General features: G+C 44.3%; 1 protein-coding gene and 1 long non-coding RNA gene across 2 annotated transcripts; both read right to left on the bottom strand.

The window, feature by feature from the left end:
* Positions 1-23,640: 23,640 nt before the first annotated feature.
* LOC308583505 lies at positions 23,641-25,596 on the bottom strand. Its single transcript, XR_014006266.1, has 3 exons — positions 25,520-25,596; positions 24,585-24,719; positions 23,641-23,785 (listed from the first exon to the last, which is right to left on the bottom strand). It is a non-coding gene; the product is annotated as an uncharacterized lncRNA (long non-coding RNA).
* A 28,603-nt stretch (positions 25,597-54,199) lies between these two features.
* PKDCC (protein kinase domain containing, cytoplasmic) lies at positions 54,200-97,353 on the bottom strand. Its single transcript, XM_081186018.1, has 7 exons — positions 96,266-97,353; positions 77,440-77,562; positions 75,803-76,074; positions 72,899-72,978; positions 71,596-71,703; positions 58,157-58,330; positions 54,200-56,400 (listed from the first exon to the last, which is right to left on the bottom strand). The coding sequence occupies exons 1-7, from the start codon at positions 96,989-96,991 to the stop codon at positions 56,315-56,317; spliced, it is 1,569 nt and encodes a 522-aa protein (XP_081042144.1). The 5' UTR covers positions 96,992-97,353; the 3' UTR covers positions 54,200-56,314.
* Between the last annotated feature and the right edge of the window lie 46,826 nt (positions 97,354-144,179).

Raw genomic sequence — 144,179 nt, 5'->3', positions numbered from 1 at the left:
GGGGTCCCCTAGCAACTCTCAGCACCCTTAACAAACTTGAGCTCCCAGAATTCTTTGGGGGAAGCAACTGTTTAAAGTGGTGTCCTAAATAAATGGTGTGAATGTGACCTTTATGTCTTTTGAACAAGGCTCTGCTTGGTATTTCTTGGGTTTCTAGTAAAAAGCAAAGCAGATCCAACAACCGGAAGCCTGCTTACCCTTGCAGTATGATACATCTGCACTTTTGCAGACTATCCAAACTGAACTGCGTGGGGGGCTGGGTTGGGGGTGGATTATGAGAGTCAGTCACATTGGTCTAAGAGAAAATTATATGAAAATGATATATCGATGGTATCTAATCCCGAATAAATTGGCAAAAATGTATAAATCAAATGTGTTGGAAATGTTAAGAGAAAGAAGGTTCTTTTTATCATATGTGGTAGTCTTGTAGTAGGGTTAAAGCTTACTGGGAAATGATATATAATGAATTGAAAAGGAGGTTTAAAATAACGTTTGTAAAAAAAAAAAAAAAAACAACCCAGAAGCTTTTCTTTTGGGAATTATAGGGACAGAACTACCAGAACTGTATAGAAACATATTCATGTACCCTTTGTTGTTGTTTAGTCATTTAGTCGTGTCCGACTCTTCGTGACCCCATGGACCAGAGCACGCCAGGCACTCCTGTCTTCCACTGCCTCCTGCAGTTTGGTCAAACTCATGTTCGTAGCTTCAAGAACACTGTCCAACCATCTCGTCCTCTGCCGTCCCCTTCTTGTTGTGCCCTCAATCTTTCCCAACATCAGGGTCTTTTCCAGGGAGTCTTCTCTTCTCATGAGGTGGCCAAAGTATTTGGAGCCTCAGCTTCAGGATCTGTCCTTCCAGTGAGCACTCAGGGCTGATTTCCTTCAGAATGGATAGGTTTGATCTTCTTGCAGTCCATGAGACTCTCAAGAGTCTCCTCCAGCACCAGAATTCAAAAGCATCAATTCTTCGGCGATCAGCCTTCTTTATGGTCCAGCTCTCACTTCCATACATCACTACTGGGAAAACCTTCATGTACGCTACTACATGAATAATGGAAAGAAGCAGAAGTTCCAGCAAAGAAAGAATGGATACAAAAACTTATGGAGTATGCAGAAAAATAAGAAATCAGGATAACATACCTTTTTTTAAAAAAAAAAGGAAATGGTTTATTGAATATTTACAGATAAATTGTAAACAGATAAGAACATTGGCAGGATTACTATAATAACCTGCAGTTTCATAAGAGTATATATTTAAAGTAGATGAATAAATGAACTAATTAAGTTGGATATGCAGAAGATATTAAAAATAAATTTAAGGAACCGCAGAAAGAGGGGGAAAGAAGTCAAGTTTTGAAATGTTAAAATGATTGTAAAATCAGTGAAATGTATAAACCTGAAAAGTATAAATATTTTTTTTAAAAAAGTGAACAATTAAAAAGAGTGTGTGTGTGTCAATCAATCAATCAATCAATCAATCACATAACATAAAGAATCCTAGCCATGCTTTGCCCTGACACTAACTATCCTTTAATAACTTCCTCTGTAGTTTGAGTCAGCCTCAGCAGCATATGAATAACTAACTGAAGCCTTCTTTCCAACAATTCCAATATGCATATAGATGCTCAGAGCAGCAGACGGAGATTTTTGAACCTGCCTAATGGTCTGTAGCTTTGGTACATTGAAAGAAAGAAAGAAAGTTCATCAGACTTTAGCTTGTCAGGTCTAATGATTCAGAGACACTGATTCACTTCGGATTTGACTGCTGCCCTCCCACTGGGCCAGTGTTGATGAATGTCAATAGAAAATTGCTAGGAGCTGGGAAGAAAATAGATGGCCTTTGGGGTTTTTATAAGGTACAGGTCTTTGTCATGCCTCAACTAAATCCTAATTACTCTGATTAACAATACAAGCTTGTCAGGGCCAAGGCAAATTGCAAGGCTTTGCTTCTCCTGAGTTCTTCCAGTTCTGGAAAAATGCTTGCAAATACGAATGCATTAGTCAAGGCTGCATATAGAAATGGAATTAGGAGAAATTGTGATTTTTCAGGAGGATTTTTAATAAAAGCTTTGGAAATTGCTTTGGAAATGTGGAGAACTTAATTTAAGGTTGGAGAAATGAGAAACCAAGAGAACCAGAACTGACAGATTCTTCTTCATCATCATCATCAACAACAACATTTTATCTGTATGCCGCCTTTCCATAGTGAAAACAATGCTCAAGATTTACAACATGACAAGATTTACATAATTACCAACATAACAAAAGTCATAAACAATAAATAAAACACATTAAAAAGTACACAACCAAATAGAAAACTATTTCTACATAAATCAGAAAATCTAAAAGGAATCTTGAAGGGAAGGTGGGACTTAACTTTAACAAATATGTTTAATAATAAGAATAAAACTATTGGGAGCTGGAAAAAGCATTTTTCAATAAGGCATGGTGCAGGGAAGTTTCCTCCTCAACTGGGTAATTTTCTTTCTTTTTGACTTCTCATTGGGTGAAGGCAAGCCTTTAGGCTCAACTTAATGTACCTCTTTGGATCCCAGCCACAGCAATTGTATGTATATATAAAACACATCTGCAAAGTTCAAATCTGCTGAAAAAGCACAATCTGATGCCTCAACTGGTCATGTCCAAAGAGAGATGTTTCTGGCCAAGCAGAACCACAGAGAACAGTACTTCTACTTTCAGCAAAGGTTGCCTACAAAGCCCACTGAAATATGGCTTGAGAGCTGAGCTACGCTCTAAATTCTAGTTATCGGTCATTAGTCACCTCACACAGCATATAAAAAAAGGAGCAAGCCATTAGAGAACTTAGCCCAGCTGCCTTCACCTTCTCCTGCCATCCCATAATTCAATGCTGCAGGAAATACTAAATACAATTTATGGTGTGAGTTCTTGTTGAGAATATTATTCAACTCACATTCCACATCTATTTTCCCCCCCTTTTCTCCCAAACAATCCATTAGAAAAAAATAACTCCTTGAAGTGGCCATCGATCAAGCCAGAGTCAGCAATTTATTGGCATCCAGATAAGCACTTTTTCAGGATGTTTAAAAAAAAAAAGTGTTTCACAAATAATCTTTGGAAAGCTTGTCAGTAGGATTTTTGTCTGTATGGGGATATTGCAACAGAAACCTGGGATTTCTGCAAAGTAATGGTTTGTGCAGAAGCTTGAAATATTCCCCTCGCCTCTTCCCCACTGGCAACAAAAGGACCGTTCTGGGACCCATACCATACCCATGTCAATAAAATAAAATATGAATCCCTTCTTTATCTTTTTTTTTTAACTCTATGAATTCAGAAAGTTTGAAAATGCCTATTTTGCCAATTCACCAACATACTGGATTAACCTACCACACAGTAGAGATGTGGCTACGCAATCTGAAAAAAGAATGTCCCTCTATCAAGAAGCCTCCTCAGTCACAAAATTCCTTCTTAGAGTGATTTGATGTTCGTATTCTCTGCCCAAAGTACTGAGTTTGGTGAATGCTGGCCAACCAGGGTATTCCTAGCCAGCAAATGCAAAACAGGACTGCTTTACTCATGTCCTGCCTCTTCCCATATGAACTTATCTGGACCCCATGATCATCATCTGAAGTCCTTTTCGATGAGAGGGTACCAACACAAGAATGGGCCTTCTCAGTGGTGGCTCCCTGATTGAGGAACACTCTCCCCAGAGTGGCTTGCCTGGTAGCATCATTACTTGTCTTTGGGCATCAGGCAAAAACATTTCTCTTTGGTCAGGCTTCTTAATGGGTGAGATGCTTTAGTCCTGCCTTTTAAAAATATGAATGAGCTTTAGATCTCCCCCTGCTTTGTTTTTATGTTGCTTTTAATGTGTGTGTTACTTATTTCTTAAGTCATTTTGATTAATTTTTGTATATTAGAAAGTGGCTAGTAAGTTCAATAAATAATAATAATATCCCCAGATGGCAGTCAGTCGTGACTGCACCACACCCAACCTATTTCTGACCTAATCGCTTCAAACTTTCTTAATGCTCTATTTATTAAAATACCTCTTTGGAACTAACCAGGGTTTGAAGCCAATGAAAACATTGGCTTCAACGGGAATATTCAGCATGCTAATTCATAAAAACGAAGGTAACAATACATGAAAAGCCTGTCACTTGATTTACACAACTACTTCAAGGTAATTACATTTAATATTATTGCATAAAATAATTATGTAAAGAGCAGGCTTCTAGTTAACCGTAGAGACATTGCCAAATCGTTACTGATCCGATGGAACTTTGCCTGTTTTTCAAGGCTTGACACAGTGGGTGGGCTAATTTCGAGGCGACTGGGTTAGAATTTAATACATTTTACTCATATTATGCAATGGTTAGTTTTAAAAACCAAGAACAAGTGTGTGAGGTAGCCACATTCCTCATTGTCCGTCCTGATAGAGATAAAAAGGTTAAAGCAAGAAATTAGCAGAGCTACTGGCTGCAGTCCAGTGCATTTGCACAATTGAGATTATACAATCATGGGTAGACTGTGCAGTTATTATGGAAGTGTTGAAAAATGAATCTGCAGGAAGAGACAGGATTTCACCAAATAAGATCTGCTCAGAGTGTAAGCACAATCCCACACACTCCTTTAGATGTGTTTACTGTAACACCATAATATTTTCACATTCTAAAAGCGACTACACATTTGTGGTTGCTTCCGCAATTTCTTTTCTCTGGAATTGTAGGTTTTAGGTGATCTGTTGTTTTTGGGGTAGTCAGATCACCTTCGTGGAACATCAAGAGCTGCCTTATACTGCATCAAACCATTAGTCCATCTAATTCAGCATTGTTTACACTGGGCATCATCTGTGACAGGGTAACTGATGGCCTCTCCTTGCTCCAGCACATGGGTAGGCAAACTAAGGCCTGGGGGCCAGATAAAGCCCAATTGCCTTCTAAATCTGGCCCCCAGACAGTCCAGGAATCAGTGTGTTTTACATCAGTAGAATGTGTCCTTTTATTTAAAATGCATCTCTGGGTTATTTGTTCATCCCCCCCCAAAAAAAAAGTCCAGCCCCCCACAAGGTCTGAGGGACAGTGGACCAGCCCCCTGCTGAATACGTTTGCTGACCCCTGGTGTATTAGTATCCAAAGCTGAGGCTGGATACTACTTCCCTTTTCTTTTATATGGTTCCTACTTCACAATAACCATTTTAGTAGCAACACTTCTTTGCAAGATTGTGTGTGCCTTTCTCATTAAAAGCTAAAGGCTGAATCTGAACATAGCAAGCGGCTTTATACTGAGTCAGACCATTGGTCCATCTAGCTCAGTATTGTCTACACTGACTGGCAGCAGCTCCCTAGGGTTTCAGACAGGGGGTCTCTCCCAGCCCACCTGGAGATGCTGGGGATGGGATCTGGCATGCAAAGCAAATGCTCTTCCATTTGCTACACCTCTTCCTATGGTGTATCCAACATCATCATTTTCAGCCCCCTGGGTGTCACTGTTTTCTAAGCTGCTCACTTGCTTTGATTTGTTTTTCCCCAAAAACTGATTTGTGGTGATTTGGGTGTGTGTGATAAATTGCTGTTATTCTTACTATTGTCATTTGCATGCTGGGAACATCAGCCTGTCCAGTGTGAATAAAGTGCTATTGAGAGTTTTAGAGATTCCTTCACCTTTAGTTAAACACTTCCTGTTTGTAGATTTTACCTGATGAGCAGTGGATCAGTGATTATTAGTTCCTTCATTGCTTCCTCAGTAGCTTCTCTTCACCAAACCAATGTCAGTTTCTGTGCCTACGTGGGAGAGAGAGAGAGACTTGAATTAATGGTTGCTTTAGTGGCAGTGGTTTTTCATTTCTTAAGCAGCAACACAGCACAATTCTGCTTTTTTTAAAAAAAAAAAATTAAGAATCTGGGCAATCAGGGCAATTAAAAGGCTGTTTGTCACTGATTCCCCAGCCGCTCTCATCAGGAAGCAATAAAACATGATGTACCTACAAAGAGGAAACTTTTTATTAACGTTCCTGGGAACATTTGCTGAGTGAGGCTTATGTATGAACATCATGGAAGGATCTTGATCACAGCAAAGGGCACTGCTGTGTAACAGAGCACAGTATTAATTCCTTGTGCGGAAGCTTTTAACTCTGCTTCCAGCTACCGTATTTTTCGCTCTATAAGACGCACCAGACCACAAGACGCACCTAGTTTTTGGAGGAGGAAAACAAGGAAAAAAAATATATTCTGAATCCCAGAAGCCAGAACAGCAAGAGGGATCGCTGCACAGCGAAAGCAGCGATCCCTCTTGCTGTTCTGGCTTCTGGGATAGCTGCGCAGCCTGCATTCGCTCCATAAGATGCACACACATTTCCCCTTACTTTTTAGGAGGAAAAAGGTGAGTCTTATAGAGCAAAAAATAGGGTGAACTGTGGGGAAATGATGCCACAGCAATGCTATAAGATTCCAGTGTGCATACTTACCTGGCAGAGGAGACACCTTGAAGAGAGAAGATTCCAGTGTGCAAGTGGAAGGAACCTGTGAATGGTCAGCTGTTTTCTCTCTGTAAAGATGACTGCTGTTTGGATGGAGATACTTGGTCAGCTTGAACATCACCAGTTTGGGGTGCATCTGGGTTTTTTAATAGAATCAGTTGACTAAGTCAGTGATAGGCAAGAAAGCTGAATGTTGGAAGTCTTCGCACAGTGCATAGTTAAAACTATGGTATTTGCAGTTATGGACACTAGCTTGGATGACTTTAAAAGAGAATTAGACAAATTCATGGAGGAGAAGGTTATGGCTCTGCCTCTATGGTTGGAGGCAATAATGCTTCTCAATATCAGTTGCTGGAAACCACAGGAGGGAAGAGTTTTCCTATGCTCTTGGTTTCCCACAGGCATCAGGTTGGCTACTGTGAAAACAGGATGCCGGACTAGGTGGGCTGTTGGTCTGATCCAACAGATGCTTCTTATATTCTTAAGCTCAAGTGGTGAATCTTCTGATCTTGTTGGACTCCAACTTCCATCAGCCTTGGCTGCAGTGCTTTCCCCCCTGGTGGTACTCAATGGGACGCAGTACCAGCACCTTTTCCCTCCCCTCTAAATCTTATGATAAGGTAAATGGAGGGTGGGGAGAGCAAGCGAGGAAATGTGACTAGAAGGGAGATTGTGAAAAGCAGGAGGCTGAGGTGGCGGCAGTGGCGTAGCGTGGGTTGTCAGCACCCGGGGCAAGGCAAGTAATTTGCGCCTCCTAACCCGTGGATTTGTGCCCCCTAACCCGTGGATTTGCGCCCCCTAACCCTAACCCCCAGATGTTGCGCCCGGTGTGGCCGGCCCCCCCTGCACCCCCCATGCTACGCCACTGGGTGGCGGCAAGGAAAAAGAGGTCCTTCTTCAGGGCTGTAGTTGCCACAGGTTGCACCATTCCACCTTGGTTGCTCTGCAATGTGTGTTCTCCCCCTGGCCCGCTGCTGACAGGGTCCTCAAATCCTTCTGTCTCTTTCCCAAGGCCGGACAAGTGCTTACCGGACTTTGAGAAGGAGGTAGGAGAGCTCCAGGACCCTGCCAGAGCTTCACACCTCCTTTCCAAGGCCCTGCTTAAGCCAGCACCACAAGGGCTGGGGGGCAAGCGTCAAATGGCCTCACACAGGGTAGCATATTAACAAGCTCTGCCGCTACATTTGGCCCCTCAGCTTGAGGTCCCCCATCTGTGGTTTAGGCAGAGATCAACTAGCAGTATGAGACAACTCCATACAGCCCATCTTATTTCCACAACAGTCCTGTGAGGCAGATTTTATTTATTTATTTAGTACATTTTCATTCTGCCTTTCTTCCATCCTGGAGCTTTCATATTCAAAGATAAGACTGTCCTCCACTGAAAAGAGTTATCATTTGTCTGCCTTCTGAAGATTCATCCATTCTTAAGAGAGAAATATATGAAAATTGCAGGGATGGATCCTTCAGCTGAGCAGTATTAGAAACTTGGAAAAGCACAAATCACAGTACATAATGGGAGACAGAAATATTACTGCATCATTCAGTGCAATACTGCTTTTTCCCCTGGAAATGATAAATTATTTTTAGATGGAAGTGTTTGTCCGATCATGCACACATTCCTTGAGGATTTGATGTTTTATTTCCCATATTTTGATCTCGTGATGAATCAAAAAGTGATTTCCGCCCCTTAAGGGGAGGAAAGCAGGTCTTTTCAGGTCACAACTTCTTAGTAACAAAGAGTTGTTAAAGTATGCCAATTTTATAATATAGAATTTATGGCCGAAGGGGTCAAAGGGGAGTTCCGAAAGGAATTCAGCAGACCTGCATAGTAAATCAACAGCTGTGTCTTTGATAAATACCTCCTGGGCCCACTAACAGCATCTCACTAGTGCTGAAAGTTAAAACAGTGGACTCCATATTGTACTGCTATTTAATGAAAGACACTAGGAGACTTGGCTTACCTTTCTTAGCACCACCTACTTTGGATGTGATTCGTAGCACTCTGTTGAATTCCAGTGGCTACTTGTGAACTGTGCTGCAACCAAAAACATATATAAACATACCCATTACATATAAGTTAAGCAGGTTCAAAACAAATGTTTGCTCTGCATTCCAATGGACGCTTACCTGGAAGTACACCAAGCTGATCACAGTGGAACTTACTTCTGAGTAAGCATACATAAGTATGCTCCTAAATTCCCATACCTTAGATCACAGATGGGAAACCTGATACCATCCAGATGTTGTTGGAGGACAACTCTCCTTGACTCTTTCCATTGGCCATGCTGGCTAGGATTGATGGGAGCTGGAGCTCATCAACATCTTGAGCACCACAGGTTTTCCAGCCCTTCCTTAGAGCCAATTCATACAACCATCATTTGAAATATGTGAAACTTCCTTAAATTGGCTGCAATGCAACGCAACTAGGGGTGTGCAGCACTCATGCAATTTAGTTGGGACTCTTGACTTGGTGCATCAGAAAACAGTCCACCTCAGCCCTGAAGCTTCAGCGGCTGCCTGATTTGACTAGAACAGGGTAGTCAACCTTTTTATACCTACTGCCCACTAATGCATCTTTCTTGATGGTAAAATTTTCTTACCACCCACTAGTGCTCGATGGAAGGAGGATTCAGCTTGTGCCGTGGAACCCCCTACCGCCCACCTAGAACCCTGAAACGCCCCCTAGTGGGCAGTAGGGACCAGGCTGACAACCACTGGACTAGAGGTTTGATGCTGAAACCTATTTGAAAAAGAATTAAGCATTGTCATCCCTTGCATATTATGGGAACATTTTAAAATGGCTATAGCTTCTTTTTTTCTGACAAAAGTGGATGGAATTTGCAGGCATAGTAGTCCCTCTAGACTAGAGTAAATAAAGTCTGCCAAATTACAGACAAACAGTTTCAGGTTTTGTTTTTGTCCTTTTAAAAAAAGAATATTGAACCGAGCACTTTTAAACCTGGGGTTTAAAATTGTTTTTAGGGTGTTTTTGGTACAGTTTGGTGAAGTTTGCAAACGGGATAGACCTTCCAGAAAGGATGAATACAACATTCAGCTTCATTGCATGTCTTTGAGTTCGAGTGCATAATTGTATGCACTTCTATCATGTCACTTCCTACATGCTTATGTTATGTATTTTGGTGTTTTTATCTTGTGAGCCACAGGGACAACCCATGCTGTTTCACCACCTGAAGCAAAACAAGAATTGCTGCATCCTACCTGCTGCACTACAGTTTCGTCACCACTGCGCCCCCGCTTCTCACTGAACTCTGCAAGAGCCAACACCCCCCCCCCCAAGTGTTGCGAATCGATGGCAATGTCCTCAAGTGGGAAACAGTAGATGGAAGAAATCAACACCCAACAAAAGTAGTGCATCTAGTGTCATGTCAGTGATTAATTTGCAGGCCAAAAGCAGGCTCAAGTAATTAAATGAATTATCTGCTGAGAATGATTTGCTGAAATCTAGAGCTTAAGCTAATTTCCCAGTGAAGTGTTTCCATAATGCTGTGAGGCTCGCTCTCTACATTCCACTGAGCTCTTTTTGAAGATTTTATATGCAATATACACCCTATTCATACTTACAGCAGCTGGTTAACATATGAGGATTTACTACATATTTTATGTCTGCCATTTTTCCATTAATAAATGCATTGTGGGTGAAGGTTTAAGGATGCCAGTTTGAAGATATTTAAATAGCTCCAAATGTTCTAAATTGATGCTGAGTCTGTTAATAAGGAATAATGAAGGGTAGTGGGAAATATTTTGTCCTTGTGCATTAGCTCTGCTATGTAAAACATTGTAAAAGTGGAGTGGAGAAAAGGGCTGGGATAATATTTAACAACGGGGAATTGAATATCTGCAGATCTCTGACTGATAAGCAACATTTGAGCCAAGGAAATATTTGAGAATATTCCAAGAAGAAAATATTAATCTTGGGGTTGTTGGTTTTTCTTTGTTCTCCCCCCACCCCACCCCAACATTTACAAGACATTTTTTTCATCCTGCTATATATTTATGTGGGCCTGATCCAGTTAGACCCTTATGTGCTCCACTGAGCATGTGCAGCTGTCACAGCACAGCTGTCTGCTTGTGGGAGGGTTACCATGGCAGGAGGCAGAACCACTAGCAGGAAATACCTGTGCACAGACCAGCATATGCAAGTTCAGGAGGGGAAGGTGTGAAGGGCAACAGTGTTGTGCCATATACATCTGAGAATCAAACAGTATACAAGGGCCCCATTCACACCATACATCTGTGTATAGTAACAGCTAATCAGGCGCTTAACAATCTTCCTGTTTTGCAGTCTCAGGCAGGCAGCAAAACTGGAAGTTCTTGTTAAGTATGTTAATTCACTGAAATTGTAAATGCTTGTATGCATTACTGTGTGTTTAAATTTGATTGGTTGGTAACTTGACTCTAGAGGGTTCTCTAGTAGTTCTCGTGTGATTGGCTAACATTGGTCAAATAACAACAACAACAACAACAACAACAACAACACATTATTTATACCCCACCCATCTGGCTGAGTTTCCCCAGCTACTCGGGGCAGCTTCCAATCGAGTGTTAAAAACAATACAGTATTAAATATTAAAAACTTCCCTAAACAGGGCTGCCTTCAGATGTCTTTTAAAAATAAGATAGCTGCTTATTTCCTTGACATCTGATGGGAGGGCGTTCCACAGGGCGGGCGCCACTACCGAGAAGACCCTCTGTCTGGTTCCCTGTAACCTCACTTCTCGCAGGGAGGGAACCGCCAGAAGGCCCTCGGCACTGGATCTCAGTGTATCCCGTGAAAGAGAGACCCCATTTTTATGTGAAGCAAGATGACTGTGTTTTTGACTCTACTGTGAACACTGCTAAGTTAAATAGAGCGTTGGAATGCATCTTCTCAGCTTGAAAGAAAGAGAACAAAGCTGCTGCAGAAGGTAAAAGTGGGAATCTCTCATAGGAACTGCAAGGCATGGTCTAACTGAGATACAGAAGGCTGAGGGCTGAGCTCTGAGAGAGGAAAAGACAGTTGTTTGGAAGTTAGAAAAAGAGACTGTAAGTCCATGCTAGATAGGCCTTTTGCCTGATCCAGAAGGGCTTGTCTTATGTTGCTGTGCTTTTGAAACTGGTGTTTGCTAAAGCTAGCTGCCATCAGCTAAAATAATGGGTATTGTATGACTAGTTTAGGTAGTGAAAGGGACTCCTTTGGAAGGTTGTGGAATCTCCTGCATTGGAGGTTTTAAAGCAGAGGTTAGGCAGCCACCTGTCATGAATGCTTTAACTGAGATTCCTGCATTGCAGGAGGCTGGACTAGATGACCCTTGGGGTACCTCACCATTCTATGCAGGTGAAATGTGTGTTGCTTAGCCTGAATCATTGCTGGTATCAAAGTAGGTGAGAAATATTACATTGTTGTTGTTATTATTATTGTTATTATTATTATTATTATTATTATTATTATTTATACCCCGCCCTCCACATCCAAGGCCGGGCTCAGGGCGGCTAACAAGCAATAATAAAAACAAGTTGAATGAATACAACTTAAAAACAAGATTAAAATACAACATTAAAATATTGAAACAGTAAAATATTAAAATATTGTTGTGCCCATTTAGACATTGTTACTCTACAGCTTCTCCAAGCAAACACACAAATGAGTCTCCCCACATTATTTACGTGTTGGGCAATGTTAGAAGGAATCAGAGGTTGCCCCAACACTGACCTTGGAAGAGCCCTACATGTATTCTGCCAAATATAACTGAATAAATTGGGCCTTTTGCGTGCAATGTCACATTGCCTGGGAAAGGTGGTGATACTCAATGGAGCATAAATCTTTGCTCCCTAATCTGTTGGCTGTGCTTCAGAATCTGTGCAGTGACTTTTGACTGGCACTGTAGTGTTGCTGAGAGCTAAAGAAATGACCTACTGCATGACCTGTTAGCTCTCTGAGGTCATTTCCCCCCCTACCTCTACAACAAAATGAAAAAATGAGAGGGAGAAAAGATAAAGAGACAGGGAGGCTGACTGCTTACAAAGTGTTCTGGCACAAAAGACAAATTAGGTTAGTTGAGGGTGCAGCTCAGACCTCGCAAAGTATCAGAAATGAAGATAAGTGAGAGACTGAAATGGGTTTTTAATAGAAACCTAGATATAGGTTCCCAACTCCTCTTAAAATAGAGTTCCTGGCAGACCTCTGCAGATGTTTCTTTGAGGCCTCACTTCCATTGCTAAAAAGCCTCTGGCTGTTGGAGGGACACTGAGACTCCTTCCCTGGTCAAACAGGTTCGCACCAAAAGCCTCCGACAGGCCAGTCGGAGGTCTTGGGGTGTGTGGCTGAAGCCTCCATGAGAGCAGGCTGCACCCAGGCCCCACGTCTTTCTCCCAGATTGCCATTGTATTTCCCACCCACCTGCCTTGTTTCTGTGTGGGTCTGCCCAAAGGTGATCAGGCTGTGGACCCTACTATGGAAAACTTGGTTGCTGTCTTCAGGGCCAGTGACGAATTTTCTCTGCAGACAAATTGGCCAGTCTGCAGGTTTTCGCCTACTTCATAGCAAAAGTCACAACTTTGAGTGAATAATGCATCGAGGTACATAATTGGACATTGAGTACCCCAACAAAGGGGTCATAGAATCATAGAACTGTAGAGTTGGAAGGAACCACGAGGGTCATCTACTCCACCCCCCTGCAATGGAGGAATCTTTCATCCAACCTGGGGCTCAAACCCATCACCCTGCGATTAAGAGGCTCATGCTCTACCGACTGAGCTATTTCCCAGCAAGGGTTCGCTTTATCTGGAAGTCCTCAAAGGACGATGGGTCATAGCAACCTTCCAAGTGGCAGCCCTGTTGGACCCATCCCACTTGATATTATATGTCAAGGGGCGACTTAAGGTCAACCCACCTTACTGATCAACCAGCAGGCAGGCTGCTTGATACCAGATGCATACCCAATGCCATCGCCCAAACCAGCTTGCATCTGTAATCAATAAAGTTGTGACCAGTTTCAACCCAATTCTGATGTCTTGTGTCTCACATCCTCATACCTTGGGCTGGCCACATGGCGAGCTGTGCACTTTCCACGCCTGGACACACAATGAATGCCCCTGTTTCTCGTGGCGTTTCAAAACTAAAGTCTTTGCATGCTATTGCATGGTGATTCAGGATGTGAGACTGATGTGAATTAAAGCCTCTTATTTCCCATTGTTTTAGGGATGTGACCAAAAGTACTTGACATCTGGTCTTTTTTATGAGCATCTGGTGTTTTGTCTAGACAGATATTGAAATTATGATTCCTTTGCTTGTACACAGAATTTCAAAAAAGGCTACCTTAATCAAGTTGCAATTGCTTGTTTCCCCTTGTAGAGCAAGCAAAGCCCATGTGCAAGGTCAAGAAATGCAAGTAGTGGTTGTTTTAAGTCCCTTTTATAAGAATGTTTATTTTATTGTTTTAAACAAAATGAATATTGGGATGGGAGAAGATTAACAAAGAAACCCCACACAATTATGTGGCCCAGAGAGTCTGAAAGAAAACTATCCCAATGTTTTATACAGTGCTATGCACTGATATGATCGGTGTTGGAATGCACCCTGCTCTCCAGACATGGCTTTTGAAGATGCTGTGAGTGGTGCTTAATTTATTGGGTTAAGACCCAATTTTGGGTGCCTCCACCATTGGAAATGCAGAAAGTGCCTTCCATAATGGAAAGAGCCATCTTGGTTGTGGCCCCTCAACTGTGAACTGTGGAATGTCTCCCAAGAGAGGCTTACCTAACATTACAGAGAGGCAAATCTGTCAATTTAATTACCTTTAGTTTCTGCATTCTCCACATTTCCCCCATCAGTTTGCAATCTGCTTTCTTTGTAAGTCCTTGGGAGAATTCAACAGTATTTTAGTGCAAATTTCTTCTAACAGACCCATTTGAGTACAATGGTACCTCGCGTTAAGTACTTAATTCGTTCTGGAGGTCCGTTCTTAACCTGAAGCAGCACTTTAGCTAATGGGGCCTCCTGCTACCACTGTGCGGCCAGAGCACCATTTCTGTTCTCATCCTGAAGCAAAGTTCTTAACCCGAGGTACTATTTCTGGGTTAGCGGAGTCTGTAACCTGAAGCGTATGTAACCCGAGGTACCACTGTATGCAATTTTGCCTAATGTACACATCTCTTGAAAGCAGTTTTGCCTTATGTAATGCATTGGTTGTTTTCACTAGCATACTTATTTGCTTATTTGTAAAAGTGTTTAAATACCACCCTCCAAAAAAAAAAATCAGTGCAGTTTATGGCAACATTTTTAATATGTTTTTTAAGAGTATATATATAAACATGCATTTATCTACACACTTTAGCATTTATCCACACACATATGCATCTTATACACATTGCTTGGCTAGACAACTTGGTCAGAGAATCGTGACCCTTTGAAATTCACATTTCTTTGAATTTCTCAGTGCAGCTCTGCAACCAAGTAATGTTTACAAAAATGTATACAGCTAGGGTAAAATGTGCATTAAAATGCACGTATAAGTGAAAATAACCTACAAAATGCATCATAATGAGGGGGGAATGGTTTTGTGAAAATGGTTATATTAAGCAAAATTGCATGCAAACAAACAATTCACTTAAGCTGACAATTTTTTTATGAGGGCTTAAAAAGAATAATCACAAACTAATGTGGAGGACTGAACTCAAGATTGGGGGGGGGGGGAGAGAGAAACGTGGAGGAACCAGAACAGACAGAGTCATCGATCCCAAGGCTTGTGGCATTGGCCAGTCTTGGTTACTATTATGCCATTTGTCTTGGAGAGTGGCGATTTCATTACCTCAGGCAGCAAAATTCTTCAGCTGGCTCTGGCTCTGCCTCTCTTCCCACCGGACACCTCCTTTCAGTAGCCAGTGGGAGTGAGGACTTGGAAGAGAGCCCCCGATTATGAACATAACACTCCTAAAGACCAGCGTTCAGGATGACAAACTGATCAAAGTCACTGGCAACCACATGTAAGGAAACAAAGGATACCTTGGCTTCACACACCCCAGGTGTTATGTACTGAGTTGAATAGGATTCAAAAAGCAGCAGTCTGATTGGCCCTAGAACAATAGGGTCCAGAATGCAGCAGTCTGATTGGTCCTAGAACAAGGCAGCAGTATGATTGGTCTGCAGGAGCCACCCAATCCAGCTTCAGGTGGAAGTGAATCCACAACCTGATTGGCCTACAGGAGAATCCCAGAATTAGCCAATCACATGTGACCCATTGTGTAAATAATGTATATAAAGCAGATATTTTGGGGGAACTTTCATTCCTCACTACTATGAGCTGAATAAAGAGCATGAAATCCACACTCGAGTATATTTCACCATCTTTTATTTCCCTAGAGGCTACTGGAAAGTCTTGGGAAGAAGGCACAGATTGGCTGCGGGACCTTGCTGAGAACTATACCATCAACATGGTGGGATCAAAACTAGGTCAAGCCAGACTGAGAGGGTGGGATCTTTTTCAGAGAGCATTAGAGGCAGAAATCCATTTTCAACCCTGACACAGGAAGCAAGTCAAAAGAAGATATTTGGCCCCCGTTTTCACGGGGGAGGCATACACCAAAGGCAACCCAAATATAAAACAAGGAGGGAGGATGAACAGCTGCCTGGAATATTTTTGTATCCAACCGTGGTTTGATTAAGTAGCCATTTGTAACACTTGACCAAAACCCCACTGGTTTAAGTACTGCATTGCTCTCCTGCATTTATTTTTCTTAGCCGGCTCCCAAATTATCACAATCCATCTTCTCACAGTTTGGCTAGCCTTTGGCCGGAAAACTTCTTGCGCCTGACAAATTATTCATATCCTTTACATAAGGAAAGTCTAGGATGCGGGCCTATATATATAAAGATTAGATTAGCACTACTTCTGAGAATATAAGGATAATGCCATACCATATGTATGAACTCACTCCATTCCGGCATTTACAGTGCAAGGAAACCAAGGCATGTCTACTCAGAAGTAAATCCAGTTTAGTCCAGTGGCACTTATTCCCACAGCTTCAGTTTCTGTTTCAGAGTTCAATTTTGAGGGCAAGTTCAGATATCCCACAGAAGCAAGGGAGAGAGCTTGTACTTTGTCTTTCAGCACTGGAGTTGTGCCTAATTTTCCCTCTACAGTAGGGAGGGGGACTAGGCATGATGGGGTTGGAGCCCAGTAACATCTGGAGGGCCACAGATTCCTTGTCCCTTATCTACAGGGCAGATACACGCAGGTCCACTTCAGATGTCATGAAGGGAGAGGAAAAAGTTAAACAAGAAATATGCATTGCTCACACTTTTTTTTAAAAAATGATATTTTTTAAAAGTTTAACAATTACAAAAAAGCGAAATAAAGAGACAATAAAGAGTTACAATACATAAAAAAAACAGAATTTTAAAAAAGGAATTCAACAATACAAGTCAATAAAAAGAAAAAAAGGGGGGAACCACACAATACATCAAAACCAAAAACAAAAGCAGACAAAAAATTTAAAAACCAAATCCAATATTCCCAAATCTTTATCTTTCATTAACTTGTTTCATCGACCTCCTCATACCTCCCTTTTTTGTATTCTAGTTATTAATTATCTCAGCAAATCCTTTCCATCTTTCACTATATTCTGTCATTAAATTACCTTAATTTATTTTAACCTTATCTTACCATAAAAAGCCCTAAAGCTTAAAACTTAAAACTTATTTATACATAATTCCTTAAAGCATTTCTACTAAAGCCAAATAGTTTCATTCCAATATTTTTTCTAACACTCATTAATTTTACAAAAATTCTCTAAATGAATTTTTAAACTTTCTTCTAATCTTCATCCATCGTCTCTTCTTCCTGGTCTCGGGTTTTGTCAGTCCTTTCTATCCCTTCCATCTAGTCCATCAACCTGGTGACCTTCTATCCGAGGCTCTTAAGTCTTTTCCATGTCCCTTCTGCAGGTCTTCTTCATATTTATACCTGCACTTTGCTTTGTCTTCTGCTGATCTTATTCTTAATTTCCTTCCTTTCTCACTGAGGGGTAGATCTCGGGGAGACTCCAACTTGACAGTATCTTTATCCCTTCTCGACAGGTCAGCCCATTCTCCATAGTCAGCACTGAAATCCAAAAGATATTTGAAGGCATATTTCAAAGTCCCTCCAAGGTTAAGGGCCCCCACAACTCCAAACTCCCCCTGGCCCAAAACCAGATCCCAAAAGTCAAAACATCCCTGCATAGGCGGATCTATCCAGCTTCCCATCTCCAAACCAAACAGTACTCCATCTCTCCAGATCTGACTTTCTCCAGGTTCAGTCGTCAGAGACAACAACTTATGTTCCTGCAAGGCCGTGACTCTCTCCATTTCTGTTACCTGAGGTTCAGCCACAACCTCCTCCTTTGTCTCCTGCACAACTTGCCCTGTCAAAGCAAATTCCTGGATTGGTTCCTGCGTGGTTTCTATATAGGTATTCACTGTTTGTCCAAAATTGCTAACTGCAACAGTCATCAAATCCATCTCCTCATGTAGCTGTTCCAGTAAAGCACTTGTCTTGCAAAAAGCAAGCACTAAAACTTCTTCTGGGCACATTCTTATTCAAGGTCAAATGTCTGGTTCTCACGATCTTTAATCTCCACAGCTGTAGAATTCCCCAGATTGACTCCAGCACCAGTTTCACAAGCTCCCTCTAGAGGAAACAATTTCTGTTTGTATCCGTCTTTTAAAAGCAGATCCAGCAACAAAATTCCTTTCATTTTTCAGATATTTTGTTCCTTTTAAGTGCAAAAGGAAACATTGGAATCAATATGTTTCTCTTTTTTAACTATCTGTCAAAAAAAGTTTTCTTCACAGTCAATGAACTTCCCCAAAGCATCTGTCTCTGACACCCCGTTCCCAGGTTCAAGACGGTGGAAATTTATCTTTCTTTACTCTCTCTCCTGCAGGTTTAAACAGTCTAAGATTTCCCCCCTCTTCTCCTGCTTCCAAGGGGGGTTTGGTAGTTTTAACTGATGGAAATTTAGTCCTTTACAAGCGACTTTCCAGACTTTAGCTTGCAATGTCTTTGCTTCAATCTATTTACAAAAGCGGAAGGCGGACTTCCTGTTTAGACCTTCCCGCTTCGGTGCTAAAATAAGATGTTTCATAATCCAATTTTCCGTTCTACTCACGGGTAGTTGTTTAAAGTCCAATTGTCCACAGGAAAAAGTCAGCGCTCTCCGGCAACAGCAATGCGTCTTCACTCCATGAAAAGAGCAGTCGATTCGAAGCACCGCGCCGCTCACCCCACGTCGCTCCGGATCCCCGAAACTGGGTTTCCCCGCGAGTAGGGGAGGCGCTAAAGGTGCCGGCCAAATCCCACGTCCACAGGCTTCTCCTGCCTGTGGTTTTTAGTGGGTCTCCACCTTGCCGTGGCGGTCCAGACCCTAGTTTCACGAAGCGGATTCCTCCCGGTCAGAGGAAATCCGCCATTGCCGGAGGCGCTAACCCGGAAGTCCTTTATCTCCCCTTTTCTGCTTTCATGCAATATCCAAAGCCACCTTGAGTGGTCCACTAGGAACTCAAACACTTTCCTCTTCATCTTCTACCCTCCATCTCAGATCTCCCCACCTCTATGTATGGATAGACCTGTTGCAGTCCACTCTTCTGCAACTGCCAATAGATAGCATCAACCCCAATACAGAACTTTGCCCTGATGCTAAACATATTTATTTGGGAATAAGTACCGTGCGCTGCTCTGGTTCACCAGAAGCGGCTTAGTCATGCTTGCCACATGACCCGGAAGCTGTACGCCGGCTCCCTCGGCCAATAAAGCGAGATGAGCACCGCAACCCCAGAGTTGGTCACAACTGGACCTAATGGTCAGGGGTCCCTTTACCTTTACCTTTTACCATTGTCTTGTAGAAAAGGAGAATATATTTGTACATTGAAAATAACAAAAGCAGCACCTGTAACAATGTACAGCCCTCATCTGCCACTCCCTGGCTATAATTGGATCCTAACTAGGCTTCCTCCAATGGAAAGATTCCTTTAATACACTCAGGGGATACAGTGGTACCTCGGGTTACAGACGCTTCAGGTTACAGATGCTTCAGGTTACAGACTCCACTAACCCAGAAATAGTACCTTGGGTTAAGAACTTTGCCTCAGGAGGAAAACAGAAATCGTGCGGCAGCAGCAGGAGGCCCCATTAGCTAAAGTGGTACCTCGGGTTAAGAACAGTTTCAGGTTAAGAACGGACCTCCAGAACGAATTAAGTTATTAACCCAAGGTACCACTGTACTCTCATAGTGGTCATGAAGGAATCAACTTTTGCAGGTTGGTTCTTCCCCCCGCAACACCTCAAGACCCCCCAAAAAATCTGCTCTGGGGGGTTGGTGGACGACCTGGGGCAGCATGAGAGATAGCACAGTGGGAAGGGGGAAATCAGCATAAATTGCCTCCTTACTTCTGCCAAATGGATCCTCCACAGAATCTTAGTCCTGCCCATGAACAGAAGGACAACTATTTGGATCCAAGCTAACACAACTGTCTGTTCATATCATCTTCGCACAAAATATCTGAAGGTGGGATCTTCGCATCCTCCAAATTCAACAGTGTGCTTTGGCAAGTGGTGGTGGTGGTGGGGTTTTTGCCTACAGCTCTGTAGTTCATGCATCACTTCAAGAAGGTAATATTTCAAGGCCTTCCTTATGGCAAACAAGGCTCCTTTCTTACACAAGCCACCGGGTCCATCCTCAGACTTTATTTTCAAGGTCTTTTCCTTGAACCCCTTTCTCAGAGAATCAATACAGCCAGCCCAGGCCATGCTCCTTAAAGTAACACTATCGCAAAGTATGGGCTATTTTATTTAATAAGATGTTATTAATTTTAGAAGCAACGCCAGAGTCAATCTCCCTGCCAAGCAGACAGGCTTGTTTTTATACCACAGTAATGAATAGCACCTTCAGCCTTGACTGTTAGAGACTCTAATAATGTTGAGTTGGCATCACTCTCGTGTTTTAAGGTCTTTTATTTCCACACCTGAAAAGGACCGATAGATTTTATCAAGGCATAGTGTACATTCCAGCAGAATGGACAATTTCTTTATTGTGAGAAGGGAATATATATATATATTCTCTCCACACACTTCCTACATATGAACCAAAAACAATATCTAAATACAGCTGTATTGTGTTGCTTCCACAATTATTTAAACACAGGAGCCTAGCCAAGGAATATACAAATGATTCATAAAAATATGACCATATGTGCACCACATGGTCCATTTCAAACATGGAGGGGCACCATTTCCCCACCCCTTATGATCAATCCAGCTCTTTAACAGTCCAGTTCAAAGAAATGCTTGAGATGGCTACACCATGGTTGTAAGGAGTGCAGATAGCACAACTGCTCAAAATGAATATATTATTATTATTATTATTATTATTATTATTATTATTATTATTATTATTATTCAGATACCGTACGTCGTTCCCTGAATGTGGGCCATTTCCATTAGTTTGTTTTAAAGTGGCATGATAAAGACTCCAGATATACAATATTTCCTCACAAATACAAGGGAGCAAATACATCCAGCGAATACTTTCCTAAAAGGGTTAATCCCTCCGATCTGTGTGTATTCCCAGCATTCTTCAGAACGGGGTACCCAAAATGATCAAGGGGGTGGAGTAACTTCCCTGTGAGGAAAGGCTGAAGCTTTTGGAAGTTTTCGGTTTAGAGAAAAGATGTGCAAGAGGTGACAAGGTAGATGTTTGTAGAACTGTGTATGGCATGGAGAAAGCAGGTAGAGAACTGGTGGACATCCAATGAAGCCAAATGTTCCCACAGGCCCCCAACCTAGATGGCTTTAAAAGTGGATTAGATAAATTCATGGAGGAGAGGGCTATTGATGGCTACTAGGCATAATGACTATCCTCTGCCTCCACGGCTGGAGGCAGCAATCTTTCTGAAAACCAGGTTCTGGAAACCACAGGAGGGGAGAGTCTTATTTTGTTTTCCCACAGACATCAACTTGATCCAGCAGACTTGTCTTATGTTCTTAGATTATTCAAGTGTGGGGTTTTGTAGTGTGTATATGCACTGTCTGAGATGCTCTGCTTTCTTTTTGCAGCAAGGTTCTAGCCCTTATGACTGCCAAATACAGTTTTGAGAAAGTCATGGGGAAGTTTGATGAACTGTTCCAGGTACCACTAAGAAATAAGTTCGGGGGGGGGGAGCTACAAAGGAGAGTTATTTTTCACCCTGGTTATGGAATACTCTCTCCAGAGATGTTTGCCTGGCACCTATGTTATAGCCTTTTCAGTGCCAAGTGGGATTTAAAAAATAATAATTCACAAAGCAGACCTATAGGGACAGGAGAACTCAAGGTGGAGGAGCCACCAGATACAAGGCCCTTTGGGACCGACATGGCAAAAAAAATCAGCTGCAGCTTTTCCCTGTTCAATTTGGTGAGATCTCTAAACTAAAGTCTAATCACTGTAGATGTTTCAATGGTCAAGGGATGGAACACCACAGTGCTGTAACCTTATTTGCATTCCTCATGGCTCCCTGAAGCAAAATAAATTATGCAAAATAAGCATGCCATTTTGTCTGAACAGCTGAGGGCTGGATATAGCGCAGTGATTATTCGTCTGAGCTAAAAGCAGGTCAGGAAGTCCTTGTCTGAATGTTGCATCTGCTATGAATTGACTGGGTGGCCATAGAAAAGCCACACCCCACTGGTGCTTCCATTCTTACCTGCCATTTGAGGATAATAATACTAGTCTACCTTACAGGATTGCTGAAAAGTTTGTCACAAAAAATGTAAGTGTAATATTTTGAATATTTGAAAGTGTTACATAAATGGCACATGTTATTGTTATAATAGTGATTTACGTCAATTGCAGTCTGGCCATACCAGAGAAGAGGATAAAAGGTAAAGGTAAAGGGACCCCTGACCATTAGGTCCAGTCGCGGACTACTCTGGGGTTGCGGCGCTCATCTTGCTTTATTGGCTGAGGGAGCCGGTGTACAGCTTCTGGGTCATGTGGCCAGCATGACTAAGCCACTTCTGGCAAACCAGAGAAGCACGGAAATGCTGTTTACCTTCCCGCTGGAGCGGTACCTATTTATCTACTTGCACTTTGATGTGCTTTCAAATTGGTAGGTTGGCAGGAGTAGGGACCGAACAACGGGAGCTCACCCCGTCACAGGGATTCAAACCGCTGACCTTATAGTTTATTGTGATATCCAAATGCAACCATATACTCAATCCCTCCTTAAAGCTATCTTAGCATCAAACAGACTAGAAAGCAAAATTAGTAATGGAGATGAGAAAAATGCAGCCAGTTACTACAGGATCATTTTCTTTCTTTCTTTCTTTCTTTCTTTCTTTCTTTCTTTCTTTCTTTCTTTCTTTCTTTCTTTCTTTCCTAAGCAAGATTAAAATCTGGCTCGGCCATTTTATGTTTCCTCTCCTTGATGTGCAGGTCCAAATAAAACTCTAGCTGACCTTTGATCAATAGCAGTGGTGGGAACAAGAACTAGGCTTTGCCTTTTGTGCAAAAGAAAGATGGGATTTATAGAACTGAAGTTTTACGCAAAAAAGGTGAACATTTATCAGGCATTTCCAAGCATAACTCGTTAGGAAGAAAGTCATAGAGTCTTATAAACTTTAAAATAGTACCAGACAGGGAACCTGGAATCTGATATTACATTTCCCTCTATAATTTCATTGCAGGCTTATTAAAACACAAGAGCCTAGAGAGCAACACCAGCGGCAGTGGGCTAGGGAGGAATTCAGACTATTGAGAAGTCCTTAAGAGTACTGTGGGACAACTTGGGTGGGGCAACAGGGCACTTCTCATGAGGTGCAACTGAGAGTAAAAAACCCAGGAAGGCACACTCTCTTATCACACTTATTTGTTTATTTGTAATGTCACCATAAGCAGTCTCACAGGATGGGTCGCAACCAGGAATGTGGTGGCAAATTCAGAAGTGCAGGGTCCCTTCAGCATCCATGCCCCTCAGAGTCAAAGTTATACAACCTTCAGAGATTATACAATAATAAGAATTAAGGATGCATTGCAAATGATCAATGCAGATCTCCATATGTGTCTTTCAGCTAGATGTACTACTTTCTGTGCACATACATGGGCAAATGATTTGCACTACTCCGATATCTTATTTATTTATTGCATTTCTATCTCACCTTTTTTCTCCATGAAGCTCAAGATTGCTTACACGGTTCTCCTCCTCTCCATCAAATCCCCACAACAACCTTGTGAGTAAGTTAGGCTGAGAGGCAGTGACTGGTCCAAGGTTGAGTTTCACGGCTGAGCAGGGGTTTGAACCCTGATCTTCCACATCCTAGGGTTGCCATATTTCAAAAAGTAAAAACCAGGACATGCTAAAAGTTATTGAGCTTTTGACAAAAATGCCAAAAAAAACCACCATGATCGATTGACTTGATCCTAATATCCAGGACAAAGCGCCACCTTTCAGAAATTCCCCCTGGACTTCAATTCCACCTTTGAAATCCCAGTAATTTCTGGGGAAATCCAGACATAGGGCAGCCCTACATATCCTTGGCCAATACTCTAAATCACCACTGTATCCTTAGTAACTCCCTCAAATTCTGAATCTCATTTCTTTCAAAAGCCAGTTCTGTAGATGGTCCTTAAAAATCATTTGGAAGAAATCCTGCTTAATAGGATCTTGAAGGGCTTGAGTATTTATTTTGCACCTTGGTTTCCTTCCTTGAAGGAAGGAAAATGGTCAATTTGAAGAATTTTCTCTGAATATTCTCAACCATTTATGCCCCCCCCAATGTTGTAAATGATAGATCTACACCATTTTAACTTCTTTTTTATGGTGGGGGGCATTGGGAGTCTGTTCTGTTCCTAGAAAAACAGCTAGTTATGGCAATGAGTTCTAAATCAAAACTTTATACACCTTGAACTTTCTCTCTAGTGTATCTGAACTGGAAACATATGCCAGAGCAAACCTGCCTTGCATCATTAGACAGGAAACGGCGCATACTGAAAAGCAGACAATGTGCAGTGGACGTGCCACATACGTCGCCCTTATCGTGCAAAGTACATATTCACTTTGGCCGAGCTGTCAGATATTCTGAAGCCATGGAAAAGGCACAGGAGATAAGACTTACATTTCATTGTTCACCCTGCAGAGTCCAAATGCTGCCTGCTCAGAGGTATGGCTTGTTATCAGAACCATTTGTGTTGAAATCAGTTGGCTTCCAGTAAGGGTTGCTGGTGCTGCTACCTGTGGAGACTTCCTAACACTTAACAGTGAAAAATACGACATCCAAAGTAATGCTGATTCACTGATCTAGTTTCAGCTGGGTGCTAGATTTGTTCAGCTGGTTACTAGACAGTGAAATCAGCAACAGGAATTAAAACAATGTCATAAATTATGAAGCCACTAACAATGGATTAACATGTCACAGCAGAGAAGACCCACTGAAATAAGTGGACATGACTAACTGAAACCCACAGATTTCAATGGGTCTACTTTGAGTACGACTTTATTTGGATATAACCCAATGTACATCATATCCATGTAGTGCTTAGAGCTTGCAACTATTCTTGATTAACTATTTTATGACCATTCTGTCATAGACATAGATCCAGGCACTCGTGATACAGTGCACTGCTGTGATTTGTGGCAAGACTTCACAGCACAATTGGAGCAACCCCTGCAATTGATACAGACGCTCCACCAATTTATGCCTTTTGTTATTTGACAAGATTCATATGCCACTTGACAGAAGGGGGAGGGAAACAATAAAATAAAATACAAAATAAAACATTAAAATTCTCAATAAAAAACCAGTTAAAAACAGATATTTAAAAGCATTAAAAATGATGAACATCAACACTAGCTAAGAAATAACCTTTGAGGGTCTGGATGGATTTGCCTAAATGAAAAATGTTTTAGGCAGACACTGACAAGAAAATAGCAGAAGTGCCTGCTGTAATGATCTCTAGCAGACAAGCAAGCTCCAATAATAAATAATTGACTCTCCGGCAGTTTTATGTAGGTCTATTTACAAAAAGGCACATCTAGAGCCCGACTTCTCACCTGCTCGCATTTACGTTTGTTGGTCAGTCTGAAGTTTCGCTTCTCCCATAACTGAAAGGACGCCAGACTCCCACCTTTCCCCCTTGCCTTTCCATTGCCTTCTAATTTTATCCAAACGCCTGGATCAGGGACTGAGAGGCTGACCTCCCCCCTCCTCCTCATTCTCACTCAACCTAGACTCAAACCACTGCTTATCTGCTGATTGCCTAGCAATGCTTTGGCTGTCTTCCAACTCTTCCTCTCCTTGAGAGCTAAGAGAGTCTGCTCCAAAAAGGGGGAGGTCAAACTGCCCTTTCTCAATTCTGACAGGCAGTTCTCATCTGCAGAGTCGGTCCCTAGCTCAATCTCTGAGTCTAACTCATCCCCTGAGCTCGGGGGGGGGGCACATTCCTGACACCTGCCTCCAGTTCCACAGATGGAATGGACATATACCTGGGGTCAGGCAGGTAAAACTGGTCCAGGGCTATTGAGGGCTTTTTGTACTAACTGAAACAACTTGAACTTGGCCCAGTAGCAAAAGTGGGCAACCAGTGCAGATCTCTGATCAGAAATGTGAGGCCTTTCAACAAATGTACGACAGCATTTTGCTTTAACAGAAGCCCTGCATAGAGTGCATTGCAGTCATCTAATCTTGAAGTCACTAACGCTTGAACTACTGCTGCCACTGTACTCCCAGCCACTGAGGTGACTTGAGTTTCCAGTGACAAAGGTGGATTCAGGAGCACCCTCAAATTATTAGGGGAAAGTGTGCATAAGCGCAAATCTATTATTGAAAATAAAGTACAGGGTATAAAAATTAAGTCAAAACTTCATACAAAAAATGTATATATTAGAAGAAATTTGCACCAAAATGCTGAAGAATTGTCATGAGAATTTTTTCTTTTTAATGGAAATTGCTGCAGAAATATTGAGTTTAAGACTGCAGCGGAATGGGAAACTGAGAAGACCAAAACTGTGTCCCTCCCTATTGGGGAAATATGATAAGGCATATTCTGGTTTTTATTTTCTGCCCAGAAATAATTGTTCATATCAACTTTGTTTTGGAAATAGGCTTGATGTTTGTGTGTTTCCATGCACTTTTAATTTATATTTCTGTGATGTGATGTAAGCACAAACAGATGCATAAATAAAGTAGGTCCTTTGAGCCCTTGTGGTTGCAAAGAGACTTGTCCCAACATCCACTACTAAGGGAATTGAAAAGATCACTGTTCATTCAGTGGCTTATAATTCTCATTCTCATTTAGATACCTTTTAAGATATATGGATTGCTTATATTAATATACAAGTCAAAACTGATAGACTATTTTATCATTAATGTGAGCCAATGCTGTTTCTTTTTTTTCTATTTGTTATGTTTGCAAAATAAAAAATATACCAAAAAATGATCTGAATTTATAAATAAGCGTACAGCAAAATTGGCTCATACTTATTTGGGGCAGAACCCCCCTTTTTAAGGAGAGGAAACTAAGGTGGTTTGCCTGTGCAATGCATGTTTATTATTGAAACCCAGATGCACATCAATTGCAAGGTTTCAGCAACTGGGTAACATCAACCGCTCAGGTGTTCCATGTCGGCATGTCAGAATCGTGGACCCTGCAAAATGACCCGTGAAATGCATGCGATCCTTCCAAAGGTTAAAATGGGACTGTCCTCCATCTCCATTCTGGATGTGTCATGGTGGCTGCACTCAAGCTTGCATCTCAAAGCAACCGGCGCCCTTTGATGCAGCTACAGGGCACAGCAGCCTTGCTTCAGCTTCACTTCGGTGCTGTGATTGTCCCTGAAAGATCATCTGTCTTCATGAGCCCTTCCCGACACATTTGCAAATAAGGTCAAACAATTCGTCCAGAGGTGAACTTGTGACTATAAGCACGCTGTAAATATTTGAGTAGGAGTTTTATGATGTTTGAGAACCACACACACACACAAACCCCTTTCCTTCCAAATCAGGACTGCAAGATTGAAAAACAAATTAGAAACTTACACATTAGTTTAGCCTTTGGTGGGCATTCATCATCATTACAAAATGGGTCTGTTTATTTTGACAGAGCCTGTAAGGAAAGTTAGACATGCACAAAACTCTGGTGTGCAGTTTGTTATGTCAGCTCGCTATTTGAAATAGTCCTCCTGATCTAGCTGTCAGCTACATGGTCCATGAAACTTATCCAACTGAATTATATTCAGCCTAGACCCGCTGAAATTAAGTTAGTAGTCTACTCATTTCAACGGGTCTACTCCGAGTATGTCTTAATGTGTTGGATACACCCCGTGCTGATTTTGGCAATAATTTTATCTGTTAATTGAATAAAATTCAGTGCATTGAGAGTTTCACAACACGTAAGTGTGTGCAAAGTTGCAGTCAATGTCAGAGCAGCAGATCATAAGATGATGGTTGTTGGTCCATCATTGGACTGTGATTGGTTTTCTGGTGGGCCTTGAAGCTATGACGAACCCAGGATGGAAATGTTGGAAGTCTTTTCCAGAGCAATAAGAAAACACTCGACTAAAATTAAATTGTTAGGAATGTCTTGATAGACAGGCTTGGTAACAAGAATGCTCACAATCCCAGTGAATACTTTCCCAATCTTTTTATCCTGTACTCTCAGTAGAATTATACAGGAGTCTAGAAGGAAAACAGGCCCCCATCTGCACTATACATTTAAAGAGCTACAATAGCACTTTGAACAGTCACGGCTTCCCCCCAAAATCCCGGGGGCTGTAAATTGTTAAGGGTGCTGAGAGTTGTTAAGAGAGATCTACAATTCTCGAGAGTGGTTTAGCTCTCAATCCCTCTTCCCAGGGAATTCTGGGAATTGCAGCTATAAATTTTTCACCACATACACATTTATGGAGATTTAATTAATTAATTAATTAATTTTCAAGTAATTGACTTAACGGTAAACCCAAAAGTCAAACCCCACTTTCAAACAACTCTGGGAACAATTCAGCCAAAACCATTTGCCTTTTGCTGTTTATTTCAATGGGAAAATAATCAGCTAACCTGTAGACGCATTTTATCTGCCGATGTTATTCCTTTTTATTTTTCTTCTTCTTGAAACAAATGGGGAGGCAATGCTTGCAAAGGGAGTAGTAAGGGAACCCCACATAAAATAAAATAAAAGTGATTATGCTAAGATCAAACCCTTTAGAGCAATTAGTAGACCTCCAAAGACTTCCTTAACTTTCTACTATTCCCCCCCACCTTCCTTCCACTTCATAAACTGTGCAGCATTTTTTCTTTTCTTTTAGAAGGTTCATGATCATAAATTTAAAGCTGTGGGATCTCCCATTTTCATTCTTCTGTGGCGGCACTCTTGGAACCATGTATCATGAGACTGTCATACCTCTGGTGATGTATGACCTGTGAGTATGGCACTAGCCAGGAAGAACAGGTCAAAAAGAGTTTTAATTTAATGTTTTGCAGCTATAGATGGGATAGATATATAGATACATAGATATGCAGATCATGATTCATGAATGGAAGAGAGGGAATATTAAGGGGAACAAAACGTCAGGCGCTATTGACAGAGTTGTTTCAACTGACACACAGTAAGTTTTGGTGTGATGCCAACCCGGAAATAGCAAGTCCAGATGGCAGTAATAATGAAATCTGGCCCAGAAACGACTGCTAGTTTGTTCTTCCTCTAATGTTCTCCGCCGGCTTTCTGTCATCCTACATCTCTGATTCTGGAGGTATCAGTCAAAGATACCGACCTCATTGTGACCTCACTTGCTGGCCTCCACGATACTCTGCTTGCTGCTGCTGCTGCCCTTCAACTTGCAAAAGGGGGAATGGGGGGCAGGCTTCACTCACCCACCACCCATTTAGCCAATCCTGCATGCTACAGTCCAGTCAGCCAGGAGCGTCACCCACCCTGCCTCTCCCTTAGTTGCCTTATGCCTAACCATTTCTGTTATGTACTGAGTTGAATAGAATCCAAAATGCAGCAGTCCTAGAACAATAGGATTCAGAATGCAGCGGTCTGATTGGTCCTAGAACAATAGGATTCAGAATGCAGCAGTCTGATTGTTCCTAGAACAATGCAGCAGTATGATTGGTCCGCAGGAGCCACCCAATCCAGCTCCAGATGGAAGTGAATCTGCAACCTGATTGGCCTACAGGAGAATCCCGGAAATAGCCAATCACGTGCGGCCTATTGTGTAAATAATGTATATAAAGCAGATATTTTGGGGAAACATCCATTCCTCACTACAATGAGCTGAATAAAGAGCATGAAATCCACACTCGATTCTGAGTATATTTCACTGGCGACGAGGATGGGATCCCGCTGAGCTGACCACCACACACAGCACCGCAGCACCGCCACCTGCCGCACTGTTGCCTGCCTCGCACTGTGTATCCAGGCTTCAGCTCTGGGACCCAAGGAACTCAGACCCTAAAGGGGTCACCAATGAAGAAGACTCCAAGAAGAGGGCAATATGTATATTTCAATTTCCTTTTCAGCTAGGAGGGTTTTACTGTGGTCTACTGTGGTCTACAGATGGTTGCCGTTTTCAGGGCTGGGAAGGAATCTCCCCTGCACTGCAGGTTTTGCTTTCCCCATAGACACAACTTTGGTGGTTTAGGCCTTGGGTGGAATTCTGTAGTCTTTCATCCAGTCAGGGCGCAGTGAAGTGGTAACTCACGCAACCCTCTTTTACTGCGGCGGCGATAACAGGGTACCCCGTTAGAGGAGTCTGGAGGGAAGTCTCTACCCAATGAGCTAGTTTCATAGTGTTAGCGGGCCATAGAGCCTCCCTCAGCATTGGGGCCAGCCACGTAAACCAGCATTTTGCGATGGACCCACTCCCGAATAGACCCTGTCATGCCTCAGTCCCTCTAGTGATGGAGGAGCTGAGACTGATATAAGCCCAATGCCTAAACCAAGGCTTCCTGCTGTTAGGATATAGTTCCATTCCACCTTAAAAGGGTCAGGCAGGACTGTTGTGTATCACATGCCTGTTTACTTCCAGCACAGTCTGCTGGGAACTTCCGTTGTATGTTGCTTTTGTGTTACTGCTGTTTTGCTGGAGACGAAGGGAAGCAGACATGTTTTCCTCTGTTCCTGAACTGTGCTGAATAAAATGCTGTACATTATGCTTACACATTTCTCTGTCCGCCTCTTCTGCTGTGAGAAGATTTGCACACTCTACTGATAGAGCATGCACGGGTCTCTAAACGTATCTGAGACTCGTGTCACTGATTGATGCTGTTCCAAGGGAGACTGGCTGCCGGCCGGTGGCTGGAGCCAACTGGGGGCCTGCCTGATGCCCCCGTCTTCCCGGAAGTATCCCAACACCTGCATCTGAAATCAACCAAGTTGTAGCCAATTTGAGTCCCAGACAGTTGTCGTGTCCAATTATTTCACACACCTCTTATAGATTAGGCGCGCCGGTGGGGGGCTTTGTGGCTGGGCACACAGATGCTGCTTGCCACTGCCACCACCCTTCATCTTGCAAAAAGGGGGGATAACAATACTGACCTACCTTACAGGGTTGTTGTAAGCATTGCAGCAAGGTGATCTGCATGAAGTCATTTGGGCACTTGCAAGTGTGACAGAAGAGTGACTAGTGGGGTGCCACAGGGTTCTGTCTTGGGCCCGGTCTTATTCAACATCTTTATCAATGACTTGGATGATGGACTCAAGGGCATCCTGATCAAATTTGCAGATGACACCAAACTGGGAGGGGTGGCTAACACCCCAGAGGACAGGATCACACTTCAAAACGACCTTGACAGATTAGAGAACTGGGCAAAAACAAACAAAATGAATTTTAACAGGGAGAAATGTAAAGTATTGCACTTGGGCAAAAAAAATGAGAGGCACAAATACAAGATGGGTGACACCTGGCTTGAGAGCAGTACATGTGAAAAGGATCTAGGAGTCTTGGTTGACCACAAACTTGACATGAGCCAACAGTGTGACGCGGCAGCTAAAAAAGCCAATGCAATTCTGGGCTGCATCAATAGGAGTATAGCATCTAGATCAAGGGAAGTAATAGTGCCACTGTATTCTGCTCTGGTCAGACCACACCTGGAGTACTGTGTCCAGTTCTGGGCACCACAATTCAAGAAGGACACTGACAAACTGGAACGTGTCCAGAGGAGGGCAACCAAAATGGTCAAAGGCCTGGAAACAATGCCTTATGAGGAACGGCTAAGGGAGCTGGGCATGTTTAGCCTGGAGAAGAGGAGGTTAAGGGGTGATATGATAGCCATGTTCAAATATATAAAAGGATGTCACATAGAGGAGGGAGAAAGGTTGTTTTCTGCTGCTCCAGAGAAGCGGACACGGAGCAATGGATCCAAACTACAAGAAAGAAGATTCCACCTAAACATTAGGAAGAACTTCCTGACAGTAAGAGCTGTTCGACAGTGGAATTTGCTGCCAAGGAGTGTGGTGGAGTCTCCTTCTTTGGAGGTCTTTAAGCAAAGGCTTGACAACCATATGTCAGGAGTGCTCTGATGGTGTTTCCTGCTTGGCAGGGGGTTGGACTCGATGGCCCTTGTGGTTTCTTCCAACTCTATGATTCTATGATTCTATTCTATGATTCTAAGTGCTTTTGGAAGGTTAAGTGTAATTAAATGTTATGCCTTGTGTCATAGCAACTTCATCTCTCCTAAAAACTATTGTCCATCTCTATTTCATTTATCACCTTCTACACACATCTTAATGTATCTTACAAAAAATATAATAAAAAGCAGTGTGTGTGTGTGTGTGTGTGTGTGTGTGTGTGTGTGTGTATGCCAAAGGCAGCACAGTTACTGGAAATGCAGAAGGGGGTGTCTCCTGTCCTTGGGTCCTGCTCACAGGCCTTCTCCTGCAGCCACTTGCAAGGCTTCCAAAGGCAAGGGGCGGGGTAGCTGGGAACACCCCTACCATGATGCTGTGCAACGACAATTCAACACATATTCTGCACTTTCCGTCCTAAATTGATTGACTGGTTTCTGTTCAGCTTGTGCATGGGTAGCCAAAGTTGTGCCCAGGGGTGCCTAGGTATCCATAGTCACCTGCAAGGTCCCTTGCCTTGCTTCTGAAAATAGGCTTGAAAGAGGCATTCTATTGCAGCCAAGAGACTAAGTTATTGTGTGTGTGTGTGTGTGTGTGTGTGTGTGTGTGTGTGTGTGTGTGTGTCCACCCCTACAAGATTATCTCCATTTTGAAATCTGCCTACGGGCCCAAAAGGTTGGTGACTAGGGCTGCCATATGTCCTGATGTCCCTGGACATTACTGAAATCTCAAAGGCGGAATTGATGTCTGGACGAAATTTCCAAAAGACTTTGTCCTGGATCTTAGGCAAGTCAATCGAAAAATCATGGTGGTTTTTTTGGAATTTTCTTTGGGGGGGGATAACTCAACAACCCTGGGGTTTGTGAAAGAAAACCCCAACAATTTTGAGGTGTTCCTTTAAAAAAGCTCAATAATTTCAGCGGTTTCCTAAAAAAAAGAAAAGTTCAACAACTTTCAGGGTGTCCTGGTTTTTACACTATTTTACCTTAACCCCAAACTCTAAAGCATCTCAGTTCGAAGGATTATTTGGAGACTGAGAAATCAGTCAGTTGCACAAAGTCTTTCCCCATGAATGCTGGTGAAAACTCTTGCCTCCTCCTCCTCACCCCTACACACTGGTCCATCATGCGTCACATCTTCCACTGCATAATTTTTTCTGGTTTCATATTTTCCAGATCAAATGCAATTGCTCTTCTTGATTCAGGCAGCTCTCTTCCCTTTGAAGTTTTGCACATTTGGCAAAGGTCAGGGCCCTCTCCCCTCTCCTTCCTCCTTTGGCTTCTGTATTCAGTCAAGGAACTTGGGGGTTTGTCCATGCCTGGCACAATGAATCAAGCTTCCCTCTCCCCGTCTCCCTGCTTGCAATTGCTGCTTTTCATGCTGCTCCTTGGTCTTTCATTCATTCATCTTCTCTGACACACCAAAGAAATTGGGCGGCAAGAGAGATTATTTGTATTTGAAGCTAAATTGATTGCACATTATGTTTGGGCACAATCTGGCAATCTGAAGCAACACTGATACATCACAAACATTTCCAGCTCCACTGCATGTATTCATCAGGGTGAAAATCAACTTGTCTCCACATCCTACTGCTTGTCAGCAAGGACCCCATTACAGTCTTTACAATGGTTTTGCCTTCTAGAATACAGGGTCTAAATTTCATCCCTTGGTTTCTGGAAGGAACTTGATGTCCTCCAGATGTTATTGAACTACAGTTCCCTACCTGCATCGCCAGTAATCAGGGATGATGGGAGTTTCAGTCCAACAATATCTGTAGTGTCAATGGTTCCCCATCCTATAGAATCATAGTTTTGATGACTCAGGAATGTAGTAAGCTGTCCTATACTGAGTCAGACTATTGGTTCCTCTAGCTCAGTACTGTCTACACTAGGATTTCCCAAACGTGGGTCTCCAGCTGTTTGTGGACTACAATTCCCATTAGCCCTATCTAGCAGGACCAGTAGTCAGGGATGGTGAGAACTGTAGTCCAAAAACAGCTGGAGACCCAAGTTTGAGAAGCCCTGGTCTACACTGATCAGCAGTGGCCCTCCAAGGTTCCAGGCAGAGTTCCCTACCTGGAGATGCTGGGGGTTGAACATGGGACCTTCTGCATGCAAAGCAGATGCTCTACCCCTGAGCTGTGGCTCTTGCCCTAAACCAGGGGTGGGGGGACACATGGTATTCCAGATGCTGCTGGACTCATTGGCTATGCTGGCTGAGGCTGGTAGTGTGGGATGTGATCTATGAGAGGCAGTCAAATACAACATTCCTTGTTTTCCTAGAGTGGACATGCAATGGGATGTTCGAAACTTCCTGTTCCTCCTGGCTGAAGCATCCTTCCTTTTGCATGTGATAGAAGGTGGGCATGACCTAACCTGTCCAGGTAACAAAAGGACGAGTCATGCAGCACACCTCTCTCTTTTTCACTTCCTTCATCATTTGACCAGCTTTTAGCTAGGACTGCTCTGCTAGCTCTCAGCTAGCAGAAGCACTGGGATTATCCCCCCATATGGGGTAGATCCATATGTACATATTTGTAAGTAAGTCTGCCTTCAGGGATCCAACTGTGAACTGATGTAAGTAAACTTCTTTTATTGCCTTTGAATGAGATTGTGGCGTCTTTATTCTTTTAAGAGGGATTTAAGGGAACTTCCCAGGAATGTACAATTCAATCTGAAGACAGATTGAACTGTAGAATTGTGAGAGGCTAACACAAGCCTGCAACCAGCTATCTGCTGTGCATGTAAAAGGGGAATGTAAACTCTGCTAAGTAAAGGAACTTGCTAGCGCAAGTTAGGAAGGATATTAATAAACAATATACCTCTCCTGCCACCCTGAACATTCCCACAGGTAGTAGTTGGAGTCCACTAACATCTGAAAAACCACAGGTTCCCCATCCCTTTCCTATAGAGAAGCTGCAGGACTTAAGAAGCATAAGACATGCTCCCCAGAGTGGTTCCACTCATTCTTAGCAAGGTGGTCCCAAAAATAGTGAAGGACAATCACATGTTATCTGATTACAGTCTTCTGTGTAAGTTGCTGCAAGGTACCAACTTCTTTCTCTTTCTGCTCTCTTTCGGCAGCTCTCCTTCAAAATTCACACTTCTCCACATTTAATGGTGCAGTTCTCCAACCCCAAAGTGGAGGAAAGTAGCAGAAATGTGCTTTAAGTGTGCAGGATGGGTGTAACTAGAAGAGGGCAGGCGGGAGAGAGAAAATATGAAAGGATGACTAAGTGCTGTTCTCTTGTATCTTGGTACCTTGAAGCGGAAAATCCAAATTAATTCAGACAGAATCTACCAGGAAATTCTCCAGCACGCATGCTGGCGAAATGAATTCAAACTTCTGGCAACACAAAAGCAACACATCAATTTGTTGGCTCTTGATGAGCAACATGAAATCATTCGGCTGTGTTATATTGCTTCTAGTAATTCATTTCTACAGGTCAAGAGACAGTTTTATGGAAACATGATTGCAAGCGAAACATATCACACGTCTGTGTTCAGCCATGATTGAACAGAAGGGTGGGGAACCTTTTCAAGTTCCAAGGCCGACCCTCTAGGCTGGGTGAGTGCCAGGGGTGGGTGTGGTCAAAACAAAAGTCGGGGGATGGCAAATCCCATCTATAAAAGAATGGGAGCAGGCAATTTGGCAAAGGATTCTACTGTATAATGCATATATATATATTCTCAAAACAATGAGAAGGAACTTTAGGCAAGTGCAAAGACTCATTAACATCTTGGTAAACATGTAGCGCTTGTCGGCACAATAAAGCAAAAAAATCCACAAATACTGGGCAAGTTGTCCAAGAGTAAAATCCCACGCTAAAGTTAGCTATAGAATCATTAAATCAATGTAGAAGAAGAAGAAAACACCATATGCAGTGCTTTTTTCAGGGGGTATTCAAGGGTTTTTAATATTTGATGTTTTATCATGTTTTTAATATTCTGTTGGGAGCCGCCCAGAGTGGCTGGGGAAACCCAGCCAGATGGGTGGGGTATCAATAATAATAATAATAACAACAACAACAACAACAACAACAACAATAATAATAATAATAATAATAATAATAATTATTATTATTATTATTATTATTATTATTATTATTATTATTATTATTATTATTATTACCAGCACCTCTTTTTTTGTTAAAAAGTGTGGGACTTACTGTAACAGCTTCATGGTGAGTACCAGCACCTATATTTCTAGTGGGGAGGAGAAGCACTGGCCATATGAATAGCATTTCCTCTAGTACTGTCTAGAACAGGGGTAACCAGCCCTGTAGAAGCTGTTGGACTCCAGCTCCCATCATCCCTGACCATTGTCCATCCTTTCTGGGGCTGATGGGAGTTGTGGTCCAACAACATCTGAACATCTGGAGGGCATTGCACAACAGCTACCACACTTCTTCGTTCTTTTGCTCTTTATTCATTTATCAAGACTGCTTTCCTGTTAACAGCAAGTTGTTTTAAACTGGGCTTAACGTTGTGTTCTAATGCTGTAGCCCAACCTGGGACCTTGGGGTGAAGATTGGGTAATTAATAGTAGCAGCAGTAATGGCTCACACATGCTGCAAATGCTCATGAATGTTAATTTATTTTCAAAAACTAAAAGAAAACAAGCATAGGTGGTGCAAAACTAGCTGAGATGAGCTGTCCATGTGCCAGGACACCCCACAATTTCAGGCACATACATGCACCATACACACATGCAACAGAAGCGTATGGGCATACACACACCAATACAAACACACACTTACAGACAACTCCATTATGGACCTGTAAGATCCCTTGGATCCTCTGGATAATTTTTTACACTAAGGTCTACAGGATATCACAGAAGGGTTGACCCAAAAAAGGCATCTTCCACCATACGATACGATACGATAATCTTTATTGTCATTGTCCCATACAGAACAACGAAATTGAAAAAATCTGCATCAGACATTCAAAAACCAACAAGCCTGCTATCCCAGCCTGGTTAGCCCCTTAAAAACTCTGATACCCCATAATTGAATACAATATACTCCCATAGAGACTACCTTACACTGCGTTTAAAACCAAAATCGCATTTGGATAAAAACTGTTTCTCAGGCAGCTAGTCCTAGTCTTTATAACCCTGTACCTTCTTCCAGAAGGCAGAAGCTGAAAGAGATCATTTCTGGGGTGCGCACTATCCTGCACCATCTCTGCAGCCTTCTTATGACACCTGGAAGCATAGATTTGATCCAAGGTGGGAAGAGTGCACCCAATTATTCTCTCCGAAGTCTTTACAACCCTGGATTGTACAGGATTGTAAACCATTGTCCCTGCATTGTGGGATCCACTTCACTCTGCCATATGTGAAGCATCAACCACCAGTTGGTTCATGCGACTTGAAAAGACATATCTTTTCACCCCAGGTTTCCCTGACCTGTAAGACTGACGCCTGTTATTATATCGGAATTCCTGTTTTCTGTTTGTAGAGCACGGCTTTACTGGTTTTCCTGTTACATCTCTGTTTTTATGATCCTGTTTTATTGTTTCTGTGTTGCATTTCTATATACCACTTGGAGATGCTTGAATATTAAGTGGTTTAGAAACACTTTTAAACAAAGAAATAAATAAAATGCATGCGCGCGCGCACACACACACACACACCATTCCAAGGACTGCTTCCATCCATAAATTTTAATAGCTACTTTTACAGTGCAGATTCATGATGGAACTTGTACGACGCAGAGAAATGAGTACTCATTACAACCATTCTATCCCTGGGAAATGAGCAACTGGGCAAAGTGTATCCTGTGGCCACTCTCATTTTCCAATTTTGACATTTCTGCAGGGGGCAGACGAGATTTAACTGGGAAAGCAAATGCAAACCGTTAACCGTCAGCCCTTCAGATAAAATCCCAAAGTTGGCAATTTGGGGGTTTGAAATTGTAGACTAAGAGCATGTTTCTCATTTCAGCAAGCTGGAATAAATGGCTATTTTTCAAAGAGGCAGTTTGGAGCAGGGGGAGAATATAACTGCACCTTTTGAACTTTCAGTAAATACAGCTAGACTTTGGAAAGCTGAGTGGATAAAGATTTTTTGCCCACAATGTTTCTGATAAGACTGTTTCTCGCTATGATCATTAAAAATAAAATAAAAAAAATGATAGTGTGAAGTAAAGCCAAAAATATTTGTTAGAAATTCAGTTGGTCTGCATGGGTTCCCATAAAAAAATTCACTTCTAGGACCCTGATTTGCTAAATTACTGCAGACCTTGAACCTGCAAATTGGGCACGTCCAAAGACTGGCTACACATTTGACATGTTCTGCAAAGTTTGTTCATCACAAATGTCTGCATTCTCAAAAGTGAGCAGTGGCAAACTTGCAGAGGCAGGACAGGGAGTGCCAAAATAAGTTATGTCCAAAATACGGTATCATTGGCACTTTCTGACCGTTGCTATTTTGGGGTGAGGTTTAGTCGCAAATCAACACATTCAAGCTGCACAGTGAATGTTGATTCGGAGCTCCCCTGCTCTGCCTAAAGCAGGTTTTGGTTTGGTTTTGCAGTAAGGAAAGTGACAGGGAATTGTACTGGAAAGTGTGAGATGATGTTTCTTTGGTGCAATGTCATTTAAACTCCCCCCAAACAAATCAAATGTTCAATTAACAGGTCATCTGGAGGCAGCTACAACTTCACCCTTGTGTGCCCTATAATACATTTGTAGTCCCCTGGACCTCCAGTGCCAAACTCTCCGTGGCGTGAAATGCATAATTACATCTAACGTGTAAGGTTTTTAACATGCTAATTGCATCAGCGTAAGATTGACTAAATGAGAAGCTGAAAGGAACCACAGCAGATGGATTCACTTTTACAGTTCAGAGTAAAAGGTGTCTCCAGGATCGCTTTATGGGTGCTGGGAAAGAATGTGCCCTTTTGCGGACTCCCTGCCTTCATTGTTTAAGAAGCAGCTACCAGGTGGTGAGGTGAAGTTTCCTACCATCGATGGGCCCAAAAACAAATCCCTGGCACCTGCTGGAGAAATAATTGGAGGAGCCCTTTCTCTGCTTGCAGCCTGTTTTATGTGGGCATTCCTAAGTGCTTTAAAATCCTAGTCAGATGTGGGAGTGTTACCTTCAAAGCGTCCTGATAAATTCCAACTTGGGTTAATTCCATTTGTATCTATGTAATTATTTCTCTCTAATCTTCATTTAGGAAGGTTGGGTAGTTTATACACCAAAGGATTGGCTTAAAAACAATAATCAGTCAATGCCAAAGAAAAACAAATTGTGTGCTCACAGTATGCAAGCTATGGTCTTGGAATACAAGTCCTATTTTCATATTGACTTCGGCCGTCAGAACCAGAATGAACCGTGCTTCTAAGAGCAGAATGGAATGAGAGGCCTCCTGGATCAGACCTTTGATTGCTTTAGTTTCCTCTGGGGTGGTATCCCTGGGGAGAGGCCACATTTGGCCCCTGGGCCTGAGGTTTCCCACCCCTGCTTTACAGCAAAGATGAGGGAGGACACAACACTTCCTGTCAAGAATGTATTGTCTCACAGAGCATGATTCTCCCAGTGAGAATAAAAGTAGGGCACATACTGCTGTATCTAAAGAGTGTATTAACAGCCCACAGGGCAAGCACACTCTGCAGCATTAATCCCTACAGGCATGCCTAATGCTGTTCTTCTTTTTTCACCTGAATTCAACCTAAAGTGCCCCGGGAGGTTGGGGAATGTTAGCTGATTCCACTGGTACATTTATTACCTGCAACTTTCAGAAGATTGCAGTGGTGCTGAGCATAACTGCTGAGGACAATTTTTTCCCTTTCCATAACCATTTTGCAAAAAGAAAAGCAAAAAGTAGGGGAAGCCGATGTTTTGCTGCAAATGAAAGGGAGATACATTAGCTGGCCAAGAATCCTGGCCAATCCAACAGCCATCTCCCTTCTTCCCTAGGCTAATTGGGTGGCTTTTCTGATCATGGAATTAGCCCTCTTTTTGGAGGCAGGGTTGGGGTGGAGCTCCAATACGTGGCAAGACTATCACTTACTTTACATAAAAAAATTCCTTCCAGTAGCACCTTAAAGACCAACTAAGTTAGTTCTTGGTATGAGCTTTCGTGTGCATGCACACTTCTTCAGATACACTGAAACAGAAGTACTTCTGTTTCAGTGTATCTGAAGAAGTGTGCATGCACACGAAAGCTCATACCAAGAACTAACTTAGTTGGTCTTTAAGGTGCTACTGGAAGGAATTTTTTTATTTTGACTATGGCAGACCAACACGGCTACCTATCTACTTACTTTACAGACTGCAGCAGATTTTAAATATGGATTTGTTTATTCCTTCTTTCCCCCTTCCATTGCAATGTGTTGGTTTTGGTTGCTTCTCATCCCTTCCACGACTATGTCTTTTGGGGTAATCAATGGATGGCAGGAGAGACAGCTTGGCCCACTGACCGTGGGTGCCTGGGGCTGTGGATGTCATGCAGCGTGCATGGCCCTGGCACTGAAATTTGTGGGTGCCCATCCCATTCATGGGGAATTTTGTGTATGCTCAGGCGCCCAGGAACCCAGGGAGTTGGCAACTATGATGGATGGTGTTTCATTGCTTATGCGTTTTAAGGAATGCCCATTCCTTAATGAGTCCTCAATAGTGACTCATCGTTCCCTCTCCCCCATGGGCCAGATGCAGCCTACGAAGACCGTTTTACCAGCCCACGAGCCACCCCCGAACTGAGCTGCCCGCTTGGCAAGTCCCCCACACGCTGTGCTAAACCGGTGCAGTGCGGCATGGGGACTCGCCGAGCGGTGCCAGAAATCGCATCTGTGCACGCGCAGATACTGGTAATCACTTCTGTGCATGCCCAGATGCTGAAAATTGCTTCTGTGCAGACATGATTTTCGGCATCTGGGCATGTGCAGACACGATTTCCGGCATTGTGCTGCGCCAGTCCAGCCCATGGATGATCTCCACGGGAGTGATCTGGCCCATGGCCGGTATGCCTTGCCAACCCCTGAGTTTTGTTGTATATACAACACCTCTAGAAACAAACAAACAAATAAAACCACTGAGTATTAGAAATTAAGAAGAGCCCTGCTGGAAAAAGCCAAAGGCCCATCTCGTCCATCATCTTGTTGTCACAGTGGCCAACTAGAATCTCGTGTGAAGCCCATTAGTGGAACCTGTGCACAACAGCACTCTCCCCACTTGCAATTCTCAGCAACTGGTATTCAGAACTACTGCTATCAAAGGTCAAGGTAAAGGACCCCTGGATGGTTAAGTCCAATCAAAGGCGACTATGGGGTTGCGGCACTCATCTCCGCTTTCAGGCCGAGGGAGCTGGCGTTTTTCTGCAGACAGCTTTCCGGGTCATGTGGCCTGCATGACTAAACCGTTTCTGGTGCACCTTAGTGGTATCAGCAGTATAGACACTGAGTAATTCTAATCAGTCCAACATGGGGGCTCCCCATGATCTAGAGCCTGGAGTTGGGGTGAGGAAGACACCCATGAGAACAGGATGGAAGCCAGCTTGGCAAGGCGCCATTTTGGGGAGGTGACGGGGAATGTTAGGAACAGTCTTATGCAAGGTCACACTATTCGCCATCTAGCCCGCTGTGACTGGTAGGGGCTTCCAGGTTCTCAAATGTGAGCAACTGTGACCTTCAGCTTGCAAAGGTTGCTTTACCTGTTGAAAGTGCAACATCAGGGATCATTCAGTTGGTAACTTAAGGGTTAACACTGTCAGGGTTAAAGCCAACTTGAAAAGAGGGAGATGATTGAAGGTATCATGACATGATCTTCACTGAGGTAACACGCACTCTGGCTGCATAGTTCGGAGGAGTTTTCCTCCTGTATCCTTTTGGTTGAATGTCTTCCTGCTGTGTACAAGGCCCGAACTAAAAAAAGATAAAAACTCTGTTCCTTTCTCCTCAAATTATACACTCCCTTTGTTCAGTCTGCTCAGCAAAGTGTTATCTGAATTATTTTCCCCTGGATTCCATTCACGCTATTTAAGTTTCTTTGCTAACACTAGCACTGTGGTGAAGGCCCAACCAGCCAATGCCTCACCCTACACCTTTCCCCAACCTCTGCTCATTTATCATTTGATACAGAATATTTACACGATGAATACAAGCAGGTTCAAAGAATGTACAGAAACACAGGATGTTATGGGCATGTGGGTGACAGAACATGCTTTCTGTACAGTGACTAATGCTGCGGTTGGTTCAGTCCTTAAGTATATCTAAACAATCAGTCACCCACAGTTTATCTGTTATCATACACACACAGCGCCTGTCAGCTGGGTTCACTAGTGTTAAGGTACCTACTTTTCCTTCTGTGCCTCCACATTCAAGGCAGGAATACACCCTCCATTAGGTTGCTGTTGTGCATGGTATGTCAAAGGCCAAGTCTGAGAATCAAAAGCAGTTCCAATGAGATTTTCTCATAGCTCCCATATAGTTGAGCTTTTTCCTTTTTAAAAAAGCAATGGGAGTTGGGAGCAAATTTAATCAGAGCAGCAGCACACAAGAGAAAAAGTTCAATCCATACGTTGCCAGTGGATAGCCACATGAGTGCCTGTAGAGGTCTTCCTTATTGCAGATATTAATATTATGCAGCTTTAAACAATAGGATGCATAAAAACTGACTCCTCTTGGAATAAACATTGTCCAGACCCATAAAGATAATTCAATTTTTTACTCACAGAACTTTTTCAAAACAGAACATAAAGCAATCACTTAGTTTCAAAAGACATATGCTTGTCCAAGCATAGGCTTAATATCTTCCTATAAATATTATGAAACTCTAAACCTAAAATCAAAGATCTTTCTCTCCCTGCAGCCTCCATTAGCCTGTAGCTGTTTTTTCTCTCAGAGAGACTCATTTGTGCATCTTTCTCCCACTGTGGCTGAAAACCAAAACAAAACAATAACAAAAAACCAACGGCAACTCCCTTCAAAATGGTGATTTGCAACTAAACACTTTACTCATTTGATCTAATGTTAAACACCACGTGAAAGAGCAGAGAACATCAACAGTTAATTATAAACCAATCTAAGCACTGAAATTAAGCTTGGAAGAAACTTGGTGGGGTGGGGTGGGTATTTTGGGGAGGGTCATAGATGTTGAGGCCACTACAAGTTTTGGTTCCCTCCCCCATTGCCTATAGCCTCATCCACTCTCAGATGCCAGCCCCAATTGACACTTCCCACGGGTTACTGGCCCTTCATAGAGTAATTTTTCCTTGGCCCTGTCATAAAGGACTGAACTGACTCCGGAGCAAACCTTCAGCAGTTAACGAGCTGTTGGCTAAACCATGAACCTATGAATCTGTCTGAATTTAATCATTGCTCTATCTAGCTCAGGATAGGCAATGTGGTCCCTTCCAGATGTTGTTGGACTCCAACTCCCATAATCCCTGCCTACTGACCATGTGGGCTGGGGCTGATGGGAGTGGTGGTACAACAACATCTGGAGAACATATGTCAGCTACAGCTGATCTAGTCCGGCAGCGGCTCTCCAGAGTCTCAGGAAGGGATCTTTCTCAGGATCCTTAAATCCTTTGAAGTGGAAATGTCAGGATGCAAACCCAAGACCTCCTGCATGGACGCAGTCTATGCATTATTGGGAAGGGCCATAGCTCAATGGAAGAACATCTGTTTTGCATGCAAAAGGTCCCAGTTTCCATCCCCAGCATTTCCAGCTTGGGCTGGGAGAATCTCCTGCCTGAATCCCTAGAGAGCCACTGCCAGTCAGTCTAGACACTCCTGAGCTAGGTAGACCAAAGATCTGACTCAGTAGGAGGCAGCTTTCTAGATTCCTACAGGTTTTGCTTCTCTTGAAATATAACCAAAATGCATTGCTTTTAATAACCAGCCTACTTTCACCTTTAATAACCGGCCATAACGGAACATTGCCATGTTTCATTTTTAATAACCAGCTTAGTGTTTTTAAGACCCCCTTCCCCTAGTCGCCTGATTCGCAAAGGAGACCTTGGGCATTTCAATTCATTTCTCAGATAATGTAATTGATGCTCCTGCCTATAAAACGAAGCACAGAGAGATGATGTCTGTGGAATCAATCATTTCCCCCCATTGACAAGTCTGGTTAAATTATCAGGTTGTATGTAATTTTATTTGAGTGTAGGAAAATGAGTGTTACAGCCAAGAGCTTGGTGGGGTTTTCTTTCCTGAGACAATGATTTATTCTTTTTGGCTCCAATAGCTACGGTGTCAGGCATATTTTATGTATCTCCAGCTTTGACACTTCAAACATTTGATTTCCCTTTGCAACTTCCAAGCTAAAACATGTTTCCCATTATGGGATATTCAAGCGACTGCCATACACACACTGACTCATGAAGCTGTTTTTTATTCTCACAAAATATATAACCCCATTTGAATAAAATACAGATGGCCTCCAATGTGTTAAACATAGCAAATTTGCCATTTTCTTTTCCACCGGTCTCTCTCCCTGCCTCCCCCTGTTCCCAGCCCAAGACTTTCTGCTTGACAGGAATATGAAATCTTATCACCCTAAGCTTGAATAGATCAGAGATATAATGACAGCACCATGTCTGAAATGTCATTAATATTTTGTCTGCAGTACAAACTATCATGTATAGGTAAAGAAATGGGTGGGGGGAGAATGTGAAGATTTTATTTAAGATGTTTTGGGATAGATTCAGATAACAGGGTTCTTTTTCCACTCTGCATCAACATAAATGGTTATTGCAAACGCCAACCTATGAGAAAGGCCACAGCTCCATAAAATAGCATGAACTTTGTGTGCAAAAGGGCCCAAGATTCATCCTGGCATCTCCATTTTAAAAAAGGAATTAGGTGTGTATGTGGTTGGGACTTGGGATGGGGGAGAATTCAGTTCACATTAAAATGCAAAGTTGTTCTGCTTTCCAGAACGACACACAAACCGAAACGCAGCTATCTTTCAGAATTTGCACTTCTACGAATTTTGCAATGCAGTTGTCCAGTCAAGTAATGTCTACAGAAATGCATATACTGAGGTAGCATGCATAAAAATGCATATATTAGCAAAAATAACATACAAAATTGCATTGTATTATTTTGCAGTTTCTTTGCAAAAATTTGCGCACGTGAGCAAAATTGCATACAAACATACACATGTTGTGAGAAATTTGCACTAAAATGCAGGTGGATTTTCTGGAGCACCTAAAAAAATAATAATTTGCAAATCGATGCGGAAATATGAACTCAAGTTGGGAAAATGAGCAGCTGAGAACAACAGAAATTGCCAGGCTCACCCATCTCTACCCAAGATGCAGTTAGAACAGACTTTACTGGGCTGATTCTAATGCTGCTGTTGGGATTCGAGTGGAACGAGGTTGTCTGACCAAGTCCTGTGTACAATGGACTGTATAGTCAAACATGCATTGGGCAAGCAAAATATTTTCAGTTTGTTCAGTCATGTAGTACAATCTATAATTTTAGACTCTGGACTTAATGGTCTAAAGTCAGCCTACTTCTTTACATGGTTTGTTGTTTTTGTTTAGTCCTTTAGCCGTGTCCGACTCTTCGTGACCCCATGGACCAGAGCACGCCAGGCACTCCTGTCTTCCACTGCCTCCCGCAGTTTGGTCTGACTCATGTTTGTAGCTTCGAGAACACTGTCCAACCATCTCTTTACATGGTAACATTCATTATTTCGCTTCCTTCAGAATGTGGCCAGTCAGCCCCCAACTTGCCAATTTTGCTGAGCGGAGCCCAGGACTTCTACTCCAAATCCTGCCTTGGCATCACCACTGTGTCCAGCTAACACTCTCTGAGGGATCCCGTCATTCCTATGAAATCACAAAATGGAAACCTTCAGTTTGATTTTACAGCTTTAGAAGGAATTTAAGGGTTCGTCCACACTTTCACTTAACCTATATTTTGATCATATTGCATACTGACTGATTTCCCGTGGGCCCAAAACCTTTTCTCTCTGTTCCACAGCTGTGCCTTGTGAAAATCCAATCATAGCAGTTGAACTGAAGCTCAGCTAAACAAAATCTTTCTTCAGATTTTCCGCATATCTAATAAATTCTGATTCTGTGGGTAAGTTTGGATTTTCGCAAGGCACAGCCACAGAGCAACAAGAAAAGCTATTGGTCCCCAGGGGAATTGACTAGTACACAATATGATCAAAATATGAGTCAAGCGAAACTGTAGATGAGCTCAAAAACTGAATCTCTCCATTTGCCAGTTTGGGACAAAGATTATTAGGAGACTCCTTAGTGAAGTGTAATGGTTAGGCCCATTCTGCTATGTGGAAAGAATGATACTGGGGTTTCAAGGTTGCTGTAAGGATGCTGAGGCAACATACTGTATGCTCAGCTCATTGGATACGTAAGAAAATGCAGCATGGATGCTATTGTAGTGATGTCTTTAAGTCTTCAGACGAAATACATTGTACAGCATATTAAACATCCAGTCAGAATGAAGAGCACAGCAAATGTGTGTGAGAGAGATAGAGAAAAAGATACCCAAGGCTTTCCCATGTATTATGTGTGGGATGGGTTTTAATAGGTAAGAGAGGATATATTAACTGCAATTTATCCCTCCAGGCACCCACATGTTTGGGTTGAACGGAGTTTTAAAAGCCCATCCGTGGCAGCAAAATTTAAAACATAGGAATGTAAAACCTTGTTTTGAGCAAGTCCAGCTATGAAGTGCCCTTCCTCTCCTTTTGTACCCCACTTAATAAAGATTCAAGCAACAACTTGGGAAGCAAGTTTAAAAATAAGATTTGCTTACTTTATAATCACACATTGGTTCACAGCAAATGAAGCAGTAAAAACTATGCAGGCAAAATACTTATATTTACAGTATAACCAGCTTCACGCATGTGCCTAAAAGCTGGAGCAAGTGGAGGCATGTCTACATCCAATACTGGTCAAAGGAAGAGAGAGAGGGACAGGAAGTACTCTGTGGTGCTCCCTACTCAGCCATAAAGCTCACAGGGTGATCTTGGGCCAGGCAAAGCCTCTCAGTCAAACCTCCTTCACAGGACTGTTGTGGGAATTAAACAAGGCAGGGGGAGAACCATTTATGCCACCTTATTTATTTATTTCTATTTAGGGGGGGAAAGCATTTATATACTGATGTGTCTTAGAGATACATCACAGCAGTTTACAACAATATAAAGCCATACAGTAAAATCATAACTAGTTAAAAACAACTTAGAAGCAAAAGATTTAGAAACAAACATCAGCAGACCATTGTGTAGTACCTTGAGCTCCTTGGAGTGAAAGATGGGATAGAAATGCAACAAATAAACAAAAAATTAACATTGTTTTAAATTTACTTTTGTCTACCCATATGAAACACTCATTTTATTTTATTTTATTATTTTATTTTATTTTTAAAGGATAAGCAAGGTGAGGAAAGGGCTTCTGCAGTTTGAGGACCCGTTTAACAAAAAAAACAACCGTCTGGGAGCAGATGGAGGGTTTCTGGGTAGCCAAGTTAAAAATGATGTCTGAGCAAGGTGTTATTTGCATGCAGGGAGCATAAAGTATCCAGCGATTGGAGCTGAGAGGAGCAGCAGGATTCAGGAACCAAAAGGAGTGTAAACACAGACAGCCCTGGACTGCAAAAAGGAGTGAAGGAAATTCTTAAGGAGCTGGGAACTGAAACAGCATGAGCTGTGCTGTATCCTGATTTGGCTTTGGGGAATTAAAAATTAATCCTTCCTTGAGTCTCTGAGTGGAATTTCTGGTACTGTTTCTGTCATGCAGCCACAACCAGTTTAGCACATGGAGCGAGCATCTACCATGTCTTTGTTCGGGCCTGACTGATATATTTCTTATTTTGACACTTTCTATTCCCTTTTTCCCTTTACACATCACCTGCAGGATTAGATCTGTTTGCCAGCTTGTGCCAGAAGCATGCTTTTCAAGCACTCATATCCTCCTCGGAGGTAGTGTGCGCACATGAATACAAAGATGCTAGTCTTCTGCTGTTATGGGCAAATCCTGTGTAGCTTCCAGCACGGCTAAAGCTGCCAATGGCGGTACATCGCTTCGCCTGACTCCCCGCGGCAAACCGTTCAATATCAGCAGAGGAAGGCTGCAAAAATTGTCACAGGGATGCTGTGGGCAGTGCCTCCCTGCTGAGCACACTATGCACTATGGGAAGCAAGATTTCACAACCACTTGGAAATAAGGAGGCGAGAAGGGGGGGAAGATCAGTTCAAAAGAGCTAGTGTGACATGGTGGGTAGAGGGTCAGGCTAGGACCTTGCAGACCAGAACTCAAATCCCCACTCAGCCATTCACTCTCTCTCAGCCTCACCTACCAAATAGGATCATTGTGAGGGTAAAATGAATGGGATGTCAGGGTTGGAGTCAGATACAGTCCGTTGTCAGTGAAGTTAACTCTTTATTCAAGGAAACAGCATGCAACTCTGCAACACTTCCCCTATAGAGCAGTTGCCAGGACTGAAGGTCCTTCTACTCTCTTTAAGTCTCCTCCTCTCCTGGATGTTTCCCAAGCAGTCTCAAGCTGCAACTGTGCACCTCTTGTCTTTGTTCACCCTTCCTCATTATCTTGGTGTTCTTGGAGACCAGGGGGGAAGGAGACTCCTTGGATTCTGCAGCAGCCTCTTGACACACACACCCCTCCTCTGCTTCAGCCTGAGAGTCTGAGCTGCTCTCTGTCACAGGCTCTCCCTGCTCACTAAACCCTGTTGCCCCTTCAGCATCCAGCCCCTCCTTCCAATCTCCTCCCTCAGACCTCTCCTCCTCCACCACCAATCCCGTAGCTCTGAGCCTTCCTCCTCTGGGGTTTCTCTTGGGGGTTCCCCGGCTGGTGCCTCACCACTCCTCTGCTTCCAGCCAGTCCTTGATATAGGAGAAGAATCGTGTACTCCACCTTGAGCTCCTTGGTCCTGCTTGTGACATCCCCCTAGGGATGCTGTTGGCCAACGTGAGACCAGGAAGCTGGACTAGATGGGCCTGATCCCACAGAATTCTTCTTACATCCCTCAACTTCCATAGTGCTGAGCAAGACATATCCCTGGTCAGTTGTTCCATTACGTCACTTAGTTTATTAACGCCACTTTTTGAATACGCCTCTGAGCATCAGTTGCTGTGAAATGAGACCAAGGGAGGGCTAAGGCTAGAAGAAAAGGAAGAGGAAGAGGAAGAAAAAGAAGAAGAAGAAGAAGAAGAAGAAGAAGAAGAAGAAGAAGAAGAAGAAGAAGAAGAAGAAAAAGAAAAAGAACCACCACATGGTTTTTGTATGCTGCCCATCTGACTGGGTTGCTCAAATTATTATTATTATTATTATTATTATTATTATTATTATTATTATTATTATTATTATTATTATATTTATTTATACCCCGCCCATCTGGCTGAGTTTCCGCAGCCACTCTGGGCAGCTCCCAATCGGGTGTTAAAAACAATACAGCATTAAATATTAAAAACTTCCCTAAACAGCATGGCTTCCAACGTAATATACAAAACAACAATACCACAGAATATCACACATTAAAAGCGTCCTGATTCAGGGCTGCCTTCAGATGTCTATAGAAGGTGATATGATTATTTATCTCTTTGACATCTGACAGGAGGGTGTTCCAGGATCCGGCCCTCTTTCAGTGCATGTATGACCCCTGCCCCACCCCCTCAACAGAGTCTTGGGGCAGACCTATGAATGCATAGATTTAGTTTACCACCGATTGGATAGTAGAGAAACAACCACGAACAAGAAGCCCAAAGTCTGTGACATGCTGAATGCTCTTTGAACTTACAAGCTTATTTTCAAAAGATACTGGTTTTGAAAATAGACTTCTGTTAAACATTAACCTATAGCATGTGGTTTTGTGACCACAGAAAGAGAAGCAGGATGAATGGAGTGGCTCAGGAGTGGTGATTGCAGCTGAAACAGATACCAGAGGAGAACGTTGAAACTAATGAATGCAATCCATTTGGGCGCTGCAGTTTTGGATGGCGCTCCAGCCCTCTTCAGTCTTCTGTGTTAAATCAGCTGCATGAACAGAGAAAGGGGGGATGAGCGCACTAGCTCCCTCCTCCTCACAGGAGTGCCTCTATTCGTCTCCTCAAGCTGGAAGGTGACTGTCTGCAGTCTGAAATATCAGGGTTGTACCTCATGCAGGACCCTCCATGGGTGCCTCAGAGTCCCCACCTCAGCTGAATGCCCTCCAGCTCATGGAAGTGTAGGGTGCAGAGCTAGCATACTTATCCTTGCTCTTTGTATGTTGATTGAACACAGAAGATCAACTCATGAGTAGGACTTCCCTAACTGAAGCACTACAGGCACTTTGGGGGACAAGGAGAACTGGAACTGCTACAGGTGCCGCATAATATCCATTCCACACCTGTAAGAAATCAATATTTTAATGTGGTGGCACCCACACTCTGGAATTCCCTGCCTATTGACATCAGGCATGTGCCTTCACCGTACCATTTTCGGTGCTTGCTAAAAAAAAATTAAGACAAGCCTATACAGACGTTAAAAAGTTGGCATATGTTTTAATCTGATTTTTAGCTTATTTTTCCATCTTTTTGGGGATGTTTTAGATAGCTGTTTTTAACTTCTTTTACTGATAATTTCATTGTTTTATTCTTTTTGTAATGTACTCCGAAGATTCGAGTGTTATACAGATTTTATGAAATAAACAAAAATAAACAAATTTCTCCAAATGTCCCCTTCCACAACCATCTGAATATCCCAGTCTTCTAATAATGGAATTTGCAGTTAAACTCCTTCAAATCAGAGCACGGCTGACATTTCTGAAGAACGCTGCCTCTTAGAGACAAAACTTCACCTTCCCCTCCACTCCCCCTGTCCGATTCGATAAGTTGCCCGCCAGATTGCTCATTTCATAAGTTGACAGTTCCTTTTGCTCTCTGTAAATAATATCTCTGTGTTCCGATCTCAGGAATTTTCTCTCCCCTTTATCCCGAGGATCAATTGTTTAGAGCAGAGTTGGTGTCTTCTTTCATTTTCCTACCTTGAAGCTGCAGGAAGTTGTTTAAAAGAAGCCAAGGAAATGTATAAACCAGCTAGAACTTTAAACAGATGGGTTTTTTCTATATATGTAAAAAAAAACTTTTAACCACAAATAAATCCTATACATGTAGTGCTCTGTAGTGAGAGTATGTGACGTTAACCTATGAGAGTGCTGGAGGTGAAATAGTTAAACAGGTTACCCAATCAGAACCCAAGGGGTGGAGTCAGAGGGACTATAAAACCAGCTCTGGGAGGGGCGAAGGGAGGAGTTCGTTGGGAGTTGGGTGGTTGGTTGCAGTGGGAGTGAATTGGGATAGAGTCTGTGGGGAGGTTGAGTTAGTGTAGCGAAATCAGCTGAGTCAGGAACAGTTAGGAGCTAGGAAGACAAATATAAATCTGAGGGGTGGTTTAGTGAGTGAGAGCAGGTAGCGGATATTATGGGTCTGAGTAGGCACCCCATGATTGTAATTGACTGAGACAGTTTATGAAACCACTTCAATAAATAAACAGTAGTTTATGTTCCAATTTAACCCTGACTGGACTCAGTATTGTACCAGGTAGGGCCTGGGTGGTGGCAGCGAGAAATAAAGTAGTGGCACAGGGATCAATAGACAGTGAAACATCTGGGGACCCTGTGTGATCGCCACAGAGGGCATCAACTGAACCGATCCTGAAACCAAACAGAAGGGCTTGCTGCATCAGGCCAACGGCCTAGCTAGTCCAGCATCTCTCAGAGTAGCCCACAAGCAGGAAGTGAGTGCAATTACACTCTCCCCTCATGTAGTTTCCAGTTACTGGCGTTCAGGCACTGATAGCCTTATCCTCCACGTGTCTAATCCTCTTTCAAAGTCATCAAAGTTGGCATCTATCGCCGCCTCTTGTGGGAGGGAGTTCCACAGTTTAACTTCCCACGATGTGAATAATTATTTTCTGTTCTCTGCCCTGAACCATCCAGCACTCTGTTGAATAGGGTGTCCTTGAGTTCTAGTGGAGGAGGACAAAAATGACTCTTTATCCATTTATTTTAATTTAATTTGTTTTTCGCCTGAGGCAACTCAAAGCAACAGCTAAATGAACAACAACAACCCTCCGCATAAGTACATTAAAACCAAAGGTGGCAGGGAATCTTTCACCATTCCATGCATTAGTTTTATAGGCTTCTGTCGCATTCTCTATTACTTGCCTTTTCTATAAACTAAAAAGACCCAAAGGCTGAAAACTTTCTTCATAAGGGATTAGCTTCTGACAATCTGGGGCATCTACAGTACATCTCCTATGGGCATCAGAGATATTTTGATGTCCCTAGGAACCACAGTAGGCCCGAAACGACTTGAGTCCATCAAATATGTGTTTGCCACACCCACCTAATCTTCTCTATCCACAATTCTAAGGAAATATTGATTTTTTTCCGTAGGTTTCCGAGCTAAAACATGTTTCCGTAGGTTTCTAAGCTTGTGCGCAATTGTTGACACCTGCTAGCTGACACCATGCATAACCCACCTTTCCTCCAAAGATCTCAAGGGAACATACACAGTCCCTTCCATCCCATTTAATGGTCCTCACAACAACTTTGTGTGGCAGGTTAGGCTTGAAAGACCGCGATTGGCTCAAAGTGAGCTTCATGGTTGAATGGGGATTTGAACCTGGAGCTCCCAAATCCTGGCCCAGCTCTCTAACCACTACACTGCACCACACCATACCAAATTTTGACTACCGTTTAATCCTGCCATCTCTTACATTATGCCACAGTGGGAAAGGGGTGTGATACAGTGTTGCAGAGAGCCTATGGGTTATGTCCAATGCCAAGCCTACTCAGAGTAGACCCATTGGAATCCATTGACATGACTAACTTAGGTTCAGATCAGAAGAATCTTTATTTCCGTCAGCCACTAGCCATAGCAATAAAACTTAAACTATACCAAAATACATTTTGGAGATTTATGTCAATAATCAAGTAATAGATCTTATTCTAATAGCCCCTACTAAATTTTTTGCAGTTTTTACTGTCACCTGATTATCTTGATCTGCTAGAAGAAAGGACACAGTAGCAATGGTTGAGCGACCAGGCATGGACAATAACAGAGGGGTAAAAAAAACACCCTCCTCAAATCTTTATAAAGAGTGCAAGCCAGAAGCACATGAGCCACTGACTCAATACCGCCATCTCCACATGGACATAACCGTTTTTCCAGCGGAATCTTTTGAAATCGACCCTGAAGTACAGCCGAAGGCAGAAAATTCAATCTTGTGTAAGTGAAAGCGCGTCTGTATTTTGGAATTGTTAAATTTTGCAAATAGGGTGCCAGCGTGTCAAAATGACTAGGTGGAAAATAATCATACCACAAATAACTTTTGTGGTGAAAGCATTTGGTTGGCAATTTTAGTCCAAGCGCTAAGTGTGTAACTTAGGTTCATTAGTATACTTCACTGCAGAACTTCATTGGCTACAAGCCCCACTATACATTTCCAGCGTTCCCTGGGCAGAGGGATCAATTCTTAAACCTTTCTGTGAATTGTAGCTCTGTTAGGGGAATAGAAGTGTCCCATTAAAGACAGCAAAGACAATTTTATTGATTTCCTGCCTGTATTCCATCATTTAACCCCAGGCAGCATGCATATGATATGGTTCCAGCTGGCCACCCATCCAGGCACTGACCTGGCCCAAACCTGCTTAGCTTCAGCCTAAGGTACCTTCAGACCAAATCCACAGCTCTGAAGCAAATCAGTTATAAGGATCAAAGATCCAAAAACAAAAGAGAGCAGGGGAGAGAGAGAGAGAGAGAGAGAGAGAGAGAGAGAGAGAGAGAGAGATTAAATCATAGCAGTGGTGAAAAAACAAGTCCATCCATTTCATTTCTTTTTATTACAAAAATAAACAATTTAAGAAACAAAGTACAAAAGATTCTGAATGTACAAACTAGAAAACAGTATGACATTTGTCACTTTTAAACATTTTCTTGCTTGCTTTCACTGAAAGCATATTTTTAGACACACTCTGCCTTTATATATATATATAAAAAATTGCTATTTCTATTGCATTTATTAAGGCTGGGGTTCATTTGCTGTCAAAGCTTATTTGTTCTTAAAGACAGGAAAGCAGCAGCCCCTTCAGAATGCAAAAGATCCAGTAGCAGAAATGTATTTTTTGTCACAACTACTGAAAAATTGTGCTCTTTTTGAATAGCGGCTCAGTCCCAATGTGACATACGGGAATCAGATGCAAAGTTTTTCTTCAGGTGTTCTTCTGAACACGTATATTTCCAGCATGAGTTATCTACATGGCTTCCTAGAGGGCAAGGATAGGGAGCCTGTGGACCTCCAGCTATGACTGGACTCCAACTCCCACCCACAGACTACCTTGGAAGCTGAACTCTCGCATCTGGAGGAGTACAGGTTTCCCATCCCTATGATAGAGTGATCCTATCGTATCTGTTGGAGAAACCAGCAATCCAGAACATCTTCCAGAGTCAGAGCTGGCCTGGGGAATTTTGCTGCCTATCACAGAGTACAAGGTGGCATTCTACATACAGAAGCAGACATGGCCGGCAGCTGAATCTTACTTCAACTGGGTGATGCAGTAGTGCCTTCGCTGCACCTGAGGTAGCAGGTCTGATGAGGATCAGGCCGTGTGGCGGCAAAGTGGAATGGCTGGGGAGGCTCAGGAGGCTGCAGATTCTGTGCCACCTGAGGCATCTGTCTCACTGGGCCAAACAGTAGAGCTGGTCCTGATCGAGTCCCCAAGAAAGCCCATTATTTCAGCCTGAGTATCCAAGCCTTTTAAATTCACCCAACGCAAACTATCTGCGTTAGCCCAATGTAACGAAATATCACACGAACCTAGATGATACTACTCATTGGTTTTGAGATAAGCAAACAAAACTGCGACAGGCTTTCAAATTAAGACAGCTGCTGATCAGCTTACCCGAAAACCAGTTCCTGGGTTTTGCCTCTTTGTACTCCACTATCCTGTTCTGTTGGGATTAAGCCAAGAGTGTTGTGAAGATAAGGACAGGTTTGATTGTCAATGGCTCCCATTAAGTGATATGGGATAATGCAAGCAGGATGCATTTTGTCAAAAACTGATTGAGGCAGGGGCAATATCTCCCTCCCTTTATACAGCAATAAGGGGTAGGGTTGGCTCCTAACCTCAGTGCTGTCTTACACACTTCTACTTTATCCAAGAGCATGGCTCCCATTCACTTGTATGGGAAAAGTAAATAGCCACAGTTAGGACTGGGGCACCATTTGGTGCACTGATAGACAGGTGCAATGTGTCCGTTTGATTAATTACAGGCACACGCATTGGGTCTCTGTAGCAAGCGGCTCTTTTTTCCTCCCTCCATCACAATGATGGGCATCTTGTTAGTTTATTTTAAACTGGAAAATAGCTATTTTTTTGACTCTGTAGATAATCTGACTGCAACATTTAGTCAACTAGCCAATTAGATTTCCATTCCCTCCTACATGAGAGGATTGTTTTCCCTAAAACAATGCCTGCTGCAACATGCACATGTATCATCTTTTTAAAAAGTTGTCCTCTTTTTGAACTATTGCATTTTTCCCCTCTTAGGCAAATAATGCAGATTTATAGCCATTTAAGCTGACTTAACGCAAGCTTTCTGTGTGTGGGGGGGGGGGAGAATGTGTGACAACTTTAACAGATGCTATAGCGTTCCATCACACAAGGACAACCATAATTTTTGGTCTTGCATATTTGGTTCAATGAACAGAAGTACTGATTGTCTCCCAGGAGGTTTCATCATCAGCTTTGGAACTCAATGAGGCTTTTAATAACAACGCTGCAGTGATTGTACTTCCCTGTATAAATATCTGAACTGGAGGTTCCAAACTCCCTGTGAAAATGAACAAGAATTTCCAACCAAAGCCTATGCAAACCCTATACATAGTGAGAAAAGCACACTAAAGGTGGCTGCTCCTTTTTAGCAACCTACAGATAGCCACACAGTGTATCACATTTTGGATTTCATTCTGCTTCTTCCAAGTCACATCTTAAAAATGTCATCCTATTGCACATTCGTCCTGGTCATGTTGGTCTCTTCTTTTTAAGGTTTGATTTCACGCTCTGCAGATTAGAAGGAGTGATATAGTGCAATTCCCTCCCCATCCTCAGTTTCTTTGCGTACAACAGCAGTCTCTACATTGGCGTGTTGACTGCAGTCATATTTTACTAGCTTGCAACTAGGGCTGCAATCCTATGCATGCCAACTGGAGAGTAAGCCTTGCTGAACTTCATAGGAGATACTTCTGAGTAAATTTGCACAGAATTGGACTTGTAGGTCAGGCTAGCTTTCAGTTGACCACTTTCACGTAGGTCGTCTTGTCATGATCAGATACAATGGAAGTGGATCCCATCTTGAAGTAGACCAGCTGACGACCTAGGCAGAAAACAAAGAACGGTGATTTTTAAAAAAAACAACAACACTGCAGCTTTTTCAGATTAGGAAGTGATGGGAGTCAAGGAGGCTGCAGAGAACATGTTCATTGCCCATGGCCACTTTGCAACAGTAAGATGAGCTCAAAACTCTGCACCCACTGCAATTCTGAAGTGCCCTGAGAATGAGGCAGAAAAATGGAAGCACATTTTGCAGAGGGTGAAAACTTACAAAGAACTGGATGAGAGATTTCAGAACAGCACTCCAAATACAGTGGTACCTTGGGTTACATACGCTTCAGGTTACAGACTCCGCTAACCCAGAAATAGTGCTTCAGGTTAAGAACTTTGCTTCAGGATGAGAACAGAAATCGTGCTCCGGCGGTGCGGCAGCAGCGGGAGGCCCCATTAGCTAAAGTGGTGCTTCAGGTTAAGAACAGTTTCAGGTTAAGTACAGACCTCCGGAACAAATTAAGTACTTAACGTGAGGTACCACTGTAATACTAAATACTAATGTTGAAATTTTAGGTGTCATGTTCAAATGGGTATAAATATCACACTATGCACGTTTCCAGCACTGTGTATAATTTAGGGTGCAATCTTGAAACCCTCTTACTTAGAGATAAGCACCATCGAGTTCAATGATAGTTACTTCCAAGTAGCAATGCATAGAAGCTCCCTATAAACCTCAACAGTGCAAACCTGCATGTTTTTAATTGGGTTTAACTCCTCGAAAGTTCCTCTCCTAGGCAGGAAAGAGGCTTTTTTAATGTTAATATTAAATAAGTAAGACTACCAGAAATACGCATGACCTCTAAAGTATATCCCCACAAAGATCCCAGAGTTCATTTGAGGCTTCCCTTTGAGTAAAGTAGCATTTGTTCGCATCTGCCAATGTCTAGATGGGAGGGCAGAATGCTCTGCTTGTCAAAGGAAGATCCTGCTCACATTTCATCCAGCTGGAAGCGGTCATCCAGCACACACACTAATCTCTATGGCACTCGTGACGACCGATAAAGGCAAGGTGCTGGAATGCATTTTGCAGGATTGCTTCTGCAGCTGCTCGACTGTTTTCTACCTTCTGCCTAAACTTAATACAATTTCTACCCGCCTCTCAAGTGCTTCCATCAGCAACATAATGTTGTGCTCTGGACACTGCCAAGAGAGATTTTGTTATGCTCAACAGCTATATGGAACTCCTGGGAACCGAAATGTGATCAAAAGCCAGGAACATAGGTGGCCGTGCAAATGGGCCCCCATGAACACAGTTAGAAACATTCCATAAACTTTTGGAATACTGAAGAGTTCAGGGAAAATAAAAAGTTGCTCAGTGAAACTGGCACCTTCTAGGTCAGGGGTCCCTGCGCTGTGCTGCACTGATTTAGCGCAGCGCAGGGGGGACTCGCTGAGCGGGCAGATCTGTTCAGGGGCTTGGGTGCCAGTAAAACGGTCTTCGTGGGCCAGATCCAGCCCATGGGCCACACGTTGCCGACCCCTGTTCTAGGTGGACGAGACCCACCCCCTTGCTTTCACCATTTTTCTAGGGAAAATAAAAGAAGGAAAGGCACTCTCCATGCAGCAGTGTTAGAGGCTGCTGTGACATCAGCAGCAAACAGACCAATTGCTTTCCTCTTATTTTGCATGTTTGAGCTCTGAAAGGAGAACAGGGCCCTGATGCCCCTTTCAAGCCAATCCCATTCCTTAGTGGCCATCTTGCTAGGAGGGGATGATAGTAACTCCAGTCCACCAGCATTTGTTACCTGTCCACGTTGTCTGATTGGTGAGCACAAAAGCTTTGCACTGGGAATGACTCTCGCAAACCTCCATGGCCTCACTAACGTCAAACACAGATAGGAGACATTCCTTGTGATGGTAGGAGGGCCAGCACCTGTAATTCTCATTGACGATAGTGGCTTCAGGCACCTTTCTGTAATCTGTAGGGGGAAAGAAATGCAAATATTCCACATGTGCTTTATTTAAGGAAAGTGGGTCCTCTCCAACACCATCTTAGAAAATGTGACTGGCCCTCTTCTCGGTTTCTGAAATATATTGCTGGTGTGTGTGTGTTAATCACACACAAAATATCTGCCAAAGGGAATATTTTGCTATGCTTGTTTCGGGTGGAGAAGAAAAAAGAAAAAAGTTTGCCAAGAAACTCCATCTGCCCCTAAAATTCTGTCCCTCGTCTCCTTCCTGCGTACTGCAAGCCTTTCATTTCGTCGAGCTCTTTATAGAGAGAATGTTCTACTGAGCAAACAACATCCACTTGAATGAACAGGCGACTCAGCCATCATTTGCTCTGAACAGGGGGCTGAATTGTCCGGGCAAGACCTGATCAGGCGCCTCGGCCCTCCTTCTGAGTCAGGAGAGCGTGGCTGTTTTTCTCTGCTTTTGTGAAGAAAAGACAGGTTTTTAATTAAGCAAACTTTTTTATTTCTTCCTGGGAGGAATACAAAAGGGCAGTTTGCTTGATGGGCCCCCAAGATAAAGGCATGGGGCGGGTTGGGGGGGAAGGAATGACATGGGGTTGTTCGGGGCTTGCCCAGCACTGCGGCATTGCCTGTGGATTAGCTGCCCCAATTGGCTGCCGTTCAGTCTCCCTCCTCTGAGCGCCTTTCTCTGTCTTGCTCCCTGTTCAAGGCTCTAGGCCGTTTCCCAGCTGCCTGCAGTCTCCGGTTTATGAATGCATCAGGCAAATCAAACTAATCATTTATAAACATTTCTACTTAGCCGATGGACTCACAAATCACCCTTTCGTTTTTTTGAAAAACCACGCGCTTCTAATTGTACCCATTAAACAAACTGTAAGCTGAATTTCTAGTTCCACGGCCTCGTGTTTTGTTGGAGTCATTTCAGTTCAAGAAGAGGGGGTTGTTTTGTTTTTTTGCCCGCAGCTATGTAATTTCAGCCTGTTGATATTTTGGAACGGGCTTTGTTAAGGATGCTTCCAACTCAACAGTCACAGAGTTAACTTTTGGCTGCGATTATACACGGGCTTACCTGAGAGGAGGCCTCACGTCCTGGGGACTGCGCACAATCTAACAGACAACAGATTGGTTTATATGAAAATTGCTCCCCACGCCATTAAGCATGCATTCCACACACCATCTCCTTGGAAAGTATGTGAAATATTTAGTAAACACACGTTGGTTTCACACAGCCCTTGGCTTCTCCTCCTCTGACAACGAGGAAGCAAAATGCAAAACCACATTCAGGAAGTAGACTCCTGCATTCTCGACAGAGCTTGGGTTCTGAAACAGAATTAAAATTCTGCACAGACGGATCTTACCGCCTGTATTAGGTTGCAACCCTATACCCATGTATCTGAGAGTGAACCTCAATGAAAATCTGCAGGACTTACTTCTGAGCAGACCTACTGCAGGCTGTCCATATTTAGGACAGTCACAAACTTTGCATGCCACTTGTGGGAGAGAGACATGAAGCTATGCAGGGTGCTAACAGACACCAGGTACTGCCCACTAAACTTATCATCTGAATCCTAAGGCATGGGAATTTGCTTTTGAAGCCCCCCATCCTGGGGGAAAAATATGGTGGAGAAAGCCAAGAGTTTCATGCTGCCAGGAACCACTTTTAAAAGCAAAATCCAGACAAAAATGGGTACCACAGAGGTTCTCAAAATAACTTGCCTTCTTAATTCTGGACCTAAACCCTGATATTTGACACCTTTCCTGGGTGCTAACCAGAAGGATAAAATCCCAAACCTTGGGATCAACTCCCAGGACCCACAAAACCCAACTAATCCTCTGTATTAGTTGCACTGCAGGGGGTTGGACTAAATGACCCTCAGGTCCCTTCTATGTATGCCGGAAAGACGACAAGAGACCCTTAAGGGGATTTAGGCAGAACAGCAAGAGCACTGAATCTGCAATTCAGAATGAGAACGATTGGTAACCTGAGTCTAGGGTTAAACTAGTGCACTGACATCTCACTGTTCCTTCCCCCAAGCCTCCTGGTCCTTTTTAAGCAGCTCTGGCTCAAAGCCTCAAGAGTGTAAGCTGAGCGCTGTTTTCCAGCTCATCTGACATGCAGCCCCACCTCACTCCTCACCCACTGAAGCTCCAGGTTGCAGCTCAAAGCCAAAAGGAGAAAGCTGTCATGCTAAAGCAACTCCTGTTGAACCCCAGGGAGCTGCTTGGGGGCCAGCCTTCATAGAATCATAGCATTGTAAGGTCGGAAGGGGCCACAAGGACATAGCTGCCAACGTTTCCCTTTTTTTAAGGGAAATTCCCTTATTCCAAATAGGATTCCTCTCAAGAAAAGGGAAAAGATGACAGCTATGCACAAGGATCATCTGGTTCAACCTGCTGCATCTTCTGGTCTGGCATTCTGGTGCGAGTCAGGCAGGTCACACCAGAGTACTGGACCAAAAAAGGGTCAGAAGCCAGGATTGGCTTCTGTAATTCCTGCTTAAAATGGGGCAGTTGAATGGTATGGCATTGCTGTGGGTTGGACGAGATTGGGTTGGGAGCTGGGACGCTGTGGGTTAAACCACAGAGCCTAGGACTTGCAGATCAGAAGGTCGGCGGTTCGAATCCCCGCGACGGGGTGAGCTCCCGTTGCTCGGCCCCTGCTCCTGCCAACCTAGCAGTTTGAAAGCACATCAAATGCAAGCAGATAAATAGGCACCGCTCTGGCGGAAAGGTAAACGGTGTTTCCGTGCGCTGCTCTGGTTCACCAGAAGCGACTTAGTCATGCTGGCCACATGACCCGAAAGCTGTATGCCGGCTCCCTCGGCCAATAAAGCAAGATGAGTGCCACAACCCCAGAGTTGGCCACAACTGGACCTAATGGTCAGGGGTCCCTTTACCTTTACCCCTTGGGGGACGTTCTGACCCTACCATTCTCTGATTCTATACAGTATCTGACCAATTCGTTATTATCAAATAAGCAACGCCTGCATAGCTTGTTCTTTTTGCTGCCATTAATTCTGGCTTTCACCCTACTGCTCTGCCTGCTCGGAAATGTCATTACCAGAGATAGACTAACGGTCACTCTTCTCCCACCCCCAGCCCCTGTGAGTTCCGTGGTCTAAATAAAGCTCTTGTAATATTACCTAATGTGTTCTGTTCCTGCGAAAAGGTTCAGGCAAATAAAGTAAATCTTTCCACTCCTGGCAGCTTGCAGAGGTATGCGGCACAGACCCATCTGTCAAATTCCTAGAGCCCGGAAGCCACAGAGGTCTCCAAAGGTCTCCGGGCTCTGGACTAATATAAATACTATGTCATAACATATTTAGTAAATGGCAACGCAGGCTGCACACAAATGTGCAGAGAAGAGGGGGACTAGTTGGGTCCTGAGATGAGATGAGAAATAATTTCTGGTCTCGTTCTAATGAGAACCACCCAACTCATTCCCACTTCCCAAAAACTATACGTGGACTGAAAAATGCAACTACCCGTTGAAATTCACGCTTCTCCTGAATTTTGCATTGCAGCTCCCCAAACGAAAAACGAGTCCAGAAATGTGTGTATTAGGATTAATGTGCATGAAAATGCTATGATATTTTTTGCAGACTTCTTTTTTTTTTAATAGCAGCAATGCATGTGGAAAATTACAACTGGAAAAATGAGAAATGGGGGTGGGGGGTGAGGACTGAATCTGACAGATTCATCCATCCCTACTGAGATGAGGAAGTTGCTGAACAGGAGGGGAAAGGTAGAAAGCTGCCATCTGAGAAAGAGAAAGGTTTGAGAAGCACCACAGGAGGACAACTGGAAGGGGGCCCTCTATGAGGACACAGGGCCTCTGTTTGGAACAGTTTTTGGCAGATTCTCAAGACTGGCACGGAACTTGGAATAGCCACTGATTTTCAACAGTTGTTATTCTTCTTCTGTCTGCATGCTAGTTTAAAAGCGAGGCCTGTGGGGGGAATGAAATGTGGTGCTCCTCCTCCAGGAAGGAGACAGTGCCCCACACAGAGCGAGATGAGTATCAGCTGACCTTGTGAACACAGAGAACATCACCCGTAAACTGGAAGAGGCAAATGCTGTCAATGTCCAAAAACTATCTGCAGCAGGAGTGAGGAAGCCGAAATGTGGCCCTCAAGATCTTTCTATCTGGCCCTCAGGACTCTCATAGGCCATGGCCTTTCCCTGCAGGCTGCACCCCACACCAGTCCTGCTCTGCATGCTTTTTGGCTGCTTTGACCTGGCTGAAGGGTGCCGTAAACTTATGAAGTCTGTCTTTCAACTCTGATAATGCCCATTGCTTGCCTCGATGGAGGGTGGCTGGGATTAAGTTCATTGACAAATGTAAAAAGGTCCCATCCATTGTTCTGATACCTTTTGCCTCTGGCCAGGATGCAATATGGCCCCACGGCTGAAACAGGTTCTCCAACCCTATAGTCACACAGGAAGTTGTCTCATACCAAACCAGACAATTGGTTCCAGGGGATGAACTGAAGTCCCATGAGGCCACCACTTTGCTGAAGCTAAACAGGGCTAGGTCTGGACTGATTCAGAACCATAGGTGAATCACCTTGGGTTCCAGGATGGAAGGAGAGCCCAGATAAATGAAATGGAATATGTAAAATAGATCAGTATTATCTACAAGGAGTCGTGGCAGGTCTCCAAGGTTTCAGCCTCACCAGATGCCAGGGTTTGAACTGGGGAAATTTTGTACACAAAGCATGCGCCATCACTGAACTGTGACCCTTCCCCTTTAAATCACTGGTATTCACCAGTGATTTTTTGGACTTTTACCTATATAGTCGTACCTTGGATCTCAAATGCCTCGGCTCCCAAACAAATCGGCTCCTGAACGATCAAAACCCGGAGGTGAGTGTTCCGGTTTTTGAATGATTTTTGGAAGCTGAATATCTGATTTGACGGCAGGATGCTCCTGCAGCCAGTCGGAAGCCGTGCCTTGATTTTTGACCGGTTCCAAGAGTCGAACGGACTCCTGGAATGCATTCTGATTGAGAACCAACTGTACCTATTCAATTCAAAATCCTAAATTTGCAGTTTGAACTGAAGAGCAATTACTAATTTTTAAAATTAGCTTTGTGGATAGCAACATCCCTAGTTGCTTAAGGCAAAAAGCAGGTACGTCCAAGTGAGTACGCAAAACTCTAGTTTATTAACGAACAAGTTAAAAACCACAGGTCTCAACAGCAATCCTTAGGGGACTTCACTTTCTATTTCCCTGTTGTGATATGACAGGAACTATCTGCACTTTCTGGAAAACTACTGATGACATTTTTGTTCCAGCACTTTTTCTCAACTGGATTAATGGGTCTCTCGAGTATGGGTGCCTATTTTGAATCTTGCACTGTTTTATTCTAAATATATTTGCAGTTGTTTTTTTATTGTACTGTCCATTTTTCCCTGCTCTCCGCTTCCTGTTTCTTAATCAGTTCCTGGTCCTAACAAGACCTCTCCTCTTATTCCATGACTGCTAAGCTGACTTGCGGGACTTTCTCAAAAGCTTTTTGAAAAGCTACTTTCAAATATCACAGAGGTGAGATAAGTCTCCATCACAGTGTCATCCAACAAAATCAAGCTCAGTAGCACTGCTCTGGAATATCCTGTCCCTCACTGAAGTGGGGGACCACAACAGCCTTAAGAATCTGTGAGGTACCTGCTCATTGTTGCTTCAGCAACTTTCTAAGTTGGGCCTGTATCATTCCCCACTAGAATGATGTGCCAAAGCCCACCCACTGAGTTCATGGCTGAACGAAGGTCTGAAGTCAGGTTAAAGTCCAGTACTCTGTCAAATGGACCACACCGGCTGACAATTGGCAGAACACCCGGTGGAGGAAAAGAACGCAACATTATTTGTCCTCTGTTTTGCTTTGCTTTGCCTTGCCAGAGAGGAACAGAAGAAGCGAGTGGAGAGCAGGCCAGCCAATGGAAGAAACACACACACACACCCAAAACGCACTATGCAGGCTGGAAGACAAGGCCCAGGGGATCCATAAACCCGTCAGCACGTGCTAGAAGCCTTGACGCACAGCACAGATGGATGCAAACTATTAGACAAAGAGAAAGAGATGCTGGCTGTAATGGCTTCTTAAGAATTAGGCCCATTTGAAACAAGAGCTTTATGACGAACTCATAAATATCACTAGAAACCTATGGCAAGTGTGCCTCTCAGGCCTTGGAGGACTATACTATAGTCGCATGGGTATTTAAAGTATACAGAAAAATTGAACAGGGATCCTTTGTGTGGGGTTTGTACATGCAATTAAAGGAGATAAGTAGGTTCAGACTGGACCACCAAAGGACTAAATTGGGCCGCTCTTCACAATCCACACTTCCTGCTCCGACCTGGCTGTTGCCATAGCGACAGGTGCCACGGCACATGGACTCTGGGCGGTGGAATATGTGGTCTTCCTGTCTGTGGTTTCATCTAAATCCAGCAATGTGAGTGGGCATTTGGGGAGGGGGTATGTATAAACTCTACTACAGGAGTTACAGACCTTCCAAGTGTCCCTATTTTCCCACGTACGGTCAGCGTGTTTTTACATGAGTAGAATGTGTCCTTTTATTTAAAATGCATCTCTGGGTTATTTGTGGGGCATAGGAATTCGTTCTTTTTTTCTTTTTCAATATATAGTCCAGCACCCCACAAGGTCTGAGGGACAGTGGACAGTCCCCTGCTGAAAAAGTTTGCTGACTCCTGGTTTGCTCTCCTCCAAGGAGACCCACCTGGCTTCACCCTTGTCAGCATTCTGGCACCAGCAAAAAAATTATTTTCTTTTCACAGGCCTTTGGGCAAGACCAATGATTTGGTATTGCATTGTTAAATCTGTTTTAAATATGTTTAGTGATTTCAACATTATATTTTTACTTGGTTCTAAATTGCTTCAGGACTTTATTAGTGGGAAGCAATACATAAATTTAATAAACCTACACCATATTTTCTTCTTCTACTACTACTATTATTTCACACACACACACCCCAAAAAAAAAAAAAACTCCTGGTAATAGGATGCCATTTGGTGACACAGGCCTTATTTCTATTCAATGTACTCAGAACTAAATTTAGGAATTCCACCACAATCACCCCACTTAGAAAGGTTTGGTTCAAGCCAGGATTGTTTTGTCTCGCCAAAACTTGAAACCTGCTTAAATGGTGTCCATGGAATTTGAAGGCTCCTTGTAGCAACTCACATCATAAAAAGGTCAAAGTTCTGCTCAATTTCCAGACTAATGGCGTTAAAAACCTATAAATAACCTGCCTAATACTATAACAGTGGCAATAAATTCACACATTCAGCTACACACACACAGAGAGAGAGAGAGTGTTTGGCATGGCATGGGTTAAAGCTACCACTATAATGTCACATTATAGAGATTACAATGTACTCATCATACTAATCCCAAACTCTTATTTCTGCTTAAAACTATTATTGTAAAGTTCACAAGACAGTCAATGAAGTGAGGGTACTCTCGCAGTGCCAAAATCTGCCCTCCAATTTCTCGATAGTTTCCATTTTCTTAGCTAGCAGACCCTCCAAGTGTTCCTATTTTCCTGGGTCAGTCCTGGATTTGCAGAAGTCGTCCTGGGTTTTGATTGGATCCCGGAATGTCCCGCTTTTCCTTAGGGCATCCCTATTTTCATCAGAGAAATGTTGGAGGGTATGGAGTTATGGGACCCCCGAGACAAGGAGACAAGTAACTATACAACCTTTAGAAGACATCTAAAGGCAGCCCTGTAAAGGGAAGTTTTTTTTCAATGTTTAACATTTTATTATGTTTTTCAATATGCTTGAAGCCACCAAGAGTGGCTGGGGCAACCCAGTCAGATGTATAAATAAATAACAAATTATTGTTGTGTTGTTAAATAGGACTCCCTATTTCCATCGGAGAAATGTTGGAGGGTGTGAGCTAGTTCTCAGGACAAATTAAGAGTTTTGAACTTATTGGTGGGGGGTGGGGATAGCAGCAGTGAGATACCTGAAGGTGCGTCTCCACCCCCATCTTTCTGCCCGGACGCTGAGGTCCAGCACCGAGGGCCTTCTGGTGGTTCCCTCATTGCGAGAAGCAAAGCTACAGGGAACCAGGCAGAGGGCCTTCTCGGTAGTGGCACCTGCCCTGTGGAACTACCTGACATTTAGAAGACATCTGAAGGCTGTCCTGTTCAGGGAAGTTTTTAATGTCTGACATTTTAATGTATTTTTAATCTTTGTTGGAAGCCGCCCAGAGTGGCTGGGGAAACCCAGCCAGATGGGCAGGGTACAAATAAAAAGTTGTTGTTGTTGTTGTTGTTGTTGTTGTTGTTGTTGTTGTTGTTGTTGTTGTTATATTTTTCTTCTTCCACCATTGGTTCCAGCCACATCCTCCACTGTCATGTGGCCTCCAACAGATTAGTCTCAAGAGACTGAGCCCCCCCCCCCCGTAGAAAAAACAGTTTCCCCCCCCACACACACACCTGGAGGCAGAGACACCTTTCTCATCATCTGCTTTTAACTGGTATTGCTGGGGGCTGGACTTAGTGCCTTTTGCAAGCCCTGCTGCACCCCATCACGGTGCAACAGTCTCTCTCCCTTCTTACTGGTAAACCAAAAGCCACCTTGGCTCTCTGCGCTCAGACAGGCATGCCAGCCTCTCCCCAGACTCGGGTTGCAAGCATACGCTCTGGGACGACAATTTAATATAAATTAGGGAAAACAGGTTGCGGTTTCGTCTTTTTAGCTTGCTCGAGTCACCCTCCACCTGAATTTAATCAGTCCTAATGGCCATTTATTTCAGCCGCAGCAGCCCAATTGGGTGTGTGTGTGTGTATGTGTGTTTTACTACCAACTGTAGCTACCAGTTGGAAAGCTGCCCAGTCTCCTTTTCTATTTATCACCTGCCAATATGCCCTGGTCCAGGGACACAGCTGCAGCAACGGGGAGCCTTGACAAAGAAATCGCTTTACTCTCCCTGCCGCCACCCATCTGTTGTAATGGCAAATTAAATACCAAAGGCAGGGTCCAAAGAGAGAAGTGGAAGTGATTAGAACTTATTTGCAAATTGGCACAGCATTATAGCTAGGGGAGCCGCTGAGGCGGTGCCAATATGGAGGGCAAGGATTTGCATAGAAGTTACATATGCTAACCGATAGGCCTAAATACAAATTCATAAATCATGTAACTAGAAATACAATGCATCTCAGCATAATGGAAAGGATTGTGACCAGGTGGCCTGCTCAGTTTGCTGGCAAGGTGTGGATGGGCAACTTCAAGGTCCTCCCAGCTCTCCTTTCTTACGAATTCCATCTTCAAGGTGGACTTGCACCAAACAGCCCTTCAAACAGTGGCTGCCTCAAAACAGAGGACTGCCCTCTTTCTGTGAACCAGGACACGCGGCCATCCTATTTACAGCTCCTAGCTTCCTCTGGAGCAGCAGTTCTCAACCTGTGGGTCCCCCAGATGTTGTTGGACTACAACTCCCATCATCCCTAGCTAGCAAGGCCAGAGCTCAGGGATGATGGGAGTTGTAGTCCAACAACATCTGGGGACCCACAGGTTGAGAACCGATGCTCTGGAGTCAAGAGTAAAAAGACTTTTAAAACAGCATCTGTAGCAGTGAGAGCGTTACAGAGGGAAGAGGTAATCGACGAAAACCTCTCTCCTCCTTTTCCTGTTACAGGATGCCACTATGAGAGTCATTTTCAACCAGTGTCCTGTGGCACCCTGGGGTGCCTTGAATGCTGGTCAGGGGTGCTGCGGGAAACACTGGCCTCTGTGCCTCTTTCCCCTTCCCTTTGTCCTCTGATGTCCTCTCATGCTTCTGCCTGCCAAAGGCTTGCGCAACTATTTATTGCAGCAGGCCTGGCTATAAGGAAGGCACCTCTCTTGGGGGACCCAGCTCAGAGATCAGGGACGGCAACAGCAACTGACCAGAGGACTCCCAAGGAGATAGAAGAGAAGAGGAGTATGAGGGAACACTCCCTGAGGGAGGGTGTTCGAAAAAGGGTGAGGGGCTACCGGCTCTGCAGGCAAGGGGTGACATAACTGGGCTCCTGAGGCCCACAGGGGTGCTGCAGAGAGAATGCAGTTGATCAAGGGAGCCGTGGACTCAAAAAGGTTGAAAACCTCTGCTCTATGAGATCCAAAGAACATGAGCCTGCTGGATAGTCCCTGATCCTGTTCTCACAGTCACCACCCAGTTGGCTATGAGAATCCTGCAAGCATGACCAGGATGCAACGTCAGTCACAAACAGAAAAGTTTCCCAAATGCTTGGAAGTATGTCTTCAGATACTCAGTGGCGTAGCGTGGGTTGTCAGCACCCGGGGCAAGGCAAGTAATTTGCACCCCCAAACCCGTGGATTTGCGCCCCCTAACCCGTGGATTTGCACCCCCTAACCCCCAGATGTTGCACCCGGTGTGGCCGGCCCCCCCTGCACCCCCCACACTACGCCACTGCAGATACTGCCCATTAATATCAGGGAGATGAATTTTCCAAATGGAAGCAGTATTGGCATAGCCATTTTCTAAATAAATATACATAAAAGCTACTCAGAAGCCATTTTACTCCTGTTGATACTGTCAAGAGTAAATATGGGAATAAGCAAATTAAAGAACTGGAACCCTTGTTTCTAAAAATTGGAATATTTGTTTCTAGTTGTTGTGCCACCTATAAATATATTCAAAGGCAGGTAGTTTATATTTTGATCCACTAGCCCTCCCTGTTTACAGTCTTTTTTGTTTTGTTTTGTTTTGTTTTGTTTTGTTTTGTTTTGTTTTGTTTTGTTTTGTTTCAGGGTTTATTGCAACCTGCATTTAAAAAACACCTGTAGAAGTATTCTTGAATTCAGCATCATTTTAAATAGCCCAGCATCCAGATAACAAACTTCAATAATGGGGTGATTTACGATTAGGGAAAACACACATGACTATTAATGTCCCGTTCCCCTCCCCCCCCCCCGCAACACACACACACACACACACACATGCTTTGTTTCTGTGTCACTAAAGTGCAGTCCAAAGTAGAATATAATTTACGGCACTATAAAAAGTTTTACAACCAAAGCACAGTGAAAGCTTAAGACCCAAGTCCTTCTGTAACATGACCAAGATTTATCTTGTTAACGTTTATTTATGGGAAAGCTCAGATTGACAAGAACTTTCATGAAGTTGCTTTTCCACTGACACTTTCCCTTACTAACTGGGCATGGGAAAAGGCTTTGGGAAACAGTTCAGGCTCAATCGCGAGGCTATTCTAAACATTTTTACCTATACATTGATAAAGAACCTTCAGTCCAGCAGCAGCAGAGGGGATTCGAGTGTTGAACAGGAAAGGCAGATTTGCTGCTGTCACTGAAATAGATGGGATAGCCTACATGATACCAGGTAGGAGTCTGGACCAGGGATGAAATGTGCAGATAATTAAAAACTATTGTGATTTAAAGCCCAGCCTCTTCTGGCAGTTTAGAGAGAACTATTGTAATGGTTTCTAAACAAAATGGATCTCAGCCAATGCCAAAGCAGAGGTAGTTGGATGCTAACAAGTTGCTGTTACATGAGCTCCCGAGAAATAAAAACTAAGTCTGAATAGATGTTACTCCAGCTGAATGTCAGCATAGCTTTGCTCCATCTTAGCAGGCCAACGCACTGTTTCTGTTAGGGTGTTCTGCAGAACCTTGTACTATTCTAATGGTGCTGTTAAAACTGGATTCAGCAGACACCCCAGAATAATTCCCAGCATCCTGGCACTCTCCCAACAAAGGATGGATTGTGCAGCTGAAATGCAATTGGGCTGTGTTGACACTGTCACTCAGCAAAGTGCATGATGGAAAACGGCAAAATGTGAAAAGTTAAAGGAGCACCTGTACCAACCTTTCCTGCCAGTTTCTTACTGAGATGTTGACCCTGGAGCTGTCCACAATGGCAAGCCTCATCTCCTCCCTAAGTAATTATGGAACCGAATGGAAACCCAGTCAAGAAGTCTGGACTTTTGCTTTTAGCCTAAGGGGTGGTTTCAACCCAACAACCAGGATTGGAACTACTCCCACAACTGTCCCCTCACTGAAATTTCTACTTTGTTCATCCCTCTGGTCCTTAGCCATACACAAAACCTACCCACAGGGTGGTTGGGAGATCATCTGGCTACCTGGATGCTACTTGATAATACTTCTATAGTTCTGCTACCCATATGATAGCCAAGAGACCTCAAGCCAGGATAAAAAGACACAGACAGATTGATGCTCAATCACCGTTAGGAGTCTGACACCCCAAATTCAATGACACCAACCCCACCCCTGAGCTGTCAGTGAGCTACCAGAAGGTGTACTAGAAGAAGCAAATATCACCAGTGTCGAAACAATGATTCTTCAACATCAACTTCGTTGGACCGGTCATGTTGTTTGGATGCCTGATTATTGTCTTCCAGAACAACTACAGTGGTGCCCCGCAAGACGAATGCCTCGCAAGACGGAAAACTCACTAGACGAAAGAGTTTTCCGTTTTGGAGGTGCTTCGCAAAATGAATTTCCTATGGGCTTGCTTCGCAAGACGACAATGTCTTGCGAGTTCCTGCTGGGTTTTTTTCCTCCCCCCCCCTTTTTCTAAGCCGCTAAGCCGCTTATCAGCTGATCCGATCAGCAGATAAGCCGCTAAAAGCTGCTAAAAGCCGCTAATAGCGCTAATCCGCTAATCCGTCAATGGGCTTGCTTCGCAAGACGAAAAAACCGCTAGACGAAGAGAATCACAGAACGGATTCTTTTCATCTTGCAAGGCACCACTGTACTCTATTCCGAACTTAAAAATGGAAAGCGTAATGCTGGTGGTCAACAAAAGAGGTTTAAAGACTCTCTCAAGGCAAATCTTAAAAAATGTGGTATAAACACAGACAGCTGGTAAACACTGGCCTGCGAGCGCTCCAACTGGAGAAGAGCCTTTACCAAAGGTGTCATGGACTTTGAAGACACTCAAACTCAGGACAAAAGGGAGAAACGAGCTAAGCGGATCAACTCCTACCTGGAAACCTATGTCCCCACTGTGAAAGGACGTGTGGATCCAGAATTGGTCTCCACAGTCACTTATGAACTCACTGTTAAGACTGTGTTCATGGAAGACAATCTTACTTGGCTACGAGTGATCGCCAAAGAAGAAGAAGACCAAAACGTGGCACTGCTTTGAATTCTCACCCTCCATCAAGATCCATGTGGGACTGCAACAAAACAACCAGGCAGCATGCAGCAATCCTGAGTCAAGACTAATTTGCTGGCCCCCAGGTAGTGATACTTTACCTGACCGGGGTGTCCGTGTAGAATTCTTGAGGTACACACCACTCTTGTATAAATGCAAAACTCTTTCAAGCTGAGCAGCCGTCTCGTCTATTCCCCACTGAAGTTCTCCTATAACAAGGGAAACAGCTTAGAGACAGAAAGAAACCTGGTGTACAGCAACAGCTAGGGGAGCTTTAGACAGGCGAGGTGTAGCTTCCTTGTGGAGGCTAATAGAGGGCAAAATGACAGAATTCAGGAGCAATAGATGGGGTAGCAAGGGAGAACCAATGAAACTATTATTAATCACACTTCTGTCTTTCTCCAAGGAGCAGCAAATGGGGGGGCCCTGGCAGACTCTTCCTATGTTCTTAACTTTCACATTCCCCCCACTGCATTCCAGTTGCTGGGGGATGATAGACCTATCTACAGTCATACCTCAGGTTACAGCCGCTTCAGGTCGCGTTTTTTTGGGTTATGCACCCACTGAAACCCAGAAGTACCGGAACGGGTTACTTCTGGGTTTCGGCGGTAGCGCATGCGCAGATGTGCCGCTGCAGGTTGCGAACGCTGCGGGTTGTGAATGTGCATCCCTCACGGGTCACATTCACAACCCGAGCGTCCACTGTACAGTGGTACCTCTGGTTACGAACTTAATTCATTCCGGAGGTCCGTTCTTAACCTGAAACCATTCTTAACCTGAGGTACCACTTTAGCTAATGGGGCCTCCTGCTGCCGCCGCACGATTTCTGTTCTCATTCTGAGGTAAAGTTCTTAGCCCGAGGTACTACTTCCGGGTTAGCGGAGTCTGTAACCCGAAGTGTTTGTAACCTGAGGTGTTTGTAACCCGAGGTACCACTGTATTGCCTTCAAATCCTGCATCCAGACTTCTTGAACACAGGAACAACTCTGATGGATCAGGCCAGTGGCCAACCAGATGTCCATGGCCACAAAGCGGGATCTGAGCACCACAGTGCTCTCCCCATCCTGTCATTTCCAGCAACTGGTATTCAGAAGCATTAATGCCTCCAACCAAGGAGAGCACAGCCATCATGGTTCATAGCCACTCATGATAGCCTTATCCTCCACAAAGGCGTCTAATCCTCTTTTAAAGTCTTCCAGGTTGGTAGCCATCACTGTGCTTCCTGTAGGAGCAAGATCCATTTTCTCTGTCCTGGATCTTCTAGCGATCAGCTTCATAGGATGCCCATGAGTTCTGGTGTTCTGACAGAGGAAGGGCGTCGGATTGGCCACAGCGGGATGCAGAATGCTGGAGAGAAGGGAAACTTTCAGTTTAATCCAATGGAGATCATGACACGTTTCTTACCTGTAGCATTGACAATCGCATCGAGCAACGGTCTCAGGGATGAAGGGGCACTGTGCGGCAGAAGATAAGTAAAGAAAAACCTACAAAGAAGGGAAAGTTGTTAGTTTTGCGAGTTTAGTAACCGCAGGACATCATAAATGAATAATAAAATTCCAGTAATTTACTAGTCTCTGAGCTATGCAGGAAATAGAACCATATTCTATAATTAAATATAGAGCTGGGGCTATATTCACACAGCTGCTGGGGGAAGCATAGACAGAGCTGCTTTGGAGAAGGCCACCTTGTAACTAACTACCTGTAAATACTTTATTAATGTAGAGATTTGAAGTAAAAACACACACACACCATGAAGCTGATCTATTTGTAAAGCTGTCTACCTCTGCTTGGACAAGGCTTTTTATTTATTTAAGGACTGTAAATTCAAAACGTCTTTTACGTGTCCAATCCCAAAAAGCAACCAGCCAGATTGACATCAAACCACTAATATTTTCCAGTGCTTCCCAGCAAAAGTATTGGACATATGACACAATTTATGTAAGGCGCAGAATTCAGTCGACAGAATTTGGTTTATAATTCCAATTCACATTGTTAGAATTTGAGTTACAATGCCTCAGAATAGTTGTTTTTTCCCCCTTCTCTCTTTTTTAAATGAGCCTATTTTCATTAGTGGCTCTGCATAATTTGCTACACAAAGGCTCTAAAGTCAGGCAATAACTCTATTGTCAAAATGTCACTAAGTAGCAATTAAACTTTTTTGAGTTGTCCAGAACTTTTCTGGAGGCTTGATGTTAATCAAACTTGTGGGTTGAATAGGAAAAGTTGAGCAAGATTTGTAAGCTGAAAGTCTGGAGCTTATAATAGTCTCAAGATGGGGTGCAAGTAATGTTAAGCAGAATCAACTAGACTCCAAAAGAAGAATGGATACAAAAACTTTTGGAATATACAGAAATGGCAAAACTTACCAGAAAACTAAAAATTTTAAACCACAATGGCATGATTTATCAAGGGATATGAAATTTGAATTTCTTCTGCCAATCCCATACTACCATTGCAGTCTATCAAGTCTCTTTTTCAGAGTGACTTTTAACAAGATGGACAGTATAAACAGACCCATGAGACATAAATTATTAGGTCATGGGCAGACTGGTAACATAAATAGGACTTTCAATGGATGCTGCCCTGTCCTTACGCCTGTCCTAAAAAGTAATAAATAACATTTTCTCTGCATGCATAGATCCTGCTGTCAGTCATATAAAAAAGTCGCTCACACCTGGGGGAGAAAATAAAAACACTTGCTGCATGTGTGTTAAATGAAGTCATAGGAAAGAATTAATATAAGATTCGTTGGTTTGCAGATAGAATACGGAGCAGGGTTAAAGTTAAAAGTCCTTCTCAGCTCTGATGAGTGGTTTTGTATGAGCCACACTATAAAGAGTTGCTTTATTTTATAGGGTTCCCAGGCAGTCTCCCACCGAAGGGACTGACAGACCTAGACATGCTTAGCTTCAGTAGAATGCTACATCGCATGCCTTCAAACCATGCCTTGAGAACAAGAAGACACATGGGGAGTAAACATAGAATCCTGATCACCAAATGAACCATAGAGAGTCAAGGCCAAACTACACTTTGCACTGCTCACACTTTAAAACAAAATGCTTTAAAAAAAATATTTTCAAGAAAAATCAGCTGCTGGGCTCATGTCCAGAACATGGACCCAATTGCTCACTGCTGAAAATCACCCAGTTGCTACTCCCCGCCCCTGCAAAATGTACAGTTTGTGGCAAACTTCACCTTCAGAAGCAAAAAGCTAAGGGGGGATTTTTTTCAGCAAGAATCTGTTGCTGTTCCCTACTTCGAGTTGGGAGTATGTTGCAGTATGTTGGGAGTATGTTGCCCTGCAGCTGATTTTTCTTCAAAACAAACATCTTGAGCGTGTTTTTGGAGAAAGTGTGAGTAATGTAACACTTTAAATTTAGCATTTATTTGGCCTTCAGAGCCAGACTATGTTTGCTGCGTGTCTTTAAAGACATCCCTTCCAAATGTGGTCCTTCTGGATAATCAAGTAGAAAATAACTCATGAGGAAGTTTCACCCACTATCCTAATTTCATGCAGCCCACCAGACACTGTAGGCCTCTCCAGGCCACTGTTTTTTCAGGGTCTCATTCTCTTTTGTGTTTTGTGTGAGCAGAGGCAGAGTTTCATGGGAAATAAGGGAGAGCTTGTCACTGTGCGTGTGACATCACGTGTGTCGGGAGGAGGCCACAAGGCCCACCATTACTGCGACCGGGCCCTCAAGAGTCGGGGGAGCTCAGTCTGCATCCTTTGGACAGTTGAGCTGTCATCAGCCCCACAGAGTTGGTGCCTATGTGTGTAAGAAAGTAGGTGAGAAAGTGGGGAGACCGAAAAGGGAATATGACTGCTCCATAGTGAGTCAGATAGTGAGCCCAGGGTGCAACATTACCCTGGAGACGGATGAAGCTGAAACGGACAGGATGGTGGAAGGTGGCACAGAGGGTGAGAGATGAGATAGCACAGAAAAAGAGAGGATGCACTAGGCAGTCCTGCCCACTTTGGGATCTGGTGTTGCTCACTGTCAGCATGCAGGCCCTAAGGCAAGAGTGGGGAACCTTGGTCCTCCAGGTGTTGCTCAGCTACAGCTCCCATCAACCCTAACAATCAATGGGCAGGGATGATGGGAGTTGTTATTCAGCAACACCTGGAGGGCCACATAGGGAATGTAGCCTATGGTAGGGTTCCCCACTCCTGAAACCATCTCTAATATTCAGAAGGGCTCTGGAGGTGGATCCCAACACTCCCAAGGAAATGTGAACCTCAACAGGGGGGAACCAAATGTTTCCCACTCCTGACAGCCCATAGCCATTCATTTCCAGCTGCTTCAATACCTGTAGGCATTGTAAAGATTCCTCTTCTCATTCATACTTTGGCATTTGCCCTCAAGAGAACAAGGCAGGCTGAAGTTTCTTGCCGGGAACTCCATGAAACAGTCCCTGCTGCTCGTGCAGGAGGCCTCCTCGATGCTGGCGTCATCCAGATCCGTCACCTTGAGCTCTCCGTCCACAATCACAAACTGCCGGGGTCGGAAATCCAAGAGAGTCACGGAGCCAAGGGGAGAGTGGGCCAGATAATGCAGAAGCTGAACTAAGCTGAAGCAGATCTGAAACAACAAGAGCCACGTTGTCACGCCTGGCTTCCCTAACAAGGCCGTCCTAGAAGGATCTGTTTATTGTTGCAGAGCATGAAAAAGAAAGACAACAGCCCTTTCATCATTAGAAACAGATTGGGTGGTTACAAGAGCCAAGCGCACACACAAGAGGATTTCTCCATCATTTCCCCTGGTCTTCAGCACATAGGTTTGTCCCCTTAGATGTCCCAGGGGAAAATGTAGGTTTACCACATAGGTGCACACATTAATCTTCGGAAAGCCAGCACACCATTGCAAGACCCATTGCAAATCCCATCTCTGGCTTGGCTTACTGGAGGAGTGAAGAGCCAGTTGTGTTCCATATATCGTTGTACTACAGCTCCCATCATCCCTGACCACTGGCTATGCTAGCTAGGGCTGATGAGGGGCTGGGGACCCCAGCAGCATCTGTAGGGCTAGAGCAGGGTTTCGCAAACTTGAGTCACCAGCTGTATTTGGACTACAGTGCCCATCATCCCTGACCTGCTAGCTAAAGATGATGGGAGTTGTAGTCCTAAAGCAGCAGGAGACCCAAGTTTGGGAAACCCTGGGCTTGAGCTTTGGAGGCAACCAGAAGCAGCATCAGGACACAGCATCCTCAGGCAGCTAGTGGGGCTCCATGTGGCCCCCTTGCTGTGCTGACACTTGCCCTCAACCCTCTATATCAGGTGGCTAGGAGCTGCAATTAAAATTGCCCACAACACAGCATCACCCAAGGGCAGGTGAAGCCAAAGGAGTACCCTTCAGACATTTTCGACTACAATGCACCAGAGCCAGCATGGTCAATGGTCAGGAAACATGGGGACTGGAGTCCTCACCATCTGGAACGCACCACTGCGGGAGCTCAAAGTTGCTTCATGCTGATCACAGTGCTGCCGCTTGCCATTGTCACATAAGCCCACCACAGACCACCAGTATAGGAGAGGGCCCAGCAGAGTTAGTTCTGCCACTTCACCCAACCAGCTGCTTTTGAGATGGTTTTGAGACAGCAGATGTGATCCTCAGAGCTGGCCGATGGTCAAAGTGAGACAACTGCCTCAGACAGCCAATGCGAGGGGGAAGGGGGCAATTGGCAGTCTCTGGTCTATTCCCCCTAAGGCCACTTTCCCTCTGTTGGAAGACACAGCTCTGTATGCTTCATGGTCTGTCCCAGCCACCCCAAACTATCATGCTTCCTCAGGTGCAGTGATGTTATCCTGCCACAGGGGGCAAAGTGAGATTCAGCTGCCAGCTGTCTTGCACTGGTCTTGGGGATCCTGCTCCACTCTGCACCCATATTCTGAAACCTCCACCAACGGTTAATGCCTCTTCAAATTGCAGCTTTGAAACTCTACTTACGCGAAACCTGTCCTCCCAGGAAATCTGTAAAAGCTGAATCATCTCCAGGGGTGAGCCCAGTTCTGTGATGGCAGTCAGGGTGTCTGCGATGTCATTGCTGTCTTGGTAACAATATCCGTGAAGCTGCAAATGTGGATGGGGGAAAGAAGGCATTAGTACATTATTTGAACATTAAGCATGCTTTTTAAAAAATATATATCATCAGTGCATTGAACTCCCCCTCTGGTGTGTATTAGAGACTAAGAGGGACTCACCTGACAGTATGACTCTTTTGGTCTTTTGGTATACTTCAGTTTAGGCAGAAGGAAGGGGGGTTGTTTGCTTAAAACTGCTGCTACCCAAAAGCGCCCCCACAAGCAGAAAGCTAGTATCTCAAGGAGGATGGAGTGAAGGCTAGTTTAGAAATTTTAAGTACTTAGATGCTGGGAGGTTTTTTACAGGTGGAAGATAAGCACCACCAGCTTACAGGCTGCATCTAGAGGGGAGACCTTTCCACATGTTAGGCAATACCCAGCACATTAGTTCAGGGCCTTCAGCCTCCAGATGTTTTGGGCTACAACTCTCAGTCAGCTGTGCTGTCTGGAACTGATGGGAGTTGTAGTCCCAAACATCTGGAAGGTAAAGTTTGGGGAAGGCTGGACTACATCAATGAATCCGCACCCGCACCCCAAATGCAGCTTGACAGACAAGTCACAAAATTTATTGATTGATATATTTTTAGAAAATAAACTAAAGAAAATAAACACTGAAATAAAACCTGTGCTGTGTTCATGCACTGTTATAATACAGGAGGGGAAAAATCTTCAACAGCAAATAATTTATAAAGGATTCCTCTTAGATCAGTAGTGTTTTGCTTTTTTTTTTTTTTTCTTTCCAAACAACATGTCAAGAAACCCTGGGGTTTGTTCAGAAGTGTATTTGAAATTCCTCAATGAGAAGATCAGCATTTATTTTCTAAAAACGGTTATATCCTACCTTTTCAAAAGTTAGGTCCCTGGTACCGTTTGCCAACATAATATGAAACAAGTGGGACCCACAACAAAATCTTGCAGTGCGCAGGGCTTCCTGTTCAGTTCAGCTCATCCCCCTTCCTTGGTTTCCTATGCCTCCCTCAACACTCAGATAGCATTCTGGGACCACTGAACATGCTCAGGTCCCACTGAGCTGTTGTGGGGGTCCCCTAAACCTCAGGATTTTGCCAAGCCTGGCAATACCTCTCTCTTGCGCAGGGCATGGGGGATATTGATTCCAACATGGGACCCACGGGAGCAGCCATTTTTAAAAAAATTACTGAGAGGGGATGTCTTGGGAGTGCACAAAAAAGTGGGGAGTCAGAATTGGCCCATGTATAAGCCACCCCTAATTTAGATATTTCAATGCAGTCTGGCCTATTTACACTTCTGAGCAATTACACAGTACAGTGCAGTGGTACCTCGGGTTACAGACACTTCAGGTTACAGACTCCGCTAACCCAGAAATAGTGCTTCAGGTTAAGAACTTTGCTTCAGGGTGAGAACAGAAATTGTGCTCCGGCGGCGCGGCAGCAGTGGGAGGCCCCATTAGCTAAAGTGGTGCTTCAGGTTAAGAACAGTTTCAGGTTAAGAACGGACCTCCGGAACGAATTAAGTACTTAACCCGAGGCACCACTGTACTGGAGGAGATTGCCAATAGAACCAGGGAGAGGAAGGAAAGGAGAAGTTGCCACAATCTTTCCTTCTGTCATAGCAAGAGAATTTTACCATGCAATGCTATACAAAGGGGATTTTTTTGTTTGTTTGTTTCTCACCCCCCCCCCTTTTTCTTTTTTAAAAATTGCCCTAGCTACTTTTACACTTTGACCACACACATTTTGACACACAGCCCTTTGGAGGACTGATCAAGTTTCAAGGTGGTACCCAGTTTGAAAAAAAGGTTAGCCACCCCTGCTATAGATGTCTTGGTAAAGGTAAAGGGGACCCCTGACCATTAGGTCCAGTCGTGACCGACTCTGGGACTGCGGCGCTCATCTCGCTTTATTGGCCGAGGGAGCCGGCGTACAGCTTCCGGGTCATGTGGCCAGCATGACTAAGCCGCTTCTGGCTAACCAGAGCAGTGCACGGAAATGCCGTTTACCTTCCCGCCAGAACGGTACCTATTTATCTACATGCACTTTGACATGCTTGCAAACTGCTAGGTTGGCAAGAGCAGGGACCGAGCAACGGGAGCTTACCCAGTCACGGGGATTCGAACCCCCAACCTTCTGATCGGCAAGTCCTAGGCTCTGTGGTTTAACCCACAGCGCCACCCATGTCTTACTTAGATGTCTTACTCAGAATCAAATGTTTCCAGTGGAACTTATTCCCAGGTAAGTCTGCACAGGACTTACTGCTGCTTTAAAATGTGTGAAAGAACGTTCACCAGCTTTGACTCTTGCAACCCTATGCCAGAGATCTGTCATTGTCTGGGGAAACCGAGCCTTTCAAAAAATGTATGGTTGTATGAAGTAATTACTCCTTGTCTGAAATAAGTGCCTTTGCACATCAAAACACTGCTTTTAGGAAAGGGAGCATAGGACAAATGGGAATGTTAAAAGCGGGGGTGGGGGGAGGAAACTGAAACCAGCAATAGACACTTTGGCATCAGATCTGTACTTGTGGCAGTTTTCTTACACCTTAATTTCTTGGGCAGAGAACTGGGAAGGGAGTGTTAAGGCCAAGCAAGCGGGAAAGAAGCAAAAGTCAAACAGAAGCAGGAGGCAGCTGGCCTTTCAGGTGGGGAAAAAGAAGAACATCAGCAGTGGGAGCTGTGTTGAGAAATTGCCTGGAGTCCACCAAGACAAATTAAAAGTGATGCCAGTTCTGAGATGGAGGCCTACATATAACAGCATGAAGACTGGCCATTAATTCCAGTGATTCCTACCAGTAGCAGTTTTCAATGCCAAACGCTACTTGTTACAACAAGGTGAAGGCAGCAAAATCCTTTGGAACTGTGCACCGTTTGCAGTGACCCCAGACCCCAGATTGCCAACCTTTGCTCTGGAGGGGGCTGCATTTTGTTGGGCGTATTCCGCCAAGGGCCAAATTCCAGGGGGTGAAGCTTGCAAACCTGCATCTCGCTCGCTCGCTCGCTCCCCCTTATTAATGTAATTATTATTGCATGTATATTCCCCCACCCTTTCCTTCAATGAGCTCAAGGTGGAAAACACAATTCTTTATCCCTCATTTTACCTGCACACAACAACCCTGTGAGGTAGGTTAGGCTGAGTGAGCTTCATGGCTGAGTGGGGGTTCAAATTCTGGCCTCTCAACCTCACTTTAACCACTATAGGTTTCATTTCCACCTCTTTCTGTTGCATCCGATTCAGGGCTTCTCCCACCCATCTAATTCTTCCTTGGGCACATCCAAGCAGTGTGTATCTGCCACATTTTACCGCTGCACCACTAGCCAGGCCTTTCCCGCTCCTTCAGATTTCTTTTGGAGGTGGGGGAGAACAACAAATTACGGCGACGAAAACGAACCCTTTTTCAGACGCGCCCCCTGCCCAAACAGAAGCCAAAGGTCAGACAGGACACAAAACCCGACATGTTCGAAACACAAAATAAAAGACCCCTAGCAAGCTGCCGTCAATGGGTAGAGATAGACAAACAGAAAACCCTTTCTGGCTTAATTGAGATTTCCAAAGCTGGATTTGTCGAAAAGAACACATGCCAAGAAAAGGCCTTAGCAAAAGTGTTGCTTTTCTATGCCCAGAGAGGAGGAGGAGGAGGGAGGGACAAAATGTTCCAAAAAGAGAAACAGTTAAAAGCCAGCTTCTATGTAGCAAGGATGATGCAAGTGCAGAATAATTCACAGAAAGGCATTTTTCCTATAATCCAACCCGGCACTGCATGGAGGTGTTCTGCTCTAGTTACCGCCTCTGACCACTCTCCCTCGCTGCTCCAAATGCCTGGAATTCCCCTCGGAATTCTCTTCCAAACCAACCTTAAAGCCTGCTACATCCACAAATGCTTTGACTTAACCCCTCCGCTTTCTTCCCCCAAATGAAACAAACCCCGAGACTGGGACCTGGGAGACTCAGGGTTCGAATCCCCACTCTGCCGTGGAGCTCACTGGAAGAGCCAGTCCCTGCCTCTCAGCCTCACAGGGTTGCTGTGGGGATTAAATGAAGAGGGGGAGAGCCATCTATGCCACCTTGAGCTCCTTGCAGAAAAGGGAGGGATAAAAACACAACAAATACTCAGAGTAGACATGACTTAAGCTAAGTTCACTAATTTCAATGGGTCTACTTAGAGAGATACCCCCACCCCAATAATTTGGTTACTTACACTAGTTTTAAATGTTTCCCAGATTTTATCTGCATGTGTTTTCGTTACTACAGTGGTACCTTGGGTTACAGACGCTTCAGGTTACAGACTCCGCTAACCCAGAAATAGTACCTCGGGTTAAGAACTTTGCTTCAGGATAAGAACAGAAATTGTGCTCCGGCGGCGCGGCAGCAGCAGGAGGCCCCATTAGCTAAAGTGGTACCTCAGGTTAAGAACAGTTTCAGGTTAAGAATGGACCTCCAGAACAAATTAAGTTCTTAACCCAAGGTACCACTGTATATACAATTACATCAATGGTTTTGTGTGTATTCTAGCTGTGTTTTCTTGACAGTTTAGTTGTGTACACAGCTTAGAGAGTTCTGACCAAGCGGTCAAAAAAATCTTGCTAAATGAAAATAAATACACACTGGCACACAGTGTAAATTTCAATGGTGAACGCCTGCCTTTTGCTTACGTTACTATGGAAGCGTCGTTTATTCCAGTGGCACTTTGTAAATAATAATGGAACTAGGGAGTCTGACAAATTCCAGGGGGAGGGGAGGAACCACTATGAATCTTCCCTGCCCCATAATGCTGAGCCCCAGTTCTCCTCCGGATTGGTTCACAATCTGAGCCACAGAAGGACACCTTGGTTGTCTGTGCCTGGGCACTCCCTGCCTGCCTGCCTGCTTAGCCTGGCTGCAATACCGGTGACAGCCCTAACGTAAGAACATAAAAATAGCCAATGGCCCATCTAGGCCTGCTTCCTGTTCTCACAGTGACCAACCAGATGCCTGTGGGAAACCCGCAAGCAGGATTCAAGCAGAAGAGCCCTATCGCTTCCTGTGGAACACCAGCAACTGTTAGTCAGCAGCAGTACATTTCCGAGCACAATTCAAAGTGTTGGTGCTGACCTTTAAAGCCCTAAACGGCCTTGGTCCAGTATACCTGAAGGAGCGTCTCCACCTCCATCGTTCTGCCCGGACACTGAGGTCCAGCGCCGAGGGCCTTCTGGCAGTTCCTTCACTGCGAGAAGCCACGTTACAGGGAACCAGGCAGAGGGCCTTCTTGGTAGTGGCACCCGCCCTGTGGAACGCCCTCCCACCAGATGTCAAAGAGAACAACAACTACCAGACTTTTAGAAGACATCTGAAGACAGCCCTGTTTAGGGAAGCTTTTAATGTTTAATAGGTTACTGTATTTTAGTGTTTTGTTGGAAGCCACCCAGAGTGGCTGGGGAGGCCCAGCCAGATGGGCGGGGTATAAATTATTATTATTATTATTATTATTATTATTATTATTATTATTATTATTATTATTACTGTTTCTGACCATGGAAGCAGAGAACAGCCATTCAAGTTGCTGGCTCCTGTGGGTGGGAGTTCCATAGTTTAACAATGTGCTGTGTGAAGAAGTCCTCTCTCTTATCTGTCCTGAATCTTCCAACAATCACTACCTGGACTGGAGATGCCAGAGAATGCAAAGCAGACGCTCTAGCACTGAGCCACAGCCCTTCCGAATGTTTGAATAAAGGGCTTAGCAAATGCCACTGAAAAAATATTCTATTACTCCACTTCACATACTCCAGCACTGAGACATGATGGCTCACCCTGAGAGGCAGCCAAGTTCTGAAAGATGCAAGGATGTTGTTAAGGAAGAGCAAGAACATTTGGCCTGACTCGGCCTTTCAGATCACATTCTTTATTTGGATAATTATCTCCTACTTTTCCAAGAGGGAATCAAACTAAAAAGGTGGCTTAAAAGAAAAAATAAGTTGTTGTTTTTTTATTTAAAAAAAAAAGATCACAAGAGAGGAAAGCTAACAAAGAGCAGTTAAACAGCATCACATTAACTGTAGTCAACAGCAGCAGATGAAAAGCCTATAAGACATGTTGCAAGATTTTCTCCCTGCTGCTCCATCCCCTGGAAATCAAGAAGCATTAAAAAATAATAATAACTGCATCAAATGTTCTTAACACAATGCTTTCGGAAATTTCATCTTGACTCATACACAGGCTTGCCACAAATACATACACACAAAGGCACACTCCCCACCCAAAAAAAGATAATCACAACTTCAAATGATGCCCCGGGGGGGGGGGGAATCCCCAAATCCACAGCTGGGCAACATAATTCTGTGTCACCGGATAGCAGTGGCTGCTGTTTGGTTGGTCTTAATAAAAGTCATCACTCAAGCTGTGGATTTTTATTTTTTATTTTGAGTTCTTCTGTAACAGACCAACACAGGTACCTTTGCTTTTTGTGTGCCCTGGAAAAAATATGCTATTTTCGTGACAAGCAATACCATGGGGAGGTATATCAAAATAAACTAAAAATCTATTTAATTTATGAATTGCTTCCCAAGAAGCATTTCAGATTTATTTAATTTCGTAAAAATTATGTGCTGCTTAATTGTTTTTTAAAAAGCAAGCTTCAAAGCAGTTCACAAGAAGAATAAAACACAAGGATGAAATCATCAGTAAAAAAATAGTTGAAAATATCTATTTAAAACATAATTTAAACCAAGAATAAACTATATACATATCCAGCATTCTACATATCTTGCCAGAATGAAAATTGTTTTTGCAGGTGCCAGAAAGAGTATAGTGAAGGCGCTTGACTGATGTCAACAGGCAGGGAGTTTCAAAGTTGCCACACTAAAAGACTCATTTCTTACAAATGTGGAATGAGTGTTACATAGCAGTTGTAACAGTGTCAGTTCCGCAGACTGAAGCGGTCAAGTGGGCATCTATGGGGTAAGGATGCAGTTAACAAACTACAACGCCCAGAAATCTTTAGGGGAAGAAATGATGTCATTTTAAAGCGGTATTCTACGGCTTTAAATGTGTAGCGTAGACAGGATCATAGCGAAAGTGCGAAGAATTCAGAGTTAGGAATCCCTGGCTCTCCTTGCATAACTTCCTACAGTGCTCAGTGTTCCTGGGCTGGCGAAATGGAATGACTCTTCAACCAGCTCTTTAGATGCACCCTTTATATCTTCAGCCTGTTCCGACATAAAACTGCCTTCTGTTGTAAAGCTCAGTTGTTCCGAAAGGGTACTGAAATTAGTCACAACGGATCCAAGAACAGGCCTTTTGTGGTGAGGATTTTGAAGAAAAAGCAGATGAGGGCTGTCACTCGCTCCTATTAAAGAAACATCAAACTGGAACAGACCCCTTAGGGAGTGATTTACATGAGACGAATAATAGAGGGTGTCGAAAGATGCAACTTGATAAATTGGGCTGCATTTATTTTGAGAAAGGGCAGTTTGGAAAGCGAGGGAGGGAAGTGGGGCCTTTTATTCAGGTACATTTTTGCCCGCTTCCTGTTCAAAACTACACTGGGCCTCCCCTCGCCTTCCCCAATTTCCCCCTAAGCCAGAATCTGCAGTCCAGCCCTTTCAGAGCGGAGACCTCCGGCACTCGTCTAATAATGACACGGATAGTTATGGCTGGTTTGCAATTATATCAGCTCTGGGCTTCCAACGGCAGCAGAGTTCTTGCTAACAGATCCTTTCCTCACTCTTAAAGGCTCAGGATAACATCTGGGCCTTTGGGGAAGCATTCTCGCAAGAAAGAAGCACTTTGTGTAATTCATCTTTCCACGCCAAGCTGCATCTGTCTTCCCCTTCAACCCACCTCCTGTCTCCTGCCAGCCCCCTCCAACAACCTTCCTTGGACCGTGGTGGACTCCATCAAATTGCCAGGAGGTGGCATTGCTTTGACCTCACCACCTTGCTTCACCCTCCATCAAGAACCAACCAGGATAATAATAATTTTATTATTTATACCCTGCCCATCTGGCTGAATACATGCATCACCTTGAGATGTCTTGTCCACAGCAAGAAGACAACCAACCCTCAGTGAGAAATCTTCTGCTGGGGCCATCATGAGTCAGTGCAAAACAGCGAAGAAGAAGAAGAAGAAGAAGAAGAAGAAGAAGAAGAAGAAGGAGGAGGAGGAGAAGAAGGAGAAGGAGGAGGAGGAGGAGGAGGAGGAGGAGGAGGAGGAGGAGACTGTAGATGCTCCAGTAGGTTTAACTTCATGGTTACTTATCACAGAAAATTCAACTACATTATTGCCTACTTTTAGCATCTTTGTTTCCTGCTTTTTCCCCAAGGAGGTCCAAGCAGAACAAAGGGCATCACGCCCCCCCTCCCCATTTTGTCCTCATGTAACCATGAGAGGTAAGATTAGGATGGTGATTTATCCTCACCCTTCTTGAATGAGCAGAGATTTGAATCAGCATCTACTGGTCTGATAACTCTCAAATTCATGACATCACAAGGGGAGAGATAGTTTGATATCGAGCCTGTGGTTGGACTGGGCCCTATGTGTGTGACTTTACTGGCAAATCAGAAAAAACATTTATCATATTTAATCAGTGGCTATTCTACTAATACAGGCATCCCCAAACTTGGCCCTCCAGCTGTTCTGGGACTACAACTCCCATCATCCCTAGCTAACAGGACCAGTGGTCAGGGATGATGGGAATTGTAGTCCATAATGGCTAAAGGGCCACGTTTGGGGATGCCTGTACTAATATGTACCCCAAGGAGGCTTTCAGCAAAACTAAAAACCACCACACCAAAGAAACACATAAAGACAAAAATTATCACATTTTAAAATGACTTTTTCCATTTTTTTCCCATTGCCAGCAACATTCCAGATGTATACATCTAGGATTGCCAAGTTCAGCCCCTAAAAGCTGGAAACAGATGAGTGGAAGCTCATTTTTATCAACATGCACCGAAGACACACACACTCCTCCAATAAAGTCTTCACTGCACGGTGGGGGGAAAATAAGAGAGCTGTTTGGACAGACCCCATTCCCAGAGAGCCTCTACCAGGTGAACAGAACCCTAAGAGAAACACACCACATTTCCAAAGTCCCTTGACGGTTACAATCAGCTTTCCTTCCAGTTGGCGCTAACATCAGAGGAAGAATTGTTTGAGACGAGCTGTTTATGACCGGCTGAGCCCGCATGAGGCTTATAATTATGTTTGATTACAGTAAATCAAACATCGCTATTGTCTCTTTACAATCACAGCCATTGTTTGAAATGAACAGCTAAGTTACTGCAGTTACCAAGCAAAGGATTTCTCTGTCTTCTCCAGACTGGGAGGTGGCAGCAGGTACAGAGTCAATATGTGAATATGCCTGCTGTTTTCCGCGGTATTATATAAAAATCCAGGACTTTGGTGAATCTTCCCCCTCCCCTCCCCACTTACAGGTCAGGAGAAAAGAGACAGACAGGCCATCAGCGGAGTTTGATGGAGGAGGGCTGCAAAGCAATTAGTGGGGCTTCTAAATCTTCAGATACAATAAGTCAGTGACCCAGATCCCCCCCCCTTTTCTCAAATGCCCCTCATTATTAAATCAACCTTAATGAGACACTCTCCTCCGCTGCTGCTGCTCCACCACCTCCCTTCATTCCAGAACAAACGACATTCTCATTTTGATCTGCACCTGCCCATCACAATGGCTGGCAGGGGTGGAACCACACTTGGTGCGAGATGTGGAGGAATTGAAATTGACAAGCAACTTGAAATCCCCCATAAGGCGTGTGTGTGTGTGCATATATACATGCACGTTTTTGTTGTTCTTATTTAGAAGCAGTTGTTATTGTTGTTTTTTAGAAGCAGTAGTTGTAAGGGGCCGAACCAGCTCATGTATTTTCTTTGCAAAGATGTGTTTTTTTGGTACCGACAGGCCTTCCACAGCTGAACTCTCCCCCATATCCCTTCATCTTGCTCTCTGTGTTTCTTCCGATTTTCTCAATGTCCACGGGGCTGGGAGCAGCGCCCTTATAAGAAAAGGCATGGGCTTGTTTACTTTAGAAAAAAGAAGGCAAGTAAGCGGGGGACGTCATAGAGGCGTGATTATGTTTTTCTCCCTCATAATACTAGAACTCTGGCCATCCAGTGTTGGAAAACTCAGGACAGACAAAACCAAAGCACTTCTTCACACAGCGCACACTTAAGCCACAGGGTCTGCTACCAACAAGGGGCAGGGATGTTGACAAACTCAAATTGCTTTAAAAGGTATTTGTAGACAAAATCATGGAGGATAAAACGGTCAATGGCTAGGCTTAATCAATCATGGTTGTGATAGTTGTGGGTGACCTCTGGTGTCAGAGGCGATATGCTTCTGCATACCCATGGCTGGGAAGCGTAAGTGGGGAGGGTCTCTTGCCCACTGGCATCTGATTGGCCACGGTGAGGAGAGGATGCTGAGCTGGACAGGCCATTGGCCTGATCTATTGGGGTTCTCCTTACGTTCTCATTTGGCACATCTGGACTCCTGAAGGCAAACGCTTTTTTATTTTATTTTATTTATTAATATATGTGTGCGCCTGTCAAAATTTAGTACACAGAAAAGGAAAATATGGTGGAATTCTTTCTTTTTTTAACTCACTAAAAAAAAAGAATCAGTTTCCTTACATTTTTGGGTCATCATTCGACTAAAGGCATCCATGCTGATTCAAATTGCAATCGATCACTCAGTTACATTTTCTTATAAATTAAACAGCTGTTCTGAAGCATTTGTGCATTCACTCTATTTATATCCCATTAAATGCTTTAAGAAGAAAAAAAAGGGGGGGGACTTTATTTTTAGAATATGAACTAGCTATTATTACCTTTAAGAAAAAAACCCCAAGAGTCAAAAACAGACATTTAGCTGCCTGTCTGCACCCCAGCTGAAAAACAAAAGTAGTTTGTCCATGTTTGCATAATGTGACATTCTTATTTCTAGGCGCCAGGCAAAAAACATTCCTCTTTAACCAGGCCTTTGGTTGATTGACATCCTATGCCCTTTTAAAATGGGGGGGTGTAATTGGGTTGTTTTGTTTTTATTTGATAATGTATTTTGCAGTTTTATATTCTAATTTAATCCTGTGAACCACCCTGAGACCTGTGGGTATATGGTGGTATATAAAATATAATAATAATAATAATAATAATAATAATAATAATAATAATAATAATAAATTTCTGCCTCCCCTCATCTGCTGCCATTCCCAGCTGGCAAAAAAGGTGATTGGATTTAAAATAAATCCACTCTTCTGTGAAGAATCACAGAAAAAGTATTCAGCCAAAAGTCAACCTAAAGAAATTGCTCTTGAAGCCAGCCTAATCTCTGTTGGTAGGAGTTTACAGTTTTGGAGCTGGCACTGTGAGTACCCAGCCCCAAGACATCCTAGTTTGTTCTTCCTGCAAATATAGACAGCCCATATATATTCAATGATGTACCTTGACAGGTGAGTGAACTCATGTGGATTATGGGGAGAGAGAGAACATCCTTGAGATACAAAAGTCCCAGGATATGCAAGGCCTTCAAAGTTCAAACATGCACCTTGAATTGGGCCCAGGAGCAAACTGGTAGCTGTCATAGAACAGGATGAGTATCAGAAGGCATGCAGCAGTTTTCTGCACCAGGTAAGAAGGGTTCCAAGTCGCCTTCAAGGGCAGCCCCACAGAAAGCGTGTTGCAGTAATCAAGCCTTGACTTTCCAGAGGCATGGGTCACCAATGGAGCAAGAGTTGCCACGTTCAGAAACAGTAAAAGCTTTCTAATGATCCAAAAGTGGGGAAAGAATGTCAACCTGCCACTGAATTTACTATTATATTTTCACTGCGCAGAGAAAGATGCCACGTGGATTTTAAAACTCATGTATGGGATTGTCTGGAGCCAGTACTGCTTGAAGGGAATTGAAAGGGTAAATAGTTTGTGTTGAGTGATCCTATATATATATATATATATACTCTGAGATTCCAAGCCACGAGTTCTAATTTCTGATTGGAGATTACAGGCTGCTCCAGAATAAGGGGCTATTTGTGGATAAATAGGCTAATTCACTAATGCTTTGGAGGCCCGTGGCAACCCGTCACTCACCGTAGATGGATGTGCTGCTGAGCTGGAGAGAAGAGCAGGAGAATTGGTGGTCTCCAGTGTATTCCCTGCACTCAAGGAAGCAGTAAAAGGAAAATGAGCTTCTGTTCTTGAAAGCTCTCTACACTTTCTCTGGACACTAAGAGCTTTGCTTTAGGAAGTTCGCCTAAACAGGTTGGGTTTATTTAGAAAGGCTGTCCCCTCCTGTCAAAATTAAATCAGAAGTCAGAAGGGCCTGGGGTAGGGGTGCCAAGGGATGGAGTTTCAAGCTTTCCCAGAAATTTATATAAAGCGATCAGTGAAGTGATGCTTTTTTGCAAGAGGCTGGTTTTGCCATTATTCACTTCAGAGGACGAAGGATGAAATCAGAAACTAAGATTATAAGGCAGAAGAAATGTTGTCACACAAATGCATGCAAAATTAATCTATGGAAGTCTTGGCCAGAAACTTAGATGGTGAAGAATGTGTCTCGTGCATGAAGGAGAGGCTAATATTCATTATTGTTCAAATTATTATTATTATTCTTTGTTTGTGTGTTTATATTATAATATTTGCATTGCATCTTTTTTTGCCAGGGTGGTTTTATAAGAAATAAAATAAAAGCAATTGAGGGAAGGGGGAAACAATATGTAAAACCAAAATAAGATAAACTCAAGCAAAACCGTTAAAAAGGTCTAGAAAATATGAACGACCCCACTGGCACTGGAAAGATGGACAGAGTAGTAGGCACCAGGTGAACAGCACCACTACCAAGAAGGCCCTGTCTCTCTCTCATTGCTGGTATACACCTTAACTCAGATGTGGGGAGCAAACAGAAGGTAGCCTCTGAAGAAGGCTTGGCAAGGACCAGGGGCAGAGCATCTGCCTGGCATGCAGAAGGTCACATGTTCAATCCCTGGCATCTCCAGGTAGGGCTGGGAGGGTCCCTTGATCTGAATCACTGCCAGTCAGTGTCAACAATGCTGAGCTTGACAGACAGATAGTCCGTCTCAGCATAAAGCAGCTTCCGAAAAACTTAAACACAGATAGGCTTAGATGAAGGCAGGCAGCCCTAAATGGGCTGAGGCAGAAGTGGAGAGACAGTTTGCAGGGGTTTCTGCCTTTAACATCATCATCATCATCATTATTAGCAGTAATAGTAGTAGTATTTAATGAAAAACTGGTTGATGCCAAAAATAGGCTTCTAAATGGCTTCCAAAATATAAAGGCCAATTGCACAAACATTAAGATATAGACATTCGTAATTAAAATATACACTAAGGCAACAGTGCAGCAATTAAAACAGGAGGCTTCGGGCTGTGCTGGGTGCTTCCCAAAAATATTGGGGCTGGCCAGCATTCAAAATATGATTCTGGACTAGATGGAACTTTGCTGCAATCCAGCAGGGTTGTCCAGAGCATCCTTACAGAATCCAGCTTCCAGCATGGAGACAAGCCCAGTTGAAAAAGAAAATCCACTTTAAAGCTAAAATGGAATGAGACCCGCACTTAAACCATATTCCAAAACCTCTCAAGGACAGAACAGATTCAGCCTTCTAGACTCTTAAATGGATTTTGGCTTGTCTGGGGGTTTGTTTGTTGGAGCGTGCCGTTAAATCCCGCTCAGTTTTAAAATGGGAAGCTCTAAAGCAGAGGCTCCCAAACTGTGGCCTGCAATCTTCATTCAAGGGGTCCCACAGTGTGCCTGCAGATCAGTGGTTGAAGCTGGGAAATGGGCACATCCATTTCACCGAATATTTGATATTAATTTTTAAGGTACTTTTTAATTGCTTCTTTTCTTTCTTATATTGCATTTGAAGTCTAAGGAATTGCAGTTGGTACAAAGGGCAGAAAAATATTTAAGTGGTCCGCCAGGACCCCCAGTAATTTTCAAGCGGTCCGTGGGCAGAAAGGGGAGCATTTGGGCACTGCTGCTCAAGAGCAATCTTCTGTAGGGTTCTAGACAGGTCGCTGCTCACTATTTTGGAGCAGAAAAGAATCAGACTGGAATGTTCACAGTACATTTGTAGCTTGATACAACCTCAAAGCTGACTGAAATCCTTTGTGGGGTTGGCACTCGACAGTGGGGGTGTTCTAAAAAGCATGAATATTGAATACACAAAACAGAGAGCCGCACTCTGGTCTTACCCCAAACATCCTCGAAAAAAGCTATTTCAAAAGCGCTCAGAACAACAATAGATCTATCTGTGGGAGTGGGTCCATGATAATATCCAGCTAGATCTGCTGGCTTCCTTTTTATTCAGATCCTTTGCCTGTAATGCCTTAGGAAGCATTTAGTGCTTGCCTGCATTTCACCAGGATTTATAAAAATGAAATTATGCAGGCGGTTTTTCTTATTTCACATCCGCCTTCCCTCCAGTGTGTTGGGGATCCTGCTCGAGTAAGCCTTACTGAGCCTGCGAGGAAGCCAAAGCAATCTAAACCCCATTGGCAAATATGGTTCTGATTATTTAAATGAAATTTACTCATAATTGGGGTGGCACTTAATCCATGAAGTCGTAATTGACCAAGGCGGGAGAAAGAGGCTCTGAAAGGAGGTAACTAGATGGCCCTTGATTCTCTTTCAGGGTCCTCCCCATCAGGATATTTGCTCACAAAAGGAACTGGGGAGGGGGAAGAGAAGATAGGCATTTTTGAGACGTGCTCCATGGAATTACAAATAAGAGGAACAGCTCATTGCGCCTCCTCTAATTTTCATGGGCCTAATGGAAGAGACTCGCTCAAAACAAATCTTTTCTCTGCAGAGCGGCTGGGTGTCTACAGAGAGAGAGGCTAAATGCCTGGCTTTTGATAGAGGCCGAGCTTTCATTGTGCGAGGAGGCCAGCCAAATTCTGTGTGGGTCCCCCACCCCACCGAAAAGCCCACATAAGCTCTTGTTAACAAGCACAGTCCTTAAAGAAGCCTGAAAGCGATGGCTACAGCTTGAGATGAAGTCGGATCCTGGCTGTAGGAGACCCTGCAGCCCCAATAAATTGGCCTCTGGGAATTCTCTAGGGCTGGTATTCCTCGGGGTAAGCCCATTTCAACTCAGCGAAACTTCCTTCCCAAGGACAGGTTAGATTTTGCCTTAAGCGTGACTTTTTCTCAAAACTGGAGCTAGTTCAAAGACGTGGCACTGTCCTGAGCGAGGACCTGAAAAGGGATTATCTGTAGGAAATGTAACTGAATGAGAGGCTGTCGGGGTATTGCTTGGGGGGGGGAGAGAAGAGGAGTTTACAGCCAGGTTTGCGCATGTTGATTTGGAAAGCAAGACCCATCAGCAGATTCACTGTGGATTCCCAGGCATAGGATGGCAGCCAAACAGTGGCAAGGGGAGGGAAGAAGGGGTACAAACAGGGAGTCTGTCTGTCTGTCTGTCTGTCTGTCTGTCTCTCTCTCTCTCTCTCTCTCTCTCTCTCCTTTATCTGAGAATATGACATTGTCGACAGGCCCAAAGGGGAAGAACTTGCACACATCCATCTCCAGCGAGAAACACAAGGTGAAACAAAGTCCTCTTTAAAAACAACAACAGAGGGGGATGGGGAGGGAAGCTTTAGCTGTCAAGCTCCATCGACCGCCTTGTCTGCGCTTTTGACAAGACCAATCTGATGTGCTCCCGAGTCAAAATTGCTAACAGAGACCTCCTTCTCCTCTCGCTGCTGTTTCTGGAGAGGGGAGATCTCTCTCTCTCTCTGGTCATCTCCCCTCCCGACTCCTCGCCGCCCTCCCCACCCCCCTCTGGCAGGATCGCAGCTATGAGCCGTTTCTCTTTCTCCTTCCTGAGCTGGAAACGATTGCCAAACCGGGTCAAAACACCTAGATTCGAAATTGCGAAGCCTGTCTGGTTCCTCCAAAGAGACTCCGGCTAGAGTCTCTGTTCTCAGGGGCACCCAAGCCGATTGGAACAGGCTCTTGCTCAACTGCTTTGCCGATCGCCGCCTCCTGTTACAGAGCAAGGGGTGTTTGGGATCGAGGCCGCCAAGACTCTTGTTTAGACAGATTGCCCCTCCACACACACGTACTCACCAGGATTTTATTTTGGTGGTTCTGTATTACAAGTGTATTATAGCGGGTGGTCTTTTTAAAAAAAGAAGAAGAAGCTATAAAGCTCCTCTCCTATCGACTTCCGGTGGGTTTACTCGCGAGTAAGCGGGAACAGGATTCCCAGCTTAATCGTTTTCAGATCCCATGCCATTTCAACGGGAGAAAGTGAAGGCTTGATTTAATGCATCCGCGGTGGGGTGTGTTTGTGTGTGTGTGAAGTTTGCAAGTGATTCAGTTTTCCAGAATACGGTGTGATTTATTACCCATAGACATCAACTGATGGATATTTGCACAAAACTGGAGAATGTATGAGCTCCCTGTCCCGAGGAGCACCGGGAACAGACATTCGGGCACCATCGGGAGGCTTGACCTCCGCGAGGAAAAGGGGTTCTTTCTAATACGAGTATTTAAAATCCCCGATTCAAACCAGCTCGATCTAAGATCGGCCACGATGCCCTCGTCGGCTAAGAACTGCGGCTGAATGTTATCGAGGCCCAGTGTCTTGCTGAACGCAGACACCCGGTTGACTACCCACAACTTAAAGCGAGCGCTTAGCGGTTCCGAGTCTGCAGCTCGGCTCTCTCCATTAAGCGAAAAGCCAATGATCTCTTCCAATTAGGCATTCACGGCGCTAGTCCTCCGGGTGCGCTCTTGTGCCGCCGTGCAAGCTCGGGCAGAATCCCACTGCGCGCCGCGCTACTGAGAGAACCGACGTGGCGGACCTGTGAACTCAGAGAAGGTCCACACCGATTCGACCGGACGCCTAACCTCCCAAGAGTTGTTGAAAGCTTTTCCGATTTCTCCCGTGTTTCTGGCACTCCCCTGTCTCCAGCTCAGAGAGAGATTAAAACGGAGAGCTGGTTGAGGGATCTACACGTCTCTGCCTCCTTTCTGCTGCTAGAACACGTCGCCCGCCCACGTCTACACGACTGTGGCACTCGCTGGTTTGAACACGCGGGACTGCCACCGTCGCGGCTTAGTCAGAACTTCATTCTAAGAAGCGTTTCCCCCAATCGACGTAAGAAAAGTCCTATTTGTCTACCCCAGCTCCTCAAGTTTTCTTCTTGATCCAGGCTGTTAACACAGCACAAATCATCGGGCAGCAACAGATAAAGAACTCTGTGCGACTCCCAAACTTGGCACGTTCTGCTCTCGACAGAATTTCCTCTAAGCCTCCACCTCGCTAGCTGTGTATCTCTGTGTTACGAAGCTACCTTAAACCGAGGCAGACCATTGATCCATTTAGTTCAATATCGTCTCCACACTGAGCTACAATATTTCAGGCGGGGTTCCCACCCCAGCTCTACTTGAAGATGCTGAGGATTAAACTAAAGACCTTTGGAGCGCAAATCAGACTGTACCAATGAGCTACGGCCCTTCCTCTCTTTTTTAAAGCAAATTTAACAGGAGGCGAGGTCTTAAATCCACTAGAATATTTCCAATTTGGGCTTCCTCAGGATTGCGGCCATCTCTAGCGCAATTAAAGCTGCCAAATATTTCTGATTTATCCAGCATTCTCCCCCATCGGATTAGAATTTCCGAAGTTTAGGGGAAATACCCCCAGAACAGCTGTCTCAAGAATCCCGACCCCGAAACACACGGAGGAACGGCAACATCCTATGCATGTATACACGGAAGGAAGTCCCATTGAACTCAATGGAGCTTACTCCCAAGTCTACGCGATTAGGACTGCAACCTGAGGATTAACCAAAGCGATTTAATTGGCACATTAACGTAAGGAAGCAAATCTCATAAGAGTTCCTTTAAGCTTCGTGCGTCCAATATTTAGGAGGCAGTTTATGCCGGGACTCAAGTATAAGAACACGTTCCACGAAACTCACTGGGAGACTTCCTTGTGAGGAGACAGCGTTAGGTGTCGAGGATCGGGAAAACAGTATAACCCAAATCACGAGACCTGATCCTGATCCTATTCACTTTTTCCTGGAAGTGCAAATTCAGAGAGTTCTCAGTCACACACACACCCAAAATATCATCTCTCTAGGATTTATTTACAATTGAAATTCATCGGTGGCCAAAATGGGCTTTAGAACTATAAATCTTGGGTTGGAGAGCATGGCAGCGCATGTTTGCCGTCGGACAGATCGCAAGGGAGCTTCCAGAAGCAAACGGGTCTCGGATGTGCTGCCAGACGGCTCGATCCCAAATCACACTGCAAATCACACCTAGGTGCCATCTTCGCCTTGGGAGGAGCGAGCAGCAACAGCGAGAGGTCGCACGTGGCCGGCCGCGCTGGTAAACTTCCCTAACTTGACGCGTCAGGACTGTGGCGCAGATTAACTCTCCTTCCACAAACCCGCCAGTTCCAAGAGAGCCCAATTAAAACATCATTATTCCAGAAGCAAAGAATACAGCCCCGCCGGGAATTGGCAGTACAATGGCTTCCCTCCCAAAATTCCCCCTTTTTTTCCTAATGCAATACACGTCTAAACAATTTTTAATAAGGCAGGATCTCAACAACAAAAAATCCAACCCCAAGGTTTAACTAGGTTGTTCCACTCGATCGCTCACACAATTATTAAAGAATAAAACCAGTGTGTGTGTCTGTCTGTGTCTCTCTACCTCCCCCCACTCCAATTCTTCACTCCGGGGACACCCCCCCCAATTTACCTGGAGGATGTTGGGGTGTCGCAGCCTCTGCAACAAGACCATCTCCTTGGCGATCTTATAGGAAGCCAGGCGATAGCAGCCTTCCAAGGAGGCGTACAGCTTGACGCAGTTGTCGATGTCGTGGCCGCCGAAATCGACGGACTTGAGGGCCACGGCCAGGCTGCGGTTGAGCACGGCTCTGTAGACGGCCTTGGTGTAGCCCGAGCCCAGGTAGTGCACGTTGCTCACGTTGTCGATGTCCCGGCAGCCGAGCGCCAGCGGGCCGAGCGAGAGCTCCAGCTGCGCTCGCGGGTGGTCCCAGGGCGCGCCGCCCCAAGAAGGAGCCCGGGGTCCGGGCAGCTTGGGGCGGCTGCTGCTGCGCTCCGTGGAAGAAGAAGACAAGGAGGAAGAGAGCCGCTGCGGAGCGAGATCCATGAGCCGCCGCTCCAGCGGTCGCACTGCCAGGCGAGCGCCGGCGGCAGCTGCCTCCCGAGGCGGCTGGTAGCGCAGCACCTCCTCGTAGCGCTCTCGGATCTGCCGGGCGAGGTCCTCGGGGAGGGGGCGGCTGCTGCTGCTGCTGCCCGCCTCCCCCGGCGAGCCCGCCAGCGAGTGCGTGACGCCCGCGCTGAGCTGCTGCTGCTGTTGCTGCTGGGGATCAAAGGCCGGAATGAAGAGGACGTTGAGCAAAGTGCCCAGCAGGAAGGACATGCAGAAGCCGGCGGCCACGGCCAGCTTGCGCCGCTTCATCGCCCCGGAGAGCTCGGGCAGGGCAGCGATCGCGGCTCGCCGCCGCTTGCCTCCGCTGCTGCAGCTGATCAGCTTGGCTGCCGCGAGCTCCTTTGCAACATTCCAGATCCGCAGCAGCGACGGCCAAGGAAAGAAAACCACCAGCGGCTCTCCCAAAAATAAAAGCACCCGCCAGCCGCCTCTTCACGCTGCCCGGCCGCCGCTCCGCTGCCCTGCCACCCTCATGACACTTGCCTCCTCCAGCGCCGCCTTTATAAAGCCTCCCCGAAGCGCTTATTATTAGCTGCACCCCTGCCAGGAGGGAGAGGGGAGTTCGCATTTGGAACGGGGGAGGGAAATGTATTTGGAATCCTCCGAGCGTTCTGCACACATGGTGACGCCGCCTGATTGGCGGCTCGGCGCCGCCCGCGGAACGCGGAGGGCGGCACGGGGGTGGATGGGAAACGTAGTCTCCCGCTCGGCGCGGAGAATGGAGAGCGCGGGGAGGGAGGACTACGGGTCCCAGAGGGCGCTTCTGCGACGGAGGGGAAAGGGGGCTCTTGGAGGAGGCGCCGCGGACTCGATAACGGTGTCGCCCGCAGAAGACAGCGGGGAATGGGACCGGGTATGGGGCCCCTTCTTGCCCGGCGGCTGGTTCGCGGCATCGCCGCCTGACCCGCAGGGAAGGAAAGGGGGTCGTCGGAATGCGGAAAGTAGAGCTTGTAAATTAGGAAATCGTCAGGACTCGGAGGGCGGGAGGTGAGGATGGGTGTATTGGAAGGTTATTTCTCTGCTTCGACCTTTCTGGATTTGGGGCTCCGATTGCCCGAGGGTGTCCATCTGAAGACAGGAGTTCATCCCTTTACTCTAGCGCACGTGTGCGCGTGTCGTAGCCGGACGAACTGACATCCTCTATCTTTTCCAAACCTCTTATTTTGAGGATGCTGTGACGATTCTATCTATGATCAAGTGGTGATTTTGTGGGTGGGGTGTATTTTTAAATGCTTCAAGAGCTGTCCAGATACTTCCGTCGCTTTCACCCTCCCGCCGCGCCCCTTCATCTGCCGCCCTCCTGACATTGTCCCATGAATCATACGCGTGAAGGAGCCTCTGTGGAACAGGCAGCGCCCGCGTCGGAATGCCGATGTGAGCGAGGGAAGTGGGCAGCAGAAGAAGGATGGGTGAGACGAGGAAAGTTGCTTCCCCCCCCCCCCCGCTGACCTTTCAAAAATATGTCCCAAACTGAATATCAACTTCAGAATTGCATGAGGTCATTTATTCTTTATGGCAGCGCTGATGAACCGCTTTCCCTATTAATTTGTACATATTTAAAGCTATGGAGAAACGCCTGTTTGTAATAAATAGGAATAAACGTTTATTTCAGACTGTGCTTGTGCCACGCTCGCAGCTGGCCCTTGTACTGCTAGAGATCAATATCAAATATCGATGGTTGCTTACGTGAGAAGGAAACAAGGTTCACGGAATTCAGTCGAGTTTACTCCCGTGTAAACATGGATGGTTTCCTTAAAGTCAGTGGGTAGGATCCAGACTTGGTCCCGTTTAGGATAGGCCCACTGAAACCAATGGGTCTACTCTAAACATGTCGGTGTTCAGCATCACCGCTCAATACAGGTTGGCATTTTAAGGCTACTGAATGAAGCTCCACCTTACTTTACCTCCCCTACCCCACCCCCCACCAGCCAGCCCCATAACACCTACAAATTATGGGTCGTTTGGAAAGCCATTTGTGTAAATGGGAGGCGGGGCTCAGCCATCGGCGCTGAATCGCCTTTGCCTGGAGGGAGAGACATAAATCCGATTTAAAATACACAGCTGCAACAATGCCGCGATAAATCGCCGCGATTATGTTGGCCGAGGGTGTTAAATGAAGCGAACAGAAAATTTACTTTTCCGGACTTGCGAACTAGGCGAGTCTTAAATGGGCCGGGCGCCTTTCATTAAGGCGAGTGAATATTTCAGATTTCCCAGCTCAGTCCCCTGTGTGCCTATCTGCTCAAAAGTAAATCGCGTTGAGGTTAATGGGATTGCCTGAGAATGCAATCTCAGACATACTTACCTGAGAGTAAACCCCACTAGACACAAACGTTTTGCTAGTAATAGAACTGAGATGCATCCAGCGGGACTTACTTCTGCATAACAATCAACAAAGGATTGTGAGGTTTTATCTCATGGGCGGAAGAGCTACAAACTTTCTCTAAGCGACAGAGTGTTTAAACCTCCCTCTTCAAATATTGCGCCTTGATCGATTTCTCTGGTAAGTGGAGAAGTTGATTCCACACACAAAAACTTCGGTAGGAGGGAGGGAGGGGGTTGTCCTGTGTCGTTACTAGGAAAGAAGTCCCCAAAAATGGTCCTCAGAGAAAGCTGCAATGCTAAACCTACAGCTCTCGGGCTGGGGCTGGCATTGATCCCCCGGCTCAGCTAGGACGTGAATTGCAGGGTCTGGGTGTTAATGGTGCGCTTATCCATCAAGGTCTGCATGACGGCGCTGTTAGCAACTAATTAGCAAACACAAAGGGAGAGCGCATCAGAGCTGGGGAGAAGGGCGGTGGCTCCAGGCAGCCGGCTAGAATCCAGTCCTCGGAGAAAAAGGGCTGGCGGAGTGTGGTGCCGCTCATGTCACCCACACAAAAGAAAGTGGCGTTGAAACTGTCAGTTGCCACCAGCCGGAAGATTTGCGGGCAGCAGAATCAATTAATTTCACCTCCTGGGTTTTGGTCTTCGGTGGAAAGGCTTCTGGCAAGGGAGGAAAACAGCGCCATCAGCAATGCATTCCTCTCTTCAATTTTTATAAATTGTGGCTACTATTTTTTTTATCAGTTGTGGCTACTATTTTTTTATGAATTCAGGTAGCAGAGAAGCTCACCAACCTCCCCCTTACAATATTTTCCATACTAGGTTAAGACTTGATTATCCACCCAGGCTTTTTAAACCTTTCTTTTAAAACAAACCATGGGCCTTTGAAGGTGGTTTAAATAAACTTTATAGCTACCATTTATTATATTATATTATATTAAAATATATTATATTATATTATTTATTATATTATGTTATGATGTTATGTTATGATGTTATATTATTAATGTGATATAATATAAAATAGGCTCCTATCACTGAAGGTGAAACCCACAAGAACCCCACAAGATTCATCAGAAGTGTGAACTGTGGATGCACAAGTCATTCATGCCTTCACTTTTGCCACTTTGGTGTAACCTCCAAAGTTAAGCTTAGGTAAAAGAGACTCTGGACTCCCCCCCCCTTTGTACTCTGCTGTCTCCATCCTAAATATGTTTGTGTGCATATGTCCTGTTGATTTTGAGAAAGTATATTTAGCCTCACCATAAAGATCCCCTAATGACTTGGGAAGAAACCCTGTTTATTTCTGCTGGACTTGCTTCCAAGTAAAAAAGTGTGTCTGGGATGAGACTACGCAGTTTGGGAGTTGATTTAATGTACATCAGCAGGGTTGAGTTCTGTGTGGTTTTACAATTAAGGCTGAATTTGACTTCTTTGAGAAAGTCATAAACCTATATTTGTTTTCAAGGACAAGGAGAAATGTATGAAAGGCGCATATGTGTGGTCTACCATACAGAACACAGACACTTATTTGTATGTATAGAGATAAATAAAGTGAATGGAGATTTACAGTGAGGAGACAGTGACTTATCTGTTTGCATAGAAATATTTGGGCATGACTGACTCATTGACTCACTCAGGGGAATAACAAGATTTTATTATTATTACTTTTTAAGGCAGCTGTGTTGGCCCATAAGCCGGGGGGGGGGGCTCTAAAATCCATAGCTGGACAATGTACCTGTGCATGCTCACAGCCGAACCAAACAAAATGTAACAAAATGGTGCACAAGCTGTCAAGTGTGCCATAATTTTTTCCATTGGGCTGGAGACATTACCCAAAGCAGGAGTTAAGGGGAATAAGGGAAAGGGGGTTACAAAAATCAGGCAGGATGTTGAAGTCTTGAGGTCTGCAATTAGACTGGATTAATCTTTACGGCATGCTTGCCCATATCTGGTTAAACCTAGGATTATTTTTAAACAGTAATGGATTGTCAGAAGCTGTAGCTGGTGCAGAATGCAGTGGCTGACAGCTAGTAGGAGCATCTGGCTGAGAACATGGGACACCATTTTTACAGCATCTATACTGGCCGCCCATCTACTACCAAACTGGGCTCAAGGTTCTCCTATTAAGTTATAAAAACCTGAGCAGCTTAGGTCCAGAATACGTCAGGGACAGCCTGAGCATTTATATCCCAGCTCAGTCACTGAGATGATCTGTAGAAGTGTCTTTGCTCATTCCCCAAGTTGGCAAAGGCCATTTCACAACAACAAGCAACTGAGCATTTAGTGTCATTGACCGAGTATTGTGGAATACTCTGCCATACACAGTAGACCAATAAGCTTACTTAGGTAGCAATTAGGTGGCTACACAGCCCAATCATTCTCTAAAATAGTGTATATATACAATGCATATTATTATTATTATTATTATTATTATTATTATTATTATTATTATTATTTATTATGTATTCCTCCAAGGAGCTCAAGTGATCAGCATGGGTCTTCCCCCACCCACTCAGTTTTATTGCCAAAACAGCCCTGTGCGGTAGGACTGACTACCAGGGTTTCCCAAATTTTATTCTCCAGTAGTTTCTGTACTACAATTCCCATCATCCCTGACAACTGATCCTGCTAGCTAGGGATGGTGTAGTCCAAAAACAGCCAGAGACCCAAGTTTGGGAAACCCTTGGCTAGCCTAAAAAAAGCAAGTGAGCTTCATGGGGATCTAAGCCTGGGTTGATACAGTCTTTGTCCATCACACTAACCATCGCACCACATATTTTATCAATTTGATATAGCACATGTACCAGAAAACTCGCCGCGCCTCTTTTCTGGTAGGACCCACATCTCATCCAAGACTCCAGAGCCACAGTGAAATTCTAGTGACAAGCTGAGGATGCCAAGAGTGAATCTGAATCTGAACTCCCATCAACAATATGTTCCTGATTTAAATGTAATATTCTTTTAATTGGACGGCATGTAAACCATGAAGCGGTAATTAAAAGAGGGTGGGAATCTGGTAGATAACTTGCAGAGAGAATCTGAAAGGCAAGCGGGCAGACTCATCCAAGACCCTCAGGGTCCGTCCCCCCCCCCAGCCTTTTCTAACTTTAATAACTTCAAGTCTCCAAATAGTTTTTTTTTTAATGAAGCACTCATGGATGATACACTCAATATGCTACGTATTAATTAGACAAACATGAAGGTTTTAGATTACGCATGCAGAGCCCTCAGAAGAGCTTGCCGATCTCCCCCTTGCCGTATTTCCTTTTCATTATCCTTCGCTCTGATGCCTGAATTTAAGCACTCTTGATCAAACTCTCAGTGAACTAGGCCACCGGTTCCCAGACTTTTTTGGGCCACTGCCCCCTTGGTCCCATAAACTCATCTCCAGTGCCCCCTACCCCTGTTAAAAAAGCATGGTTCAGAATAGCACTTTTCACAGCCCACTAAGGAAGATAGCAACACAATCCAATCCAAAACAGGAACAATTACCGTATTTTTCGCTCTATAACACGCACCTGACCATAACACGCAGGTAGTTTTTAGAGAAGGAAAACAAGAAAAAAAATATTCTAAACGAAACAGTGGATGTATGATTTTTGTGGTTCATGCTGTGGCCACAGACATGTGATCTGACGGTGAGTTTGGGGTAGCCCAATGCAAAAATCCTGAGGATCCATGTGAATCCGTGCTTTGTAACCACGTTTTAAGTGGGGAGGGAAGGAAAAGCACTCAAGGGACAAGGAGCATGCGTGGGGTGTGTGGAGAAGGATGCTGCTAATAATGCAGAAGAGGGGTATAAGGGGAGAAGGCTTCTCTCCTCTCCTGCTTTGCGCCTTTAAAACAAGCAGGCTCTGCTTCTCTCCCTCCTCCCCAGCTTAGAGAGCTGAAAAGTTTTGCTGCTATTTAGCGAGCTGAGTGGGGAGGAGAGAGGGACAGAGAGCGCGGTTTAAAGAAGCCAACCAGACAGGAGCCGCTTACACCTGTGTAAGCGGCTCCTCTCCCGCTTTGCTGTTTCAAAGCGAGCCACGGAGGAGGAAAGGAAGGGGAACCATGGATCCTCTGCTCATGCAGCAGATCCCCCTCCCCGCCACCCATAGGCATTCGCTCCATAACACGCACAGACATTTCCCCTTACTTTCTAGGAGGAAAAAAGTGAGTGTTATGGTCAAAAAATACGGTAATTGCACCTTTATTCAAAATCCACTAACCCTAACCATAACAATTTCCTTTAATCAATTCAACAAAACTGATGAACCTAGCAGCTTTTTCAAAGTCTGATAATCATTGACACCCCCTAACACCCCCTAGTTAAATCAACCATGCCCCCCATGGGGCAATACCACCCATTTTGAGAGCCACTAAACTAGATGTTTGAGAGTCGGTGCCATCCCAATGTTTTTAAATTGAGTTCCAAACATAAGTGGGAGGTTAAATGTGAAAATGCCGGAGAAACAGCTATACAGTTAAGTTGGATCCTGAGACCTTGCGCTAGGAATGGAAAGGAACAATCAGGTTACACAAATTAAAAAGGTTTTTTTTAAAAAAAGGTAAAGGACCCCTGGACAGTTAAGTCCAGTCAAAGGCGACTAGGGGTTTGCGGCGCTCATCTTGCTTTCAGGCCGAGGGAGCTGGCGTTTGTCTGCAGACAGCTTTCGGGTCATGTAGCCAGCATGACTAAACCGCTTCTGGTGCAACGGGACACCATGACAGAAACCAGAGCACATGGAACGCTGTTTACCTTCCCACCATGGCGGTACCTATTTATCTACTTGCACTGGCGTGCTTTTGAACTACTAGGTTGGCAGGAGCTGGGACAGAACAATGGGGGCTCAGCCTGTTGTGAGGATTCGAACCACCGACCTTCTAGTCTAAGCCCAAGAGGCTCCGTGGTTTAAACCACAGCGCCACCTGCATCCCATTACAAATTAAATATCAGCAGCCCAGAGTGAGGATAGTAAAGGTAAAGGGACCCCTGACCATTAGGTCTAGTTGTGACCGACTCTGGGGTTGTGGCACTCATCTCGCTTTATTGGCCAAGGGTGCCGGCGTACAGCTTCCGGGTCATGTGGCCAGCATGACTAAGCCGCTTCTGGCGAACCAGAGCAGTGCACAGAAACGCCGTTTACCTTCCCGCTGGAGCAGTACCTATTTATCTACTTGCACTTTGAGGTGCTTTCAAACTGCTAGGTTGGCAGGAACAGGGACCGAGCAATAGGAGCTCACCCTGTCGCAGGGATTCGAACCACCGACCTTCTGATCGGCAAGTCCAAGGCTTTGTGGTTTAACCCACAGCGTTAAAGGGCTCCCATCTGAGAGACTTAACAACCCAGTCATGTCAGTGGTCCCAATGAGTACAGTCTGCACATTTTATGGTGCTCCGATACCATCCTTGTGACAGATGCAAGGAGGGAGACGCTTGCATGATATGAGGGAGAGCAGAAATGGACACAAAAGGCTCAAAGAGGACCAAGACACATTGAGATGTCAAGCCCAAGAGTCTACCAATAACACACCACCTGCTGGTGTTTGATGTGGCCAGCATTTTCCAAAGCAAAATGCCAAGCCACCCATCTTCTGTGATCCTCAAGAGTGGTCAGGCAATTTTGGGGGGTTCAGGCTCCTGCTGCAGTTTATCTGCCACACGCACAAGACAGCTTTCTATTGCTTTGCCAATTTTAACATCGCACCTCCTGTTCTCCAGAACTCCAAGCCTATTGAATCCTAGATCTGTAGAGTTGGAAGGGATCTTGAGGCTCCTATTGTCCAACCTACTGCAATGCTTCATTGTACTGTTTTCAGCACTTGCTATAAAAAAAAAAAAATCTTGTTTAGGGCCACCCTGCCCAGACATGCAATATTATTATGTACTTATGCTTTTTACCATCTGCTGCACTATTTGATACTGAGTCTCCACCCCACTTGGAAGAAAGGTGTTCATTGGTTAGAAAGATCCCAAGACTGTTAATGTAGTTAACACAGGTGGACTCTGTGATGAGTCCTTGCCTGTCAGAATACCACATTCACACCATACTTTTAAAGCACTTTAAGCGTCCTGGCTCCCCCCCAAAGTATCCTGGGAACTGTAGTTTGCTAAGGGTGCCAAGGAATTGTTAAGAGACTCCTATTCCCCTTCCAGAGCTACAATTCCCAGCATTCCCTGTGAAGAGGAATTGACTGTTAAACCACTTTGGGAAATGTAGCTGTGTGAGGGGAATAGGTGTCTCCTAGCAACTCTCAGCACCCATCGCAAACTACATCTCCCAAGATTCTCTAGGAGAAGCCAGGACTATTTTAAAGGGGCATCATAGCACTTTAAATGTACAGGGCAGAGGGCTTTCTCAGTAGTAGTGGGACACCCTCCCATCAGATGTCAAGGCGATAAAGAACTACACAACTTTTAGAAGACATCTGATGGCATCCCTGTATCAGGAAGCTTTTAATGTTTGATGTTTCATTATGTTTTTATATGTGCTGGAAGCTGCCCAGAGTGGCTGGGGAAACACAACCAGATGGGCGGAGTATCATCATCATCATCATCATCATCATCATCATCATCATCAAAGGCAGTTTCCTGTGTTCCAGGACAGAAAGTGGAAGAGGGAAGTATAAATTAATATAAAAGAAGAATATACTTCTTAGCAGATGTGTGTAACATCCACATTACCAAGAGCTGGCAGATGCAAAAATAAACAAACGAAATCAGTTTTGAGTTCCACATGCAACAACACCCAGACCTTCCAGGAGACAAGTTGCTGCAACAGAGATGGTGTCCTGCTCCTGATTTTATTTTTATATATATATTATTAAAGATTTACTTTGTTTCCAAAAGTAAGTGCATTGTCTCTTTCTTCAGGTTGTGCTTTCATTTTTTCAAGCAGCCCACCATGCGGAGAAGGATCTGTCTATCAGCCTCTTTTACACAGAGCTGGCTTCTTCACGGTTATAATTTCCCTTGATGGCTGGCGTTGCTTCCAGACACCTAACAGCTATTTACCCATCCCTCCCCTCTTAATCACAGAACCCATTTAGAGAGGGATTAGCAGCTTTCACACATAAGCAAAGGGAAAACCTCCCATCGAGAACACAATGGAAGCTTCTTCCCCCTTGGTGGTTTCTTATCAGATAATGGAACAAACTCTGCCCTATTGGAAGGCTCTTGTTTAGCCAGGTATTTTGCATTACAATCTTACCTGAGGTGGTTCAGGAGCAGGAATGTCAATAGGCCAAGTTGTGGGGGAAGGGGGAGGAGCAGAAAACAGCCAGGAGGAGAGGCTGTTTTGAAGACCACATGCTGGTAGCAAAATGAGTTGCTGTTGTTTTTAATTTAGTTTTCTGCAATTAAGGAGGCAAGAACACCCTCCTTGATCAGAGGAGAGATCTGCCTAATCCAGAAACTGCTCACAGTAGCCATTCAGACTGCTCAGGGAAACTCAAGAATGGAGTATGAGAGATTGCTGAATGGAGAGAAATCAGTAGAGCATGAGACTCTTAACCTCTTAACCTCTCAGGGTCGTGGGTTCCAGCCCCACGCTGTGCAAAAGATTCCTGCATTGCAGGGGGTTGGACTAGATGACCCTTGCGGACCCTTCAAACTCCACAAGCCGATGATTCTATGAAAGCAATAGTTATTTCTGATCATTCTCACCCATCTTAGTATCCAGTGGCGTAGCGTGGGGGGTGCCAGGGGTGCCGACCGCACCGGGCGCAACATCTGGGGGGGGCGCGAGTCCAGAGGGAAGGGACAAGTTCCTTCCTCCGCCGGGCTCCCCGCCGCCACCGCCAGCCTTGCGCCCTAGCGTCGCTGTGGCTGCGCTCGGCTCACTGCTCGCAGGAGGAGCAGCCGCTGCAGCAGCGCCGACGCCGCCACCGACGCCTGGCCGGGCACGGGCAGCCTCTGCACCCTGCCGCTGCCGCCATCCCCTCGGCCCAGGCACAGGCGGCGGCTGCTTCTGCCTCCATCCTCCTCCGGGCAAGCAGCGTTGTTTGCGCGGCAGCGCCAGCGGAAACTCGCAGGTTAGGGGTTGGGGGGGCGCAAATTACTTGCCTTGCCCTGGGTTAGGGGGCGCAAATTACTTGCGTTGCCCCGGGTGCTGACAACTCACGCTACGCCGCTGTTAGTATCTGTCTGATGCTCTGACAGGCCCCCTCCTGCATTTGATGAGGTGACTGCTTCAGACTATTCAGATATGCCATCGTTAATTTCTCCGGTTCTTTAAAAATTATAATATTCCATCTAACAAAACAACGCTGTCCAGGGTTGTAAAGACTGTGGAGAGAATAATTGGGTGCACTCTTCCCACCTTGGATCAAATCTATGCTTCCAGGTGTCATAAGAAAGCTGCAGAGATGGTGCAGGATAGTGCACACCCCAGAAATGATCTCTTTCAGCTTCTGTCTTCTGGAAGAAGGTACAGGGTTATAAAGACTAGGACTAGCCGCCTGAGAAACAGTTTCTATTCAAATGCGATTTTGGTTTTAAATGCAGTGTAAGGTAGTCTCTATGGGAGTATATTGTATTTAATTATGGGATATTAGAGTTTTAGGGGGCTAACCAGGCTGGGATAGCTGGGATAGCTTGTTAGTTTCTGAATGTCTGATGTAGATTTTTTCAATTTCGTTGTTCTGCATGGGACAATGACAGTAAAGATTATCGTATTGTATAGTAAGTCATATAGCATCATGTCTTAATTTAAAGTCATTTTAAACATCTAAAGGGCTGTCATGTTTAAGATGAAGCAAGCTTGTTTTCTCTGCTCCAGAGAGCAGGGCTTGATTCAATGGATTCAAGCTACAAGGAAGGAGATTCGGGCTGAACATCAGGAAGAACTTTCTGACAGTAAGAGCTGTTCCACAGTGGAACGGTCTCCCTCGGGAGATTGTGGGTGCTCCTTCATTGGAGGTTTTTAAGCCTAGGTCAGATAGCCACCTGTCATGGATGCTTTTGTTGAGATTCCTGCATTGCAAGGGTTTGGTCTGGATGACCTTTGAGGTCCCTTCCAACTCTACAATTCTGTGATTCTATGAAATGCTGGTAAGGGCCATGGCTCAGCGATGGGGCATATACCTTTCATGTAGAAAGCCCCAGGTTCAGTCCCTGGCATCTGGGCTGGGAGGGGCTCTGAAATGAAATGCTGGAGAAGCTGCAAGTTAGCATAGAAGAATTATTATTATTATTATTATTATTATTATTATTATTATTATTACTATTATTTATACCCCGCCCATCTGGCTTGGTTTCCCCAGCCACTCTGGGTGGCTTCCAACAGAATATTAAAATACAATAGTCTATTAAACATTAAATGCTTCCCTGAACAGGGCTGCCTTCAGATGTCTTCTAAAAGTCTGGTAGTTGTTTTTCTCTTTGACACCTGGTGGGAGGGCATTCCACAGGGTGGGAGCCACTACCGAGAAGGCCCTCTGCCTGGTTCCCTGTAACCTGGCTTCTCGCAGTGAGGGAACCGCCAGAAGGCCCTCAGCGTCCGGGCAGAACAATGGGGGTGGAGACACTCCTTCAGGTATACTGGACTGAGGCCGTTTTGGGCTTTAAACAATGAGCCTGTTGGAGCAATGGTCTGGCTCATTTTGAGGCCGTTTCCATTCTAGCCCAGTATTGGAATGATGGGGGCAGTGGTATAGAGGATGGGGAGCTCACTTTCAGGCCTCCCCCCCCCATAGAAGGAACAATTATGTCATCTTCTTGAGTACCAGGGTAGTTCTTGGAGCTCGCTCTCCCAGGAGGCACGTGATGACCAGCAACCTAGATGGCTTTATAAAAAAATTCCTTCCAGTAGCACCCTAAAGACCAACTAAGTTAGTTCTTGGTATGAGCTTTCGTGTGCATGCACACTTCTTCAGATACACTGAAACAGAAGTTGCCAGATCCTTCTATATAGTGAGAAGGTGGAAGGATATATAGAAGGATCTGGCAACTTCTGTTTCAGTGTATCTGAAGAAGTGTGCATGCACACGAAAGCTCATACCAAGAACTAACTTAGTTGGTCTTTAAGGTGCTACTGGAAGGAATTTTTTTATTTTGACTATGGCAGAACAACACAGCTACCTATCTGTAACTAGATGGCTTTAGAAAAGGATTAGATAAACTGATGGAGAGGGCTATCACATGATGCCCATGTTCTGCCTTCACAGTTGGAGGCAGCAATGCTTCTGAATACCAGTTGCTGGAAACCACAGGAGGTGACAGGGCTCTTGGGCTCGGGGTCCTCCTTGCTGGTTTGTCACAGGCACCTGGTTGGCCACCTGTGAGAACAGGATGGTGGACTAAGATGGGCCATTGGCCTGATCTAGCAAGATGTTCTTAGGTGAAACCTTCTCCCCTGCTTTCCAAAACTGGACTTTTTACAGTGAGGAAACAAGGGTGGAAATGCAATGGACATATCCCCCCAATGAACCAATTGGGATACATTTTCAGTAAACAGCCAGAGTCATAAAGCCTGCCCACAAACAAATCAGGATGACTGCTCCATAACCAGGTCACCTGGAAGCAACCCAAGGAACACAGGGTGGCATTTTGTCCTCAAAACAACCCTGTTCAGTTAGTTAGGTGACAGGTGATGCCATTGGTAACACAGACATGCATACCCCCCAGTCTTGTCCAAATCCAAAGCACTGGGCTTCCTTATATCAGATTGGCTTCCTTGCTGCATATCTCCCAGCAAACCATTTGGCGAGTTAACGATGTGTTTGGTGAGGATGAGCTTCCCTTTCTCTCCCTGTGTCTGGAGGCAGCAGGCTTCCTTGGATGATCCCCAAGCCTGAAGGCACTGAGGAAAAGGAGGGGGAAGAAAGGGAAGTTGGAGGGGAATTTCTGCTCACTGCACAATGCTGACCGAAAAGGAATGGCAGTGCAGTAGCCAGTGAGGTAGGCAGGCAGCTCCCTTATGCTGAATCAGAAGACTGGTCCACATAGCTCTGTGATGCCTACACCAGGGATGGGGAAGCAGTGGTTCTCTAGATGTTGTTGGATTCCCAACTCCCATCAGCCTCAGTGCAGGCAGGGATGATGGGAGGTGTAGTCTCACTGGATCTGGATGGATAATGCAAAATACCTGGCTAAACATATGGTGCATATGTTTGAAAGGGTGCGTGAAAGTTCAAGTATTTAAGGTCTGGGTAGCCAAGAACAGACAGATTTACAAACTTGGGTGTGTGCAGGGCTGTCTTAAGCATGTCCGGCGTGTGGTGCAAAGCTCCCTTGGGTGCCCCCCTCCCCCATTCCCCAGAGGTTTTTTTAAGAGAAGACGGCGCTGCCAGCGGGGCTGGAGGAGGTGGATAGTGGCTGGAGGGCGGCTCCTCCGGCGGGGAAGAGGTGGAGGCTGTACATGACATCTCTCGGCCCGGCTGGCCGCTTCGTGCTGCAGTGGCCATGGCAGACTGAGGCTCCGGGTGTGGCGCTGCTTCAGCGCAGCATGGCAGAGGCGGGCGAGGGCAGCGAGCTGATGCCAGGAGGCACCGCATCCAGCCTCCACCTCTTCCCTGGCAGCCTCCAGAACTTGGCGCCCTGGCGCCCCGTGCCACTAGCCTCTATGGGTAAGACACCCCTGGGTGGGAGGTCCAATTCCAGAGGGACCATCCTGTTAGGCTGCAATGGAGTGTAATGGATTGCTCTAAAGTCACTTCAGCACCAGTTTTGCGGGGGGAATCATCTCCTAACTTCCCCACCCTGCCCTGTATTTTGTCAGAACAAAGATGGCAACCCTAGTTCCAGCCCTACCTGAAGATGTCAGGGATTGAACCTGGGATTTTCTACATGGAAAGCAAATGGTCTGCCAATGAGTTATGACCCTCTCCCTCCCCTTGGGGCTAGGTCCAATGCCATGAGTCAGCAGTGTCCACATTTCCAAGAAGGCTGTCCACTGTCCACATTCGGACCATACTTTTAAAACAATATGATAACACCTATGGACAGGAAATGTATTGGCTGGAAGTATGACAGATTTCGAACCAGGGCACTGCCTAACAGTGTAGCAGCTGCATTCTATACCAATTGCAGTTTCTGGGATGTCTTCAAGAGCAGGCCCACATTGAATGTTGTATAATCCAGTCAGGAGGTTACTGGAGCATGGATTACCATGGCCAGAGATTATCTCTATCTAGGAAAGACTATAGCTGGCAAGCCAAGGTGGCTCAAGGCATATCGAGCCACTGAAGATACCTGGGGTTCTAGTGACAAAATTGGATCACCCCAAGCTATGGACCCAAGAACTGCCCATGGAGAGTACCTCCATGTTGTCAGGGATCAGTCTCAGTTTATTAGCCCTCATTCATCCGGTTGCAGTGGCCAGAAACCAGGCCAACATGTCCTCAAACAATAAAGAGAAATATAGCTGGGTGTCATCAGTATATGCCTGAGGTTGCATGAAGTTGGCAGCTTCATAAATTCTTTGCCTGTACTACTCAAGTCTGCATGCCCAGAGAAGCGGGACCATTCAAACAGAGTGTGCCTAGCACATTCTTTCAGTGAAGTGAAAGGCTCCTGGGGAACTGACTCATCAAGGCATGAAATTCCACAGCAAATTTAACCCAGGTCTGCTGGACTCAGCTTGGGTTGGGGGTGTCCTCAGTGATAGTTGAGGTTATTTTTCTCTAGGCTAAGGAATCTGATGTAGCCACAGATTAATATGGAATAACAGATGGGACAAGATAGCTCAAATGCAGGCATGCTCAATTTGTGACTCACTAAGCTGAACACACATCATTGGTTGTGTATTGTGGCCTGCCAGATGGCTTAACTTCTTGATTGGTTTGGTATGTGGACCTTTGTTTAGTTGTTGTTTTTCTGCAGTCATGGACAGCAGTGAGATCTTGAGGCTTAACTACCTCCTGGCTGTCTAACCGTGATTGGCTTGGTGGGTAACAAGCTGTGCAGGTCTGATCTTAAGGATACCAAGGATGCCCACTACCTAAGGATCATCTCTTTTCAGTCTTGGAATGAAGGCATCTAAGAGTTCCAGACCAGCCAATGAGAATGGGAACAGGTAGTGGCAGCCAGGAACATAGAGTTGAAAGCTGAACAAACCATCCACACAGGCTTATGCATAAAGGCAACATGGTAACTGCCAATGATTTGTTCCACTCCTTGCATCACTAGGTCCATTGCTCTCCATGAATTGTTGGACAAAGTGTGATACAGGGAGCCTGCCTTACTCCTGGAGACTCCCTGTGTGATATAGAACTCTACAAAACTAGGATTCAGCCCCATCAGCTCTGCTCACCCCTAACCTTTACATGGGAGAGGCATGCTCCAACAGGGTGACTGAATGGAAAGTGTGAGTTAAACTATGGAGACGTCAGTTCAAATGGTGACTCAAACCTGAGCCCAACCTACCTATACAGGGTTGTTGTAAAGATAAAATGGGACAACATCATACATTATCACCAGTATTTTATGAATTGCCTTGTACAGATAGTGGACACCTGTTGTATCTCAACCCCTAGAGAAAGAGTAAGATATGCATGTACTCAATGAATAGAACAATTGCTTTTATGATCTGGGTCAATTCCTTGTGGCTGCTTTTCTAGGGGTTTATGGGGTAATGAGCCTTTGACCATTGACCAAGTCTGACCATTGACCATGCTGGCTTGTCAACCACAGGGGCACTGCCAACTCCTGCAACATTGACAGACCATCAGTTCCATAGGAGTGCAGGTTCCATAGGGAAAAAAACAATGGTCCCAACCTCATTCTAAGACTGACACTAGCAAACAACCCTATGTATGTTTACTCAGAAGTAATTTCTACTGTGTTCAATAGGACTTCGAGGAAGTATGCTCAGGATTCTAGTCCCAGCTTTCTGTGTGTCTGTGTTTAACTGCATAGAGGACATATGCATGATTGCATTGACAAACGCTGCAGCTGAGACAGAAATGGAACTGCCAACACATGTTTTCCAACACATGAAAATGGGCCACGGATTTTGTTCCATTTCATGTCATTCTTTGCTCTGGGCTCCATTTGAAAGTCTGTGTTTGTCCTTCAGCGTATCAGTTCCCGACACATCCCACAAAATACTCCACTCCTTTCAGTCTGGAAGCAGGCCTTGGGAAGACAACAAATCTGGAAAACTTTGATGTTCAAGACGTGCTTTTTCAAAAGACAGAAAACATTAGCAGGTCCACGTTTCCTATTGTGAGCCCATTTTGGATCTGCAACTGATCAATGCCTTTGCTTACCTCTGCCTAATGGACTGGGACGGCTGCTCCAGACACCTAACTCAAAATCAGGAGTGCATTTGCACCAGCTGTCTCGAGTGTACTTAATTATACTAGTCTGGAAGGAAAATCAACAAGCATTTATAAACAAAGCTACTGGCTGGAGTTAACAGAGAGCAGCAAACACAGTTCCTAACACATCAGGAATATGTGTTTGCTACCACAAGGAAGGGTTAGATTTAGGTGAGGAAAAACAATAGCAGCAATTCCAAAGTCTGCATCCAGGTCAGGCAGACGAAATATTGCTAGATTCTCCTAAGCCAGGTCTCTCTTTCTCAGTTCCAATGTAAATTAAATGAACAGATATTATCTTGTTTCTGCTGGGGAGGGGTGGCTTTTGCAACATATGGAAGACATAGTCAGAGTTGGGCAGCTTCTGGCTGCTCTTTGTTCATGTTAGCCTTTTATTTATTTATCGGAAGATAACATTTATTTATCTCAGCATCCCCCTTTAGAAAAGCTGGAGAAAGTGAGCTGTTCAGGTTTTTTAAAAAACATTTTAAACATTTGTTCCTTATTTGATCTCAACAATCCCTATTGTGACCAGTGTTTAACAAGCCAATGCAGAAAAATTAAAACCAGGCTCCCTTTCTAAGCATGATCAAGTCTGCAGCAATATCTCAACTTCCCTTTAGGGAAAATAATTTGTTGCTTCCCAAATGGCAGCGCTGAGAATGATAAAGAGGTACACATCTGTGATCATCAACAAATTGGAGATGAAAGTTAGGTCACACCCACACCAAATATTTAAAGCACATTACATCCCCCAAAGAATTCTGGGAATTGTAGTTGCTGGGAAATGTAGCTCTGAGGTTCCCATGATAATTTGGAGGAAGCCATGTGCTTTAAAAATATTGCGTGGATGTGGGTACACCTTTATACTGGGTGCTCTGGTCTGAGATCCACCAAGAACATGGGTGAACACATGGCCTTAACTCCATAATTATTTTTTAATCAATATTTGAGGGAGTAAACCATAATATTAAATACAAGGTACAGTGGTACCTTGTGTTACGTACTGTCCCCCTTACAATTGCTGCAGGTTACGCACTCCGCTAACCCGGAAGTAGATGCCCCTTGTTGTGACCTTTGCCCCGGGATGCGAGCGGAAGTCATGCTCCGGCGGCGCGGCAGCAGCAGGAGGCGCCATTTAAAGAAAGTGCGCCTCATGTTACAAGCTGGTTTCCAGTTACGAACGGACCTCCAGAATGGTCCGTAAGTACGTAATACGAGGTACCACTGTATTGCATTATCTGTTGACTGAGGCATGGCAAGAAGTATTTCAGAAGTAGAAATCCTTGGAAGTTCTAGACTTTGGACTATTGTTTATATTATTTCACTCTTTGGGGGGGGGAACCACACACAATATTTGACTGCTGAAAAGCAAAGAAGAACTGCAGAGCTTGCATGCCATCTGCAGGAACTTCATTTCATATGCTCCTAATGACAATATGCATTGACACCTATGAACAGCTGTCTCATAAACTTGGAAAGCAAGAGGTGATTTAGACATTACATTTATTTTGAGTTTCTTGCAGCAACTTATGCTAATTATTATCTTATTTCCTGCGCATAATGCTTCAGGGAACCCTGAATTGAAAACGTAAATCAAATTTATGCAATTTATATATTCTGTTAAATAAAATATACTTTCTTAAAAGCATACATAAACCTTTGGTTAGCAGTAGGCATGGATAAATTCTCTCCTACTCTGTGGAGCTATACATGCACAAACCTGAGAAAAATGATAGGTACAGTTCTGGACCAGAAAAGAAAACCTATGTGCTCCCAGTGCCACTGAAGTTCATGGTGAACCAGCCTAGCTCTTACTATTCTTAGCTGTTGAAAGAGACTGCGGTGAAGGCGTCAGTGCTTTTAGTACCATTTGTTGGTTAACATATTACAACAGTTACAATTAAGTATATATTGCAGATGTACCCAACATGCAAATCAGGCTCCTTCACAGTGATGCATCCTGGGTTTCTTGCAATAAGAATCCACTACCATCCTTCACCAAAAGGGATGTGGGTGGCGCTGTGGGTTAAACCACAGAGCTTAGGACTTGCTGATCAGAAGGGCGGTGGTTCGAATCCCCGCGACGGGGTGAACTCCTGTTACTCGGTCCCTGCTCCTGCCAACCTAGCAAAGTGCAAGTAGATAAATAGGTACCACACCGGTGGGAAGGTAAACGGCGTTTCCGTGTGCTGCTCTGGTTTGCCAGAAGCAGCTTAGTCATGCTGGCCACATGACCCGGAAGCTGTACGCTCCCTCGGCCAATAAAGCGAGATGAGCGCCGCAACCCCAGAGTTGGCCACCTTACCAGCTTTCACCACCAGATGGCTTCTGTTTTTCTCTTCAGCTGTTCAAGCAAGGAAGTAAGGAAGTGGGCAGACTCCAGCTGTTTGGATATCTGAATCTGTGGAGCAAGGTTTGGGCATAATTCTTCATGTTTGGATAAGTGAATTTTCACATAGTGAGCATGCCTCTGCATTTCTGTACCCATTACTTGGCTGGAAGACTGCATGGCACAATTTGGAGAAGAGCAAATCTTGAAGGACTGCATACTGGTTCATCTTTAAACACAAACTGAATCAAATTTCTCCCATTCCTAATGGACACACAGCAAAATAGGCATGTGGGATTCTTGTGTTTGGTGACCCATGCATGATTAGCATACTTTTTTCTTTCATAAAATGGCTATCCATGTTGGAAACCTGTCACATTTGAAGCAGTTCTTTGATCCAGCTCACAAGTTTTGAGATGTAAAAACTGGACAGTTCTCGGCGAGGAGGGTCATACAATCTGGAGAGAATTATAGAGCATCTAAGCACAAGTAAATCATAAGGACAAAGAGGCACAGTTTATGAAAGAATAAATCTTGTCTGCGTAACCTTTTGCAGCCCTAGGAGTTAATAAAATAGTGGCTGAAGGAAAACCATGGGATGTAATTTATTTAGACATTTAGAAGGCATTTGGTAGATCTAACTTCACAAGAGGTTATTAAGGAAATTTGGTCACCCCCAGAGAGTGAGAGGTAAAGAGCTGTCATAGAATCAAATCTACTTATAATTAGCTGGGAATAAATGGTCAGTTCTAGAGATTGAAAAAGATTAATAACAAGGTACCCTAGAGATCATTATTAATAAGCTGGAAGAAAGGCTGGATTGTGAAGTGGCAAAATCGCCTGTCAGTATGGAATTCCTTCAGTGTGGCAACAGACAGATTTGTGAGGGAACTAGAGAAAGTTTAATAAAAACTATAGGCCTGTGTCATCTCTCCCATAAAAATGTGCAGCAGAAGAAATAAACTGAGCATTGTCTTCAGGATATTATTTTAGACTCCCCCCTGTTTCGTCTCCATCACTTTAAGCTCATCACCATCACCTGCACTTGTTAGCCGCTTTATACAAAAAAAAGTCTCAGAGTGATATAACAAGATAGATGACAACCGGGTAAATACAAGCAGATAGAAACCATTCTCTTTCTCTATTTTCTGCACGTGCCCTTGGCACTCCAGTGGAACCTGAAACAAAATGCTGCAGTTCATTGGAGGTTTTTGAGCAGAGGTCGGATGGCCATCTGCCTTGGGTGCTTTAGTTGAGATTCCTGCATTGAGGGGGCCGGACTAGATGGCCCACGGGAACCCTCCCAACTCTATGATCCTATGAAATGCTCCTCGTTCAAGATTCCAGCCACTCCGCACCATTCTCTACCCTCAGTTTCCCATCCTCCCCTACACAAACACACACACACAAACAAAGAGAGAAAGTATTCCATGCACACTGAGCAAGCTCATTCCTCATTGGGCTGTTTCAGGACCCCTCCTTTAGGATCCTCCCCCCCCCCCCCGAAGATTTTTCTTTTGTACTTGTATCAGCCATGGGGTTCTTCTATGTCTGCTAGGGACGCGGGTGGCGCTCTGGTCTAAACCATGGAGCCTCTTGGGCTTGCTGATCGGAAGGTTGGTGGTTTGAATCCCTGTGACGGGGTGAGCTCCCGTTACTCTGTCCCTGCTCCTGCCAACCTAGCAGTTCGAAAGCACGCCCAAAAGTGCAAGTAGATAAATAGTTACGGTTGCGTCGGGAAGGTAAATGGCATTTCCGTGCGCTCTGGTTTCCCTCAGAGTGTTCCGTTGTGCCAGAAGCGGTTTAGTCATGCTGGCCATGTTGGCTCCCTCGGCCTGAAAGTGAGATGAGCCCCATTTGACTGGACTTAACCATCCAGGGGTCCTTTACCTTTACCTATACAGTGGTACCTCAGGTTACAAACACCTCGTGTTACTAACACTTTGGGTTACAGACTCTGCTAACCCAGAAGTAGTACCTCGGGTTAAGAACTTTGCCCCAGGATTAGAACAGAAATTGTGTGGCGGCGGCTCGGCGACAGCGGGAGGCCCCATTGGCTAAAGTGGTACCTCAGGTTAAGAACAGTTTCAGGTTAAAAACGGACCTCCGGAACGAATTAAGTTCATAACCAGAAGTACCACTGTATCTGCTAATACCATATTGGCCCAAATACAGTCATACCTCATGTTACGTATGCTTCAGGTTGTGCGTTTTCAGGTTGTGGAAATGTTCAGAGATGCAGGAGAGGATATATTGTGAGATTATATCCTTATCCAACTTGTGCTAACAAGTTCCCAAAATATCAGCAGAGTTAGAGACATTCCCCTTTTAAGTTCGCAACGGTAACGTGTGCTCAGGTTCGCTAGAACCTCTATAATAATTACTCTGGTAATTTCCCCCTTGTTCCCTCTTAAAATAAAAGACACGAGACAGTCTTTATAAAAGTATAAAAAGAGTTTACTCACGTTCTGTTCACAATAGGATCCCAGAAGGCAGACAGGCTTAAAAAAGTAAAATACATTTAGAATCTATCTTATAAGACGATAGTCCTTTTCTCCTCTCTTGGCTGGGAGCCAAGAGGGCATCTTTAGATGTTGCTTCTTCGAAGGAAGATGGCAGAGAGAGACAAGAGAGCAAGAGGGAGATGGCTGTCCTGCCCTGTGCTTTTATCATTACCTGCACAGGTGAGGCCACACCCACCTCTGGTCACATGCGGAGGAAGTCTGTCCCAGGAAGTTTACCTGCTGGCTGGACAGACATCCCTCCCCATGTCTCAACATGTACACTCTAGGAATGTTGTAATTGACTGCTCCTGTGTTTTACATCCCACACAGGTTGCGTCCTGCAGGGACCCAGAAGTACCGGAAAGGGTTACTTCCGGATTTCGTGCATGCACAGAAGTGCAAAATGACATCACGCGCATGTGCAGAAGCGGTGAATCGCAGCATGCACATGCGCAGACACACAGGCGTGGGTTGCGTTCTTTTCAGGTTGCGAATGGGCCTCCAGAATGGATCCCGTTCGCAACCAGAGGTACCACTGTATAAGCCGCCCCCCCCCCCAAGTGTGGCTTATATTCGCGACCTTAAAGTATGCAGCCAGGAGTGCAGGGCAAACAGCGTCCGCCATGCAGCAAAGTGGCCCCCACGCATAGTCCCCCGTCCCCTCCCCCAAGGCTAGGAAGGGAGAGAGAAAGGAAGGGGGAAGACCACCGGTAACACAGTGTGGCTCCCCCCCTCCCCAGTATGCAGCCAGGAGCAGCGAGGAAGGGAGTGGCTTATATTTGGGTATTTTCCCTTTTCCCCCTCCCCCTCCAATTTTAAAGCTGTGGCTTATATTTGGGTGTGGTATATATTTGGGCCAATGCGGTACCTACCTCTTGGGTATGGGTGGTGCTGTTCTGGCTATATAAGCAATGACACTCACCACCTGACCTCTGAAAATAAAGGGAATGGTGGTTTCATTTATATACTACCCTTTCTCCATATGTTACGTTGCACAATTTTATCCTCACAGTGTGGGATAAATATAAGAATTTGTTGAAAAAGAGGACACCACTTTGGCTTTTTGCTGTTAGAAGCAATAGTGGTGAAAAAGAAAAATATGACAGAAAATTGGGCAAAATTTAGGAATTTATTAAGGGAGGAAGGTGGTGAGCTCAAATTAAAAGACTTTGAAGATATATCAGGAATGTTAACATCTTGGTTACAATACCATCAGTTAACTGAAGTATTTAAAAAGGGGGATATGAAAATCAAAATTTTCAATTCAAGAGAGACCTGCTGGGCTGAAATGTTACAGTAATGTCTAAAATGAATAAGATGCTATTAGAATGGGAAACAAAAGATGAACAAGTAAAATATTCAATGATACTGGATATTGGTCAAAATATTGAAATGTCGGCATGGGAGCAGTTGTGGAACACAGATTTAAAGTTTACAGCAAGTTATGCTTTGAGGGAAAACTATATGAAAATGATGTATAGATTGGATTTGACACTCAGCAAACAAGCGAAAATGTATAAATTGGAATCAAATATTTGTAGGAAATGTAAAGATATGTGGTGGACTTGTAATAAGGTAAAAGCCTACTGGGAAATGATATATAATGAATTGGAAAAAAATGTTTAATATAACCTTCACTAAGAAACCAGAAGCCTTTTGGGGGGGGATTATGGGATTAGAGTTACCTAGACAATATAAAAAAATTATTTATGTGCGACCACTGCAGCTCAAGTGATTTTTGCCCAAAGATGGAAAGAAGAAAATGTGCCAACTAAAGAAGAATGGCAACAGAAGTTATTAGAGTACTCAGAAATGATGGAACTTACTGGAAGAATAAGAAATCAAGACAATAAACTCTTTAATGTAGAATGGAATAATTACAAAACTATTGTAAACAAAGTAAGACATTAGCAGGATTAAAGTAAAAATATTCAGTGACAAAAAACATAGATTGAATATTTGGAATAAAGAATAGTTAGGGATAACTTAGAAATGCAGTAAAAAACAGTGTAAGAAATTGCAGAAAGGGGGGAGGAGAGTTGAAATATGATGTGGAATAATTCAAATTTATGTTTTGTGCTTGTTGCAAAATTAAAACGATAAATAAAAATTATTTTTTTAAAAAAAACAATGGCTCTGCAAGATGAACAATGACAAGGCACTGGGGCTGCATGCACCCAACTTTTTATTCTGAAATTAATAGAAAGTTATTGGGTTTTTTCTGCATAGTCTGCACACAGTCTTGATCTGTGGCATATCTGTCATCCCAGAAAAGCACTTCTTGAGAAACTGGTTTGATTCCGAGAAGAAAAGCTCATTGCCGACTGAGGACCCCACGGCGTGTCCATTTGAAAACAGGTGAAAACTGATGTAGGTCGTCCTGGCAACAAGGTGAGTGTGTATTCACACCTGCCCAAGGAAGTTGTGGGTGAATATGTACCAACAGAGCACTCATCACTTCCTCCTTCATTGACCTGGGGCATGTGCATGAAGGAAAAGGCATGGATACAGCCCCAGAGTGTTTCAAGGTCAGCCAGCAAGCTTGAAGGATAACTAGGGAATTGAACTTCTTTCCCTCTCGTCCTCTTTCTCTCCACTACACCACAAAAGCAAGTGAAACCTTCTGGCATATTCCACTACAGAGTGTTGTGTCTAGAACTGGAATGAACTGACAGGGAGGAATGTCAGATTTGAAACCTGCATGTGGAATTTTGCACTTCAGTTGCTCATTTTTGGAATTCAAACGCCCGAACCTAGTATCTCAGAGTTTGATGTTGTGAGTAACTTTTCCAGCTCCTGGGAGACTTTGAAGATTTGGGCTGTGCTGATGTTTACATTTTAGCAACGTCTACAATTGGAGCAAAGATTTTTTTTAATAAAAAAAAGTTGGAAAACAAGATTTTTCCTCTTTATCATCACATGGCTATGTTAATGCATTGAGCACCCGAGAGAAGTGAATTTGGAGTTTCACTGATATTTGTAATGCCCTCCCAAACTCCAACTGGGGCTAAAGCAAATATGTGGGGTGGGGTGGTGGTAATCAGGTTCGAATTCAGTTGCTCCACTTTTAATTTACATGTGGAGAGTAGGAACTTACAACAAGCAATGGAGGTTTTTAAGGAGAGGTTTTTAAGCATTGTAAGGGGTTGGAATAGATGACACTCGATCAACTCTATAGTTCTATGATTCGAAGTGTTCTTGGGTTCATGTTCTGTTCCCTAGTTTCCCACAGGCATCTATTCGGAATAAGGGAATTTCCCTTTAAAAAAGGGAAGCGTTGACAGCTATGATCTGGTTGGCCACTGTGAGAACAGGATGCTGGACAAGATGGTTCACTGGCCTGATCCAGCAGCCATTTCTTATGTTCTTATGAACTTAACTCCACAGTGTCTCCCTTGATCTCCAAACAGAAGGTTCACAGATAGGTTACTATCGGTTCCTCCAGGTGACCTATTTATTGAACATTCACCCAGTGTGGTGTAGTGGTTAGACAGGGGTCAGCAAACCTCTTCAGCAGGGGGCCAGTCCACTGTCCCTCAGACCTTGTGGGGGGCCAGACTATACTTATGTGTGAGATTACGATATTGTATTTATTTGCATTACCCCGAGCCTGTTCTACTAATGAAGCTTAGGATGGCGAAACAAGGCTAATATTCTGGAAATCCTTGTCTTAGACTCTTGTGAAAGGATTCTGTGAAACTATAACAACCCTTCGTGTGGATTATTGGACTCTATGAACAGACAGGTGGAATAGACACTTATACATGTATGGACCTTATGCATGAACTGATCCACTGGGTCTTCTGCTTTTTTTATTGAACTTTGAGACTTCCATTGAAATCTACAGTTCGATACAATGAATAGTATACCTTACTTATTCAAAAGTACAGCCGGTTACGTCTTGTGTGTTTATTGAGTATGTTTCCATAGGTAGCCATAGGTTTGTTGTTGTTGCTTTGCACTCCTACTTACAGCCTATCAGTTTTCTCTACCTTAGACTCGCAGTGTTGCCCTGAAGAATTCAGCAGGGAAGAAGATGGGGGGGGGCGGGACTAGGACCAATTCACTCTGACTGTCATTTGCTCTGGCGCCACCTACTGTTGGCCTCCCTGCCTTCCACCCTACCAGTCTCAGTGGTCACTGAGCACCCTTGCTCTTCAGCCTGTATTGTCAGTGCACCATTGCCTCTGTGCATACACAAAGTGAGCTTCCCTCATTCCCAAAGCATGACGGAAGCAGTACAATTGGCAGACCATGTTATTTGCAAGCTGGCCCTTGAAGCCCCAAATGCCCACAAAAAAACACACCAAAAAACCTTTATAAACCAGAAACTCTCAGCATTGGAATGGCATGTCCTCTGGGAGGAACTGCTTTCTCTCTCTTCCCAGACCTCTCCTGCTTCCCTCTGAACTCTCCCAGCTCTTATAACACCACTCCCTTCAGTTGGCAGCAGTGTGTGAAGCTAATTAACCCCTCGGGCCAGCAGCTGGTAGTTGATTTATTGAGAGCCTCACCCTGCAAACACTACAGAGGACCTCAGTCAAAGGACAGCTTTGTATTCCCTCAGACTCATTCCCACTCATTCTTTTGCACTCTGTTGGCATGAAGTACTACGTCACTGCCACACGGTCGATGCACATGCACACACAACTAGTCATATGGTATCAAGAATTAAGTAGAAGCACCAAAATCTTTCTGTCTCCCCTCAGCCTTTCTAAGGCCACATTCACAACATATATTTAAAGCACTATGACACCACTTTAAACATTCATGGCTTCCCCCCAAGAATTCTGGGAACTGTAGTTTGTTAAAGGTGCTGAGAGTTGTTAGGGGGCCTCTTACTCCCCTCACAGAACTACAATTCCCAGAGTGGCTTCCTCTTCACATGAAATTTTGGTGGCACCAACTCTTGGTCTCCTAACAGCCCTCAGAACCCTTAAGAACTACAGCTCCCAGAATTATTTGGACTGCTTAAAGTGGCACCCTAGTGCTTTAAAAGTAAGGTGTGAATGTGGCCTAAAATATTCTGCTTCTCTGAACGATTATCTGCCTTCTCCTCCTCAATCACTTTGGTGGTATGGGTAGGGCAGGAACCATTAAAAAAAAAATGAGAGCAGGGTGCATGTGGTAATAAGAGGGGGGCAAAGACATTTGAATTTTCCCTTTGGCGAGAAACATTCTGGCTCCCAAAATACCTTTTTGCCTTAGGATCTGAAGTGGAAAAGCCACAGCCAAGATACCTGAATATATTTTGGGGGGAAATAATGAATGAATAAGGCAAGGCAAGGCAGTATAAGGCAAGGCCACTGGGCCGATCACCGCCTGGCAAATAGAAGGGGAAGAAATGGAGGCAGTGAGAGATTCTTGGGCTCCATGATCACTGCAGATGGTGACAGCAGTCACGAAATTAAAAGACGCCTGCTCCTTGGGAGAAAGGCGATGGCAAACCTAGACAGCATCTTAAAAAGCAGAGACATCACCTTGCCAACAAAGGTCCGTATAGTTAAAGCCATGGTTTTCCCGGTAGTGATGTATGGAAGTGAGAGCAGGACCATAAAGAAGGCTGATCGCCGAAGAATTGATGCTTTTGAATTATGGTGCTGGAGGAGACTCTTGAGAGTCCCATAGACTGCAAGAAGATCTAACGCATCCATTCTTAGGGAGGTTAGCCCTGGATGCTCACTGGAGGGACAGATCGTGAAGCTGAGGCTCCAATACTTTGGCCACCTCTTGAGAAAACTCCTGGAAAAGACCCTGATGTTGGGAAAGATGGAGGGCACAAGGAGAAGGGGACGACAGAGGACGAGATGGTTGGACAGTGTTCTCGAAGCTACAAACATGAGTCTGACCAAACTGTGGGAGGCAGTGGAAGACAGGAGTGCCTGGCGTGCTCTGGTCCATGGGGTCACCAAGAGTCGGACACGACTAAACGACTAAACAATGAATGAATTCCTATGCTCCACAAATAACCCAGAGATACATTTTAAATAGAAGCACACATTCTCCTTATGTAAAAACACGCTGATTCCTGGACCATCCACGGGCCGGATTTAGAAGGCAATTGGGCCGGATCTGGGCCCCAGGCCTTAGTTTGCCTACCCATGTGCTAGTCACAGCTGTCAACTTTTCCCTTTTTTTAAGGGAAATTCCCTTATTCCGAATAGGATTCCTCGCAAGAAAAGGGAAAAGTTGACAGCTATGGTTCTAGTAGATAAGGGTGAGAAGAAGTAGGGAGCAAAGACAGTGCACACAAAAAAACCTAGCTGGGCAGCACAGGCTCAAGACATTTTGAGATAAAACAGCAAGCTTTGTCCACCAAACACCCTCTTTCCACAAGCCAAGGCACACAGTGCCCAAGTACAGGCTAGTTATTTTGCCACCCGAGGCAGAAAATCCTGCAAGTAGGCCTACTTCTTTCTGGTGGTAAAAATACAGCAATAATCAATTAAATCGCTAGCTATTTGCTGCTCCGGATCAGCTGCCTGGAGAAGCGGGCATTCACTTTTGCCCACGCATTGCACAACATAGGAAGCTGCCTCGCATCAAGTCAGACCCATTGGTCCCTCATGCTTGGGACTGAGTACCCTGACTGACAGTGACTTTCCAGGGTTTCAGGCAGGGAGTCTTCCCCAGCCCTACCTAGAGATGCCGGGGATTAGGACCTGGGACCTTCTGCATGCAAGGCTGACGCTGTACTACTGAGCCACTCTGTGACCCACATTCCCTACCATTTTGCTCTGCATCTTGCAAGCCCATCATGTGGCCACTCTCCACTCCAAAGCTATTCTGCAGCTAAAAGATAGATTCCTTCTGTAACCTCATCCATGGTTGTTTTCTCTTCCTCCCACTTGCCCTACGCTCAAAGTCAGCGAGAAGACAAAGACGGCAACGGCCATGAACGTTCAAACTGATGTTTTCCCACTGAGATTTACGATTATGTTTTTAACCGACTGGTCACTTCCAAGGACGGACTTTGGGAAGCCATGAAAGATGTGAGAGATGTTAGGTAAACAACCATTTTTTAAAGGCAGCATGACAGTGAAAAAGAGATAATTTAAAACACTATGGCCTGCATATGCCTTACGAGTGAGTATAGATTAACTTTTAAATTCTCCCACTGTCACTACCCCCATCTCAGCATCTTCTTCTTGGTGGGTGATGAATCGCCTCCGCTTCCATAGGAAGGCACTACAAACTAGGCCAGGCTATTCATCTAGCTACTCAACTATGTATTTACTGAGTATTGCAATTACCATATTTTTTCTTCTATAGGACGCCCCCATGTATAAGACCCACACTCAATTTTTGGAAAATGAGGGGAGATGGCCCAAAGTTGTTGAGCCTCTCCGCCCCCCCCCCCCCACAGCTGCAGGCAGGAAACACTTCCTAGATCAGTGTTTCTCAACCTGTGGGTCCCCAGATGTTGTTGGACTACAACTCCCACCATTCCTAGCCAGCATGACCAGTGGTTAGGGAAGATGGGGGTTGTAGTCCAACAACATCTGGGGACCCAGAGGTTGAGAACCGCTGTCCTAGATCGTTTCCCGCACACAGCGGCATCGGGGGAAGTTGCGCTCCTGCCAACAAGCTGGCTGGCGGCGTGCAGCTTCTCCCCCCCCCCCCATGCCACTATCCGTGTATTGGACGACCCCAGTTTTTTGCCATGATTTTTGAGTCAAAAAACCACGTCCAATACACAGGAAAATATGGTATATCCCACCTTTTGATCCAAGGAGTTCAAGGTGCCCTAAATGGCTCTCTCCCTTCTCGTTTAATTCCCACAACAATCTTAGGTGAGACTAATATGCAATGATTGGTCCCAGGTCACCCAGGGGCAATCATGGCTGAGAATGGGGATTTGAACCCTGGTCTCCCAGGTCCTAGTCTGACACTCTAACCACTACACCACACACTGTCTATCCTGTTGGCAACAGTTCTTCAGCGTCTCCAGCTGAGGTATTTCCTGTCACAGGTCCTTTAGCTGGAGATAGCAAGCATTGAGCCTGGGGCTTTCTGCATGAGGCAACAGGCAAAACAAGCCAGACTATAGGAAGTCAGCGTAATTTATGCTGGGGTAAACGTTGGTACGGTTCACCTCTATTCCAAACTTAGGCCTGGCAGAGGGAGAAAAAAGCCTTTTAGAAAGCGTTTAAATTGCACCACGCTATTTGCCAGTGAAACTACCGCTGGCTTGCTAGGTCATGTGACAGGGCTGAACAGCATCTGGGATGGGGGTACGTTTTCCCCTACCACACCTCTGGAATAATAAAAAATAATAAAAAATAATAAATTTTTATTTGTACCCCGCCCTTCCCGGTTCAGAAAACCGGGCTCAGGGCGGCTAACAACAAATTTAAAACACCTAATTGCTGCAACGGGACGCGGGGTTAAACCACAGAGCCTAGGACTTGCTGATCAGAAGGGCGGCGGTTTGAATTGCTGCAAAGGGGTGAGCTCCCGTTGCTCAGTCCCTGCTCCTGCCAACCTAGCAGTTCAAAAGCACGTCAAAGTGCAAGTAGATAAATAGGTACTGCTCTGGCAGGAAGGTAAACGGTGTTTCCGTGCGCTGCTCTGGTTCGCCATAAGCGGCTTAGTCATGCTGGCCACATGACCTGGAAGCTGTACACTGGCTCCCTCGGCCAATAAAGCGAGATGAGCTCCGTAACCCCAGAGTCAGCCACGACTGGACCTAATGGTCAGGGGTCCCTTTACCTTTACCTTTAATTGATGCAACAAAAAACAGCATAAAATACAGTATAAAACATGAATAACAATAAATTCAGAATTCAAAAATCAATTTAGGGGGGAAATCCATCCAATAAATATTAGATCTTTCCCTGAAATTTGGTGAATGTTGGCAGCCCCAGGTGTCAATAAAAGGCAGTTTAAGGGACAAGCAACTAGCAGACAGTTCTGTGCTAGCTTCCCAGCCACACCCGGCAGAAAGGGGGGCGGGGACCAGGCAGAATCTGCAAACAAGAAGCTTTTAATTAAAGACACAGGAAACCTGGAGTACCTCAAAAGAATTCTGTTTCTCCACACTGGACAGGCTGGTGTTCAAAGTGCATTGGCATTTAATAAACCAGGTCTGAAAAATATGGGAAGGCAGTATAGAAAATACTACAATGCAGCAATTTTTCAACAGTGTCATGCAGATTCACCATAAAAAAGGAGTGAACGAAGAATGGCAATTCCAGAGAAAAGGGCTAATTTCTCATTTAACCTAGAGGAATTGGTTGAATGATGTGCAGCTCATTTTCCCCCTGCAAATGCAGAGGACATTCTTCACTTTGCACACCCTGCTGGGCAGCCAATATTCCCACATGGTTCACGTCGACTGCTAAGCTACTGCTCCAAATTCACAGAAATTAAACTTTCCATCATCTGGTTTTTATATTTGGAAAATGTCAGCTATACTTCCTATCATTGTTGCTTCAATGGCTGTGGCCTTCTGTGAATTTCAAAACACATAACTCAGCTCTCGAGCATTTCTTTTGTAAATATTGATAATGGTTTCAAGTTCTTTATTAAATAACTTCTTAAGGAGGTTGAGGACAAGGCGCTATTTTTTCATGCGCTTGTGAAGATAAGAATCATAACAGATCTCTCCGTACCACAAAACACATGGGTTTCAGGACTTCGCTGTGAAGGGTAGTTCCCCCCCATTCTATTATAAAAGTTCAGTTTGAAACACCCTCCCGTCCCCCCAAAAAGCAATTTGAAGATGCCAAGATACTTCAAGAGGTTGTATAATGTTTGAGAGCATATTAAAACTCCCATAACACACTACATTCATTGTGTTTTGCTGGAATGACTATAAGAACATAAGAAGAATCCTGCAGGATTAGGCCAGTGGCCCAATCCTGTTCTCCCTGTGGCCAACCAGATGCTCATGGGAAGCCTGCAAACAAAACCTGAGAGCAACATCACTCTCCCATCCTGCGGGTACCAGCAACTGGTACCCAGAAATAACTCTTACATTAAATATTAAAAAGCTTCCCTATGCAGGGCTGCCTTCAGATGTCTTCTGAAAGTTGTATAGTTGTTTATTTCCTTGAAGGGAGGGTGTTCCACAGGGAGGGTGCCACTACCAAGAAGGCCCCTTGTCTGGTTCCCTGTAACTTCGCTTCTCGCAGTGAGGGAGCCGCTAGAAGGCTCTTGGCGCTGGACCTCAGTGTCCGGGCTGAACGATGGGGATGGAGACGCTCCTTCAGGTATACAGGACCGGGGCTGTTTAGGGCTTTAAAGGTCAGCGCCAACACTTTGAATTGTGCTCAGAAACGTACTGGGAGCCAAAGGGATTGTATGATGGGGAAGTTGCTTCAAAGCTGCTGTGAACACAGCCACTTTCTCAAACTCTTCACATCTACTGATGTTCTGTCTAGCGACGTACAAATCTGTCAATCCCCCTTCCTCATTTTTCCAGTCTTCAGTTCACCCCATTTTTGCAACAGTTTGCAGTTTTTTTAAAAATCCATGTGAAAATATATCCTAATATTTGGTTTGGCGTTTGTTTGGTTTTTTGCAATTTCCCCTAAGAAGTGTGTGTGTGTGTGTGTGTGTGTGTGTGTGTGTGTGTGTGTAATCTTGCAAGGAATGTCCACAAATAAAATGCATATCTGTAAGTCCTGTTCATTTTTATCTAATATACTTTTCTTTTTTCTTTTGCAGGGTTTGGAAATCTCCATTGTTAAACACAGAAAAGCCTGAATTTCAAGGACAGCTGTGTATTGGTTTGCATATGGATTTGGAAAGTGCAAATAAGTTATATTCACATTAAAATATGCACCAAATAAATTTCTCCTCCAGACTTAATTGTGCCTTATACACAATTGAACTGATTTGTTAGGTAGTGAAACTCATCACTGGTGTACCTAGTGGAGCGTGCAGAATTTATTTGGCTCTGACTAAATGTGCAAAATGTTATTTTCCATGTTATGGAATTTTGGTGAGTTGATCTGTAGTTAGCCAAGGTCTTTGGCAGTAATGGCTTTTTAGCAGCCTGTTAAAAGGTCTCTGCAGAACTGTGCTGTAAACTTATTATTTTATTGACTGTGTCTTTTACCAGAGAGCATCCCTTTGTAGTGGAGACAATAAAATATCTTGGAGGAGTTCACAAGAGAAAGCTTATTTGGAAACAGAGTTTCTTTCCCCTTCCAATTAGATTACAGGCATATTGAAAAAGGGCTTCCTTTAAAGCCAGATACAGAAATTGGAAGGAGGGTGTTTTTAATGGAATGGCAATAGGAAGTCTTTTCGTCTGCTTTGGAAAATATTAACCCACACGAGTTTTGACCTCTGTCTCCTGCATTAAATCTAGAGAGTGAATGTTTACTTGCAGCATTCATCTCTTTCAGAAACTGCACAGTGTCAATTGCAGTTATTTTCCTTTGATAAATTGTATTTGGGAGTCCAGAGATGTGGTCCTACATTAAAAGAAACAGTCTGCAGAGCTATTTGGGCCTTTTAAATAAGTGATCTACATCTGAACTTGAAAAAGCTGACATTAGGGATTAAGGCAGACAAGAAAAGTCTAAAAACAGAGAGGAGTTTTCGTTGGCCTTTTCGGTTCATCGCTGGCTTCTGTAGAATGAGCAAAGGGCCTCCACAACTTCACACCTATCTCTAAGCCCCATCCCCAGAGATGGGCTTTGGTCTCTCAAATTTTAGCAGCACCCTGTGTGAGGCCAAAACCTGGTGTCCCACCACCTCTCACTTTCCATTCTGCTCAATTCACTACAGCAGGGATGTCCAACCGGTCGACCGCGATCAACTGGTTGATCCCCGGCAGCTAGCGGTAGATCGCGGTCGATTGCAGGCTCTATTTCCTCCACGGGGCGGAAAGAAGATCCGGCCCTGCCCCCTCACCCTGTCCTTCATTCGCGCACGATCGCAAAAGTGGCGGACGGTGGTACAGTGATACCTCGGGTTAAGTACTTAATTCATTCCGGAGGTCCGTTCTTAACCTGAAACTGTTCTTAACCTGAAGCACTTTAGCTAATGGGGCCTCCTGCTGCTGCCGCGCCGCTGGAGCACAATTTCTGTTCTCATCCTGAAGCAAAGTTCTTAACCCAAGGTCATATTTCTGGGTTAGCGGAGTCTGCAATCTGAAGCATCTGTAATCCGAGGTACCACTGTACTGCTGCTAGTGATCCTCTGGTGAGTGATTTCCCCTGTAAGAAAAGAAAAAGAAAAGGTACGTAAGTCTGAATGTTTCCAAACTTTGACCTCCCCCCCTAAAAAAAGGTCAACAATTTTGGTCTGTCCCCCCACCCAAAAAATGGGTAGACCACTGCCAGCTTTTTATTCTGGGAGTAGATTGCAGTCTCTTGGGAGTCACAGCACTACATCCTTAGGCTCGGTGTGCAATTCAGCAGAACCTGTTTCGTTCCCCTAAATCCACTTTTGCCATTCCCCAGCATTGCCTCTCTTGGCCAGGGATGAAGCTGTCAACTTCAGTTTCTCTCAGTTTCTCATTTTTGCAATCTTAAGTTCGGTGCTGCACATTTCCACATCAGTTGTCCATTTTTTCCTTGAAGGAAGTCCTCATGAAAATTCATCAACATTTTCGTATGATCTCCCCTTTATGATATTCCATTTTTGCCTAATAGGCACGTTTCTGCAATGCAGCGTCCCCTAATATAATGAAAGTTTTGCATGTTATGTTCACTAATGCGCACATTTTATATGCAGGCTTTCCCCTAGTATATGCATTTGTGCATACATTACTTGTCTGAAGGACTGCATTGCAAAATTTGGAGAAATGTGAATTTCAAAGGATGGCTGCTTTGGCTTCGCCTGTTTATGTATGAGAGCACTATGAGCTAAGTTAATGGTAAATTAAGTTTTACAGTGGTACCTCGGTTTATTAACTTAATCCGTTGCGGAAGTCCATTCTTAAACCGATACTGTTCTTTTTACTCTCTCTCTATATATAGATAGTTTTTTTCATTCTTAAACCGAAACCATTCTTTTTACTATCTATCTATATATACATATAGAGAGTTTTTTTCATATATACATCCTCTAACAATATTTCTCCAAAAGTTTTCCATATTTCCCTCCCCCCTCCCCTGGACTTCCCTCATACTCCCATTTTGTTTTATTTCCATATTGTTCACCCTGCGTATTGTTTCCCCAAAATTTCCCCAATACATATAATCTTATTTTTTATTATATACAATTGTGATTGTTTACTCAAACCTTGCCAGTGAGTCCAGTTCCTTATATTGTCTCCTCATAAACCGAGGTGCACTTTCCCTAATGAGGCCTCCCGCCACTGGTGCCTTTCCACCGTTCGGATTCCGTTCTTACCCCAAGGTAAAATTCGCAAACTGGGACACTGTTTCCGGTTTTGCAGAGTTTGTAAACTGGACTGTTCTTAAACTGGACTGTTTTTAAACCAAGGTACCACTGTATTTATGATGAGCTATGGGAGCTTACTCAGAGTAGAAACCCATTTCTCTAACCAGGCCACACCTCCAAGTCAGCTCTCCAGGAGCTGGCCTCCTGGGTCATAGCTATTTCTCTCAGGGACATGTGCCAGGTGTTTAATTCATAGAAACATAGAATTGTGGAGCTGGGAGGGTTCCTGAGAGTCATGTAGTCCAAACCACTGCAATGCAGGAATCTCAACTAAAGCATCCATGACAAATGGCCATCCAACCTCTGCATAAAAACCTCCTATGGGGGAGAGTCCACCACCTTCCGAGGGAGTCCGTACAATGGCTGTGTTTCAATTTGTGGGTTGTTTCATGAAGTGTGGCTTAAGTAGGCTTCTCTTTAAATGTGAACTGCTCTTGACCCTACTGAATGATACTGATTGGATGTCACAGTGAGCCCAGGAAAGTGGATGTGCCACCGCTTAACTTGTTACCATTGACTTAACTCTTCTCATGTCATAGATGAGTTGGGTAGCCTTGGCCCAAACTGTTGACTGATGCAACAAACTTGTGATGCAGAAACCTATTGTTAAACAAGTCATCTATTGCCTACCCACTGTAGGCTTTTAAATAACACTAGGCTGGTTTAGTTCTGTGCAGAGGACTCTGCTGCTGATGTTGGATTTATTTATTTATTTATTTATTTATTTATTTATTTATTTATTTATTTATAGTTGTTTCTTCACTCTGTGTTTGGATACCTCTTGAGAGGTTGTAACCAAATTTTGCACAGAGTTTCCTGAGATGAATAAGTAGTTTTTTTGTTTATGTTTGGATACAATTGAACAAATTCAATCAAGATGGTGGGCTGAACCTTTCAAAACTGCACTGATTTTAACTACTGATTTCAAAACTGCACTGATTTTTTATTTTTTTGCTTTCTTAGAATTCCCAAGCAGCACCAGGTACGAGGTTGCTAGTATTTTATATTTTACAGCTATGATTTTAACTATCAATGGCATTTTTAATGTAATGTTTATTCGTGTTTGGAATGTTATTTTAATGCTGTTGTTTCAGTAAATTTCATTTTTCACGCACACCTCTATTTCATGTTTTGCTAAGCTCCTTGGAAGGTGCTATAAAAATATCTTAACTAAACATTTTCTAAAAAATGTAGAATTATAAGTGTGCATGTTTACATTAAAGTCATGGGAACTACATCTAAGCAATGTTAGTGGAGCAAGTCCTCTCTTAACTTCTACAGGATTATTTCATTTCATTCTATGATAATAAGTACAACCTAATTAGTACTAAAGTGACAAATTCAGAAGCGGAAGGGCCCTTTGTGACAATTCCAGACATACCCCCTTCTTATAATTATACAAGGCTAATAATAAGATCTACTACTTTCAGCCAGATCTACTATTTATTGTGCACATCCATGGGCAAATGAGTTGGAGTACTCTAGTATCTTTTTTCAGGGTGACTTAAGTTGACTTTTCCTTGAAGTTTCAATGTACATAACAGAAGTTGCACATTAGTCTCTTGAAACTGAATCACCTTTTGTTTTCAGGGTTTTTAAATCCTTTGTTGTTGTTGCTTATTAAATTTATATACCGCCCTTCGTCATAACATCTCAGGGCGGTCGGTTCACAGAATAAAATACAGAGCATATATTTTCAGGGTTGCAAAACAACCTCTGCTTAGTGCTCTTCCTCCAGAGTCACCCTAGGAGCCAACCCTCACCATTTTCACTCTGATGGCTCCAATCAGCACAAAAGGTGATATTTCTTCTCAGTGGCTAAAAAGCTCCACTTCCATGCTGATTGGGCAGCTCCAGCACATTGCAGACAGAGCTCCTGCTGCAGAGATAGTAACAGGGTCTTCAACTCCACAACCCCAGACAGCTACATCTCTGATCCTAATCCACAAACACACACATATGCCACAGCAATAAATGCCACTATTATTTGGCCTTATGGATGTTCACATATCTCTATCTTCTCTTGAAGATGTGAAAGTGACTCCACTGATGAGTCTAATGCTGGACTGCAGCATCCCTGGAAGGAGAAGAGTCAGATCCCAGGCTGTGCCTATCATGTTGCAATCTATACCCTAAATGCCAGCTCTTACCAACACACTTTCACTGTGTATAGCACTGACCGATTGCTTGCTATGACTGAACTTAAAGAGAAACAGACGAATTTGAGGATTAGAGTTCACCTTTGGTGGACATGCCCAAGGATTAAGACACTTTGGGAGATGATTCATAACGAAATGAAAAAGGTATTTAAATATACCCTTTTGAAGAAACCAGAGGCCTTTCTCCTGGGCATGGTCGGCCAATTGGTGTTAAAGAAGGATAGAACTTTTTTCACGTATGCAACAATAGCAGCAAGAATACTCATTGTGAAGTATTGGAAGACACAAGATTTATCTACTCGGGAAGAATGGCAGATGAAGTTGATGGACTATATGAAAATGGCGGAAATGACTGGCAGAAATCCGAGACCAGGGAGAAGAGTCGGTGGAAGAAGACTGGAAAAAGTTTAAGACTATTTATAGAAATACTGTAAAAATAATGAATGTTAGAAAAATGTTGGAATGAAGTTATATGGCTTTAGTAGAAATGCTATAAGGAATCAAGTATAAACAGATTAATAGAGTATTAAAGGGAAAATAAGGTTAGAATGTGTTAAGATAATTATAGGATAGAAAACAGAGGAAGATGGAAAGGAATTGCTGAAACAATTAACAGAAGTGGAATACAAAAAGGGAGGTGTGAGGAGGTCGTGGAAATAAGGGAATGAAAGATAAGATATTGAAATTGTTCTGTGTTTTAAATGGTTTGTGTCTTGTTTTGTTAGTCTTATGTGTTAGTGTTTTGTAGTGTTTTTGTATTGTATTGTATTGTATTGCTGTATTGTTTTTTGTTTTTTTTTCTGTTTTGTTGTGTTTAAATGGTTGGAAAATTAATAAATTAAAAAAAAAAAGAACTGACCGATACAGCCCTTCCGGCAATCCTCGACATTTTCATCACCACCACAATCTTGTGAGGTAGGTCATTATTCAACGATACCATCTGGGGAGTAAATAGAAAGGGTGGAATTTGATTAATGCTGACCTCCCAAGTTGACAGAGCGCAATGGAGTCATCATGATCCAAAGTAGGCTGCCGAATAAGAACAGAGTTCCTGGTGTAATATCATGTAATTATCTCACATAAGATAATTGCCTCTCATTCAACAGTGTGGCATCCTCCTTTCTCCAGAAAATAAAGTAGGCTAGAAAGGAAAATATAGGCCCAGTGTTGACACCCAGTATGCTCAGACAATTCCCAAGGCCCCAAGGATCCTGCCAAAGCCATCAGCACTGACACCTGCCCCAGGTGCCATGTGTTGAGCAATTGTGTCTGCAAGACAACATTTAGTATTTTCGACAACTGTCCTGGAGCAACATAACATTGGGGGGAATTCAAAATGATGGCTCATAGCCACCTGCCATTGCCACCAGGTAAGGTCATCATCACAGGACCACCAAGGTCAGAGGAACTCAACAAACTTCAGGGAGACATGAACTTAGTCCAGGTCTCCCCCAAACCTGGAGCTGCCCTGTGTCTTAGGGACAAGTTGCTCTATATATCAGAGAAGACCCAGAATCCTTTTCAGCCTGAGGACCTCATTCTTTTGGGGGCAACTTTCAGACGGTCACATGCCAATGTAGCCAGAGGGAAAACTGGGCAAAGAAATGAATGTATACCTGAAGGAGAGTCTCCACCCCCATCATCCAGCTGAGGGCTGAGGTCCAGCGCTGAGGGCCTTCTGGCAGTTACCTTGCTGCAAGAAGTGAGGTTACAGGGAACCAGGTAGGGGGCCTTCTCGGTAGTGGCGCCTGCCCTGTGGAACACCCTCCCAGCAGATGTCAAGGCAATAAGCAACTTTTTTACTTTTAAAAGACAACTGAAGGCGGCCCTGTTTCGGGAAGTTTTTAATATCTGATGCTGTATTGTTTTTAATATTCAGTTGGAAGCTGCCCAGAGTGGTGGGGAAACCCAGCCAGATGGGCGGGGTATAAATAATAAATTATTATTATTATTATTATTATTATTATTATTATTATTATTTAATGTATGTTTTGTTTTGTTTTGTTTTGTACACTGCCCTTCATCCGTAGAACTCAGGATGGTTCACAACATAAAATTACAATTTAAAAATATATAATAAAGATAAGAACAAAAGCAAACTGATAATTCCCCCTCCCACAACAAATTTAAAAGCACATCGTATGCCAGTCAGCCCAAGGCCTGGTTGAAAAGGATCGTTTTCACCTGGCACTGAAAGGTGTATAATGAAGGCGCCAGCCAAACCTCCCTGGTTGCCAGCAGTATGCTAATGGCACACAGCTCTACTTCTCCTTATATCTGCAGGTGTGGCAGTGGAAGTGCTGGACCATTTGTCTTGTCTTGGAAATTGACTGGAGGAGAGCCAATTAACTGAAGCTCAGCTCAGATAAGACTAAGGCACTGCTGGTGGGTGGTTCCCTAGATAGGATGGCTAGGAGGTTGCCTGCTCTTGATGGGGTTACACTGCCTGAAATTGTTCTTAACCTGAGGTACCACTTTAGCTAATGGGGCCTCCCATTGCCGTCGCACCCCCATCTCATGATTTCTGTTCTTATCCTGAAGCAAAGTTCTTAACCCGAGGTACTATTTCTGGGTTAGCAGAGTCTGTAACCTGAAGCGTCTGTAACCTGAAGCATCTGTAACCCGAGGTACCACTGTAGTCTAAATTCTGTCGCCTATGCTCTGGTAACTTCCAGGTTAGATTACTGCAAAGCATTAAAAGTGGGGCCGCCCTTGAAGAAGCTTAGGAAACCTCATCAGGGTGCAGAATTCAGTAGCCAGGTTGCTTGCCAGAGCAAGACATTTTGAGCAATATAGCACTGATCCTGGCCTCACTGCATTGGCTGCCAATTAGTTTGCAGCCCCAGTTCAAAGTGCTTTGTTTTGAGCTGCTCTGAAAACCTCTTGCCTGAAACCCTAGAGAACCTCTGTCAGTCAGAGTAGGCAATACTAGATGGACCCATTAGTCTGACTCAGTATAAGGCAGCTTCCTATCTTTGATGATCGTAAACAAGTCTCATAAGCAACTCTTGGACAAGTCTGACTTAGTTTAATGAGGCTTACTCCCAGGTAAATGGATATAGAATTGCAGCCGCAAGAGCTTTAGTTGTTAAAAAATATATATGACAAATTTCATTATTTGCAAAAGAGGATTGGAGTGGCTGGACTGTTGAGACAATTAAAATGTAAAACTATTGTTGGTGGGAAGGGGGACTGGAGATAAGCTTTCCTGTACCGTTCTTCACCACAAAATATGTTGGACAGATTCCCTGAGCCAGTTTTTCCACAAAGGGCATCCAAAAAGCTAAGTCAAATAGAGTTCTTAGTCAAATCTTGGGTGCCTTTCAGTGGAAAGGTGGAATATAAGCATCTTCATAAGCAGGAAATATATGAGATGAACTTCTGCCACTAATCCAAAAATAATACGTAAATTTAGTTTCCAGCTCTAGGCACCAGTTTTTAAAGACCTATAATGTTGAGTTGATCTGCTAACAAAAATACACAATTTGTTTTATTAGAGCTAGCCTCATTACTCTAGGATCCTTTATTTATTTATTTATTTATTTATACTTATTCATTTATGCAATATACATTTCGCCTCCCCACCCATCCATCCAGATAGCACTCATCTGGGGGAGGACTGTAAGTGGGTTAGGCCAAACATACTTGCAATCCCTTTTCAGACCTTCTCACTTAATGCGGAAGGTAGTGTGGGGGGCCACACACAGTTGGCTTGCACCATCCTGCTCCCTCTCCACCTGTAAAATTCACAGAACATGACAAAGAGGTCATCTTGAATCCCAATTTTGTCTTTGGTGGCACTGTGATAGAATCATAGAATCTTAGAGTTGGAAGTGCCGAACCTGACATTTGTCCCTATTAAAATTTATCTGTCACCTGCAGATTCGATGAGTATCCCCTCAATACCTTCATCCAAGTAATTTATAAAGATGTTGAACAACAACGAGCCCAGGACCAGACAGTCTTTACCCAGGGGTGCAAGGGGTGGAGGGCACCCGGGCGCCGAATTCTGGGGAGCGCTAGGCACCCACCACTGAAGCCGCCTAAGCTCTTAACTATCTACCTGTTATGAAATAATAAATAATTTTGATCAAGCTAGAAGAACAAAATACATATATACCTAGGTATTACTGAAATGTATACCTACTGTTTCTCTAAAGGACTTTGTGCACTTGTTTACCAAAAACACCCCACTGTGGCACTTGTCATTCACATCGGCGGCACTTGTCAGACTTGGGGGCGCTGGGTGGATCTTTGCACTCCGGCGGCACATATACTAAAGACTCCCCTGCCCAGGACAGAACCCTGTGGTGCCCCACTTGTCACTTTTCCCCAAGATGATGAGGAACTATTAGTGAGCTGTCTTTGGGTTTAGTCAGTCAACCAGCTACAAATCCATCTAAGTTACTTTGGCCACCCCACATTTTACCAGCTGCTCCACTTTGCAAAAGCCTGACTGAAATTATGATACATTATGATACATTACTATCAGTTTGGGGACGCGGGTGGCGCTGTGGGTTAAACCACAGAGCCTAGGACTTGCCGATCAGAAGGTCTGCGGTTCAAATCCCCACGACGGGGTGAGCTCGCGTTGCTCGGTCCCTGCTCCTCCCAACCTAGCAGTTCGAAAGCACATCAAAGTGCAAGTAGATAAATAGGTACCACTCTGGCGGGAAGGTAAACAGCATTTCCGTGCGCTGCTCTGGTTCGCCAGAAGTGGCTTGGTCAGGCTGGCCACATGACCCAGAAGCTATACACCGGTTTCCTCAGCCAATAAAGCAAGATGAGCGCCGCAACCCCAGAGTCGGTCACGACTGGACCTAATGGTCAGGGGTCCCTTTACCTTACTATCAGTCTGATTCAATATAAGGCAGCTTCCAATGCTCATACAAAAGCTAATTTCATGGATGGCTTTCCAAAAGCCTCCAACTAGCTCTGCTCCCAGAAACACAATATTGGGTTAGGTGAGGGATGGGGAACCTGTGGCCCTCCAGTTATGGTCGGACTACAGCTCCCATCATCCCTGGAGCTTTGGCCATTTTGGCGGGGCTGATGAGAACTGGAATCTAATGACATCTGGAGACCCACAGGTTCCCCACTGCTGGATGTGGTGAACCCTTCACCTGACCCAGCAGGACTGTTCTTATATTCCTAAACCAGCCTTCCAGCTAGCATCCGTCATAGAATCATAGAATCATAGAGTTGGAAGAGACCACAAGGGCCATTGAGTCCAACCCCCTGCCAAGCAGGAAACACCATCAGAGCACTCCTGACATATGGTTGTCAAGCCTCTGCTTAAAGACCTCCAAAGTAGGAGACTCCACCACACTCCTTGGCAGCAAATTCCACTGTCGAACAGCTCTTACTGTCAGGAAGTTCTTCCTAATGTTTAGGTGGAATCTTCTTTCTTGTAGTTTGGATCCATTGCTCCGTGTCCGCTTCTCTGGAGCAGCAGAAAACAACCTTTCTCCCTCCTCTATATGACATCTTTTTATATATTTGAACATGGCTATCATATCACCCCTTAACCTCCTCTTCTCCAGGCTAAACATGCCCAGCGCAGGGAACATCTGAAGTGGCTCTTAGACGCGATCCGTGTTATCTCCTCCACCTGGGATGAGCCCCCTGAGACCGTCCTCTCGGAAAGGCTTCCTGCCTATCCTCCCCTTTGCTTGCTGGCAGGAAGAGGGAAGGAGTCATTTGTTACAGGTCTGTGAGACCTCAGCGTCACTCGCCTGCCAATGAAGAAAGGGGATGTGGGAGGAGAGGCAGGGGTCTGGCCATTCACTGCCTCCTTACTCCACGGGGAAATAAGCGAGCAAGGAACATCTGCTTACTCTTATATATATATATATCCACTGATTAAAGCCAAGGCAGACTGCGCAGTTGTGTGTGTGTGTGTGTGTGTGTGTGTGAGAGAGAGAGAGAGAGAGAGAGAGAGAGAGGGAGGGAGGACTGTTCTTTCCTTTCTCCACTTGCATGCTGGAGTGATTCATGTCACAACTTAGTCCCTGCAGATCTTTTTTCTTTAAAGTATTATTAAATGAACTGCAGACTGGAATTGCTGGCAAATTCCAGAAATATTGGCTGGGTGATCTCCAACTAAGTCATACTCATAACTTCAAGGGGGGTTTATTCTGAGTATGATTTAACATAATAAGAGCCTGCAGGATCAGGCCAATAGCCCATCTAGTCCAGCACCCTGTGCAAGGTGAAAATCTGATGCCGTTCACCTCTTAACTTCCAATTCACTGCATCATAGTTTCCCTCAGTGCCCAGGGCAGTAGAATCAGTTTCATAGCCCTAAATCCACCTTTCTTCCAACTTGTAAAGGGTAAAGGTAAAGGGACCCCTGACCATTAGGTCCAGTCGCGGATGACTCTGGGGTTGTGGCGCTCATCTCATTTTATTGGCTGAGGGACCCAGCATACAGCTTCCAGGTCATGTGGCCAGCATGACTAAGCCGCTTCTGGCGAACCAGAGCAGCCATTTACTTTCCGCCAGAGTGGTACTATTTATCTACTTGCACTTTGATGTGCTTTCGAACTGCTAGGTAGGCAGGAGCTGGGACCGAGCAACGGAAGCTCATGGGGATTCAAACCGCCGACCTTCTGATCGGCAAGTCCTAGGCTCTGTGGTTTAACCCACAGCGCCACTCGCGTCCCTCCTTCCATCTTGTGGTTTCCAGCAATTGGTATTTAAAAGCACTGCTGCCTCTAGCATCATGGCTAGTAGCCTTTAATAGCCTTCCTTGACTCCCCCTTTAAAATCCATTTCATTGATGGCCATCACTGCCTTCTGAGAATAAAGAGAATAAAGCAATAACATTACCAGTGAAAACAGCTACAAACAACTATTTAACACAGGGAAAAGGAAAATAAAATCAGCAATAAACAAAAAACAGATATAAAAGTATACACTGACATTCCGCATGTTTGGGAAGGCTTGTCTCAACAGAAATGCTTTTTTGCAGATGCTGAAAAGAGTGCAGAGAAGGTGCCTACTTGATGTCAATAGGAAAGGAGTTCCAAAGTATAGGTGCTGCCACACTAAAATACGGCTTTCTTACAAACGCAGAATGGGCATACAGTGGTACCTCGGGTTACTTAATTCATTCCAGAGGTCCGTTCTTAACCTGAAACTGTTCTTAACCTGAAGCACCACTTTAGCTAATGTGGCCTCCTGCTACCGCTGCGCCGCCGGAGCCCAATTTCTGTTCTTATCATGAAGCAAAGTTCTTAACCTGAAGCACTATTTCTGGGTTAGCGGAGTCTGTAACCTGAAGCGTATGTAACCTGAAGCGTATGTAACCCGAGGTACCACTGTAATGCAGATATGTGGCACCTGCAGCCATATCAGTTCTTGGCAAAATAATAATGCATTGGTAGGTTGATTTATACTGGACCGTTTGCGTGTCATTTTATTAGTTGTTCTACCATGCTTCCCCAGTGCTATCACATTATCACTGTCTGGAAGCGCTATAGCACAACAGAAGCAGAAGACGATAGCAGGGGGGAACTCCCAGAACTTTTGTAGTGTGGAAATTTGTATGCATTTCAACAGCAGGTTACAGGATATGCACTGATTGGAAATGAACAAGTAGCAATAAAAGGAGGATTACGTATGAATGCCCCGCAGGTGTCATGAGCACAAATCATCATGGAAGCATAATTAAAAGGCCATATTGAGTAGGGATAGGGAAGAAATTTGATGTGGTTTGCATTTAAAGCCAAATCAAATTGGCACTTTCTGAAACAATTCCGAACCAAAACTAACCATCTTTCAAAATTCACACTTATACAAATTTTGCAGTGTAGTTAGTTGTCCAGCCAACCACTGTTTTTCTTTATAAAAATATATGCATGCATTAGGTAAAGTGGATATAAAGATATAAAATATGTATGCATTAGGTAAATAAAGATGCACACATTAGTGAAAATGTGGAGAATTTCCCCCTAAAGTACTGAAGGATTTTCACGAGGATTTTACAGAAGAAATTCAGCAAATTGCAGCAGAAATGTGGAGAGTCCAATTTAAGATGGGGATAATGAGGAACCAAGGGGACCGAAAGTGACACATCCTTTCGTCTGTAATCTGGAGGGGCCCGAAATCTCTCAGAAGTTGAATAGATTTTCTGCCCAGTGCCTTAGTCCTCACTTTTCCTGCCTTGATGTAAAATCACAGCCTACGTGCAGCTCTCAAATTAGCAATCAGTCAGCAGAGCTAAGAGCATCCAAAAGATTTAGCAAATTTGTGGCAGCTGTTTTCTCATTAGGAAGGATCTCAGAAACATGAGTCAACCCTTCCTACAACTTTTTATTTCCCTGATCCTTTAAAAAAAAACAAGCATTGTTTAACTATAAAGAAATTCCTATGCACTTGCCTGGTGGCTGTGAGCTTCCCCCAAGTTTCCTCTCTGAGTGGTTTCCAGTCGACGGAATAACCTAAGGCAGTGGAATAGTACTGCTACTCTATAAATGTTTTAAGCCACTGAAGCTGGTAGTGTATACCCTTATTTGAATTAAATTACCTCTTTAAGAGAGTCTTTTAAACTGGATGACTTCATGTAACTCATTACGTTTAAGAGGTGGTTTAGCATGGCATGGTGTGTGTGTTTTCAAAAAGAATAATCTATTACATTACCGGGCAATTTGTTAGGCCTCTTAAAACAAAATGCAATTAGCAAGAAGGAACTCTGCCAACGCCCTCCCCTTATGAGACTCGGTAAGGAAGGGACCGCTTCCCTGCCTCTCCTGTTGACTGATTGATTTTGAAATATGTATATAAACGCCATCTGATCAGCACCTGCTTTCAGGGCAACTTGCAAATTCGAGGAATCCATCTCTGCAAGAAAAGTTATAAAGACGCACATGAACGAATGCAATACCACAGCACAGTAAACTGTAAAAACAGCAGAAAATTAAAAGCCATACATGTAAAGCTTCCCCTCTGAAGAATGCTGGGAGTTGTGATTCGCACACAAACCCCTCTGAGCCAGTGGCAGACTTTGGACTCTCAAATTGCAATGGCACCCTGTGTGACACTAAAATTTGGCGCGTGCCTCGCTTCTCATGCTCCGTTTGACAGCATTGTGCAGTGCCCAGTGCAACCAGACTGGTCATGCTGCCCTAAAACCGCCCCTAACAGAGTTACAAATTCAAGTATCTTTATCAAACTATCATTCCATACCCATTAACAGACCTGGAAAAATTGGGACATCCCACAGGAGCCCGGCAGCCATTTGGGGCAACTTGCTCCCATGCAATTTCAGGCTGAGATCTTGCCCTGAAAAAAGCATGTTGTTTTCCCCTCCCCCCTGGTCCATGATCTTGTGTGGCACCCCAAAACGCATGTTTTGTGGCACCGTGCCTGAAAAATGTGCCTTTTCTGGGTCCGCAATCTCATGCAGGTCACATGACTCACATGAGATTTCATACCCGGAAGACGGTGTCCCAGATTTGGGCTGCGTTGCATGGGAGGGTATGTAGCTACCAGGATTGTGTGGGGAATGCCATGTGCTTCAAATATATGGGTTGTGTGTATGCAGCCCAAACAAAACCCAATATCTTGGTCTTCAAGTGTCCAGGTCCAGCTGCAGCAAACCGGCATAACATGGATGGAAACTGAGTACCGCAGGGTGGCAGCAAGATCAGGGATGCATGGTTGCACTGGCAGGATCAGCACCATAAATCTGGCACTTCCACCAGTGTTATTCTGTGGTCCTGAACATACTGCTCCCCCACTTCACCCCACCCAGGTAAGCAGTTGTGGCCTTGGCCTTGGCGCTGCCCCACCATGCCGCTGCTGCTCAGGTTTCGAACTTGTGGGTGTTGTTCAAAGTGGGAGGAGCATGGCAGCAGCAGGTGGGACTAGACCAGTGGAAATAAAATTTACTGCATGCAGTGCCAGATTTACGTACAGTGGTACCTCGGGTTAAGAACTTAATTCGTTCTGGAGGTCTGTTCTTAACCTGAAACTGTTCTTAACCTGAAGCACCACTTTAGCTAATGGGGCCTCCTGCTGCCACCGCATGATTTCTGTTCTCACCCTGAAGCAAAGTTCTTAACCCGAGGTACTATTTCTGGGTTAGCGGAGTCTGTAACCTGAAGCGTCTGTAACCCGAGGTACCACTGTATAAGCTGAACAAGCTATAGCTTAGGGCCCCACTCTCTTGTGGGTCCCCAAAAAATTTAAAGGGGGGGAAAACCTGGATGTACTTTTCCAAAATATAAAATAAATATTACTTTGATAAAATACATATTTTGTTATGTGCAAATGGCTTTAGATACCTATTAGGTCCATAAATTACCATATAGTGTATATTCAACACAAAAAGCAGCAACAATTTGTTGTTGACAAAGGACAGCTGGACATATAAAGGGCCCCATAACCTTCAGTAACTTAGGGCTTCATCAAACCTAAATTTGTCCCTGACGGCATGCTGTTTACTGAAAGAAAATTCCATGAAAATGATGTATCATTGGTATCTAACACCAAGTAAAATC

This window comes from Podarcis bocagei, assembly GCF_964188305.1.
Source record: "Podarcis bocagei genome assembly, chromosome: 3".
Lineage (NCBI taxonomy): Eukaryota > Metazoa > Chordata > Lepidosauria > Squamata > Lacertidae > Podarcis > Podarcis bocagei.
This window is presented reverse-complemented; position numbering and strand designations above follow the sequence as displayed.

What these genes read in the sequence shown, in the direction of transcription:
- PKDCC (XM_081186018.1), bottom strand. Translation starts at nt 96,991, where the DNA reads ATGAAGCGGCGCAAGCTGGCCGTGGCCGCCGGCTTCTGCATGTCCTTC. An exon ending in CCTGGGAGGACAGGTTTCGC is followed by an intron (nt 76,075 to 77,439) that starts GTAAGTAGAGTT and finishes TTGTTGTTTCAG; the next exon opens with ATCTGCTTCAGCTTAGTTCA. An exon ending in TGCGATTGTCAATGCTACAG is followed by an intron (nt 71,704 to 72,898) that starts GTAAGAAACGTG and finishes CCCTTGTTATAG; the next exon opens with GAGAACTTCAGTGGGGAATA.